At 37.7% G+C, this 121,896-nt stretch overlaps 5 protein-coding genes and 1 long non-coding RNA gene across 8 annotated transcripts; 5 read left to right on the top strand and 1 right to left on the bottom strand.

Moving 5' to 3' along the window:
- The first annotated feature begins 3,575 nt into the window (after positions 1-3,575).
- Positions 3,576-4,664, top strand: LOC146670423 (uncharacterized). Its single transcript, XR_014911785.1, has 2 exons — positions 3,576-4,235; positions 4,562-4,664. It is a non-coding gene; the product is annotated as an uncharacterized LOC146670423 (long non-coding RNA).
- Positions 4,665-30,688: 26,024 nt separating this feature from the next.
- igfn1.1 (immunoglobulin like and fibronectin type III domain containing 1, tandem duplicate 1) lies at positions 30,689-64,027 on the top strand. 2 transcript variants are annotated; one of them, XM_085407329.1, is made up of 24 exons: positions 30,689-30,865; positions 34,403-34,493; positions 42,651-42,770; positions 48,507-48,649; positions 48,764-48,863; positions 49,002-49,046; positions 50,261-50,294; positions 50,383-50,566; positions 50,719-50,832; positions 50,922-51,090; positions 51,338-51,610; positions 51,778-52,584; positions 55,209-55,333; positions 57,024-57,165; positions 57,360-57,653; positions 57,758-58,054; positions 58,751-58,930; positions 59,038-59,166; positions 59,254-59,562; positions 59,987-60,072; positions 60,171-60,363; positions 60,455-60,751; positions 62,728-63,054; positions 63,314-64,025. In XM_085407329.1, the coding sequence occupies exons 2-24, from the start codon at positions 34,445-34,447 to the stop codon at positions 63,316-63,318; spliced, it is 4,422 nt and encodes a 1,473-aa protein (XP_085263455.1). In that variant the 5' UTR covers positions 30,689-30,865; positions 34,403-34,444; the 3' UTR covers positions 63,319-64,025. The 2 variants fall into 2 exon arrangements, with proteins under 2 accessions (XP_085263455.1, XP_085263457.1); XM_085407331.1 differs by lacking the exons at positions 30,689-30,865; positions 34,403-34,493 and adding an exon at positions 39,525-41,486 and having other exon boundaries at positions 63,314-64,027.
- LOC146670425 (uncharacterized) lies at positions 44,475-47,411 on the bottom strand. The gene is made up of 2 exons (XM_085407332.1): positions 46,787-47,411; positions 44,475-46,756 (listed from the first exon to the last, which is right to left on the bottom strand). Exons 1-2 carry the CDS (start codon positions 47,255-47,257, stop codon positions 45,266-45,268), a joined length of 1,962 nt encoding a protein of 653 aa, XP_085263458.1. The 5' UTR covers positions 47,258-47,411; the 3' UTR covers positions 44,475-45,265.
- Positions 64,028-75,364: 11,337 nt separating the features above from the next.
- Positions 75,365-91,881, top strand: igfn1.4 (immunoglobulin like and fibronectin type III domain containing 1, tandem duplicate 4). The gene is made up of 23 exons (XM_085407333.1): positions 75,365-75,546; positions 79,003-79,065; positions 80,085-80,207; positions 80,583-80,722; positions 81,393-81,492; positions 81,688-81,769; positions 81,845-82,037; positions 82,211-82,324; positions 82,738-82,906; positions 83,006-83,278; positions 83,442-83,663; positions 83,863-83,925; positions 85,543-85,658; positions 85,856-85,997; positions 86,089-86,382; positions 86,499-86,801; positions 87,054-87,233; positions 87,334-87,462; positions 87,572-87,651; positions 87,840-88,032; positions 88,206-88,502; positions 91,333-91,659; positions 91,749-91,881. Exons 2-23 carry the CDS (start codon positions 79,020-79,022, stop codon positions 91,751-91,753), a joined length of 3,591 nt encoding a protein of 1,196 aa, XP_085263459.1. The 5' UTR covers positions 75,365-75,546; positions 79,003-79,019; the 3' UTR covers positions 91,754-91,881.
- A 4,238-nt stretch (positions 91,882-96,119) lies between these two features.
- On the top strand, positions 96,120-109,347 carry LOC146670427 (immunoglobulin-like and fibronectin type III domain-containing protein 1). The gene is made up of 22 exons (XM_085408065.1): positions 96,120-96,156; positions 98,742-98,864; positions 98,956-99,095; positions 100,136-100,235; positions 100,344-100,370; positions 100,659-100,704; positions 100,779-100,974; positions 101,249-101,362; positions 101,487-101,649; positions 101,754-102,026; positions 102,222-102,599; positions 103,073-103,197; positions 103,351-103,492; positions 103,797-104,090; positions 104,900-105,199; positions 105,585-105,761; positions 105,886-106,014; positions 106,151-106,459; positions 107,095-107,180; positions 107,286-107,478; positions 108,111-108,407; positions 109,004-109,347. Exons 1-22 carry the CDS (start codon positions 96,120-96,122, stop codon positions 109,345-109,347), a joined length of 3,993 nt encoding a protein of 1,330 aa, XP_085264191.1.
- Positions 109,348-113,674: 4,327 nt separating this feature from the next.
- On the top strand, positions 113,675-120,977 carry LOC146670428 (protein phosphatase 1 regulatory subunit 12B-like). 2 transcript variants are annotated; one of them, XM_085408022.1, is made up of 7 exons: positions 113,675-113,963; positions 117,600-117,616; positions 117,790-117,928; positions 118,641-118,742; positions 118,928-118,978; positions 119,058-119,108; positions 120,651-120,977. In XM_085408022.1, exons 1-7 carry the CDS (start codon positions 113,862-113,864, stop codon positions 120,735-120,737), a joined length of 549 nt encoding a protein of 182 aa, XP_085264148.1. In that variant the 5' UTR covers positions 113,675-113,861; the 3' UTR covers positions 120,738-120,977. The 2 variants fall into 2 exon arrangements, with proteins under 2 accessions (XP_085264148.1, XP_085264149.1); XM_085408023.1 differs by lacking the exon at positions 119,058-119,108.
- Positions 120,978-121,896: the final 919 nt, after the last annotated feature.

Here is a 121,896-nt window from a genome sequence, read left to right on the forward strand (position 1 = left end):
GCAAGTAATAAACTAATGAATGGAGGAAGTTGGATGGATGAAGGGCCCTGGTTTAAATACTTGAAATAGAACTTTAGTTTTAATATTGACTAACAAACCTACTGAAACTCGCAGTTCCATAGTCTGGCTTTACGATACATTTGCTGTAGTTAAACAAAATGAAAGAGAAACTGCATGTACAGCATACTGGTAACATGACACTAGCATGCTGATAACAGGTAATGGAGAAGAAATGTGAGTGATGATGAAAGGGCTGGCACAGTTGAGGTTTTAGCCTCTTGATTTCTATGTACACTGAGATGTCTGTGTTAGCAGTACAGCCAATGTCATTGTTGAGTAATGAGTCACAGTCAGTTCCTTGTGGGAGAATCATCCACAGGAAACCTGGATTTAGGGGAGTTTCTTTATTAATGTTATACTTTTGCTCCTTTTCTTTTTTGCTGGAGGAGCTTTTAAAAAAAATGAAGCGCTGCCGCTCATACAGTGTGACAAGTGAAAAGCCTGGGGAGACGTTTTCAGTGTATTCTACAATAACATAATATTGTGGTTCCTTACCCCCTGACCTTGAGGCTACACTTGTCATTCACACCTACTTGCACTGAACAGATGTGGAGATGCAATATAACATCTAAAATGCATGTAAACGTTTAGCTGATCATACTCTTCACACACCTTTTTAGTGAGGTTTAGTGACCTATTGCTATTTTTATTGGGGTTTTTTGTTTGTTTGTTTTTTCCTATATAGTTACAGTGAGGGAGGTTTGAAGCTGGATCAGCCAGACTGGAGGATAAATGGCTATTATGATGGAAGGTGAAATACAGCACAATCAGACTTGTTTTTTTTTTTACTTCTTATTGGCTGTTTCCACAGCCAGGAAAAAGCCCAGACAGCAGAAAGAAATAACTGAGCAATTCTATTCCACATAAAAAATACAACTATGTCTGTGGCTTTACCTTCCTGTCTAATTTCTTCTGCAAACAGTCTTTATCCTCCTAAGCAGCCGATCCATCATACTTTAGAAAAAAGCAGACTTCCTTTGCCAAAGTCCAGTTTGGTCAAAACTGAATTCGAAAATAGTAACTGGTATAAATGTTTTTGTAACCAACTGTATGGTTATTTCAGACTAACAGCAAGTTGACTAAGCTGTGATACAAATCCATAACCAGCAGACATGATTTACATGCCTGATCTGCTCAACTGGTATCATGGCTCAAGTAACAAAAGTTAACCTGTTTTTACATTCAGTCTGCAACTGCCTGTGTCTTCACCTGATCCATATGAAGAAGCAGAGATGGGTAAGTATCTCACAGGAATATTACTATGAGGCTCATGAGGTAGCTCATCGACAGATGGATGGCATTCTGCAGAGCCAGAGATGGGGACCTTAAGATATTAGCCTAAATGATGACCACTATTTCCCCTAGCAAAGGATAAGGCTGTTGAGCGCCAAATAATGGCCACAACAGAGAAAAAGAAATGACTTAAGAAGGAAACATTATACTAGTAGAGGCCCAATTTCAGTAGCAGCATACTTAAAGAATGATACAGAATGTGACCAGACATAATGAAAATGAAAAGTTTAGTGATGACAGCTGGTCTAACGTTCGAAACTATTTGCACAGAAAGGAAAATTTAAGTTACAGTCTTATTAGTTAGAATTTTTTTTGGCAGTAAGTCCACAGTAAGCCTATGCTGGCATAGGATTGTATATACCAGTGAAGTTACATGATTACAACTATTACAATCGATGATGGCTAGCAGATGTAATATTAACCATTTTTAGCAACTTGGTTTAGCATGCTAGTGTTCGCTTATTAGTTTTAACCAGTAATTGTTTTTATTTTTTTAAAGTGTGCTTTAAAGTGTGTTTGATTTTTTTTTTTAATGTTTTTTATTTGCATTATTGTCTATTTAGCAGTCATAACTTTAGAGTAAAAGTAGTTTAAGGCAAAGTACTGTTCAAGCATGCTGGAAAACACCAACTCAGTTTTTAATGTCACTTCTCAAAAAAGGAAAATGTTTATAATATGACTAGGAAATGTTTAAAGTCATGTGGAGATTTTGTTTTAACAGGAATACATGGATGGACAAAGGTTATGCATATTGAAAATATGGACGGGTCAGCAGTTTTGTTGTTTGAAGGCGAAACACATGACTTAAACATTTATTAAATATCTAATTTGCTAGTTCTGGATTAATATTAGCTAACTACAGCATGGGGTTATGGGCCTGTTAGTTTCAGTATTAGTGTAGTTAAAGACACTATGATATTGCTGAGCAATAAGTACCATGATATTAAACTATGCTAAAGTGCATAGATTATTAGCAAGATATGTTAATGCTGCATATCCACTCAATCATGATTTTGCCTTGTTCCCATTAAAGGTGCACTATAGCTTAGCCCTCGTAAAGAAAACAAATTCTACTACTGTCGCTAATATGGTGAACAAATAAGAACGTATGCTGCACACACTATGAGTAGCTACTACTGGCTTGTGCTAGATGAAAAGTCAAGGGACCATTATGATCACCAAGAATATCTGGACAAAATGTATAAATATTGATATTTAAATCTAGACCAACGTTGTTAGCCTGAGAGCTGCCAGCATGGCTTTGATTCTGGCACTTCAGTTAGATGCGCTCACTGTTGTGATATTTTGATACCATGATAGCATTTACAGGATATTGTTTTATAGTTGATATCATACATGAAACTGTTACTCAATAAGGCCCATTTACTAGTTGTTTTTCTCTTTCTCTCTGACCCAAGAATTGATGTGTAAGAATCACAGGTCGAAAATACCACAGAGACGAGACCACTTCCTTACTCCCATCCTCCCTTCTTTATCTCTTAGAAAAAGGCTCGTTAAAGGCCAGGTGGTTTGTTTCAGAATTCACTAATGAAAGAACTCTGTATTCTATGTCTAGGAGTGTATTTTGCTGGGATGATCATAAATTGTAGCTGAACTGATAAACTACACAAAGGATACTTCTTTGCTCACAAGGCAGGAAGACGTTTCCTTATTTGGTCTGTACTGGTTTGAACTGAGAACTTGCTGACACACGAACCTTTTTTTCCTCTATATAAGCTGTTATGTACTAAATAAACCTTTGAGTCGATTGGGAAGGCAACCTAAAGCAGTCTCTGTTTTCTTGTTCTCCCAAGCTGCTCCCGAGCTCGTACTAACACGCTGAATGGCATACCTGAGTGTTACTTTAAATAATTAGGAATCTTAGAAGGAAAGGACAGAACTCTGCTTATCGCTCGTGCCTTGGAGGGAAAACCGGGATGGACATTTTTTTCCTTCAATTTGGTGTCAGAAGTGGGATTGACTGACAGAAGGTAAATATGCGTCTTTCATATTTATATAAAGACCGTATTATACCTCTCTCAGTGATCGATCCATAAAAAAACGGGATATGCTGACGAAGTTTCACTTAGTGATCCAGAGAGATACACTGACGACTTCCTCAGTCCCCGAATAAAGTAAATTAACCCTTGTGTGGTGTTGGTGGACCCGCTCAGAAAGACACAGGAAGTTGCCTGTTGTTTTGCGAGAAGTTGCTCGTTAAGCGAGAAGTTGCTCGTTAAGTGAGAAGTTGCTCACCAAAAAGTGACACAGGAAGTTGCCTGTTGTCTTGAATATTTTAATTTTGTTAAAAAAAAAAAAAAAAAAACGAAAGAAAAGAAAACTGAACACGGGTCTCACAGACCCGATTACCATACAAGGGTTAAAAGCAGTAAATTAAAAGCAGAAAGACACAGGAAGTTGCCTGTTGTTTTGCGAGAAGTTGCTCGTTAAGCGAGAAGTTGCTCGTTAAGTGAGAGTTGCTCACCCAAACAAAAAATTGCTAGCAATAAATTTAAAGTAACCTCAGCTGTGCCGCAGCGAAATACTAACATAAATCCTTCAAGCGTGTAAACCCCTCTGGAAATCACTGAACATGGGTCAGAATAATTCAAAGACCACAGACAAGTCCGATAAAAAATCAAAATTACCTGTAAAACCAAAAAAATTAAATTTAAAGTCTCAAACAACAGCTCAGTACGACTCCCATTTCCGGTTACGTGTAACCCACGTCCACGAATCGGCGAAGACTTCCATGATTACGTATCCAGAACATGCGGAAGTGCTTATGTGACTGACTTTGTTTACAACTTACGGACTGTAAGTTCAATGCATTCTAATTTATTTCCGGAGCCCTATCCCGAACGATTATCGCCAGAAAACAGGTCAGTAAAACTGAAGGCCAGTGCAGATACTACCACGAAAGCTAAAAGTGTTAAGATAAAGTTGAATTTTGATGTAGAAGGCTCAGAGGAAAGTGAGAAACTAATGTATGCAGGATTACCCGCTCCAGCACAGCAAGGAAGTTTCAGAGGACGGAAGGATAAAAGTAGAGATATGTGTTTTTGTTGTGGCTCAGTTTTCCAGCAGCCGCAGACACCCAGAGCAAAAATGAATTTGTGTATTTCATTTAACATAAAGGGTGAAATGTTTGCTGACACTGATAACAGCTTATGTTTTCTCTGCCCTATGTACCGACATGATGGAGAAGGAACATCCTCTGTGTCAGCTGGACCCTCAGCAGAGAATGAACTCAACATCCTTTTTGTCCGGTACTCTATGTCACACACTGTGCCAAAAAAACGTGTACAGACGCCACTACCAGGTAATCCCATGACTGGGAGCCACACTTTTGTTTCTCTAAGGTCAAACAGTGATTTTGTCACATAACTCAGACATAGGTTATGACATAACTACACCATGTCGTCACATAGATCTAACCTACCCTATCCACTGTACTATTTCTGCACTTACGTTGCCAGCTGAATACCAGAATATGACATTGTGGTCAAAAAGTGAGAATGATATAGGATTTATTGACTGTACACTTTATCACGTACACCTATTAAAACACGACAAGCCAGTATATGTCAAGCAACATCCCATTTCTGCCGAAAAAGCCGCAGCCCTAGATGTCATGATAGGAGATTTATTGACTACAGGAGTAATAAAGGCTACAGTATCTCCATATAATACTCCTGTCAATCCTGTGCCAAAGCCTAACAAACCTGGCGTATGGCGTTTCATACAAGACTTAAGGCAAATTAATGCAGTCAACATTCCTCTGCCACCTCTCGTTTCAGATGTTCACAGCATATTGACATGCATTGCATACACATTTTACCGTGGTGGATTTATGCTCCGCTCCTTTTTCTCAGTACCTGTGCATGAAGACACACAGCCGTTATTTGCATTCACACATAGAAATAAGCAGTACACTTGGACTCGTTTGCCCCAAGGCATGGTAGACAGCCCTGCTGCTTTCTCAATGGTGGTCCGTGCTACCCTGGACAGCTTCACTCCTCCAGGGCTGTACTGGATGACCTCCTCCTCTGTGCTGAAAGTGAAAAACTATGTCAAACTGCTACACACATGCTTCTCCAGCACCTCCAAAAGACTGGCCACAAAGCATCAGCAAAGAAAATGCAGTACTGTCAGACTTCTGTTCAATATTTGGGATTCACACTGTCTCACGGAAAACGTTCCATGACTGCAGACAGGGTCAAAGCTGTGACCTCCGTCCCTCGTCCCACTACACAGAAGGAAATGTTGTCCTTCCTGGGCATGGTGAACTATTGCAGACAGTGGATACCAGACTGTTCTTTTCATGACCACATTCTGTGTGACTGTTGTAAAAAAGAGAAGCCTCCTCGAATACTGTGATCCACAGAAATGACTGCCTCTTTCAATGCATTAAAGGGAGTGCTGACCTCCGCCACTCAAAGGTGCTGCCTGAATTGTTCAGGGAATGCCGGCCTGCCTGAGGGCAGTAGCAGCTTGCTCTATCATGATAAGGGACTGCGAGAAGCTCACACTCTCACATGACACTATTCTACACACCAATCACCAGGTCACGACCATTCTAGCAAACATAACTACACAACATATGCAAATCTCACTATAAAAGCGAGCAGCACACCTGATTCGCCAGCACATTTATTGATCCTATGCTGTGTTCTTCTGACCGACAGGATGGCTCAGACAGGCTTGACGATCATGACTGCATGACACGTATATAGGAATCCACAGCACCACGTCCAGATTTAGAGCAAACACCTATCCCAGACTCAGCCACGGTTTATGTGGACGGGTCCTGTTCAAGGCCGAGTGACAACTCATTTCTTTGTGGCTATTCAGTGGTAACAGTGCCTGACATCATACTAGAGGCTCACTCATTACCATTTCACTCAGCACAAAAAGCAGAGCTCATGGCTTTAATACGCGCCTGTGAGCTCCATTTGGATAAGCGTATGACAATTTACGCAGACAGCCGCTATGCATTTGGCGTCGTACATGACTTTGGCACATTGTGGAGACAAAGAGGATTTAGATCTGCTGATGGAAAATAAATTGCTAATTCTGATCTTGTGCAAAGACTTTTTCAGGCTATACAGCTGCCATCGGCCGTTGCAGTTGTAAAAACGAAAGGACACAGTACAGCTGACACAGACGAAGCAACAGGTAATGCTCTAGTAGACGTGACTGCCAAGGCTGCAGCTGCATCACAGCTCCCACCTCCGCAGGAAGTATTATCTGTGCCCCTACAGCTGCCACTTGTTACACTCCCAGACTATTTAGAAACAAATGTTGATTTAAACTTTATACAAGAGCAAGCCTCTGCATGTGATTACACCTATTGGGAGAATAATGACTGTACCTTAGATGACAGAGATGGCTTATACAAAATCTTAAGGGTTTGATTGCCCTCCCATATTCCCTGATGCCAGTCCTTGCCCGACATTTTCACTGTGTGAGTCATGTCGGACAAAGAGGGGTAATAGGGGCAATAAAATCAAGATTTGTAATTGAGAAAACATCACATGCAGTAAAAAGCATATTAGCAACCTGTCTAACATGTGCGCGAACTAATGTAGGTAGCTCAAAAGCAAAACATCAGCATTTACCACAACCAGATTTTCCATTTCATACATTATGACTCCATCTGCAGTAACCAAATTATTTCCATTTGAAATAAGACTATTTCCAACACCATGTTCAGCTTCCAGAGGGGCACCGCTAGTAGAAGGTGATGTAGATATTGCATTGTCCGACTATGTCTACAATTTGGTAGAAAAACTGAATAATAACTATCAGAAAGTTTGTCTCTCTCAGCCTTTCCCCTCCACAGTTCCACCAGTGGAGACAAGGAGATGCGTGTTGGAGAAGTTGCTAAAACCAAGGACACTCTGGGAGGCCGCGTTTTCCAGCCCCCAGGCTGTACTGGCAGTGACGAAGAACCAGCATCCTCACAGACGGACAACCTCAGTGGATTCATGCCAGCAGGGTTAAGACCAGCCCAATCGGACCATCTCAGGCGTCGGATCAAGCAGATGACATCTCCGGCGGGCCAACGCCCGGAACCAGAACAAATAAACACACACGGGTAGATGACATCTCAGGCGAGCCAGTGCCCGGATCCAATGTACATACACACACGCAATCACTGATTAACACACAACGTCTGAAAGAGCCACAGCAAGGTACTCGAACATCCAGCAGGAATAGAAAGCCAAAAGTACCACATGATGTCTAACCTGATAAAGCTAGACTCATTTCATCCTGATCATGGAGGAAATGAAATGCCCATTGTCATCATACGACGCTTATTCTGTGTCTCTCGAACCTGGGACCAGGCCAGAAGACGACTGAAGCTGTTTTTCTTATATATTTAGGTTATTTATCATATCTATCGCATTAACCTTAGGATTTCTCTTTGCTATTTTGTATTGTAAACTGCAACCATGTTCATATTTCTGCAGGTCATATTTTGCTGACGATACCTCATGCTCTATTTTGCAAGACACCTACTTAATGCACTCCTCACGTTCCCTAAAATCAGTAAATGACAACATAGACGCCACTAATAAACCATTTTATGCACCCTCTAGAGCAGGAGCTAACGCCTGGTATGAAAATGCCAGAACAGCCGCTCGTGACTTAGGAAACAGTAACTGTTATGTCTGTTCAAAGGCTAATCCAGAACAGGTAATAGTAGGATACCCCATATCCGGTTTCCCCCTCACTGAGGGACTAGAGAAAATCGGCGGAGATAATGCTCTCCTTAAAGACACTTTACAGTTGACTCTGAGCCCTCTCGACTGCCTACTTAGACACACACACACACCAACTAACCCTGAGACTCCATTAGGCGAATTATTGAAGTTATCTACTGACACCGCAGGGACCTGCGCCCCAATGAAACGCCCTAAGAATAGGTTAAAACCCTCACTGCCCTTAGGACAGATCCCTTTCCATTTTAATACTAGTATGATATGTCTGCGCAGACTAAAGTTAACTGGCCCAGACACACACATAGATTATACAAAGGATAACTATACATTCTTCTCTGACTCCCCAGGTGCACGCTGTAATGAGACATGGCTAGCTGTCTCTGTGGCTGAAGTTGTATCATATCTGGAGGAACACACACACAGTTCAAGTTCGAGCAGAGAATCGATCATTGTTCCCCCAGAGGGTGTATTAAATGACACTGACTGGGGGGAGTTAGTTAAATCACACATGGTCACGCGCCTAACTAGACCAATCCCACATGCTTATTGGATGTGCAATAATACCCTTAGATTAGCTTTACCTGTTAATTGGACCGGTACCTGTGGTCTAGTAACCGTTGATGTATGCTGTACTTTCATTCCCAATAATACCGCCCCTAACGGTTCATTCACACAAGCTATGAATAGACTTGAGGCATTGAAGATAGAACTAATTGCCAATACAGGCCACGGTCAGTGGCTAGATAAGTGGCTACAGGACACGTTTGGAAAATGGAGGGAACTAATTGTAGCCTTTGTAACCGTTGCAGCATGTTTTCGATGATTATTGTCTGTTGTGTGATACCATGTATACGCTCTCGGAATTTTTGATATTAAGCTTGCTCGAAGGACCAGTTACATTTATGATTTGTTTCACATTTATGATTTGTCTTTATATTATGTTATTACATTCTGTCTTTATACTATGTTATCATTTCATGATAAAAGGAGGGAACTGTTGTGATATTTTGATACCATGATAGCATTTACAGGATATTGTTTTATAGTTGATATCATACATGAAACTGTTACTCAATAAGGCCCATTTACTAGTTGTTTTTCTCTTTCTCTCTGACCCAAGAATTGATGTGTAAGAATCACAGGCTGGTACCCCAAGGTCGAAAATACCACAGAGACGAGACCACTTCCTTACTCCCATCCTCCCTTCTTTATCTCTTAGAAAAAGGCTCGTTAAAGGCCAGGTGGTTTGTTTCAGAATTCACTAATGAAAGAACTCTGTATTCTATGTCTAGGAGTGTATTTTGCTGGGATGATCATAAATTGTAGTGCCTGTGTGTGTGTGTGTGTGTGTGTGTGTGTGTGTGTGTGTGTGTGTGTGTGTGTGTGGACTGCTGATCAAAGGGTCAAACATCCTTGGTCAGGAAGAGGGTAGCCTCCCCCTCACCCTAGATGGTTCATCCTAGATAACACGGTGAGGAAGTCCTGCAGTTCATCTAAACAAAGAGCACTTAGACTAGAACAGACGCAACTACGTTAATCCTACCATAAAATAATAAGACACGGTATGACCTCTCATGCTCCCAAAGTGCTGTCTAATACACACAAAGTTTGCAGACTATCAAGGATCAAAACCTCTACCAATCTACAACTAATTACAAAACTCTAAGCATATATAAGTAAATATTTCTAAGCATAAATGACAATCAACAATACAAATCTAACAGTAGCTGAACTGATAAACTACACAAAGGATACTTCTTTGCTCACAAGGCAGGAAGACGTTTCCTTATTTGGTCTGTACCGGTTTGAACTGAGAACTTGCTGACACACGAACCTTTTTTTCCTCTATATAAGCTGTTATGTACTAAATAAACCTTTGAGTCGATTGGGAAGGCAACCTAAAGCAGTCTCTGTTTTCTTGTTCTCCCAAGCTGCTCCCGAGCTCGTACTAACACGCTGAATGGCATACCTGAGTGTTACTTTAAATAATTAGGAATCTTAGAAGGAAAGGACAGAACTCTGCTTATCGCTCGTGCCTTGGAGGGAAAACCGGGATGGACATTTTTTTCCTTCACTCACCACTGGTGAAAGAAATATATTTGCAGAGAATTCTCCAGTACTAAGAGACAATAAATTATTCTGCATAGTTACAGCCTTGGTCAGCTCAGACATAGAGTAGCTGTGTGGAGGATTTCACTCTTGAGTTTTCTCACACATGAGGTTTTCAACAAGAAGGTCCTTTAAAGAAAGGAGTGTGTAAAAAAGAATATATTCCCACAACAGGGGCTCGTCTGTCATCGTGGCTGTGCAGAGGTCCATTATTACATTGGAGGTATCGCTCCTGTCTCTGGTAACACTGCAGTTCTTAAACAGCTACTATAAGTAAGACTTATGGTGACCAAGACAGAGATATATATAATGGCAAAGCATCATATGAAAAATTACTGCTTTGCCTGAGCTTATTTGCTGGTGCTTGGGTTTGGCTGTGATATATACCAAAAAGCACAATACAAAAATGGTTTGTCTGTCAGTGTAGGTGGGTATCAGGCAGGCTAACAAGCTCAGTTCTAGTATCCCATCACTGCACTATGATGAACATTTACCATCCTTTAATGGATATGCACAAACAAGGTCATCCTATATGCATTTGCTTGCAGCCATGCAGTAGCCGTGAATCTGATACACTGACTTATATTTAATAATGTATTGAAATTAATGACGTGAATATACTTTCCATTCACATTTTCCATAAATATTGATGTAATTTACAGAAAATCAGGTATAAAGAATGGCAATTAACATGCATTTCCACCCTATTAAGAGTTGATGTGCATCTAGACAAACATCCTGTGGGGATAATTTAGCACAGGGGTAACTAAACTGCTGCTAAAGACATGATGGAAAAAGGTACATTTATTTTACAGGAATTTATTGATCATTGCTTAATGTTATGTTAATATTTGTGAGCTGTTCACACAAATATAATGTTTTTGTCTACTTCAGTCAAATATACAAAGTATGCAGATTGTGGCAGGGTGTGTGTTTTATATGAGCTGCATTTTTAAAAAGTAATAAAGGCATACTTAATAGTTTAATGATTATATTAAGTTAATAATTATTAATCACCTTGTACAAATAGTATTAATGAACCACTAATCATTTAAATTATATTGTATTCACAATATCTTAATGGTATTCAATTCAATTCAGTTTTATTAATATAGTGCCAAATTATAACAATCAACAATCTGTCAACAATTAGCTAATTCCCTATAAGTGCACACTTGGTGTCAGCGGGAAGGAAAAACTCCCTTTAAACAGGAAGAAACTTCCAGGCTCCAGGGAGCGGCAGCCATCTGTTGTGACTGGTAAGAGATAAAGAGAGGGAGATTGAACAAAAGAAACACAGTGGAAGAGAGCCAGATTTTAATAATAACTAATGATTAAATGCAAAGTGGTGTATAAACACACAATGAGAGAAAACTCTGTTTATACACCTATTCGAACATGACAGGCAAACTGTCTCCTACCAACTTTGACTGCTGGTAGGAGAAAAGATGAAAACAGCAGTCTCCAGAGTCAAAGACTTTCATCTTCCTACCCTGGATTTCAGTGGATATCTGCAAGGTTCTAATGATGTCATGATTAAATAGTTTTCTTTTCAAGAACACAATTATCTGTGGTTTCATTTTTTTAAAACTGATCGCCAGTGCTGCTGTTTTCTGGTGAGGACAGCTGACATTTGGTCCTTGGTGGTGTTCTGCCAGGCCTGGACTATGGCCAGTTTTTAGTCTTGTAGCCTGCAGCCTGGTATTTACCAAGAGAGACATCATTTGGAATTGCAGTTATGTCACTGACTTGGCCATCCTTAAAAGTCAAGAAGGTGTCACTGTTTGGCTCAAAATATCTGACAAATGGTATAGTCGCTGCTTTTAATGCACGCACATGGTAGGCAGAGTTATATTATCAGTAGAAATAATGTATATTGATTCTCAATAAATATACTGCTAAATTCAAGTTAGATTCAAATGTACTTTAGTATGATATTTTCATTATGAATGATTCTTTAAGAGATATTTTTGCCTATAGTCACATAAAATTTGTACTTGTGGCAGTATAATGGTCTCTGGATGATTGGGCATATTTAACATTTGCAAGACTGAAGAGAAGTTAGAAGTACTTTCCTGGGTTTCAGAATACATAACCAAAACCTGCTGTGGTGAAGAGAAATACTCCTGGAGTATTCCTATTCAATGCTTGCTTTTACAAAGAAGCAATTTGGAGGTTTGATGCTTGAAATCATTTTCTCCGAATAGAATGATATGCTAATCTTCTTAAAAGTGTGCTGTAGGGTATTTCATGTTGCAGCTATGAATCATGCTATTGTTGGCTCTCACATTAAGGTGGATGCACGACTACACCTGAGCCCTTTTAAAAACCATTTTTACTAGTAGCTTTATCCTGTTCCTGGGTGACCTCCCACTTTAAAGCTTCATGCTTGAAATTTAGCCTCGAGATCTTTTGGAGGGGAAAAAAGGAATAAGTAAATAAATAAAATCCTTTCATCCTGCAGCTGTCAAAGATTTTTCCACACTTTGGCAAAGGTGTTTCAAAGGCACAAATCAAATTTAACATTTAAATGATTGCTTTGGTCTAGTTAACCGTAACTTCGTGTCTATGGATAATATCATTCTGTCATTTCTGAGACAGCTTTCCATATTCTGATTTTATATGAACAGAATTCATAAACTGTCATTCAGTGCCACCTCCAGTATGTTATCCAAATGAGAAATGGTTAGGTGGACATAACAAAAAAAGATTAAGTGGAGGTCTTTCTATTAGGAATATATATATTACTAAGACACTATTTATCATCTAAGGGAATTTTATACTGCAATCAGTATTACATGGTCACACTAACTGCAGCAACAAAATGGAATTCAAGCTTCAAAACTGCATTGTAATTCAGTGTATAAACATTCTGACCAGTTGTGCCACATGACTCCTCAGCTTTTGATTTTTAATTGATTAAAATGTGTTAAATTCACACCCTGTTGTGAGGGAAGCCTGTCCTCACAGTAAAGCGTAACAACACCATCTAGTGGCAGCATTGTCCACACTATAACAATGACAAATATGTCAAGGAATCATGTTAAGCTCTGGATGTTGGAATCTGCATTGGAAATGACTAGTTTTTTCAGTTTAAATGACTGTTTAAACAGTGAGTCCATAATGTGATTTCACAAAGCTGATGGGGCCGTTTATGTCTTGCCACCACATTCCAACACTAAGTAGAAATATGATCTATGTGGATTTCATGGCTGCTCAGCGCTGACGATCAGTTTCCCAAGAACTATTTTAAACCCCGCTGGCCACACGGTAAACACCAGAACATGCCCCTGGCCTTCATCGGGCGCTGATGGATGCATGTTTCATAGGCTAAGAAAAGCAACATACTAATTCCCTTTTTTCAACATTATGTTTAATGAAGTATCTTAACATGAGCACAGTGAATGAAGTGCTACAGTAAATGCTACAGACACAGACTTTGCCTTAGTTTATATGAATATGCAGTTGATGAAACCACACAAGAGAAAGCCACAAGAACTAATTTTCACCTACTCCAGAACAACAGGATCTGCTCTGATCCACCTGGCCTCTAAGATTAGCTTTACTGATTGTAGTGAGTGCAACTGATTAAACTTTTTTACAAAAAAGAAAAACTATTATAGATAATTATCTGTAATAAAAGACAATCTACATTTCTTCTATGTACCTGCATCTGTTTAGAATAAAGAAATAAAGTATCAGCTTCAAAAAAACATAAAAATTGAGACAATTAAATTAGATTAATAAGGTTAATCCATGTTCAGCCTATTTTTATCTATCACTCACACCCATTTGTAGTTTGTTACAGTTTTTATAGTTTAAGACTCTCTGTAACTCTCTGTATATTTATTGCTTTCATTTTCTCTTCATATTTATATATAAATATATATAAATAAGAGTCAAATTCCTTGTCTGTGTGCACAAACATGGCCAAATGACCAAATAAAGATGGTTCTGATTCTAAAAATGAGTGAGTGCCATTAGTATCCATAATGCTAAGTGTTTTTTCTTAATCAAAATATCAGTTCTTTTTGACAGTGACAGATGGTTTCACATTTCACTAAAATATGTTTGACAGAAAGGTGATAATATGAGCATCTATGTGGATATTAAGTCATCATAATATATCTGATAAAAACACCAATGATTGCGGCTTTACTTGCCAGTAGATAAGGGCCTGCCTAGTTAGTTTAAGACTTACAGCTCCAGTGATCCTTATGCTTTGCTGTTGGAAGAAGGTCTCTTACATTCTGTTTTTAAGAAGAAAAATCAAATTGAGATGAACATGGAGAAAATATGTGTATTTGAATCTAAGTGGGTCAGGCTTTTTATGTTTTTCATTTAGATGTAAATAAAGAGCATTGCTCAGAGAATGTTATCGCTATGTGTTCAGTGTCATGGCTTTTTTGTTTTCTGTAATTGATAATCTTTTGTGTTTAATCAGTCACACTCACTACCAATTACCAAATCACACTGGCTACTTTTCCTATAGTAATTAAAAATTGTGTTGCTTCTGGCACAAACTTACACATACATTTCAAGCGTGCAAAGGCTTTCATGAACTGGATATAGATATAGGATGTGAACAAACACCTCATGTCCATGTTCATTTAGGTGAAGGGTATCGATTTAAGTCTATCTATAAACAGTTTGCTGCAGCATCTCATAGAAATACTGGGGGTACAGAAAAATGATAAAACCATTCATGTAAGAATGTGCTTGTGGCTCAAATGTCGAAAAGGGCCTCTGTTTACTGTTGCAGAGTCAGGTCGAAATGGGTCAGATGCTTTGGACCACAGAATCATCCATCATCTGCTGGGCAGGAGAGGACAGGGGGAAACTGGTGACAGTCAGGCTATTCCAGCTGATAATAAAAAAATCATCAAGATCTCAAAGATTAATCTCAAAGATACTCTGTAATCGACTGCTAAGAAATTGCAGGTCAGTGAGGAAACACTGATTATATGAGCATGTGGGTTATTTAGTTAGATTTAAAAAAAAAAAAAAGCCTATATAACTTCTGCCCTATATCACACTAAAACTGGAAAAGCACTTAAGAAAATGGACAGATGGATGAATAAACCGATAGAAGATCATTACTTCATTATTACCACCTAGATGTAGGTGTCCTGCAGGTTTTAGATATCACTCTGGGTCAACACACCTGAATCTAATGACTAGCTCATTACCAGGTCTCTGGAGAACTTCAAGACATGTTGAGGAGGTCGTTTGGCATTTAAATCAGCTGTGTTGGATCAAGGACACATCTAAAACCTGCAAACCCTTGAGGCCTGGAGTTCAACACCCCTGCATTAGATAGACCTCCCACTGCCAGTACAGTACAGTAGAAAAGTGCTCCATATAACCCCAGTTCATTATGCACAACACTGAAAAACAAGGTACAGCCACTAATAAAAAAAAAAACCTGGTCATAATTCTGTTTTAATCTATTAAGAAGGATAAATAAATCTCATGTCTTGATCAAAGATCAAACCTTCAAATATAAGAGCTTTAACATTATACTCTTTGCAATATTCAGTGAAAAAGAAAAGAAAAGAAAACTGTTCAGGACAGAAAAAAGACCCTCCACCCCAGCTACACCCTCGAGCAGAGAATGCAGTCTGAAAATTGACCATAAATTAAACTGTTACTGTGAAAGTATCTAATTAAACATTGTATATTATGTCATGTCTATGTGCATTGAGCCATTTCTGTTTGAAGAGTGTGAAGAATACTGTATTTACAAAACTGTTTTGTTGGAGTGTTGGATATATTTTCTTTAATACTCATTCTAGTGATTCTCTCTGGATCTTTTTTCCCATTTTAAAGTCTCAGGATGTCTCAGGACGAGATCAAGTACCAGCATGCTGCATCAGTGTTGTCATAAGCTTTTATTGGTGCTAATTTACCACTTTTATGGCCAAGGTTTAACTGAATTTTTATGAGATTGTGACTGGACCTCTAGCAAATGAACATCAATAACATCTGGACATCTGCACATTAATAACAGAAATCTGGAATTTAAGAATATGTAAACTGTAGCTTTTCGCTTAAAAAAAAAAAAAAACTTGTATGACTTTATTTGTCACTGGAAACCAGATATATAGAATAGAAGCCCTTTATTGTCATTGTACAACAGATTTATAATTACAAATACATTGCAATTATGACAGTTGCTGAGCAACAGAGCTTACATTAAAAGATCCAAAGCTTATGATTTCATGTGGAATGCTTTAACATTAACCACAAAGCACATTTTGTAAACCTACCAAATGACTGAAAAGGAATAAAATTGTGAGTCATTTCAGATCTCTATTAATTTGTAAACAGATTTTGCACTAAAGGAAATTATTTAAGATTATCATAATTTCTTTACAACAGCTGCGAAACACAAAATCACATCCTGACATCCATTCTGACTTTCAAAGACATGCATTACTCGTTGCAGAGTCAAAAGAAGCTGATTTAGAAAAGACTGAACGATTATCACTGAGATGTTGTAAGTAAAGGTTAACATCAATAAATTACAAAATGTTTTATGTCCACAAATATGTTCTTTTCAAATACTAAAACATAGAAATTTAGTATGGAATTAAGCTATCAAATAATCAATTTATAAATTTGATTGGATAATGTGCAGTTCTGACAGATTTCATGTATTTACTATTTACAGTTAAAAAAAAAACTGGTTGGACAAGAGGACATTTGATGCATTTAAAACATTTTAAATCTACATTATTATATGCATTACGGCTACCGTACTAAGGAGTAATCTGGGTCCAAAACTCTGTCAGCTTCAGGTCCCAAAGTCAAACGAACACTGCAGCATCACTGAGAGTTAAAAACTGTCTAAATTCTTTCATCTTTAATCAAATGATCAGCATTGCTGTTTTACCAGGTGTAACAATTAAGTTTAACATCCATGCATCCATGAAAACAGAATTTATTAAATTTAACGGAGTTAGAAGTTAGCAGGAAGTTAGCTCGCTAGTTTCCACCTAAACATGATATACCATGTTCTAACTGAGAGATTTCTGAAAAAATTAAAACCTCTTTCTGCTATCACTTCCATAAATGAAGACAGAAAACTAAACAGCAGTGACGTTTGTAGGGTTACTGAAGTTGGACTAGCAGGTATATAATGATGTGCTACGTGATCGTTAGTGACACAACTATGTTAGATGTAACATAAACACAGTGAAGCTGGAGGATGAATGCTAACTTTTTTCCACTTGATAAAAGTTAATGTGAGTGTTCCCGAGGGTTAGGGACAAATGCAATCGCATGATAGGATGCTGTAAACAGACCAAACAACGAGTAGGTTGGCAAGATGGCGTCGTAGCGCGAACACCCGTCTCGCTGTGCTCCGGTGAGGTCCCCCGATTATCCGTCTAAAATACGTGTTCACCTGGTGAAACGTTACAAATGTGCGTGGGAGTAACTCTATAATGAGTCTGGACGACTATTTTTCTAAAATGCCTAACGTCAGGTCTAAGAAAAAGACAGCTCCGGTTGTGCAAGCTAGCGACATTGTGGGTCCTATGGCGGCTGAGCCTGAAGAAGCTAACGCCAGCGACACAGAAATCTCCGCTGACGCTGAGGAAACTGGGAGTGATATCGACCCGAATATCCTTGCGGCTCTGAGTAAGATAACTGACAGCATTACAACTTTATTGGATGTTAAAGTTGATACTGTGCTGGCCGCAATCCGTGAACAGACGTCTCGGATCCAGGCTCTGGCGACACGGGTGGGAGACGCCGAGATACGGATTTCAGGCGTGGAAGACACGGCAGGTGTATTGCAGGCGAAAGTGGCTCGACTCGAAAAACAAGTAACTGACATGGCAGACCACATGGACGATTTAGAGAACCGCAGCCGCAGATGTAACCTTCGCCTGGTCGGGCTTCCCGAGGGCACGGAGGGAAATGATGTTGTCGCCTTCATGGAGTCATGGCTCCCCTCCTATCTCGAGCTCACAACTAAAAATGGGAAGATCAAACTAGACCGCGCTCACCGCTCTCTAGCACCGAGGCCGGGCCCCAGCCAGCGCGCCAGACCCATCATTATGAAGCTTCACAACTTTGCTGATAAACAACGTGTGATGGCCGCAGCTCGGCGCCTGGCTACGCAGCCGAACCAACCAACAAGTCGGATCAAAGTCTCCTTCTTTAATGATTATTCAGCGGCGGTAGCCAAGAAACGCAAGGCTTTCGACGAGGTGAAAAGCTGCCTGAGGAAGAAGAATGTGGATTATGCGCTTCTCTACCCCGCCACACTGAGGCTGTTTGCCAACGGCAAGGAGAAGAGATTTAACACACCGGAGGCAGCTGCGTCCTACGTGGACTCGCTGCCCTGAATCCCCGTAACCACCGGAGTACTCCTTTTCTTCACACTATGCCTTAATTAACCGGTGTGAGTACTTGCCGAATCTAGGCGTATATGACTCTTTTTTTTCCGTCCTCGCTGCTTATAAGCGACCAGGTGAAATCTTCCACCCCATCGGGCACCGGACGGACTGTGTTTTCGTCTATGGGTAGGTGTGAGTTACGCGCGTGCAATGCCCTTCGGCTTTCCCGACGGGCAGGAGGAGATTGGTTTTTCCCTACATGTTTAGTAGGGCTGTTGCCAAATCACTGTTCTTTGAATGTTCCGTCACACAGCTCTTTCATGCCTTTTTTATTTTTATTTTATTTATTTATTTTTTCAACCAGGGTGTGGTGAACCCTTTGGCTCAATATGCTTTGTGTGATACATGAATAAGTCTAATAATGAGTAGGCTGCGAATATGCACCTGGAATGTACGAGGGGTTCACAGCCCTATTAAGAGGAGGAAGATATTTACTTGTCTAAGAAAGGACGGTGTAGATGTTGCTATGTTACAAGAGACACATCTTGATAATAATGAACACTTGAAGTTGCAACAAGGATTATATGGACAAGTGTTTTTTTCATCCTTCACTACAAGAAGTAGAGGAGTGGCAGTGTTGATTAGGAAAAATGTACCTTTTGTAGTAACTGATTGCGTTAAGGATCTGAAGGGCCGCTACGTGATAGTCAAAGGGATTTTGCAAGGCCAAAATATCTTATTACTGAATGTTTATTTTCCACCTGCCCACCCAACTACCTTTCTTACCAAAATGTTTCTGGAATTAGCCCCATTTCTTCCTAACTCTACCGTTATTATTGGTGGTGATTTCAACTTAATGTTAAATCCGCTTATGGACAGATTTCCACACAGCATTGCAACTCCTTCTCCTCAGGCCAAAGCGCTTCATGCTCTATGCGACGAGTTTGGACTTGTGGATGCTTGGAGATATACTCACCCCTCCGATAAGCAATACACATTTTTTTCGGCTCCGCATAGGTCCCAAACTAGAATTGATTACTTTTTTCTCCCGAAAACTGACTTAGGTTCAGTAGTATCGTGCGACATAACAAGTATAATCATCTCAGATCACGCTAGGGTAATCATGGATCTCGATCTTAAAGCTGCGCTTCATAGGTCCCGCCACTGGAGGCTTAATACCATTATTCTTAAGGATGAGGAATTTACCTCTCACTTCTCTGCAGAATTTAAAGCGTTTTTGGATATCAACACCCCCTCAGCTACTACTGCCTCTGTTTTGTGGGAAACATGCAAAGCTTATGCGAGGGGCCTAATTATTTCGTATTCTGCGACAAAGAAGCGACAACGGATGGAGGAACAAAAATCTTTAGAGAGCGAATTGATGGATAAGGAGAAAACATATATTGCCTCCCCATCACCACCATTATGGCAAGAAATAACCGCACTCAGGTCAGCGCTGAATTGCCTTCTTACCAGAGATGCAGAGAAGAAACTTAAATACACCAGACAGAGGTTCTACGAGCATGGAGATAAGGCCAGTAAATGTCTGGCGTACTATGTTAAGAAGCGCGCAGAATCGAATACCATTGCAGCGATATCTGATGAAGGTGGCCACAAGATATATGAAAACAAACTGATAAATGACTGTGTTAAGAAGTTCTACGAAGCCTTGTACTCATCTCAACAAGTCCCGGAGGGGGTGCAGCTGATGCATAATTTCTTCACCCAATTCGACTTACCAAATTTGTCAGAGGAACAGAAGACTGCCCTTAACAGCCCTATAACTAAGACCGAAGTGTTTAAGGCTATTAAATCACTGCGAAGTGGAAAGTCGCCAGGGCCTGATGGCTTCTGTTGTGAATTTTATAAACAGTTTCGGGATATTATTGTGGAACCGCTTCTTGATATGTTCAACCACTCCTTCATTACGGGTGAATTCCCGCAGACACTGAAGGAAGCCAACATTTCCCTAATTCTAAAGAAAGGGAAGTGTCCTGATTTGTGCGGATCCTATAGACCTATAGCCCTCTTGAATGTAGATAGGAAACTGCTTTCTAAAATTCTGGCCACCCGCTTAGAAATTTTTTTACCTGTGCTGATAAGGGAGGACCAGACAGGCTTTATAAAGGGTCGAAACTCAGCCACCAATGTTAGACGCTTACTGAACGCTATTGTAGCTTTCAAGCAAAAATCTATTGACGGCCTGGTGCTTTCTCTCGATGCGGAGAAAGCATTTGACAGAATTGAGTGGTCTTATTTGTTGTATACTCTGGGCAAATTCGGCTTAGGGGAGAATTTTATAAAATGGGTCAAAGTTATCTACAATAATCCACAGGCAGCAGTCCTGACTAATGGACTTAGGTCTGATTACTTCAACACTCATAGGGGAGTTATGCAGGGCTGCCCCTTATCGCCCCTTCTATTCGCTCTGGCCATAGAGCCTCTTGCTGAGGCCATAAGGGCGACGCCCACAATACGTAGTTTAGAGATTGGACAGCTGTGTCATAAAATAACCTTATACGCGGACGACATCTTGATTCTTTTGACTAACCCTGTAACATCCGTACCCAGTCTCATTGAGGTGATTGACAGGTTTAGCCATTTCTCTGGCTATAGAATCAATTTGGCTAAGTCAGAGGCCATGCCTCTCGGTACTCTTTTCACAATGCCGGCTACTGTTCCTTCCTTTCCTTTTAAATGGTCTCCTAATGGATTTGTGTATTTGGGGATCTTTATTACCCCGTCTCTCGACCAATTGTACAAAGCCAACTTCACACCCTTATTTGGCAAACTCAAACAGGACCTAGAGTGGTGGGCGTCACTTCCTGTCTCCTGGCTAGGACGCATTGCCCTGATCAAAATGAATGTGCTGCCCAGGCTATTGTATCCTATCCAAATGATCCCCGTCTTGTTCTCTAAGAGAGTACTGAAGGACATAAATGGTTGGCTCACCTCTTTCATCTGGAACAAGCACAGACCCAGACTCAAGATGGCAGTGTTGCATCTGCCAAGCTCCAGGGGCGGCTTGGATCTACCTAATATTAGCTTGTATCAGCTTTCTGCCCATTTAAGATTTGTGAGCGACTGGGTTAGGGGTAAAACCTCAATCTGGTCGGATATTGAGACAGCTCTGTCACAATGCAAACTGAGCGATCTATTATTTTGTAATGATTTTAACGGAATTAAGGCCCTTTGTACAAATCCTGTAACAATCAACACCCTAAAAGCGTGGCGAATTGTCCGCCGTCTTGAGGGAAGATCGAGAATAACATCAACCTTTACCCCTATAATGAATAACCCTGCTTTCCCTCCGGGTTCTTTGGACCCCGGCTTTCAACGATGGTCTGATAAGAATATTAAGTCTCTTGGTGACCTTTTCTCGGGTGGTGAACTCATGTCGTTTGAACAGCTTACCAACAGTTACGGCTTGCCTAGACAGGATTTCTTTCGTTTTTTGCAAATACGACACTATATCACTCACAATACAACCCTTGCTGAGCACCCTGAAGTATCTGATGTTGAGAGGGTTTTGTTTGGGCAACAGCTGACGGTGTCTCTGAGTTCATTTTACCATGTGCTTAATGCTTTGACTACCACTGATGCGCGGGGGATTAGAGGTGTGTGGGAGAGGGAACTGTCGGTAACCATAGATGAAGATAAGTGGGATACCGTTTGGTCTCTCGCAAAAAGGATTTCAATTTGTACTCGGACAAGAGCAATCCAATTTAAGATTTTACACAGATTACACGTATCCCCTCACCGCAGACACCTCTTCAGCCGCTCTCTTTCCCCTGTGTGTCTTAAGTGCAAAACTGATGTAGGGACTTTAACTCACTGTTTTTGGTCCTGTTATAAGCTTCAAGAATACTGGGCTGACATTACAGGTGAACTGGGGAAAATCTTCCACGTTGATATAGAGATGGACCCTTTGTCCCTGATTCTAGGTCTTCCAAGTGACCGCCTAAAAGCGGCGGCCAACAAAAGATTGTATAACACTCTAACATTTGCAGCCAGGAAAAATATCCTCTTACAATGGATCAACGATAGGACTCCCACTGTCTGTGGCTGGCGCAAAATAGTTTTTGAACTGATTCCTCTGGAATACCTCACACACGTTATACACCACAGTGTGGGTCAGTTCTATGGGATGTGGCACCCCTTTTTGGACTATATTGGACCGGACCTTTCCGCTATCTTATTCAAAGGACTACTACACACGTGATCACCACCCGGGCGCTGTAAGACTGACTCACCACCTCTTGTATGTTATATTTTGTATTTTGTATCTTGTATTATGCCTTATTTAAGAGCTGTTGTGTACGTTTTGTGTTTGTACTGTTTTGTTGTTCTGTGTCTACTGTCGAGACACTGTCGTGTTAAAGGAAAATCTGCAATAAAAACAATGATGAAAAAAAAAAAAACAGACCAAACAACAAACTTCAGTCAGGAGAACAACTGAGATAATCCATCCACATTACGAGGTTAGTCATTAATATACTGCAACATGAAAATAGAGCAGCTGTGAGAGAATTCAACATTAATGAATCAATGGTACGGAAGTGGAGGAAACAAGAAGAATGGGTTGAGTAAAGTTTGACTTATCTGACTGTTTTGTTTCACTTAATGCGCCTTATAATCCGGTCCACCTTATGTATGAAAACAGACCAGTTCATCGACAGAACGCCTCATAAACCGGTGTGCCTTATGGTCCGAAAAATACATTATTTCCCAGTGATGTAATATAATATAATACAATTTTTTTGGTCCTAGATTTTCAAGTGTTGGAAATATTACTATGAAATGTAGCAAAAGTGTGTAATTTTGGTTATTTTGCTAAAACTATCACAGGTGTTTGCAGGTAATCATGACGGTTAACTAAGTTACATTTTTACTTTCAAACAAAGAAGAATGGGAAATAAGGTTTATTTAACAAAAAGTGTTATTTAACAAAAGTATTTAGGCTGAGAGAAAAAACAAACAAGAATAGAAAACAAAAGGCCAAAGAAGACTCAGAAAAGTAGACTAACCCAAATCAGGCATACTGAGACAGCGGAAGCGAAACTGAACGCAATGCACAAGAGTTTAGGGACTGTCTAAATAAGACAGGGAGTATCACACACACCAAAACTAAGACAAGGACATGCAGACTTGACACTTTGACAGGGGTAAACAAACATGGAAACACATGACAGACTGGGGGAGACAAAGGAAACACAGGGAGAAGAACATGGACACAGAGCACAGAGACGAAACAGGGACGAACGACAGAGAGGGCGAGAGACATGACAGACAGGGAACAAAACACAGAGAGCAGAAAAAAGGGAGTGGGACTATAAGCTGATAACCATGAAGTAACTTAAAACTAAACTAGAGACCTCTAATAATATAGCAGAGAAATTACCAGGGATTACAAAACTCTACAATTTCAGTAGTTTGGTAAAGCTCCAAAACATAAAAGGTCCAAAACACAGAACACTGGGTCAACAACCCAACCCCCCTACCATGACATAAGGTATGATTAAGCAGCATCATTCTGAGGTTACTACCACAAGTCAGGGAAGGGGATAAAGGGCAAAAAACAAAAACCAACAAAATAAGCAGACAAAAAAAAACTACATATATCAATCACCTGGATCACCTGTTGAGAAAGAAAAAAGAAAAAAGAAAATACTAAATATTAAACATTATTGTGCAGCATGCAAGATCGAGAGCGTGAAGTGTGCTTTGAGGTAGGAGCCAAGATACGCCAACTTTTCAGCTAATTGCTCTTTGCTAACCCCTTTGTTGTTGCAAAATTACTATTTTATGACTGTCAAACTGTGTTATCCTTGGCATTTTTCATAGATTAAACAAAAGAAATTGGAACAAATTGTGCATTTTTTGGGACACCCTGCCAGTAAGAATGTGCCTAACAATACAATTCAAAACTGGTTCTTTCCCAAGTTGTCTGTTATGTTTGCTTTGAAAGTCCTTCAGAAAGCCCAGAGAATTACTGCTCAAGGCGATTTTGAAAAAAATTACAAGAACATCTGGCTTTGGAAGTAAAACATAGAGAAATGAGTGATAGTTACATACTTGTGCACTGTAGTTGCACTAAAAATGCTTCTTATATAATAAGTCATTCAACTGCTAGAGGTTCTTATAAAGCCAACATAAAGATAGGCCATATTAAGAATTATAGCACACAGAAAATCCTTTCATGTTTCTTGTCTTCTATTCTACATTTCACAGTATCTTCTTCAATGTGGAATGAATGTGCTACAAAAATGAAAGACAATGCCCTATTTTTAATCTTTGACTGCAGTCTTTAACATGAAGCGCATGATGTAAAGTGCATTGGTATCAAACTGCTGATCAATATCCTTACTATTTCTCAGAGTGAATATCTGCACAGTGGAGTACTTGCATCACTGACTCAACTAATGCTACCCTAAAAGGATACTGGGTGGGGGCAGTAAATGAGTATCGCCAAGTTTGCAGTATCCTAACTAGTATCATCAAGTGTCCTGGTATGCACTAGCAACAGGTGGCACCTTTATGAGTGCCAAAAGTGTTGCATGACAGAAACGTCTATGGGTTTATTACCACGACCAAAAGGGAGAGATGGGCAAGGGAAGAGGGAGCAGGATTTGAAAGTTCATGGATGAGATAGTGACCAAGGAAATACAAAGAGGAAGGAAATGAAATGAAAAAAAAAAAGAAGATTTACACACTTTGTCCTTTTGTTTTTAACATTGTTCCTTGACTGCAAACAGAGACATGTCAGTTATCCCAAACCTTTCTTCAGCAGCCAAAACACATGATGAACAGAGAATTCCAGAGAGGTCACACTAACCTCGACCCCTACCTAACTCTGTCATGCTAAAGGAGCCTCTGATCATGCCTCAAGTCAGATGACCTCAAAGAATTTTAGTTCTAAAAGACTGTGGCCTACTCAGTCCAAATCAATGAGCATGACATCCATCCAAGTTGCATAAAGAACGACATATATGAATAAATTAAATAACTACATATAACTACACTCCAAGAGGTTTGGTTTTATGTTTTCTGAAGAACAAGGTCATACTGACTTGATTACAAATACAAATATGGTAAACAATCCTGATATCACCTACCCATGCCAGATCAATCTATACTCTTACTTAGACCAGATACACTTTGCTTTTACTGGGTTGTAACCGAACCAATTTGATTCTTGTAGTGGAAATCAAGCATCATCAGACCAGGAAACATAATTCCAATGTTCTATTGTGCGATGTAAAATGTTCTCATTTTTCTCCTGACAGTGATGGTACCCAGTGTGGTCGTATACAGCTGTAGCCCATCCACATCAAGGTTCAGCGTGTCTATTCAGAGATGAGTAGTGTAAAGAGTGTTTACAAGACATTTTTACTTATAAAACTGCCGCTGCCTGGATATTTTCTCTGTTGTGCAGAAAAATCAGTAGATCAGCAGTTTCTGAAATACTCAGACTGCCCTGTCTGGAACCATCATCAATGACACATTCAAAGTCACTTAAATCACCTTTCATCCACATTCTGCTGAACTTCAACAGGTAGTCTTGAACACGTCTGGCTGATTTGATATTTGTGTTAATTAGGAGTATAATACACTGGGATCTCATACAAGATCAAAAAACACATTAGCTTTAAACACAATGTACACGCTGTGGCAATTGTGTATTCCTTTAAGAAAGATGTAATACATAATTGCCACAGCCTCCCATATGGAAAAGAAATAGTAAGAACTTATGTGTGATTACTCATGAAAGTGGCCACTTTCGCATTACTTTCATACATTGTTTTAGTAAGTATCCAAAACATACAAGTTTCATTATATAATTTTTCAAGGGATCTTATATCTGTTTTCACACTTATATGCTTTTCATACAAGTTTCACACAAGACAGATACAAACTTTATAAGATTTATATATATCTTTTCCATATGGGCTGACTTACGCACACCTAATTCATATCTAATTGGATTAGATTAAACTTTATGCTTAATCACACATCCTTGTGATCCTACTTGAACTCACGGTGCTTTCCTGACAGATTAACATCAACTCGCAACAGTGACATGCCATATGTGCCCATTTCCCATTCCTGCTAAATTGTTAATTAACATGTATGAAAACAGTATCATCTCTCATACATGTGTTCTATGTCTGCTCAACCATCTGTTAACTGGACAATACTAGAGCCATACAACTGCACCTACCTCTATCCTCATAGATTTAACAATTTACACAGTTACAAGAATGATACAAAAATTTACAGCCTGAATGACAGAAACAGATTACAGTGATTAAACAATACAAGGCTGAGTACTCATAGGTATCAAAATTGCATACAAAACCCGTACCACTAATTTACTGAGTGTACGCATCTCACTGGCAGTCAAGTAGAGGTAATGCTATGTACTGTGCAGAACTCAAGTTCTCTGGATGCGATGAAGAGTTTGCTAAGAGCAGATGCCTGGTCAATGTCTCTTAGTATATTTTCAGTAAAGTAATACTTTGAAAGTATACTTAAACCAAAATGGGGTTTACCATGTTGTTGAGTCTGTGACGGGGACAAGATGAGCACCACTTTAGGGTTGGGAAAGTGTAAAAGGCATGAATTCAATTATTTTGGATTTAAAGTAAGACGTTTAGCTTCTTCTTCCTCTTCTCTGGTTGAACGTGCAAGTGGTTTGAAGTGAGGCTAAATCTTAATACATTTCTCAACACAAACTTGTGTGATCATTTCATTTAAAGTTGTAAATACAATCTCACTTTTTCAATGTATTCAACTGTGCCAAAAATTGAGAATCAAAATGACAGATACAAAGCTACATTCACACAGTCAGAGCACAAAACTGGACAAAACCAGAAAAGCCTTTCATGTTTACAAGTACTCTCACAACAAAAGGTATTAATAATGTTTTTTGATTCATACACTACATGCTGCTCTGGCCACAGTCCTAGGTTTGGTGTAGCAAAGCTGGCAGGGCATTGAATCTGACACAGGGAGAGACCTCATCAGCCACTTACCTCTTTTAAGAATTGGGGCCATCACCTTTCCAGATCGCACCTTTTCCTGGTGCACTCCCTGTAGTTCCAAAACGTTCCAACGCTATTAAAATTATCCACGTAAAACTAGTCACATGAAGGCTAGTTGTTGACCCATACTGCTTACTGGACTGCTTACTGGGAGAAAACTTTGAAGTCTGTCTATTGCAGTTCACAAAAACATGCAAGCTAACAAACCAATGAATCATTCAAAAGACAAATCAACGACAAGAAATGGATCAACACTGATTTATTTGTTTACAAGATAAAATGTAAAAGATTAAAAGTAGGATAAAATGTTGCATGCAAGAAGAGATTCAAAGGAAGGACAGGAATATCAAAGAATAGGTAGATATGTTTGGTAAATGGAGTGGAAAGGAGACAAAGTAGTGGAGTGTGAATTATCAGACAGACCATTAGAAACAGACGCACACTGCTGTAAAGCACCAGTTTGCAGGCATGTCACCAATACTAATAATAAAATCATACTGCAGCGCTGAGGTTTTTTTTTCTTCTTTCTTTCATTTTTTCTGATGTAAAATTCTCCCTTTGTGGCACCGTCCATTCCATTGCAGTTTAGCACAGAAACACCTTCAGTTGTCTAAATCACACTGCTGCATCATAATGGCTTGTGATAGATTTATACAATGGATTATTTGACACGTGAATCAGCACAGTGGATTTTATTCTTCATCTCTTTGACTGAAAGCATTTTTGTAATTTTTTCATTTAAAGTGTCAAGATGAGAAATGTTCATATTAAAAGAAGCTGATTCAAGTTTCTTATTGACATACATTTACAGTATGTTATGCCTGCAATGAAATCCATAGGTCACTTGCAAAGCATGGCCTATATAACACTGGGAAAAACTAAATACATTTATTTATTTATGTCTCCTTGCTTTCTTTTTGACACTTTTGAGAAAAAAACAAAACACTGTAAACACAATTTATATAATCAGAGATTCTCATTCTGAATATTTTCAACAGCTACTGAAGTTTTATATAATGTAGAATAAGTTAAATCTAATATATGACCTGGGGGGCATCCTTTCATTTAATATAGATTCAATAAAAAATTTTGGTAGGCACTGTATAGCGATGTGTTTTACTTGGAGTTAAAAAAAAAGTTGTTAAAAAAGTCCGTGTAGCTCCCCTTTGTGCTGACAAAACAGCTCTGAACCACTGAGGCATGAACTCCAAAAGACCTCTTAAGGTGTCCTTGTGCCACAAAAGCTGGCACAGAGTCATAAAACTGCAAGGCCCAAAGTTGGAATCACTGATATTAGTACATATGAGAAGATGCACTCTGAGAAATTCCCAGGTGATTCAAAGTCGTAGCAGGCTGCTAATGTCTGATGTTCTTTTGTCGTGACTTTCTTTCTCAGGGAATTATCCTATCCAGTGTACTATAACAGTAAATAATTTTTTGTTTTGTAACTTGTCAAAATAGTTTCAAAGGAACAGAAGGCAAAAGTGGCTCCATAAGAGCATTGACACCGCATCTGTTGAATGTCATATTCCTCAAATCAATTCTGAACATTTTTTGCACTGTCGCAAGGTGCATAATTTGTTTTCTGAAAGAGCCTACTGCTATTAACTAATACTGTTTTTGCTGGCTGACAGCATCCAAAAACAGCAAGAGGCAGTTTTTGTGGTCTTCATAAGACCTTTCCAGACCTCGACCTGACCCAGTGACATGTCTAACCTCAGCCAATAAATTATGCCGGTGGTATCGTTTTTCCATGTGAGTGAACGCATAAACCTCTTAAGTATCTGATGCAAATGTATGCATGTTTATTAAGTGTTTATGATTGTATGTAGAATATGTAGAAGCAAGTAAGTTGCTGCTCCCTCACTCTATGACAAATTAAATCCTCATGCAGGATTATTCTGTAGTGGAATTATTTTCTGGAATAGGTTTTCTCTCATTTTTACAATGAACTATATATTTACTTAAGCATAAGTCAAATAGTGGTGGGCCTATATATTAGTATATTTTGCCTGGAGACCTTTAGTTATTTTTAGTCAAAGTTTGCTGTCAAGGCAGGAAGCTTAAGGAAATATTGTCATGTGTTAAAATTTTTTGGCATAACTACTTTTGAATATTAGAATTTTTAAATCATTAAATTCATTATGGTATTAGTGTGTATGCATTTCCGGTAAGGATGTTTTTGTTGCGGTTACTAACACTCGTCAACACCCATGAGCAAGTTTCAACAGCTGCCTGGTGATTGGCAGAACACCCAATGGGAGGGGACAATATGACACACCTACAATACACATCATCTCTTTATTTAATCCTCTGTAGACAGTGTCTGGCAACTTCTATAGCAAATCTTAAAATAATACCACAACTCTAAACATGACATTCAGTCTGCAATATCCTAGTGTGTATTAAAAAGACATGATACAAAAGCATTTATAGCTGCAGCCTTTAAACTTGGCCTAAATAGGAAAGATAAACAACAACAACACATTAATGGAAAACCTGTTGTTAGATATTACATGATGATGCTTATCAACTCTAATGTGCCAATCTGCTATGAAGATTTTGAAAACAACCCTCTCTGGATATCATACTTTACCCATTTAAGATGATCATGAATACATATTTCTACTCCAGTTGCCACATCAATATTAGCCATTTAGCTACTCCCTATTTTGTTAATAAAAGTTGACAGGGTGATAATTATTATGTCCCAGCAGTCAAGAATGGATTGCTTCTGATGAATGCCAGAGTTAGGTTATGAAGTTATAATGCACTGGATGACAGGACATCATCTCTGCACTGAAAACGTGTAGTTTTGTTTAATGTTTTGCAACTTCCCTTTCCAGGTGATATTTGGGTTTAGTTTATAATTAAATTGTGTTGAATAGTATGGTGATTAATTTTTTGTCCATCATTTTATATGCTGGTTGTCTAAACACACATTTTAGAAAGAGACAGAAAGAGAGGGAAAGATTCAGGCTTCAGAAACTGGATTAACGAAAAAAAATTCTTTAATAGGTGTTCAACCTGCTGCCACCCCCCCACCCCTTCACATTACCTCCCTACTTCACCACCCACTCAACCTCCAATGTCTTTGGGGTCACGACTAATACAAAAAAGCCTAAACAGCTTTTGGCAGTCACTGGGTCTGGGCAGTAGAGGAGCATTGAGCTCAGACTTGCACACTGCTGGAAGGATCTATTACACTGAAAAAATTAGGAGAAGGCACAGTGTGACCAGACTGCTGTCTGAAAGGGAAGAGTGCTAAGAGGACTGAGAGCAGGTAGGTGGCCCTCAAAATGAAGGCTGGATAAGTAAATGTAGAAATGAATTGCAAAAGCCTATCCTCTGTAAGTCTGCAGCTGGGAGCGCAATCTGCATGAATACAATGTCTACCATCACTGTTTATATCAGAAAGATGTCAGTACTTTGTAAACAGGTGCTTAACATAGAAAAGCTAATGTGTAAATGCATGAGACATGAAGAGATGTTTCTATTTTCCTATCCAAAGACTGAGCTTGAAGCTTAAAAGTGCTTGTAAGTCACGAATGTGGTATCTGATTTCAGTTTCTAAAATTACAGTGCATGCAGGGTTTGCTATCATATTAATAATTCAGACATACATTAAAACTTACAGGACATGATTTAATTACAAAGAGGACAGAATTGATGTTGCTGCATGAAATCACTTAAGCAAGGCATGTAGGCTTCTCAGTTTGAATTTCATAGCTTTAAATCTGGGAAGCTCATCATAGCAGTATGGTCAGAGCTGTGAGGTTGTTGGGTGATGACTAAGTTTAGAAGGAGGTATCAAATCAATATGTGACCTAAGATTCAAGAAGCTGCATAGAGGGAGTGGGTTGTATTTTGGCAGAGAACTGGATTTCTTTTTACATTAAATGAATTCACAGGGCTACAGTTCACAATGTACAAATCCTCATAACACTGAGCACATACGGTGCATCTCTCTTGCATTTAAAGATTGAAAAAACAAAGCAAAATGCTGTATTCAGTGTAGTTAGTAGCTTAAATAGACAAAGACCAGCAGACTCATTACAACATACATATTACATGTAGGCTAAGTATTTCTTACATGTTTTGAATACCGAACATATAAACAAATCCACTGGGAGGCTCAAATAGTACCACTAACACTTGGACACTAAAAGACATGTCATCAGACTCAGTTTTGTGTTAGAAAGTGACTTCAGCTGTGCATCTTGTGCACTCAGCTGCAGTCAGTGATGTGTAGAAAAGTGCAGTGAGGGACATTTGAGAAGCTACCAGATGCCATTTCCAGAATATGTAGTCAGCGGTGCAGTCATCTGCAGTAGGTGTCACATGCGCTCCTACGTATTGGGTGCAGTCTAGTTGTCTGCTGTTTCTCAAATTTCTCAAGAGTCTTCTTTACAAATTTCTATATGTTTGAGACTCCATTTCATGTTGGTAACATAGAAAGAGATCATTTCAGTATTGTAAGCAAAAGAAATACATAGATGTCATTACATAATAAAAAAAACAATCATCATAAATATATCAGTGCTATTTTTACCACTTTTAATTAAAATGAAGAACATAATAATGAATAAGTACAGTAGTGAAGTATACAGGAAAACATGAGGCAACAACAACCAATACTTTTCTGTAGCAGTGGCCCAGCATTTCAGATAGTCCATCTCCAATTTCAGCGGTGGCGGCTTGTTATCTTGCCTGCAGTGACAGCCAGCCTGCCTACATACTGGTTATATGTAATGATTTTTTGAAGCATGTTTTTTTTTATTTTGTTTATTTTTTTTAAGTAACAACATTTAATGAAATGCAGCCTGCAGCACAAATCCGTGAATCTCTGGGACAGTGACTAAGACAGATTTATTCTGGAATGCATTGATAATAAAAAAAAAATGTCTAGAATATCCCCTCCCCCACAAGTCAAAATAAAAAAAAAAACAGATGCAAGCCGCAGCAAAACAGTAAATGATAAGAGCTAGCACAGCAACAACTATTAAGTGGAAGAGAAGATGAGAGCGTTGCCTTTTGCAAGATGTCTCCTTTTTCGTGCTGTTTTCCCTTTACCATATGTGTTGTTCATTCTCAAGACAGACCAAGTGCCAAGATCACTGCTGGAGCCCAGAACCTTTTTAACATATGCTAGAGCATGTGCACAACTATAAATAAAACAGTTATTTGTGGAAATGTTAATGTGGAGATTATTTGACATCCAAATCAGTCAGTCTCTCAAAAGATCATCTCAATAGATCACCCATATCCACCACACACCAGCTTTCAATTCACCCAGCCTAACAACCTTCAAATGATTAGAGGAGTTCATATAGGTTCAAGCACACATGCTTTCTGAATGCCTGAATTTCTGTAAGACCAACATTGAACAAGCAGGATAACAAAGCAAGCATAAATTTAAGAATTACATGAGCAACATTTCAAAGTCATGAGCATTTTGGTTATGTCTGTTTCTTCATTAGTAGAGTGTGACACAGGAACTAAACCATGTTTTAAACACTAAAAACTGTTCAAACACATCCTGAACCAGGGGTAACATATACACACACACACACACACACACACACACACACACACACACACACACACATATATGTATATATATATATACATATATATGTGAACAAGACTTACCTCTTCACATCAACGTTATCTTCTAAAAATCCATGTTGAGCTACAAAGTAATGACAATAATATTATTTACCCATAAGTAACCACACCCACTGTGAATCTCTGTCCAATGAGGAAGTTAAGACGTCTTAACATGACTCTTTGGTTCAAATTTTACAAGAACAAAAAATAGTAATGGCATAAATCCATATGCATGACCTTTTAGAACTGTGACGAATGCTAATTTGTAAAGTGTTGTGTTGCACCTGATGTTCTAAAAAAAAAACCAACCCCAAAACAACAAAGAAACTTTTAACTTTTGAGCATCTGAAACAATGTTTCAGTCAAGATGGAAAAACAATTTTCCTTTATAGCTTCATCTCTTCAGCTTTCAAACACTTACGGAGCTAAAAAAAAGGTGATGTATTGACCACGGTGGTGTGACTCTGAGCCAGTGAAACCCTTGTTGCTCAAGAAATCTCACTAAATGTAGTACTATGGAAAACTTTGATGTATATTTTCACACACACACACCAAATTAATTATCCTCAAATCATTTTGCGGCATTACACAGTCATAAGCATATATCCTAAGCAATTAAATATAAAGAATTTCCTTTGAATTTCATTTGATCCTTGTCACCGACTTCGTCCAGAATTGTACAGAAGATCTCAGAACTCTTCTAAGAACAGTAAAATGTTTAAAAATGTTTGCAGTATAATGTCTGTAAAATTATAAATTTTACACTGGCATGTAAGTTATTGTCATTAACTGGGTGATCATATAATTATTGCTGTACAGTGTGCAGCATTATCAATCTAATTCCAAATCTTCTCCATGTTTATATGAGGTTTCATTGAGCACCTCGGTTAATTAACAAATGTATGCAAAGGAATCCTGAGACACAGAATAATCCCATGTTAAGTCTGACATTCACTGTAAATGACGTTGGCTGAACGGGTGCTGATGATCACTTTGTGCCACTGGAAAAGTAATTAGAGCAGTCTGCTTCAAAAGCACTACATTACTCTATTAAAACTTTTAAATGGCGTCTGCTTAAATTTTCAAAAAGAAAACAATCCCAAAATTAAAAGACTAACACCTCAAACTCTGACACAAATGTCTTATATCAGGGATTTGATTTGAGCCACACTTGTACAGTAGATTTTAGATTTCCTATTCTGTCTTTTAGTGCAGAGCCTTCTGAATCAGCAGAGCTCAAGAGAAAACCAAGATGTCGAAGAAGTCAAAGGTGACCGATCAGACTGCCACTGGGCAGGCGGGTAAGTAAAGAAGCCAGTCAACGGTTAGTATTGCAACCTTGTCACCCTGTACGTTCTATTATTGCAGTGACACACAAGAACAGGATCCTCCTCACAGACAGCAAACAACTAAACTTTATTAAAACTAAAGAGCTGTGTGACACTGCATTCAAGAATAATTAAGACAAGAAAGCAACAGGTAAAAATGACATGCCAAATGGTACTTAAAGAATAAAATTACAATAAAATGTGTAATATGAAGGCCATCACCAACAACTTAAAAAGAAGATAAACAATACAGCTGCCTATTTTCTTCAGTGGAAGCAGTCGATACAAGATCCCTGCAAGATATCGAGATTTTGTGTGGCAATGAGAAAACAGATGCTATTTTTCTTCTTTTTTTCTGTCTAAGAAGAGAAGTCATTTTTCAGTCACTAGCTTCTCCACTCGAATGAAGATGTCGATCAAAGAAATGATCAGCGGCATCACTGACAACACAAGAGAAGATGCAAACAAGCTCTCATCATGTTTAAAAAAGATTTCTTCATGACCAAAGACAAAGAATACTCAGGATTCATCTGAGAAGCAATGCTGGCAATGCAACCGTTGGGAACATGGAAGATCAAAGCAAGATCATCGAAGATTAATTCAACACACACTTGAAGCTGCCACAAATAAAGAGGGAGCTGAAAATGAAATTGTGTCTCTGTTTGATAGAAGACAAAATGAAGGCTTATTTGAAATCATCTTTCCACAAATTGCTTTTCTATTTATACATAATTTCTCTCAAGCACTGCACAGGAAACATCCTGAGATGTCTACCATGAGAAAATGCGTAAGAAAGTGTGAAGCTATGTCTAATCATCAGTTGTACAGTACAGCATTTACATGCTTGCTGTAACAACACATTGCTAACCTCTGTCTTATTTTTTGTCTGTGACTAATGATTTGATGTGCAATGTGTCTCTAAATATTTGGGTCTGCTCAAGTCTGTCTGTTTGTGCTTTTGATTCCTGGGAATATACTGTATATTGTGGTGTTTTATGTCTATTATATGTTATAATCCTGTCGAAGTTCCAACCCAACATGGTGCTTTTGTCAGGATTAATATTTACCTGTCCTGTTCCCTCTCCCACTTTCACATTACGTGTTAAGTTGGCGGTTCTGAAAAAAAGGTTCTGAGGGAGTTCACCCAGACGACAAAGGTATGCGAGCGAAAGACAAAAAACAAAACAGAAAAAATCGAATTACCTGAACGATTCATCTTTGTAAATGCATGATTCCATGATGGGTGAGTTGCATGTATGATATGATCTTCATCATTCATTGAAAGGTGTCATCCAGAATGGATGATATGACTTTCAGTGTCACAACAGATGCATTTCATTGTGACATTTTCAAACCCCTCATATGAATAGTGTCTGCAGGCTGTTGCTAGAGGGCACTGCGGTTGATTGCCATCTGTTGACTGTAGCTTGTAATTTCAAGAAAAAAAAAATGCCACTTTTAAAGATGTATTCAAATGCAAAGTAACCTTGTACAATATGCTGGCACAGTTCAGTCTAAATAAGTGAACTTGCTCTACAGGAATGGCATAATGTCTCCTAAAATCTATCTAATGCAACTTGGCACCTGTCACATTAGATAGATTTTTGCACTTTCTAAGGACCCTTAAAAAGTGCAAATTTCATCAAGCTTTAATATAATTACATTGTAATTACTTTTAAACTGCAAATGGCGTGCATTTGGTATAAGTAGAAAGATTACCAGTAAATTATATCTGAGTACTTTCCTCTAATTTGGACCATTCTGTACCCTCTTAAATATTTTGACCTTTGTATTCCTGCTCAACTGTGAAATGTCAAGGTAACCAGCTAAAATGACAGTTCTCAGTATCATTTAATGTACACGACAGACAAAAGCACTGGGTAACAACCTTTAATCTATCTTTGAATTTAAGAGTTTTAATCCCATTGCTAGAGGAATATAAAATCACGCACCTGCAGTCCACCTTTACAATGAGTGGAAGAGAAAGACCTACTGTAATACTGTATGGCACAACACTGTAACAAAAGAGTTCATGAAATTTCTTCAGCTCTGCTATAGACCATGTAAAGATGCAGATTTACAAACCTCCTCTGGTGTTAACTTCAGCACAAAAACTGTGCAACAGGAGACTGACGGCATGGTTTCCTATAGCCAAGTAGCTCCAATAGGTGTAAATATGTAAGTGGCCTGGGACTTTTGGGCCTTTAATGTATTATTTCATTACTCAGTCTAAGGTATAAAATAAATAAATAAAAATAAAACTCATATTCTACCGCAAATCTCACAATTTATACACTGTGACTAGTGCAATGGCGTTTAGTGGCCTGTTCTACTCAGCAGACCTGACCAACTCTGACCCTGACTCTTAAGAAACTTTGCAGTACCAAAACAGCTAACAAGTTTTACATCGATAAGCACAATGAGTCACTTATTCTGCTGCAGTATTTAGTGATGTCGTGGTGATGTCATGTAATATAGTTTAAATGCAACCCTAGTAACAACACCAATTTTACACTAAATTAAATCCAAATTTCAAAGTGTACAGAATCAGAAACTTTATTGTCATTGTCATGAGAACAACGAAATTAAGAATGGTCCCCGATCATTGCATCATCCCTAGCAATATCAAAATATAAATAAAACAATAAAATTCAATAAATAAAATAGATAGAATACTTAAAATACTAATAAGATATAACAGTAAAACATTCACATACATTCCCACACACATGCTTCAGACCGTGCATAGATTAACACAAGAGTGGCGTGATGGACATTTTTTTGTAGTATTCAGATGTGTTATTGCAGTTGGATAACAGCTGTGTTTGAGTCTATTAGTCCTTGCTCTGATTGCCCTGTACCGTCTGCCTGAGGGCAACAGTTCGAACAGGGAGTGGCCAGGATGTGAGGTGTCTTTTATGATGTTTTGGGCCTTTTTAAAACAGTGGGCGTTGTGTAGAACTTCCAGTGTGGGGAGAGGGCAGCCAGTGATCTTTTGGGCGGTGTTAATGATCCCTTGGAGTGCTTTCCTCTGAGCCCCTGTGCAGCTAGTGTACCAGATGCATATGCAGTAAGTTAGAACACTCTCAATGGTGGCTCTGTAGAAGGACACCAGCAGTCTCTGTGTGATGTTATTCCTCCTGAGAATTCTCAGGAAGTACAGTCTCTGTTGGGCCTTTTTCAGCAGCTCGGAGGTGTTCACACTCCAGGAAAGGTTCTCCTCTATATTGACTCCCAGGAAGCGGAAGCTTGCCACCCTTTCTACACAGTCCCCATTTATGAATAGTGGTTGGATCTCTGCCTTTTTCCTTCTGAAGTCTATTATGAGTTCTTTGGTTTTTGAAGTGTTGAGGAGGAGGTTATTGGCCTTACACCATGACGTCAGCTGCTCCACCTCGTCTCTGTACGTAGACTCGTCTCCCTTGGAAATGAGCCCCACCACTGTGGTGTCATCTGCAAATTTCACAAAGATGTTGCTGTGGTGGCGAGGAGTGCAGTCGTGTGTGTAGAGAGAGTAGAGCAGTGGACTGAGCACACAGCCCTGGGGTGAGCCAGTGCTGAGACTCAGGGCTGAGGATGTGTGATGGCCAACTCTGACTCTCTGTCTACGGCCCGAGAGGAAGCTATTGATCCACATGCAGGTGCTGTATGGAAGCCCCAGGTCTTGTAGCTTGGCCACCAGTTTGTGTGGAAGGATGGTGTTAAAAGCTGAGCAGTAATCCACGAAGAGCATCCGCACATAGCTACCATGCTCTTCCAGGTGAGTTAATGCAGCATGGAGTGCTGTGGCTACAGCGTCTTCCGTGGATCGGTTTGCTCTGTAGGCAAACTGGTGTGGATCCAGGCTGCGGGGCAGGGCTGCTGTGATGTGTCTGCGGACCAGCTTCTCAAAGCATTTCATTACCACTGGGGTGAGTGCCACCGGTCTGTAGTCATTCAGGCCGGTGATGTGGGGCTTCTTAGGCAAGGGGACTATGGTGGAGGACTTCAGGCAGAGTGGGACAGTCGCCTGTGCGAGGGATTTGTTGAAAATCCTGGTGAAGATCCCAGCCAGCTGTCCTGCACAATCCCTCAATATTCGACCTGGCACACCATCAGGACCCGCCGCCTTCCTCGGGTTAACAGCCTGCAGCATGCGCCTCACCTCGTGCTCTTCCAGGGTGAGGGTGGTGCTGCTATGGGTGGCGTGTTGCTGCTGTGGCTCCAATACCTCCGGTACCCTGGTCTCAAAGCGGGCAAAGAAGATATTCAGCTCCTCTGCCAGCTCCAGGTCACCGTCCGCAGCTCCGAGATTGATCTTATAGTTGGTTAGGTGCTGGATGCCTTGCCACACCTGCCGGCTGGTATTACTCTTCAAATGGTCCTCGATCCTCCTCCTATAGTCCCCCTTTGCCTCTCTGATGCCTCTCTTCAGGTTGGATCGGGCTGTGGTGTAGTAATCCCTGTTGCCAGACCTGAACGCAATGTTCCTCTCCTTCAGCAGCTGCCTGACCTCCTGGGTCATCCAGGGCTTTTGGTTGGGATAAGCCCGGATCCGTTTGACTGCTGTAACAGTGTCTATGCAGTGTTTTATATAGCAGTACTCAGTACTCAGTTGTACTACAATCATCCTCACTCAATCTTCCTATAACCTCTAGTATGACATCTTAATTAATCCAATAATAGCACAACAAATCCTTTCTCATAGTTGCGTTTAAAGTTGCACATATTTATTTGTACTTATTTTGCATGTGAAACCAGACATTAATGACTCAATCTTCAGATCACAGGTGTGAGAATCGGCCTGTCAAATCGGCCCGCTGGACAGCTTTAGAAAATATGAAGCAGGCCAACATTTGTGGGCCTTTAACTGTATTTTTTATAGGTTTTACAGCTTTTCCTGATGATAAAGACCTCCCCCACAGCCAGTCATGCTACACCAAAGTAGTTAAGTAATAAATAAACAATTACATTTCAAAATAGTTTTCAGTAAAAAGAAACACTGAGATGTGCTATTGAAATTGCACTTCTTGATCTTATTTTAAGATATCTAAGAGATTAAATGTGTAGTTAAACATCTTTAAACATCTCTACACTGCAAATTAAACAAAAATAAACCAAAATGTTTTTTCATCAGAGCTTTTTCACAAGATAAAACGTATGCAAAGCCATTTTCCTGTGAGACACAGGGGGATTTAACAATAAATTAACAAATAATTTGGAGGATTAGAGAGCATTTTCCAGGGTTTTTTTTAGTTGAGGTTTTAAAAAAATAAACATAAACAAAAAATGCACTATAGAGTTTAACTACAGTAGGACAGTATCAAATAAAAACAGTTCAGCACTACTTATCTACAAATGAAAAAGAAAATACATTATTCAGTCCTGTCAGTCTAATCTGACGAAAAGGTTGAAACTGTACTGTTGAGAACACAAACATCTGACAAAAATAAGAACAAACTGGAGAGTGAGCAGGTTTTGACAGTCTACCTGAATAGACTCATTATTCATTCATATCATTCATTCTTTTGTACAGTTGTTTGCTGAGGAAAGCCAAGTGTATGAAACATCATTCAAATAACAAGAGCCTTATGAGACACAAAGACACAAAAAGGGAAAAATATTCATTTAAAAAAAGAGAAAAAAAGAAACAAGGTAAAAGGAGAACGACATTAACGAGATAAATGCATTATCCTCCTGCATTCATTTGCAGGGTGTAAGGGTGCACGGTATAACTACTTAAGTTTTAAAAGTAGATTTTGTTTTAAAAAAAAAATGAAGTGGAATCTCTTTTATGAGTTTGTTTTCCAGCTTTTAAGAAAACACTGAGGGACAAAGACTCTAACAACAGATGGTACAGTTATTATCATTATTACTAATTCATTCCAAAAAGAGGTTCATTGTAAGTGATGAAGATGCAAAAAACACACAAAAGGAAAATTTATTCTGTCGCATCTGTGTTTGGTAGACAATTCAAACAAAACAGGGACATTTCCACTGCGACGGTAGTGCAAATTTTCAATGAAGGCAATCATTTAAGTAAAAAAAAACAAGATATCAGGGATGTGATGTTGAGAAAAGTAGATGTAAGACAACTCAGATATAATATACAGTGGAACCCTGACTTACGAATACCCCATTTAACGAAAAATTCAAGTTACGAAGGAACTTAACGGCAATATTTCTGCCCGTGTTACGGCAAAATGCCCGCGTAACAAAATCCGCTGGCTCTGATTGGCTGAGCCCACAATGCCTACAATGCCCACAATGCCTTCCCAATCATGTGACAACCCCCTTGGCTTTCGTACTTGCGCTTCCGTCGTTGCAGTTAGCAATTAGCCTATAGCCTATCTTTCACTCAAAAGGTGCGATGGGGGCTTCGACTTACGAAAATTTTCGACTTACGAAAGACCCTGTTTTTAATCAAGAACATACGTCTTGTTCAATCTACTTCAGAATGACAGAACTGAATTAAACCTTTTCGTACCACATTTATGCTAATTATTTTTAAATGTTATCTGCAAATTGACCTATGATATCAATGCTTGGCTTTCATGTCATTCTAATCACTGTCTTATTTTGAAAAGCTGATCAACATTTTCATGCACACATGTTGTTTTTATTGTTGCATCATCCTAAAAATTCCACAGTGTGAACATCCAGCTTGCTAACAGCAGCAACACCAGTGTAACGTTATCATCACCGTGCAGCATACAAACCATATATACTATTCAGTAACCCCTGCTGCAAGCAATTTAACTTATTTAATTTAACTAACTAATTTAACAGTGTGCTTCAGACTGCAAAATGCTGGGTGGGGCATTCTGCTCTCACAATCTTTAATAAAAATATAAATATTTTGTAGCTAATATTCTGCCTATTGCAGGTCTTTCACGCAAGGTGAAAATAATTAAAGACCAGGGATCCCTGGGCCAGCTTTATCCTTGTGAACAGCAATCAGTGATGAAGTCTTCGATATTGCTGAGGGTTAGTTCATATGAATACTCTAATAGTACAGCACATATATGTAGATCCATGTCTGATTCTGTTGACACATATTTTAAAATACAGAATGCATGAGCTAACCTCAACCTTTTTGTTCAGTTTTATCTTTTCTCATACTCACAAATTTAGAATAAACTGTGCTGAGAATAATACAACTAAAGCTGTAAGTGTTTTAGTAAATTATAAATGTGTTTTTTTAAGATTATGTATGCATTAAATTGAAATAGACTGAGAAGAAAAAACTCTTAATCACAATCACAAGCATAACCTATTCCACATGACCAAAGTGCTGATTTTATGCTAAAAGACTGACTTTATTGTTATAATAGCACCAACTATGATCTTACTGGGCTTGAGACTCACACAAATATTTGTCTGAGACTCAAGCCCATAAATATGGCACATGCTAATATCACTAAACACTACACACTTACTACTACAACTACTTCAAATGCCCATAGGTTTGTTAAATTGTTATAGGCAACTCTGTCTTCTTTCACAAAGTTACTTAAAAAACCTAATTAAATATCTCAGTTATACATTCACTGTAATTAACGGTTTATGATTGTTCACCTTTCTCTATGTAAGTGGCTTTTATCCTACTTAAACAGCACTAGGAATTGGATAAACTGCGGGAGCAAGTTCAACAAACCTTCAGCAATATGAAACTATCCTAGCTGATAGCTGACATATTTCATTCCCAAATAAGCTGACTGTTAAAGTATTATTCCTTCCCTTAGAATAAGCACCTGCAGTTTGTAAAGAAAAAGGGGTAGATAATCTTATAAAATGCAGCTTTTCTTAGCCATTTTGTCATGCAGCAGTTGAAATTTGAGCGTGTATTGTGGCATTTTAACATCAGAATATGCATTCTCTTCACACATACTTGATTCATACGTCAGAATGTGACTGTGTTTGCAATTGACCCTGACCTCTTTTTTTTTCTGGTCTGGGTTTTTAATTTCTTTAAATGTGCTGGTTATTTTTTTGATCAAAATATGACTGTTTTTTAGACTTATAGAGTTGCTTTTTTAACATTTTAAGTGATCTATTATCCTCAGTCTGGATCACACAAATTTGTATATATCTGGTCTGCTTTGAAATATTAGGGTTGCCTAATTGCCTAATATGCCTTGATTTGGTTAGGCATCAGGAAGAAGTCAAAAGTGCCTGGTGTCATGATAACACAGTTTATGGAGGAACTTCCAGAGGGAATGACAACTCCAGATTTCACCCGCAAACCGATTGCTCTAACTATTCAAGAGGGTAAGTCTCATGTCATGTCTCAAATGCTTCACAATACAATACAAAAAAATGTGCTGCACACTGACCTACACCTTAAACCTACACAAGTATTACTGACAAATACTGGGAAGTCCTAATTGTTCTGGTGATGTAATTAAACTGAAGTCACTAACAAAAGTATCTATTAAACAGATGACAAAGATAAATTCCAGTGAAACTTTTTAGATGCATGTGATCATGTTTGTGATCAGGTTTTTGAGAAGCTCTTAACCCTCAGTAAAACCTGGGACCATTTCGTGGCCTTTGCATTTTTCAATTCCACGCCATTTCCACTGTGTTTAATGGAGTATAGCCAAATTTTCAAAAATGTATTTTTTTCCCATTTTATTTTAAAATTTCAGTCTGAGTTTTTTAAATGAGCTTAAATGGCTGAATAAAAGGCATACATCCACTATCGAACCTCGTGGCCGATTTGTGCCCCATTGAAACCCATTATAAACGCTATTTTTCACGCCAGAAAAATTACGGTCAAAGGGATCGTCAGGTTTCCAGCTTAGGTTTCGTTTTGGACTACAGGCCTTAGAGTTGTAATTTTTTTATTTGTCCACCGGGTGGCGCCCTTGCTTCACATTTGACCTCTGCTGGAAAACAGCGGGCTGCTTGGACAGACCTGCCGGAAATGAAGCCTCATTTCCGGCGTGCAGCAGCGGCTTCGCCCGCTGATCGGGCGGACCATTTTTTGGTCCCTAGGACCATGAGAGGGTGCATTTTTTTTTTTAGTCAACAGGAAATGACGTATTTGTTGTCACGTGGTATCGGACGTGTGGGCTGGAAAAAGCAGTCCCCGGTGATCGTGCCCCGGTGATCGTCGCGACTTACCCCGGCAACATGCACTTATTTCGGCCTAGAGGAGGAGCATTTGCCGCCTGGAGACCATTTTCTGGTCCTGAAAAAAAAAAAAAAGGCGATCGAAATGACTCTTGGTGCCAATCTTTAGTCCATCTAAAGGCCTAATTATAATAACAATCAAATATTACTTCAAATGTTTTTTTGGGAAAATATTTAGTTTTTTAGTTTTTTTTTTAGTTTTTTTGTAATTTAAAGGGTTAAAACAACGAAAATATAATTAAAACTTTATATGAATATTTCAGGGAGAAGTAGTTTTAAAAGACTGACCAATTTAAAGTGAAAAAAAAATTAATATTTAATATTTTTATTGCACTTTTTGGGCGTGGTCGATAGTGTGCATTTTATGAAATGCGCTCCTGGAAAAAAAATAAAAGGCGATCGAAATGACTGTTGGTGCCAATCTTTAGTCCATCTAAAGGCCTAATTATAATAACAAACAAATATTATTTCAAATGTTTTTTTTGGAAAATATTTAGTTTTTTTGTTTTTTGGGGCTAAAAAAACAGGGCGCTCATGTAATAAAACTGGGATTTAAAGGGTTAAAACAATGAAAATATAATTAAAACTTGACATGGATATTTTAAGCAGAAGTAGTTTTAAAAGATTGACTAATTTAAAGTAGAAAAAAATATTGATATATAACATTTTTAGAGCACTTTTGGGGCGGGACCATTTTTTGGTCCCGAGGTTCACGAAAGGATGGGATTTTTTAATCCAGTGTTACGTTCTGGTCCCGGCAAGTAAATAAACGTAACAAATAGTTTGCTCCACTCACTTCCCACCCACGCACAACCCCCAACAACGACACCTTTTTTAAGTATTTAAGCAGCCATTTATTTTCATCAGCAGTGAGCAATGCCAAAACAATAAACAAAACTCCCTATAAAACAATCCCTAGTCTTCCCTACACCAAAATAAAAAGAAGCCAAAACAAAAGACAAGTCACTTACCTAACTATCTAACGAAAAAACAGGAGAAAACTTGTTCAACAAAAGAAAACGGCTTCTCACGCCTACTAGGCTGCGACAGTGAAAGTTATACAGAAAAGGAACAAAAAAAAGTGACCGCCACTGGTTAACTTATTTACAATTATTTACATGGCAAGGCTAGAGGTACACGTGAATACTCCAGCCTGCACTACAATGACACAACACACAACTCTGTGACCGAGTCAACGGGGTTCCAAACAGCACTCCCAGGTGACTGTCATCCGGACGTTAAGTACTGGAGGTGGTCCATCAATTATCCAGTCGGAAGGTGTGTAGAGACTCCACCCAGATACCTAGCAGCCACGCCCAGGTGTCCACCTCCTAGGAGAGAAAAAAGGGAAAATACCGCCACCATCCTCCGGTGGGAGGCACAACACCAACAAACACATCACTGGGTCATAACAGTTTCCCCCACCCAAAAAAAATCAAACATCCAACCCCACACAAAGATGTTTGATTTACGACCTAGAGAGGGCATCAGCCATAACATTCTCTAAGCTCTTATATATCGGATCTCAATGTTGAAATCCTGTAGGAGTAAGGACCAACGCATGAGGCGCTGGTTGCTGTTTTAGAAATGTTCTAGAAAAGAAACAGACTGGGTGGTCAATGCCATTTTCATCCTCCTGCACGAGCACTGCACCCGCCCCCAAAACACTGGCGTCCACCTCTGAATCCTTGTTTTCTAGCAGGTGGCCTGGTTTCAGCATTTTGCTGCTGACTGTCCTGAAAAGTGAATCTACTTGGGTCTGATTGCATGGTGGCTTCAGCGACCCTTGTGGTTTGAATATTTGTTCTTCTCGTCCCCTTGGGCTGCCTCCTATTCTGCTGCTGCTGTTGCTGGGATCCACTCGCACCTCTCCTCTGCCTAAATGTCTTTACACCGACGGTTTGAACAGCCTTTGATGTGGCACGATCGAAACCACTGTTATCTGTAAGTGGTATATCGACTACTTCTGGCGACGGAAAAACTGTGCCGCCAGCTAGATCGTTTCCCAAGATGATGTCAATACCTGCAACCGGTAACTGGGGTCGCACCCCAAGCTTAACCTCACCAGACAAAAACTGAGACGAAAGCTGCACCAAGTGTAAAGGAACCCGTATTACACACATCCTAACTCCCCAGGCTAACACATCCGCCCCACAACAGGATTGAGCTGAAAACGGTAAGACCCCCTCACGAATGAGCGACTGTTTCGCACCAGTGTCTCGCAAAATACTGACAGGAGTCCGCCGATCTTCTCCTATCAAGGAAACAAAGCCGTTTGACACAAACGGCTTAAACTCCTTATCTACTTTATCATTTTCGGGTGCCATCACCTCCCCCCAAGTAGGAGAGTTTGTCTGTAGAAGGTTTATTGGGGAAGGAGATGTACCCTCCCTGGTCATTTCTTTTCTCTTCAGAGCAGGGCAAACCGCAATAAGGTGTCCCTGCTCATGGCAAAAAAAACACACGCGGTTCTCAATGGATGAGGGGATGGCACGGCGGGTGCCCCTTGGAGACCATCTGGGCGGGCTACTGGAAGACGGAAAACTGTGAGCAGGAACCGAAAACACCACTTTGTGTGTCAACACAAACTCATCAGCCCGTATAGCAGCAGCGGCGAGAGTCGTAACCTTCTGTTCGTTTAAGTAGGTTACCACAGTGTCTGGTAGTTGATTTTTAAACTCTTCTAACGTCACCAACTCACGCAGGTCTTCCAAGGTTTTTACTTCTGTAGCATGACACCACTTATCAAACAGAGTTTTCTTTTCTCTGGCAAACTCCACATAGGTCTGGTTGGCGGATTTTTTCCCATCCCTAAATCTCTGCCTGTAAGCCTCTGGCACAAGCTCGTAAGCGCGTAGGACAGCAGCCTTCACCGTATCATAGTCAAAACTGTCCTCCAGAGAAAGAGCGGTGCATACCTCTTGAGCTTTCCCCACCAATCTACATTGGAGTAAAAGAGACCACACATCCTTTGGCCAGTGCAGCGCACCTGCGATACGTTCAAACACTGTGAAATACGAATCCACCTCAGTTTCCCGAAATGCCGGCACCATTTTGATGTGTTTACTCACATCAAAGCCACCACCTGGCATCGGGGCCGGTGGCTGCGGAGATGGCGACTGCGGGGATGATGACTCCGGGGAGGGTACCTGCGGGGATGATGACTCCGGGGAGGGTACCTGCGGGGATGGTGACTGCGGGGCTAACCGAGGTACAGGAGGGCTGGCAGACACAGAGGCTCCCCTCTCTACCTCCAGAGCCCTGATCCTCAAGTGCATAGCGTCCACCTCCAACTGCTGTTTCTTTAGCTCCACCTCCTTAATGCGCAGCGTTAACTGCAGCTCCTCCACAGAAGGGCTAGGTGGGAAAGGGAGATTTTTCAGTGGGGCAGAAACACCAGCAACAGCCCCCAGCTCAACCCCCCCTGCAGGACCCGGCTCACCAAACAACCCCCTGTCCGTCAACTGGACACACAGGAGCTCCCTAAGCTCTTTCTTCTTCGCAGTCAACGGCACAGTCACATCAAAGAATTCAGCAACAAGCAAGAGGTCAGCCTTTTTACACCTGTCCAACTTCTCCGCAGACGGGCTCAGAGTGAAGTCCTCCAACTTAAACTCCATCCTAACACACACCCCCCACACAAGAAAAAACCGCCAACCAAGAAAACAAGCCACAAAAAGAACCACCAAAGGGACGAGCCCCCAATATGTTACGTTCTGGTCCCGGCAAGTAAATAAACGTAACAAATAGTTTGCTCCACTCACTTCCCACCCACGCACAACCCCCAACAACGACACCTTTTTTAAGTATTTAAGCAGCCATTTATTTTCATCAGCAGTGAGCAATGCCAAAACAATAAACAAAACTCCCTATAAAACAATCCCTAGTCTTCCCTACACCAAAATAAAAAGAAGCCAAAACAAAAGACAAGTCACTTACCTAACTATCTAACGAAAAAACAGGAGAAAACTTGTTCAACAAAAGAAAACGGCTTCTCACGCCTACTAGGCTGCGACAGTGAAAGTTATACAGAAAAGGAACAAAAAAAAGTGACCGCCACTGGTTAACTTATTTACAATTATTTACATGGCAAGGCTAGAGGTACACGTGAATACTCCAGCCTGCACTACAATGACACAACACACAACTCTGTGACCGAGTCAACGGGGTTCCAAACAGCACTCCCAGGTGACTGTCATCCGGACGTTAAGTACTGGAGGTGGTCCATCAATTATCCAGTCGGAAGGTGTGTAGAGACTCCACCCAGATACCTAGCAGCCACGCCCAGGTGTCCACCTCCTAGGAGAGAAAAAAGGGAAAATACCGCCACCATCCTCCGGTGGGAGGCACAACACCAACAAACACATCACTGGGTCATAACACCAGTTTTGAAGAAAAGGGGTATTGCGTGTTCTTATCTGGGTTACTGAATGCTATTGACCACTGCGGTTTTATGTACTGGGAGGGTTTTGTTTTTTTTAGTTGAATAAAAACACATGACATACTACACTATGTCACTGTCAGTAACTACAAGACCAAATCATCATCCCTACACCACCATGCTTGCCAGTTTGTATGAGGCGTTTATGCTGAAATGCCTTGTTTGGATTTTGCCAGACATGGTGTTGTGCATTATGGCCAAACATCTCCTGTAATATTGGGTTGAAATAAATATCATAAAAATGAAGAAAACTAGGAAAAGCCTCAAACCTATCATTTCTGCACACTCAGTGGCAGTGGCAACAGAAATCATTTTAGAATTTCTTAATTTAATGTATTAACATGATCTGGAACATTTGTAACTGGAACATTTCCATTTACTAAGTTATTTTTTCAATACTAAACAATCCTCAACTTTTTCTATTATAGGTAAATTTGCGTTCTTTAAAGCCATAATAGTAGGAACCCCAACCCCTACTGTGACATGGAGTAGAGCAAATGGAGAAATACTTTTTCATCCTTCTGTGTGCCTACAAAAATATGATGAGGCAACCCACGAACACACCATTGAGGTAAGCTCCACAATAGCACTTTCAAGGTACAAGTGATTGTGAGCTGAAATAAATAACAACACTTAATATGCAGTCAAACATAATAAAAATGACATCAGCTCTGTGCTTCATTAGTTCCCTAAAGTTTCTCCAGAAGATGCTGACACCTACAAGTGTTTTGCAACAAATGAATATGGAAGGGCTGTTTGCACTGTTGTTTTAAATGTTATTGAAGGTAAGACTTTTATTCTCTGAAATACTGTCTCTTTCAGATGTGTTAAAGCTGAATTACATATCTTCATGAGCAACTGGTATCTTTATGATGAATTAAAAACAAAACTAATAAATAAATAACTATGTTTACTGTTCACAGTTGGATTTTCCAAGACCAAAGAACTCCAAAAGGCACAAGTCGAAGGTAAGAGCTCATAAACACTTGGTGTTGTATGACCTTGAAATGTTTTCTTAGAAGCATTTAGTGTTTCCTTCACTAAATGGTTCTTCCTGTTAAAAGGGAGTTTTTTTTCTTCCCACTGTCGCCAAAGTGCTTGCTCAATAGAGCAGCGGTAGGCAACTCCAGGCCTCGAGTGCCGGTGTCCTGGAGGTTTTAGATGTGTCCATGATCCATCACAGCTGATTTAAAGGGCTAAATGACTCCTCAGCATTTCTTGAAGTTCTCCAGAGGTCTGGTAATGAACTAATCATTTGATTCAGGTGTGTTAACCCAGGGTGGGATCTAAAACCTGCAGGACACCGGCACTCGAGGCCTGGAGTTGCCTACCCCTGCAATAGAGGGTCATATGATTGTTGGGTTTTTCTCTGTATGTATTATTGTAGGGCAGGGGTCCTGCAGGTTTTAGATCTCACCCTGGGTCAACACACCTGAATCAAATGATTAGTTTATTACCAGGCCTCTCGAGAACTTCAAGACAGAGGAGGTAATTTAGCAATTTGAATCAGCTGTGTTGGATCAAGGACACATCTAAAACCTGCAGGACACCGGCACTCGAGGTCTGGAGTTGCCCACCCCTGTTTTAGGGTGTACCTTACTATATAAAGGGCCTTGAGGCAACTGTTGTTGTGATTTGGCACTGTATAAATAAAACTGAATTGAATTGTTTGTTATCAGACCAGGACAAGTTATGCATTACTGCGCTTCTGAAACATTTTCTAGAAAATAAGCAAACTGCATTACAACCAAACTATAAATGTAATTCAGAAAACATCTATTAGATTTTACAGAAGACATTTGGGGAACTTGGCAAGATAAGTTAAATGGATATTGATGGGCTTTCTTTAAATCTACCAATATTTAGATAGAGTGGTTCACTTTTTCTCCTACACAATTTGCCCATTAATTTTAATTGCAAGCTGACATTTTACTTAGTGATTTGAATTATTTGGAAAAATCTGTCTGTCACATCAGCACAGTTTCACTATGCACTGCCACTTAAGACATCAGTGACTCTTTTTCTGAAAATATTAACCTCAGCCCCCAGACGCTTGCCATTATGAAGCTATGCTGTGGTTTAGTTTCTAGAGCCTCCTTTGGTCAGAGCCTCCCACATTTATGATATTTCTATATTGACTGACAAATTTGTGTTTTAAGTTTGTTTTTTTATGGTTCCGCAGATACAGTTGACTTCAGAAAGACACTAAAAAAACGGTGAGCTTTTTTATAGCTTGTGAACTATTCTTACTTTTTGTATTCTTTACAGCTGTGAATTCTAACTTAATGCTGCTTGTCAATACAGTAATCCAGATGGAACACGTGAGCAGAAGCCAATGGAGACAGAGGAGAAGGTCTGGGAAATTCTGCTCAGTGCAGACAAGAAAGACTATGAGCATATCTGTGCTGTCTATGGTATCACAGACTTCCGTGGCATGCTAAAGAAACTTAATGAAATGAAAAAAGAACGAGAAGAGGAGGTCGCAGAGGTACAGAACTCTGGCATTCTTTTATTTAATCAAAAGCCTCTCCAACAAAACTGCTTTTATTCAGAGAGGCCTATAATGTTTTCTTTAAATTTGCTGTATTGTATACTGTCGCTTGACCATTTTTTATAATTTTTGATATATCTCTGCCATAGTTTGTCACACATATCAGCAGTTTAAAGCCTATTGAGGTCACAGATGATGATTATGCAACAATTGAGTTGGATATGGACCTCAAGGATCCTAGCAGTAAACTGTACCTGTACAAGGTAAGAAATTAACTGCTCATTACGTTTTGTCTTGCTTCTTTCTTTTTAAACGTATTATCAAAATGTTAATACATCTTTAAATTCTGCAGGATGGTGTCATGGTTCCATTTTCCAAAGATGAGGCTGATGAGCAGAAACATAGTTTGAAACAAGTTGGCAAAAAATACATATTCAAAATCAAAAAACTAGGAGTAGAAGATGCTGGACTCTACTCAGTGGATGTTGAGGGTGTCAATGTGTTCTCCACTGATTTTAAAGGTCTGTCTTTAATCCAGGTATTAAGATTAGATAAGGTTTAGGTCTATTCAGCTTCTTTTATTGTTACTTATACAATTGTTAACCATAAATCGTGTTTTTCCATTTGATTGAAATGTACTCATAGCTTAAATTAATGTAACTCATTAAGTTCGGGCAGCTCTGATGAAAGAGTTCTTGAACAGGGTAAGCAGTTTAGATAATGGATTGCGTTTTTCTCTGATTCTTTTGTCTTTTTAAAACCTTTCAGTAACTCCAGTCGAATTTGCTGTCAAAATACAAGAAGTCAAGGCAGAAGAACGAGGGGACGCCCTCTTTCAATGTGTCCTAACTGCACCCATGAACGAGATCAAATGGTATGGCAAAAGTGCTCTGCTGTCAAATAGTGAAAAACATGAAATTATTATATCTGAGGATAAGCTCATCCACAAATTGATTGTGCGGGACTGCATGCCTTTGGATGCCGGTATCTATGCTGCTGTGGCAGGAATAAAATCTTGCAACGCTTGGCTTATAGTTGAAGGTGAGAATTATGTACACACACACACACACACACACACACACATGTATATATATATAGATATATATAATTTTAAAAAAATCACAAAATTCACATTAAAAAATTGAATATTCCAAAATTTTTCCAAAACCAGCTGCAAGTTACAAATATATCTGATATATTTTTCATAGCTGACAAAGATCCTGCAAGTAAGGGCAAAAAGGTGGCTCGGAAAACCACCATGGCTGGAGGTAGCAACGAAGAGGAGCTGTTGAAAATAGCAAAGGAGCAGCAAGAAAAATATCAGAAAGAATTGCAAGAAAAACTGGAACTTGCAAAGAAAGCCCAAGCCGAGAAAGAAGCCGCTGGAGCAGCAGCCCAAGAGGATGAAGAAGCAGCTAAAAAGGCAGCTGCTGAAGCCAAAGCTAAAGCTAAGGCTGCGGCAAGAGCTGGTAAAGACGGAGCTCCAAGGAAAAGTGCGAAAAAAGGAGCCGGTGCTGGAAGTGGCGCGGCCTCTGCTGATGGAACTGTTGGTGCCGAGGGTGCTGCTGGTGTTGGTGGGGCTGCCGGTGCTGATGGAACTGTTGGTGCCGGGGGTGCTGCTGGTGCTGGCGGGACAGGTGGTCCTGGTGGTGCTGCTGCAGTTGCAGGTGCTGGTGGTACCAGTGGTATTGGTGCAGGAAGTGCAGGGGGTGCAGGCAATGGAGTTGATGGTGGTGCCAGTGCTGGTGGACAAGAAGGTGGACATGGAGCTGCAGCCATTGGAAAAGGTGGAGCTCAAGGCGCAGCTGGAGTAGGAGTCGGTGGCGGTGAAGGAGAAGATGAATATGATTCATTTGAAGGGGAGTGGGGAGAAGAAGGATGTGTAGAAGGAGGAGGAGAGGAAGGAGAAGGAGGAGAGGGAGGAGAAGGGGGTGTAGGAGGAGAGGGGGGAGGTAAAGGAGGAAAACGCAGAAAACGTGTGAGAGCTGGTCCTCTGGTTCCAGATACAGTAATAGGTAAGTTGTTAATACTGTACTGCACTACACACAGAATTATATAATAAAAAAAAGAGTTGACCATTTTTATTCTCTTTCAATTTATTTAATTTGTATTGTATTACACAACTTTTCATTTACGGTGTTAATATTACTAGCAGTCTATTCTGTATAAAAGTGCTATAAAATAATTAGAAATATAAATGATGAGGAAACCACAAATCAATGAGGAGACTTGTGGTTTCCTGTGAAAAAGAAAAACACTGAAAAAAGGTAAATGTGGCATTTGAAGAACCTTTTATTGGTAAGCAATGTAAAGGTTGCATGCTGTAGTTTATTGACAAATAAGTCATTGGGAATGAAAATCGCTATCATTATACCTGTAGGGAATTCTAAATACTTCAGTTTAGATTCAGGTGCGTAAGCAGTAGCTGATATCTTACAAAGTTTTTCAGTACTCTGCTATGTCAACTGCAAAATTAAGCCCCACGAAGTGGATTAAAAATAATAATAATAATAACAAATTCCAGAACTCAGTAAGTAAGAGAACACTGGGATGTTAAACAAGCTAAAGGGTTAAGTTTACTGCTTCTTGACAATCCAACATTCAAATATAATGTCATTTAATGAGTCATCTGTAGTGCAACCATGTATTTACAGATCACATGGTTTTCAGTCCAGAAACAATGAAAACCTCTAGTTAATAAATTAGAAAAAAACTGTTGTATATTATGCCTGCTTTTCTTTGTTTTTGTGTCTCGTCTTGAAAACTAGCATATATGTTTTTTACATTTTAAACTCTCTTTTAAAGCTTTCACATATATGGAAAGTGATCTGTATTTGTGTTTTATGTGTATTGTGCTTTCATGTTTGTTTTTATGCTGTATAAATGTCATGTTTGAATCATTTGAGGTCTTCTATTTAGTAGGCAAATAGGAAAGATTATTAAAACCCAAACAACTTCACATATCTAATCATGAACTGTCCACTTTTTGAAGCACTAGAAAATTTAAAAAGGATCACCACTTTTATCACATGTATTACTGCTTTTGGTTATTTCATCTATTTATTTTTCACATATACCAAGAAATACTATTCAACTTAGAGATCACCTTTTCCACCACTCTGTTGTACCGATTGCTGTTTGTTTTTATTATCTATGTAAATATTTGTTATTATTACTGACTTTATCAATGTTATTTGTAAGGCTTAACCAACAGCAAATGAGAAATACTGGATTGATGGTATTTATGGTGATGTTCCTTAAACTTGAAAAGCAAAAAACTGAGAAGCAAGAGATACCAATGGTGATAATGGCACTGGACCATCAGCAGGCAGTGATGAATCTCCTGAAAATGGTGAGGGTGCAGATGATGATGAGCCAGCAGCAGCTGGCAAACGTTCAGGCAGTGCACAGCAAGGCTGACTGTTTGACGAGACACTTTGTGGTAAGATTACAGGTGCTATATTAACTGCTGCATGGGAAGCAATCTCACTTCTGGACGACTCTGTGAAGTCATATGATGAGCTGATGACATTTCCAGTGGCTTGGGACTTAATAGAAGTGTGTGATCATTAAGAAGAAGAGCAGATTTAATGTCTAATTGGATAAATTACCTCCTACAATGATTACAGGTCAGGACAAGTGGATTTAACTTTGAACATGCATTTATTTAGGAAACATCAATTAAATTTGATACACTAATGCTTTTTTAGCTTAATTGTCCCAGAATTGTTAAAACTACTTCACATATTTTTTAGGTAACAGAACACCATTACTTATATAATTTTAATTATTTTTTTTTTGACCTACAGGTGGATTAGCTGCCAACAATTTGTTTATTTGCGTCTACATGTGTCTTTTTATGTATTTGAAGGTTGGGTGTGGTGTGTGTATGTGATTTTTATGCATCTGTGCTTTCTGTGCTTTCTGTGTTAACAATCTTGCTTTTCATTTTAAAAGTTAATTCAGGATGAATCAGTGCTTTGGAGTAATTTATTTTTTAACTGGTCACTTAAATACTTTGTGTAGTTGCACTCTTACGTAACTGGAAGATGGAAGACAACTTGGACTGACCTTGGAGGATGACTATGTCCTAAACCAGATTCATGGGTGTGTTTTTTTTTTTCCATATTTCACTTGATGCTGAATTTATGCCAGCAAAAACGACATACTCCTTCACTGACCAAGAAGGTCAATCCCAAGTGGGACATCTTAATAGTAAATCTTTCTTTTTTCCAAGACTAATTAAGTGAACAGATACAAATGGACGACTCTGTGAAGACATTCCTGAGCTGTGCCAAGAGTTGGCTTGAGCTGACGAAGACCAATGCCATATGAGACAAGCTACAAATTTTAAAAAAAATAAAAAGATCTTCATCAAGTAATTTTTTTCCCCAAAAACCCACTCTTATTGCATCATTTACCAACTTGAATTAAACAGCTACTACAAATCTGAAATTTCTGTCATAAAAACTTATTTTTTATAAGTAAAAAATAAAATAGGTAAGTATGTCCACAATTGCATTCCTGCATGCATGAATGGAAATCTTCAAATCACTAAAATTCTAAATGTACAATTACAAAAATGAAATAAAAGAAACTGTATTTGCAATTACTAACTTAATGTTTGATAAATCTTCAGACCCAGGAGTTCACTTTCATGCTGGGCTTTCTGACTGCAAAGCCATTATTGGAGAAGCGGCAGAGCTGGAGTGTAAAGTGAGCAGTGAAGACTGTGTGGGAGTCTGGTACAAAGATGGGGAAGAGGTAAGCTCATGGTCTTAAATCTGTTCATGTTGCATTTAGACTTTATCTGCATGGGTTTCCTCTGTGTACTCTGGCTTCACCCCACTATCTAAAGACATTGTATTTTGGCCATGGATGACAGGCAGATATTATTATAGAACAAAGCGCTATATCAGGGGTCTCAAACTCGAGTCCCACAACACTGTATATTGACATGAAGAAATATAATGCAATTTGACCCTTGAAGTTACTTTTTTGTTAGGATTTGTTTGTTGCTGAGTGCAATGTTAAAATAGTCTCTCCAAAAAGTTGATTCTGTTCATCTGGACGTAGCATTTTGTGGGAGAAACGTTTCGTCACTCATCCAAGTGACTTCTTCAGTCTCAGCTGAATGCAGGTTTCCCGAATCTTATAAACATTTGCATAATGCCTGAAACCAGCCCACTGAAGGAACAATGGGCTGGGATGTCAATTCCTTAATCTTAATTATGCAAATTCTCATGACCATTGATCAACAACCACTGACCAAAACCCACTGATCAATAACCACTGATCAATGGCCATGAGTACCATTCACAGAGAGTTGGGGAATGGCTGCAATCACAGCATTGTAAGATGGCGAAAGATGTACCCTTAGGCCCCCTCCTCAATTTAGAGATGGTCTTTCCCTTTTCACATAAATGGCCTCCTTGACTCCACACTCAAACCAGCGTTCCTCCCTGTCCAAGATGTGTACATCCTCATCCTTGAAAGAGTGGAGCAGTTGAGACGCATTTTTTCTAAACACCGGGTCTCTGTGGCTTTTAAGCCCCAAAACACGCTGCGCCAAAAACTGGTCCACCCCAAGGATCAGGTCCCCCGACACAAACAGAGTAACATAGTGTATGCTGTTAAGTGCCAGGAGGATTGCCAGGATTTATACATTGGGGAAACCGAACAACCTCTGGCGAAGCGGATGGCACAACACAGAAGAGCTACATTGTCAGGCCAGGACTCTGCAGTCTATTCACACCTACAGGCCAGTGGACACTCTTTCAAGGATGAGGATGTACACATCCTAGACAGGGAGGAACGCTGGTTTGAGCGTGAAGTCAAGGAGGCCATTTATGTGAAAAGGAAAAGACCATCTCTGAATCGAGGAGGGGGCCTAAGGGTACATCTTTCGCCATCTTAAAATGCTGTGATTGCAGCCATTCCCCAACTCTCTGTGAATGGTACTCGTGGCCATTGATCAGTGGTTATTGATCAGTGGTTATTGATCAGTGGGTTTTGGTCAGTGGTTGTTGATCAATGGTTATGAGAATTTGCATAATTAAGATTAAGGAATTGACCTCCCAGCCCATTGTTCCTTCAGTGGGCTGGTTTCAGTCATTATGCAAATGTTTATAAGATTGGGGAAACCTGCAGTCAGCTGAGACTGAAGAAGTCACTTGGATGAGTGACGAAACGTTTCTCCCACAAAGCGCTACGTCCAGATGAACAGAATCAACTTTTTGGAGATTTACTTTCCTGGATGATTGAGAATGCATCGAAATGTTAAAATAGGTTATTTAAAAAGCACAACATGGTTTAATATGAGCAGACAGTACAAACATGTTGAGGGATTGCCTGTGTTCAGTGAAAGTTATTTTTAAAAGAAAACAATTTTCACTTGCAATCAAAAACTAATTTGTACACTTATGTCTGCATTTTTATTTTGTTATTATTCCAGATTAAGTCATCTGAGGGGTTAACTATTTCAAAGGATGGAACATTTCACAGACTGAAAATTCATAAAGTCACAGAAGAATTTGCAGGGAAATATAAATTTGAAGCAGACGGGCGTAAGACAGAGGCTGAGATTGCTGTTGAAGGTAAAAACATTAGTATTGCAATAGCTATTTTCTTGCTCACAAGGTCTGCATCATTCATTAAGCAGAGTGTTTAGTTCATGATGAAAAATAATTTTTAAGAGCAGTGCAAAATAAGTTTATTTATTGTACATACAGTAACTACAAAGCATAACAGTGCTTGAAATATGTTTTTGTTTTTTTATGACTCATTCTAGATCCACCACGATTTAATGCTGAAGATCTGGAAGCATTCAAAACTCCTGTCACTGTGAAAAAAGGACACAAAGCTACGTTCAACTTGGCTTTTATTGGACGGGAACCTATAAAAATTCAGTGGTACCGTGAGGGTGAAGAGCTTTCGGAGGAGGCAAACATCAAGATAGAGCATTCAGAGGGGTCTAGCCGTCTACTGCTATTGAAGCTTCAGCGTAAAGATAGTGGTGAAATCAAGATTAAACTCAAAAATGAGTTTGGCACTATGGAGGCTCTCAGCCAACTTGTTGTACTGGGTGTGTGTGTATAGCACTTTTGCATAAGACACTGGATTTAATACACTTAAAAATCTTGGTTCTGCACAGATGAATATTCTGTATTGTACTTTCTCTTCAAACAGATAAACCTACTCCTCCAATGGGACCTCTAGAGATTGTTGAAGCCTCCTCCTCTGCAGTTGAATTCAAGTGGAGACCCCCAAAAGACAGTGGTGGCTGCAAGATATTAAACTATATCCTTGAACGACAACAAGTTGGCCGTAACACCTGGAAGAAGTTGGGGCCAATTGGTCCTGAGGCCAAGTACAGGGACACGGATGTAGACCATGGCCGAAGGTATTGCTATCGCCTCAGAGTGGAGACTGAAATGGGCATCAGTGAACTGATGGAAACAGAGGACATTCAAGCTGGTACAAAAGGTGAACTAAGATAACAATTATTTAAATGCCATCTTCTCAAAATACCACTGTATTAACGATCTGGTCATCAACATTCAAAAGGCAAATCTTACAGGTAAAAAAAGAAAACCTTTTATTGAAAAACTCAGGTACTTGTTTTTTGTGTTTTTCCTCCAGTGCTTCACCATAAAATTGACTTTCCTCAATTTTCACAAATTGAAAATGGGAATGGTCTGCAGACAGCTGCGAGATAGGACACTCACTGTTTATTTTATTTTAAATAAACTATGCAAACTTACTTCTATGACAATAAATTGAACAACCTTATTTTCATTTTCCCATATACATTTTTTTTCTATTCAAATCTTTGTTGAATTAGGGAAAAAAACTGACAACTAAAAGTCAGGCAGAAGCTTTCATTAACAATGTAATAAATCTAGCTGTGTACATTTCAAGAGAATGAATGGAAACATTTTGCTGTGCTAATTTCTCATGTGGCAAGACTTCTAATTTAAGGTAGCTAAATAACTGAAGAGAACGCAAAGAATATCTTTTAATTCCAACTGACCACTATGGTTTCTAATGAAATAAAGTTATTGTTCAGCTTTTGTGTCATTCTCAGAGTTCCTCAAAAGTAGACAACCTTTTTTTTAATGAATCTTTAGACAAAATAATATAAATGAAAAACATACTAGTCCCACTCTTTTCTGTATACAGCATACCCTGGACCTCCATCAGCACCCAAGGTTGTCAGTGCCTTCAAAGACTGTATCACTCTCTCCTGGTCTCCCCCTGCTGATACTGGAGGAACCAGTATTCTGGGATACAACCTTGAAAAACGCAAGAAGGGCAGCAACTTATGGGGCCCTGTCAATCCACCCAATGAGATGATTAGAGGTTTCTTATTCACAGCCAGTTTCTGTTTGTTTATGTTAGAATAACTTGACAGCACAACAGTGATGTCCTAATGATTTATTGCTGCAATTCAAATTTTTCCCTTACAGGGAAGCAATTTGCTGTGAAAGATGTAATTGAGGGCATGGAGTATGAATTCCGTGTGTCTGCGATCAATAACTCTGGAGCCGGTGAATTCAGCTCCCCTTCAGAATTCGTGTTTGCCAGAGACCCTAAAAGTAGGTGGAAACTGATACGGTTGGCATTTTTAGACTATATTTAGCTTTGTGTAAAAATAATGTTTGTCTTTGAATCATATTTTACAGAACCTCCTGGTAAAGTCAGTGACTTCAAAGTGACAGATTCCACTTACACAACCATCTCCTTGTCTTGGACAAAACCCAAGGACATTGAGGGGGTTGAAGATGAAGCAAAGGGATATTTTGTGGAGATCAGGCTTGCAGAAAACACAGAGTGGGATCGCTGTAATTTGAATGCAATAACCATGACGTCTTATACAGTAAAAGGCATGAAGTCAATGGCTATGTACTGGGTAAGAGTCATTGCTATCAATGAAGGAGGCCATGGAGAGCCACAGGAACTGGATAACTACCATATCTCTATGCCTCCTCCTGGTAAGAAAATTTCCAAATGTTATATTTAATGTCATGATTACAAAGCAACATAATAATGATAAATTCAGTAATTATTCTTTGTTTTGTTTCCACTAAGCAATGCTTGACTCAAGTTAAGTATATAGTTTCAATTACTTGAAATTACCAGAATTTTGCATACTTCAGAAATCTAATAACCAGCATAAAAGGTACAACCACAATATTTGGCAATACATACCAGATTAAAATCTGAGGTAGTTTCCTTGAGCATCAATGCACCCAGTGTCTCCACTGCTCATGGTACATTTGAATTGCTCCATGTATAAATATCATCTTCTGTGCCAAATTATTACCACCAAAGCCTACTTGCGAGATTTGTCTTCCTGTAACTTTTACCCAATATTAAATTTTGTTCTGACAAACTTTCATCCTGCTGTTTACATAGTGAGGCCCCGATTCACTGATGCCAAAATTAAGAGTTTTATGGTGGTGAGAGCAGGAAATTCAGCACGATTCAACATTAACTTTGAGGTAATAACTTGATTACTATATTTGTGACAACAGACATATAGGGATCTTATTTTATCTTCTTACAAACTAAGAAAATTACATCTTTGTATTCTTTCTAGGCCTCTCCTTGGCCAGATGTAATCTGGCTAAAAGATGGCGTGCCAGTGTCTAAAAAAGTGACCATCAGTAATGCAGAGGGTACATCCCAGATTCTCATTCCTTCTGCTGAGCGCTCAGATACTGGAGTCTATACAATCATTGTCAAGAACATTGTTGGGCAAGAAACAATCAGCATTGAAATTAGAGTCACAGGTGTGTTTGGTATAATCTTGTATTAATTGTAAAACTTCCATTTCATATGCTGTGGACAAAAGAAAAAACTAAACTTTCTTTATAACTCCAGATGAGCCCAAGCCTCCAGGTCCTGTGGAGTTAGATGAAAATGTGCATGGTACTGTGACTATTTCATGGACAGCATCTCCAGATGAGAAACGTGATGACAGGCTGCACTACATGGTGACCAAGCGTGATTCAAGCAAAAGAACATGGAACACCATTGCAGATCGAATCTTCAACAACAGATTCACAGCATGTAACATAATGCCAGGACGAGAATACCAGTTCAGAGTCTATGCAAAGAATGACATGGGCTCCTCCAAACCCTCTGAATCCCCCAAGTGGCTGATTCCTGCCAAAAAAGGTATGCACATGGTTATGCCTGTCCTTTTGGAAGACATGTTAGTTTGAAGAAGAACTGCAATTTTTAAGAGTACAGCTTTAAGAAAATCTAGTATTAAATATTAACAACTAAATGACTCTTTAGCTACAAAATAAAGTTTAACTGTCTGTGACCATATCTATTTTACTTAATTTGCACTGACACTGATGTCATAGGGCCGTGTGTGTGTCTCATATACATATATATATATATATATATATATATATATATATATATATATATATATATATATATATATATATAAAAATAATGTGGACAATGGGTATGCATTGCTGTATTTATCTGTATTTGTTTTTATGACTTATCCACTGATATTTAAAACTTTAGAGTTTTAACCTTGTTTCCCTTTTGCTTTGCTGTATGATTATGACAAACTCTAGTACACGAACAGGACTAGTATCTCCTTTCATTTTCTAATAATTCTGTTGTAGAGCAGGGTGATATGGCCAAAAATATTTATCACGATAACGGTATAACTGACAATATAATTGATGCGAGACAAAATACAACTCCACAACATTACTAGCGCAAAAAGACAACCTTCCATTTATTTTCACTTAAACAAAAAGCTGGTTTTTATGTACATTAAAGCTTTATAAAAATGTAACAGTGCAAATGCAAATTCCTTGCTGAAAGTTTAACCAAAAGGCATTTCCAGTAGAAATGGGCTGACATATCCTGAGCATAACCATGTATAATATCCGCTGAAGTTAAAAAGAGGTGCTTTGCAACATTAAACTGCAGTGTGCAGTACGTATTTTCCGGACCATAAGGTGGACCGGATTATAAGGTGCATTAAGCAAAACAAAGCAGTCAGATAAATCAAACTTTATTAAACTCATTCTTCTTGCTTCCTCCACTGCTGTACCATTGATTCATTAATGTTGAATTCTCTGGCAGCTGCTCTATTCCCATGTTGTTGCAGTATATTAATGACTAACCTTGTATTGTGGATGGATTATCTCAGTTGTTCTCCTGACTGAAGTTTGGTCCGTTTACAGCAACCTGCCATGCGATTGCATTTGCCTCTAACTATCAGGAACCTTCACGTTAACTTTTATAAATGGAAAAGTGTTAGTGTTCGTCCTCCAGCTTCACTGTTTATGTTATGCTAACATAGCTGTGTCGCTAGCGATCACGTAGCACATCATTATATACCAGTTAGCCCAACTTCAATAACCCTACAAACGTCACTGCTGTTTAGTTTCCTGTCGTCATTTATTTTGGAAGTGATAGTAGAGCTGTACGTTTGAATTTTTTCAGAAATCTCTCAGTCAGAACATGCAATATCATGCTTAGGTAACTAGCGAAACTAGCGAGCTAACTTCTGCTAGCTTCCTGCTAAAATCTAACTCCGTTAAATGTAATAAATTTTGTTTTCATGGATGCCTGGAAGTTAAACTTCATAGTTACACCTGGTAAAGCAGCAATGCTGATCGTTTTATTAAAGATGAAAGAATTTAGACAGTTTTTAAACTCTCAGTGATGCTGCAGTGTTCGTTTGACCTGAAGCATACGGAGTTTAGGACCCAGATTACTCACAGATTTAAGAGCATCTTAGTCCGACAGTAACAACGGCCACTTGCATGTTCTGCAAAAAAATGTGCTTTGTCGTGTATCTGACGGACAAACACCAAATCAGTTCCACATCACTGAAATTGCACCATTTTTACAAACCAAATCTGGTTCATCTGTTTCACTCAACAATCGGCCATGTGCGTATGAAAACAAAGGCACTGCGCATGCGCATTGTACTCATATTCTATCGCGATATTTCATTTTCCTATCGTTGCCTAACATTATACCGGTATTACCGTGAATGGTATAATATGGCCCAGCCCTATTCTGTTGTAGCGCCATCATCAAGACAGTATTGACACATTTTCTAATGTTAGATGAATACAATTAGAATGCACTGCATGTTTCCTTTCTTCCAGAAAAGTTCACTGTGAAAATGCCAGAATCAAAGACGTGCAATCTGCTGTGTCCTCCCAAGTTCATTGTCCCACTGAAAACCCACACAGCTCCTGAAGGGTATGAATGCTATATGACTTGTGCTATAAAAGGGGATCCAACACCTCATGTCACATGGCTCCGCGACAGTGTCAGTCTGAATACAAACACTAACTACCTAATCTCCAACACCTGTGGAGTATGCTCTCTGCTCATATTGAGGGTTGGCTCGAAAGACACCGGGGAGTACAAGGTTGTTGCAGAAAACTCTTTGGGAAGGGCAGAGTCTGCAACTAAACTCACAGTCAGAGGTAAGCCTTTCAAAGAGACATTTTATGCCTTTCCTCATTTGCTGTCATAATGAGTGTAATATACTGATATAGATATAGATATATCTATATCAGTATATCAGATGTATATACTAGTATGATGTAAATCATCTCTTCATGTTTTAAATAATAAAGGAAAAATAATTCCTGTGGGCAAAATGCTCACTTCAGGCTCCTCTCACCGGTTTCAAACAGTTTCTTTCCAGAATGTGTTTATTTTTGCTTTACCTTTTCTTCACAGAATAATTGGACACACCGAAGATGGCAGACTTCCTTTATAATGCCAGCATAAATCAAGCTCATGATAATGCCACATTGTTTGCAGTTAAGTGAGAACTGTCATGAATGAAACCTTTGTTGTTTTTTAAATTATGCTAGTGATGCCTTCCTTATTTGATTCACAAATTCAAAACAAACATCATCTAAAGTTAAAGTAACAATAAAGCCTTAGGCCTGCAAAAATTGCTTAAATAAAAGTTACCAACATGTGTCTATTTTGATTTCAAGGGTATAGCAGTAATGAAATAAAATACTGAAATATAACTGTGAAAACTATATACAGTTTTTATCTCTGCACAGCACTGATTGTTATTAGATTAGTTGCTATTAGTCTGAAGGTGATGAAACAACTTACTTGTGTCTTAACAGATTTTTAGATGCAAGGATCTTTGGCTTGTATAGTAGGTGTTTGTAGAAGACCCCAGAATAAAACTAATATGAGAAAATATATGAACTGACAGGATATTTACATTACAATGACACTGCTGTCATAAAATGACATCAATATGAAAATTGTGTGAGTTTGATGTAAATAAACATTTCAAACAGCATCGTGACGTGAATTTTTAATGTGACCTGCAAGTCACTTTGACCTGAAAATAATAATAAAAATGTACCGGACAGATTTTTGTTACTATAGACTATTGTGGCCCTGGGTCAAGCCTCAGCATAGCAGACAAGTATTGAAATTCATGTGTGTTGTTCACATTCATGAAACTTTCTGAATAATAACTTATGTCCAGTGTTTCTTATATTACATTTTTAAGCATATTTTGAAAGGCTCAGCCATCATTCCAAGTTTAGAGTCAATAAGAACTAGAGGCTTAGGTAAACCCTGAGCCATACATAAATTCTGAATGCAGGGTGACACAGCTCAGTTTCAAATACTGAAATTAATATAAATGCTAAATCTGCTCATATTCATGCTCAGCCTAAACCTGCAATAAAATAACTGTCGCTCATTGGTACCCTAATTTTAGAATGAGGTTTATCTTGCTTTGTTTTGATGAACAAATAAAAATGTATTCCTTTTCTTATATGTTCAGATACATATCAGATAGCATACATGTAAGATCAGACAATGCCAAGGCGGCTCCACCAGTGGCACTACAACTCTCTGTATCAGATCCTATAAGACAGCACAGAAGCACCCTGCTGCCATTCTAAAGTTGACTTTCCAGTTTTGAGGATTATATTAGTGCCTTAATGCTGCAATTTATCTGCTGTCACCTTTTCAAGAACTTATAGGAATCCAATACCAGGGCTTAAGTCAGTAACCTCCAAGAACTATGGTAACAAACAAAAGTAAAAAACAGTGGTTAAAGGTTGTTCTGAGGGTCTTTGAAAGGCTTTACTGCATCTCAAAAAGAAAGCCCAGACTCAAGAATCATCTGAAACCTAGCTGACAACAGACAATGGAAATTGAAAATACGGTAAGTAAAATGACCAAGAACACTGTGATGATCGTGTCCACAAACACACAATTGAAAAACTCTAGTATTACTAATTATATTTCACAACCATATAAATCAGATACAGAATAAGGTTTAATGCTGCCAACTTATTTTCACATTTAAGATTTCTTGAGCTTTCTGTGTGATATGTGTCTTTGTATTAAATTTAGTTATTGACTCTGGGGTTTGCCCCTTTTTCGTTTAAAATCCTTTAAAACATTAGTATATAGATTGGGCTCCATCTCATTTGGGCAAGTCAGTTTGTTAAGAGATTATTTATTTATTTATTTATTCATTTATTTTAGACTAACCACATTGCTGTTATTTATATTCACCATTTAATAAAAGCATAATTGTGAAAAAAACAAACATATTGCTACTCATGCTAATGTCATTATGGAGAGAAATTGACTAAATTTATTGTTAATAGTATTCATGAGAGAAAAGAACCAGATAAACTACACAGAACAAGCTCACTCATTTATATGCTTATATTTACCATATTGCTCTTTAGATTTTTACACCTTTTTTCTGAAACTTTAAAATTCTTTCAAATGGAAAAGGGAAAATTACATGATATGCACGTCCATGTTATAAATCAATCAGTTCACTTATAACAGCGTTCAAAAGCCAACTAATAAATATGGCTTCACAACAGTACACCAAGCATACAAACCCATTAAATATGTAGGCCTTTTATTAACTGACAGAGCCCAGATGATTAATTTTAATTAAATTTAATAGAGAAAGCTTAAGTAGCTATCAAATATACTGTCATTGGACTATTGAACCATATAAATGAAGGAAGACTGAGCATAAATATATTGAGAACAGCAGCTTTCACATTGCTTTTTCCCTGAGATACAGTGTGATACAGCATATTGTTGACATTACATGAGAACAATCAATTTGAATCTTCTAAATATGCAAACACATTGCCAAAAGTATCTATAATCTAAATCTTATTTTTCTTTCTACATTCATTTGTAAGTATGGTGCTACGTCTTCTGCTACATAACAATGCAAATGCCCTCAATTTCAGTTATGGAGAACAGAACCATGCAGGTACAACAGCAGGTGAAATGTTGTTCTGTTTTGGTTTGACAGGTTTATGTTTTTAGATACAACGTTATTTTCTAAGACATGTTTTCCTCTTTTTGGATGGCTGACATTGAAAACAAAGACAAAGCCACAAATCAATGGCAAGTTTTGCAAACTGTTGATGAGTGCAGGCAAGAAAGATTACACGAGCATCTGTTCTGAACTACTGATTTTTGCTGGATGCTAAGGAAACTACATGAGCAAGAAAAAAAGCTCATGTAGTTTGAAACTTGGCCTTCAATTTGGATGGCTGCATCCAAATTGAAGACCAAGTTTCAAATAATGGGGAATGTCAGAGATAGGCCATAAACTGAGCATCCCAAGAAGACGACACTACAAGACTGTTCCCTTACCATGTCAGCACTTAGGAACTGTGGGCAGTGTTATACAGATTTACAGTGAAGGCTTGAAGGATGATATGGCTTACAGCTCTTTACCCAGAGATACTGGACATAGTGCACACAGCCAGTCTCTGATGTCAAGGGGATGGCAGGAGACCTGCCAGGCCACATATGTTTCTGAATACTATGCCAGCCACTTGGTTATGCTGTTCTATGTATGCCCTACCTGCTAGCATCTTGCACCCTGATGTTATGTGCTGGATTAGCTCAGTGGCATCTTTACACCTGGGGTCTTGCCTGGTGTGATGGACACCAGTATCAATGGATCTTGTGCTCAAAGCTTGTTCCTGTGCTGCCATGATTAGTGCCTCTGAGACATCTTTCAGTCCAGCTTTGTCCAGCCACTGGTAGGATTTGTGGATGTCCAGCCACTGGTAGGATTTGTGGATGTCCAGCCACTGGTAGGATTTGTGGATGTCAGCCACTTCCTCTATCTATCCTTCCATGATAGTTCCTCCTCTTGTTCCTCTTTTTTTGGTTTGCTGCTGCTTGAGGTATTCACTGAGCATGCGGTCAGTCGTGGCCTTCTTCCTGATGTACTCGTGGATGTTCGTTGTCTCACCCTGGAATGTGGTATTGACACTCACCAGTCCTCGGCTTCCTTCCTTCCGCTAAGCGTACAGCATCAGGGTGCTGGACTTGGGTGAAACCCTCCATGCATGGTCAGGAGCTTCCTTGTGTTGATGCCAGTGGCTTCTATTTCCTCCTTTGGCCAGGTTATTATCCCAGCAGGGTACCTAATCACAGGCAGGGTGTAGGTGTTGATAGCCTGGATCTTGTTCTTACCGTTCACTTCTCAGGACTTGCCTCACCCTCTGCAGGTACTTGGTGGTTGAAGCTTTCCTAGCGGCCTCTTCATGCTTCCCATTTGCCTGTGGGATCCCCTGGTACTTGTAGTTATCCTCTATGTCTGCAATGTTGCCTTCTGGTAGTTCAATCCCCTCAGTTCTGACTATCTTCCCTCTCTTCGTTATCATCTGACTACACTTCTCCAATTCAAATGTCAATGTCATTGCTGTATATATCCTGGTGGTCTGGCTCAGTGAATTGATGTCTCGTTCACTATTGGGATACAGCTTGATGTCATCCATGTAAAGGAGGTGGGTGATGATTGCTTCTTTCTGTAGTCAGTATCCGTAGCCAGTATACAAATAAATAAATGACCCATTTTTCACACACTGAAATCTAAGGCAATGCTTGACCATGAATATCTCAAAAAGCATTAAAGATAATAGCTTGAATCTTTACTGTGTTTTCTTACCATCAATGTGAATCTGTAATTTCGGACAAATGTATCAAAAATGTCTAAATATTGGTTATATCAGCACTACTGAAAGTCCCATATTTGAGGATACATAAATCAAAAACTTGAAATTGCAAAAGTCAACTTCTGAATGATATCTTGTTGAATTACACAATATTGTAAAATAAAGCAAGTAAAATACTTTTTAACATGAAATTCTTAGACACAAAAATGAAGAAAATGCAATTTTTCATTCAACTGTCACACTACAAACTACAACTACAAAACAAAAATATTAGTAGTCCTGATAGTACTCTGAACAATTTAGTTCAATATGTGAATGTTTTCTTTTATTTTCAAGATCTGCGTCATTCCATCTCCAATCATGAAACTTTTTTTGCAATGTGAAGTTGTTTTGTGTTTTTTTTTTTTTCAAATTTTATCTAATCAGTATTTAGACATTTTTCAATGTATTTGTTCCAAATTAAAGATTCTGATTCAGTCTGATGGTAAGACAGATCAGTAAATATTTCAGGCTTTTATCTTTTATAGTTTATATAGTTTACCAATATTATTTTTTTAGATTTTCATGTTTAAACATTGGCTCAGAGTTCACTGTGCAAAAAAAAAATAATTGTGCTACAATTATAATTGTGTGGATGCCTTAATAGGCATCCACACTGTTGAGATCCTGTTTCTCTTTCTTCTTTATTATTATTCCGGGTGTTTCCGTACACTTTTTGCCGTGGATCTACTTCCACAATTTTTGTGCTATTTTCACCGTTCAAACTCTAAACTGTTCTGCTCTTTCTGCTAATGCCGGCTATGACTTTTGGTGTTTATTACTATTATACTTTTTAAAAATTACACCTTTTTCCTTTAATTTGTCCCATTGAAATGAATGGGAAACTTCCACAATTCTGCTAAAACTTTCTTGTCTTTGAAACTTAACTACTGCCTCATACTTTCACCTAGAAACTTCATTCAAACTTTAAAATGTTCTCAAATGATTTGGCTATTCCTGTATGATTCAGCTTTTTCAGATCTTCTACCGTTTTAATCTTATCCCTCTTTGAGTTTTCAGTTGCAAAATTGTGATTTTTCAGAAAATACATGCGTTGCTATGGTTGCTATGCAATTAACTCAGAGGGGACAGTGAAACTGTTTGAATTTTCTCTTCATGTCCAAACAACTTCTTGCTACTCGCTCAATTTCCACTCAAGCCCCACAAATTATACACCAAAACGTAGGTATTTTTGCTGGCTTTCAGAAAATGTCACTATCATTGTTGTGGGACTCATAGATATTTTGCAAATCTCCTCAGAGTAACACAAAGTCAGAAAACTCTCCATATAAACTCAATGGAGAGTTTGTTCAAAATCACCGCTGGATTTCTCTAATGAGAGGCATTTTCAAATTGTCATATCTCCTTAACGAAGCGAAGTTAAGACATGAGGCTTGTCCCCGTATATGTTCAGACACTCCTGACGCTCACAATTCAAGAATTTCTTTCTCACCTATTACCGTTCTGAAATGAGTTGGACTTGTTTGAGGGTAGGAAATTTGTCCCTCGCTCAGATTTCATCAGATTTCAATCTCTGGAAATGAACCACTTTTTTCTCTCGTCATATCTTTTTGATGGATTTCCACAGAGCCCTGAAAATTTCCATGACTGTTCACCAAAGCCTGCTGTTTCTTACGGTGAAAGAATGATTTTGATGCTCCATATAGATTTAGAGTTACCAAAGGTTGTTTGAGCGCAAGTCAAGGCAGTTTTTGCTTCGCCTCTACTCAGTTACAGTGTATTACAAGTCATATATCTTTAAGAATTTATGTTTTATCTCTGAATTATGAAGACCTGAAGATTCCCCCATCTCTTCTGAATAAAACGATGCCTGAATGACCGTTCTAGCCTCTACGGTTAGGAAATTATGGCCATTTGTTTGAGGGGAATCCTGAATGTCAGAAATACACTGAAGAAAACTCACACCTCTCTCTGTGTCTGTGTGTGTAAGGGCTGACTACAGCAGGTGCAGCTAATTTAACTGACCTACATATACCAAGCCCAGACTCTCCACAGCTCCTGTTCCCTTTACTGTCTGTGTATGTGTGTCTGTGTATCAATATTTCTCCTATGTTTAGGTATTACTCCTCAATCATAGTATTTCTGCTAAAGCAAAGTACTTCTACTACATCTAAGTACTTTTGCCAAATCATAGTATTTCTGCTAAATCATAGTATTTCTGCCAATTCATAGTATTTTTGCAAAATCATGGTATTTGTGCAAAATCATGGTTTTGGGGCCAAATATTTCTGTTATTTTATAATATATGTGCTGAATATATTATATGTGCCAAATCATAGTATTTATCCCAAATTATAGTATTTATGCCAAATTACAGTATTTCTGCTAAAACGCAGAAATAGTACCTTTTAGCAGGAATTTCTACCAAAAGATAGTACTTCTGCTAAATCAGAGTATTTCTGCTAAACCAGAGTATTCCTGCCAAATCATAGTATTTGTACTGAAACATGGTACTTCTGCCCAATCATAGTATTTATACCCAATCATAGTATTTCTGCTAAATCATAGCATTTGTGCCAAATCATGGTATTTGTGCAAAAACATAGTATGTCTGCAAAACCATAGTATATCTCTTATGTTATAGTATTACTACTAAGGCATAGTATTTCTGCCAAATCATAGTATGTGTGCCAAATCGCAGTATTTATACCAAATCACAGTATTTGTGGTAAAACATAGTATTCCTGCCATATTGTGGTATTTGTGCAAGAACATTGAACTGTTATGTTATAGTATTACTACTAAGTCATAGTATTTCTGCATTGTTATAGTATTTGTACTAAAACGTAGTATCTCTGCCAAGTCATAGAATTACTGCAATTTCATAGTTTTTTTTAGGAAATCTGTTATGTTATAGTATTACTACTAAGTCATAGTATTTCTGCCAAATCACAGTATTTGTGCCAAAGCATCGTATTTGTATGGAGTCATAGTATTTCTTCTAAATCATAGTATTTCAATCAAATCTCAGTAGTTGTTGTTAAAACGCAGTATTATTGCCAAATCATAGTATTTGTACCCAATCATAGTATTTCTGCTAAATCATAGCATTTGTGCCAAATCATGGTATTTGTGCAAAATCATAGTATGTCTGCAAAACCATAGTATATCTTTTATGTCATAGTATTACTACTAAGGCATAGTATTTCTGCCAAATCATAGTATTTGTACTAAATCATAGTACTTGTGCCAAATCATAGTATTTGTTGAACATCATAGTATTGGAACCAAAACATAGTATTTGTCCCAAAGCATCGTATTTGTATGGAGTAATAGTATTTCTTCTAAATCATAGTATTTCAATCAAATCTCAGTAGTTGTGTTAAAATGCAGTATTATTGCCAAATCATAGTATTTGTACCCAATCATAGTATTTTTGCCAAATCGTGGTATTTGTGCCCAATTAATAATTCTGTTATGTTATAGTATTACTACTAAGTCGTAGAATATCTGTTATGTTATAGTGTATCTGCGGAATATAGTATGTGTGCCAAATCGTAGTATTTACACCAAATCACAGTATTTTTGCTAAAACATAGTATTTCTGCCATATTGTGGTATTTGTGCAAGAACATTGAACTGTTATGTTATAGTATTACTACTAAGTCATAGTATTTCTGCGTTGTTATAGTATTTGTGCTAAAACGTAGTATCTCTGCCAAGTCATAGAATTAATGCAATTTCATAGTTTTTTTTTAGGAAATCTGTTATGTTATAGTATTACTACTAAGTCATAGTATTTCTGCCAAATCATAGTATTTGTACTAAATCATAGTACTTGTGCCAAATCATAGTATTTGTTGCACATCATAGTATTAGAACCAAAACATAGTATTTGTCCCAAAGTATCGTATTTGTATGGAGTAATAGTATTTCTTCTAAATCATAGTATTTCAATTAAATCTCAGTAGTTGTGTTAAAATGCAGTATTATTGCCAAATCATAGTATTTGTACCCAATCATAGTATTTTTGCCAAATCGTGGTATTTGTGCCCAAATAATAATTCTGTTATGTCATAGTATTACTACTAAGTTGTAGCATATCTGTTATGTTATAGTGTATCTGCGGAATATAGTATGTGTGCCAAATCATAGTATTTATACCAAATCACAGTATTTGTGCTAAAACATAGTATTTCTGCCATATTGTGGTATTTGTGCAAGAACATTGAACTGTTATGTTATAGTATTACTACTAAGTCATAGTATTTCTGCGTTGTTATAGTATTTGTGCTAAAACGTAGTATCTCTGCCAAGTCATAGAATTACTGCAATTTAATAGTTTTTTTTAGGAAATCTGTTATGTTATAGTATTACTACTCAGTCATAGTATTTCTGCCAAATCATAGTATTCGTGTGAATTTGTATACTGTAATATCACTGTATTATGTAGTGGCTAAGTAGGGGCTGTTTACTAAGTGCATCAGTGTAAATAGGTCATCTCTTGTGTTGGAGTGCCCTCTTGTGGCGCCTTTTGGGTAGTGCCTTAGTAAACGGGAACCCTGTAAAAAGTGGCATCAGACTGATTTGTAGTGGAGGAATTTGTTACCAGTTTTCTTAATCTTTAATCTGTATGCATGTTGTAATGCATACCCTGTTCTTAATCATAGAAACCACACCATATCACCTCTCCACATCCTCCTACTGTATGCCATACCTCCCTGTACCATCCATCTGACCGCAATAAACTCCACCTGTGGTAATCTAATCCCTGGATGTCAGCCTCTCCTTCTGACCGAGGATAGTTATAGTATTTGAGCCAAATCATAGTATTTGTGCTAAAACATAGTATTTCTTCCAAATCATAGTATTTGTGCCAAAGTATAGTATTTCTTCCAAATCATAGTATAACTGCACAATAAAGGTTCTTGAGCCACATCAGTGTTTGTGCCAAATCTTAGTATTTCTTCTAAATCCTAGTAATTCTGCTCAATGATAGAATTTCTGCTATGCTTTAGTACTTTTTTCCTAGATTGTAGTACTTCTGCTAAGTCAAAGTATTTCATGTAAATCATAGTATTTCTACCAAGTCCCAATGTTTCTGCTAAATCATAAATAATGTTTTAGTACAAATTGTATGATTTGGTGGAACTTTCTGTGTTCCAGCACAAATGCTATGATTTGGCAGGAAAAAAATATTATTTAGTATAAATACTAAGTTTTAGCAGAAATGCTATGTTTAAACTTTAAAAAATTCTGCTATTTCTGCTGATGTGTGTTATGACTTTTGACCATTGAAATGAATGGAACACATTATCAATGTGGTCACTGATTTTGCATGATGGGCTGAGCTGTGCTTTACCTCAGTGAGATAAGCATCCGTTCTCAGACTGGGAGGCCTGGGTTCAAATCCAGCTTATGGCAACATTTCTTTCACTTAACAGTTAAACTTTTTTTAAACTCTTTTCAACACAAATTTCATTTTATTCACCCCTTTTCAGCAAAATTTTCAGTTTTTTTAACCCCTTTTCAGCACAAATCCAAACTTTATCAGCTCTTTTTCAGCAAAAACCTCTTTTCAGCAGAATTCTGCTCATTCAACTCTTTTCAGCAAAATTTTCAGTTTTTTCTGCTGTTTTCAGAAAAAAACTCTTTTCAGCAGAATTCTGCTCATTCACCTCTTTTCAGCAGAAATTCTGCTGATGGAACTCTTTTCAGCAGAATTTTCACCCCTTTTTTTTTGCCCAAATTCTGCTAGCACAATTGTCAATCTCTCCACCTTTTCTTTGTGAGAAAGTGTTTGGCTCAGTGAGCTAAATAGCTGCCCTTTGATCAGGAGGGCCAGGTTCGAATCCTGCTCAGGGCATCTTTTTTTTTTTTTTTTTTTGTTTCAACTTTTTCAGCTTTTTTCAGCAGATATCTTCAGCCGTTAAGGCATCCACACTGCATTTTCGCAGGAAATGCAAATTTTTCTAGTATAAGGATTGTTTTAATATTTTCACTTAATACGCTTGAGAAACTTGAAGTCTAGAACATCGCAAAATGCTGCATTTGAACAAAAGTGGTGTGAAAACCCCCACAAACAATCTAAAGAGCTTTGAAAGAAAAGGATCCGGACTTCTTTAATTTTCTTCAAGACACCTCACCTCTCATTCAAGAAGCTTCTTCAGCTCTAAGAGCAGATGGTGGAGACCCAGATTTTTTTAAGCCCTGTGGGAGTGTCCCCCAAGGGGGGCATGGATCCCCTATTGATCCTCCACCTAATCACACGAGCCAAGGTGTGAAAACGGGTGTGGGTCATAATCAACCAAGGCTTCGGGTGAACCCACTGTGAAACCTAGCCTCACCCTCATGGGATTTCCTGAGGTAAAATGGCCCAGCATGTGAGTGGGTCTGGGAAGGGATTTTAAAACAAAGACAATATAGATATGCTATTTTAAACCACCAATAACATTAGATGTGTTTTTTAAACACTGTTTACTGCAAAAACATTCAGTTTTGGATGTATAAAATAACATCAATTGGAGGTAACAGTGTAGTTCAACTATGTAGAATTGCATTGTTACTGTAAATACAGAAACAATGGAAATAATACAGTCTTAATTCGTGGGAATGATTGCTGTCCTGTGCTCAAGAAAAGTTGCTTTGGAAAGAGCAGTACTTTAATTCCTCAGAGGATTTCCCACCCTTTCAAAGGTGATTCATTAAAAAAGAAAAAGAAGAAATTTTAATGACAGCAGAACAGAAAAGCTGTCCTTATAGGTTAATACACTGCTCAATTAAAAGGAATCACCTTCATCGCAGGAATCCCACCCCCCCATTATGGAATGGGTAATGTATTAGAAATGAAAAGATCCTACATAATTTACTGCACTGAAAATGATCAATCTATGGGGGTCTGAAATCAAAGACACCCCAAAAATCCAGATCTGTAGAGGTCTGTGCATCCCTGAAAGGATACAGTATGACTTCCCAGACCATGACTGACACACTCTCAAACAGGTCATGCTGAATGATGTTACAGGCAGCATGTTCTCAACAGCTTCTCCACACCCTTTTATGTCTGTAAACAGTATGAGGTGGACCTGCCAGTTCTGGTATTCTATAGCAAATGCCAGTCGGGCTCCATGGTGCCAGACAGAGAGCACAGGGCCCACCAGAAGGCTCTCGGGGCAAAAGATGAGGAAATAAATCTGTCAGTGGCTTGCACCTTTCCTGTGCAGCAATGTATATAAAGAATATAGTTTGGTATATATTATTGTTTTTCCATGCATATTTGTTATCATTTGGCCCTTTTAGTTCAACCATCCCAGAAGAAAGCTCACCTATAGTCCTCTCAGAGCATTACTACCAAGTCATGTGGCTAATTAAGCCCATTCAAATACTGAAGAATAAATACTAGAGGGTATAAGGCTGTCAGCTGCAAGTATGAAGGATGTAGTGGTCACAGTTGTATTTCCCATTTTTTAAGCAAAGTATAAAGTAATGGGGGTGGCTGAAGACTTTAACACTAGTGTACACACTTGCTTTGTTGAGTATTTCTAAATGATCTGTAACAATGTGTGAAAGAGACAGAATAAAGGAACTGAAACAGGGAGAATGTAAAATGTAAAGTCTTGTAAAAGTGGTATGTGTGATCATAACAAGATTCATTTTTAGGTGTGTCATTCACAGTAAATGTCCTGAGGAAGCTTATGTATTTGTCAACAAGAAGTCCCAGTTATGGTCATCTCAGCACAAGGCTTGCAGGCAGCCTTGGCTTTCCGTCTTCCTATCTAGAGGTTGTGATTTATGCCAAAAACAAAAAAAGCAATCCCCTGTCTTGGCAGGCACTGTGTCTGACAACGTGGGAGCTTGTCGCAGAGTCATTGGCATTCCTGTAAGGATTTAATAGCTTGTAGACCAGGAAGGCAACACTCGAATATCAGCCAGGGAAGCAGCACCACTGAACAGGATCACAGGAGTACTGTGGTGAGTTCATCATTCATCTTATATACATCACCAGTCTTAGATGAAGGTGTTAAGTATTAAGACATGGCTCTAGTTTTTAACACTCAGTTCTGGGCCATATTAAATCTTAAAGATAACAGTAAATCCATGTGATAAACTGTGCAAAGTATTTGCCTATAAACACAACTGAGCTGACTTAATAAAAGTTCTTTGTTGTGCACATGAAAGTGGTTTAATTTTCCATCATTCACATTATTTAAGTACAGTGAAGTTGTTTTCTAATTACTCAGCTCCTATGTTTCATTAAATATGCATTTCAAAAGGTTTTTCAAAAATTTTGAAAATGCAACAATAATGCACATCAGTATACAAACGTAACTGCTTACGTGAGTTCAAATAAAATGAACTTTATGTGATTTCCAGATCTTGTATATAATTGTAGCCAGTTGGCAAAAAATCCTTACTACTCATAACTTTGCCCTATGTCCGTGCACGTAGAAAAAATATCACAGCCATACCTAAAACCAAGAACCATCCTTTTGAGAGCATGTTATTTTTTTAAAACTCCTAACTTTAATTTTTCTTCATGAATAGTTACTCTAATCTGCTCTATTAATTTTTCATCCATCAGCTTGTCAATTTATGGCCCCTAAAAGTTTTAAATGAAGATTTAAATAGATAAATGAGCTGCATAAAAATACAAAATAGTTTATGGTGAAATTCTGGAATAATTCAATTTAAGCAAACCTGGCACTCTAAGCTACTGGCATCAGCGTCATCTCCGTAGATAGCCACATGCTTTGTGAACATGCCCCTCACGGTGTCTCCCTTTTAATCATCTTTATGATGCTCTCAGTCTCTGAGTATACTATCCCGTACTGTATTTCATCTCCAGTCAGAGAAGCAGCTGATGGCATTAACATCGACAAGTTAACATCAGCAAAGGCGATATTATATCCTATAAAAACAACTCACGCACTGGTTGTGTAAGGAGTGTGTTAGAAGCCAAGTACACAAAAAAATAATTTCTAGAGTAAAAAAATAAAAAAAATCTAAATCTCAAAGGCTTTTCTGACCATAAAAAATAACTTTGTAGAACAACCACAATGGGAGCTGAAGTTATGGGCTTAATCTCATCCCATTTATCCTAAGAACACAAGAATACAACAATGTGCTTAGCAATAACCATTTTCTGTTATATTTACTGAATACTTTAAAATAGTTAAAGGCTTTTCACCATTTAGTTGCTGCTATAATCATAAGTAAATGCACCAAAAATTAAAAAGGACTGATTATGAAGGTTATCCGTTTGGTGCCCATAGATAGAAAATGTGGTAATCTATAGTGATTTAATTTGCTAGACTGAAAAAGTTTCACCTCAGTTTGACATTATCCTGTCAAGTGATTTACAAGCATATTAAGATGTGCAAGATGGGATGTTCACAGTTTTATGTGGCATGTGACCTATCATATGACAGTCCATCTTCCAACAGCCATGAAGCGCTGAAACCCTAGAATATCACATGTGTATACCGGGATGTGCTAGGTTTGTGCAAATACTATACATGAGAATGAAAGATGTCGCACGCATCTGAAATATAAAGTCAGTGTATCTAATTAATCAGCAACAATGTAGAGCTATACAGACTGAAAAATTATGATGATTAGTCAAGTTACTCAGGCATTCAGAAACAGTTTTTCTTGTTCACACATATGTGAAAGAGCTTTACACAGTTTGGTGGATTTTGACATAACAGCTGCAGACGTCTTACACCCTTCCCTGCTGTTAGATCAATGATTCAGAACATTAGCTCTGTACTGTGTACTGCATTGTGCACTGACACATCAAACAGGTTATTTCATTCAGACATAAAGTTCAACGCAGCCCACAGAACTTTTAACTGGTCCTGGGACACAGGAAATGGGTCGAACTAAAGTGCTCTGGAAACACTGAGTTTTGGGAAACAAATTTTCATCGACTGTGACTCACATCCACTCAAAGCAACTCATTTCATAACACTAGCAACAGGAATTTACAAATTCTGTAAAAATTCCCTCTCCACCAAACTAAAAACTACAGTATATGTAGGTGTGATGATGAAACTGCTAAAGTGTAAGAGGGAACATTTAACATTTGGGAACATTAGCATTTCTCTGTCAAATGATATTTTTTACAGTATATAAAATTAGAGATCCAAGCAATGTTTTCATGTTTAAACCTATAGTCATGTACAGTTTTTCTTTTCCTTTTTTCTCTTATTTTCTTTTCCCTGTCAGACTTTGTTTTGACTGACAGCTTTGACAATCTCAGCATACAATACTAAACAGTATATAATCCCAGATCTCTTCCTGTCATTATAAAATCTATCAAGCTGATGTTTCTCAACATATGGAAACAAAAAAAAAAGAAAAAAAAAAGAAAAAAAACCCATAAAAGTAATAAATAAATACATCAGCTTATCATTTATTTCAACCAGAGTGATGGTTATAAAAGGATTTATTGACAGAATTTGTTAGTTTTCGTATCATTTCATACAATCTCATCTTTCTTAAAACCAGCACTGATAAAAATATCTAATTCCTGCAATTATGCATTAATGTTCTAACGAAATATTAACATTTCTGCAAATCCGCTTAAGCCCCAGCAACACTGAATCCATTAAAATTAATGTTCAGTCTATTTTAGTCAAGTGACATTTGTCATTCTAAGTATAGCAATCATGTGGGTAATGAAAGCCATGTAGAGATCCTTGCTGTGAATGGATCTTTAAGATCATAAAAATGTGAATTTGCTAAGCATGTAATCATTTAAACAACACGTCAGCTTGCTGTATCTTAACGACACAAGAAGAAAACTACAAATTAATAATAGTTTGCACAATAATATCATAAAGTGAGGTAAGAAATATGGGCTTTTCCCCTCAGCTATTCTTAAAAAGTTGATTTCCTTACTTTAATTACTCTTGGCATAGGGCAAGAGTTAGACGACATGCAAAAACAGATGTCCATGTTCTGTGTCTTTTGCCGTGTAGTCAGTCTGAATTTGTCACCAGTCACAGTATTTCCCTTAAGAACTCTCATAACAGGTTCTACATTTTTAACCCTTCTTTGTTTTGAATTTGTCCTCAACTAATCAGTCCCCCAGAAAAAAAACAAAAAACTCACAATTTTGTGGTTTCTAAAGAAGAACATTTTCAAACATGGCCAAATTTTCCTGCACATCATGATTTAATGAAAGGTTGGTCACATCTCGCAACGCCTCTCTTAAGCTGTTCGGTGCCAGATAACTTTTGAGTCTCAGTTTCAACTGAATCTTTAAACAATTTCTTTCAATAATACTTAATAATACTCAATAATCCAGTAATACAAAACTAAAAAATGCTCCTGCTATTTTAATAAATTAGTACACTGAAAATATTGTGTTATGTTTCCTAAATAAATTAACTTTTCTCCCCAATTCTTGCTGAATCCATTCAGGAATCAAAAGACCCAAGATGATTAGAAAATCAAAAGCGACAGACGGGACAGCCGCTGGCCAAGGTGAGCACTACATATAACTGTCTACAGCACTACAGAATACTCGACTAGCAAAACACTGTCTGTACAAATTTAAACGAATGATTTTTGCTTTATTATTCTAATTTTAACATCAATCTGCAACATGCAAGTGTTAACCAAATTAAATAAGTACTATGACTCTAGAGAGAAAATTATTAAATTAGGTATATTTGCATAATTCTGAATTTATCTGCTAGTCATGAATGTACATTGTCTATTACATTCCTCCTATTACTAAGACTATACCATACATCAGGCAGACAATATTACAGGTTTAAGCAAGCACACGTTCATTGATAAGCTGTAGCAATATAGAATAGGAAATGTGTGCTGTAACCATTACAGTGCAGATTATATATTGTTACTACTTTTTAAATAGTTATATAGCATAACTATTCATTAAATATTCTGCAGGTCAATTTATTTATTTTGTTTGCTTGCTTGTTTGTTTTTTGGGTCAGTTAAACTTTTAAGTCGAATCCAATGTTACTACTATGCTGATCCATGCAGTACATTCTTCTTAACATATGCCTTATGAGCTCCTGCTGCAGAGAACTACAGTGGTAAAGAAGGTAAAGAAAGCAACAGAAAAAAAATGTTAGCCATTTATCTACCTACTGCTCATGAAGGCATCAAAAACTCATATGCAATGAATTTCTTGATACGCATGTAATTTGTGTGAATATGTATGTATTACTAAATATCTGTTCTCAGGCTGAATTTTAAATATGGATTCATACAGAAGATGTAAAAGAGGTAAATCTGACTGAAACGCAAACGCTACATTTAGTATATAACTCAGAGTGGTGATAAGGTGAGTAACATTAACATTTTAAAATATCAAGTAATAGAATGTGTTTTCAGCAATGGTTTAAGGGGGCTTGCTTACAAAACAACAGATTTTGACAGTGAATACAATTACGGCTATGATTTTCATCCTTTTCCTTGCTCCAAGTGTCACATGTATTGCCACTGACATTTCATTTTCCAATTCTTGACAGTTGGGATCAAGAAAAAATCTAAGGTCCCAGGAGTGATGATTACACAGTTTATCGAGACGCTGCCAGAGGGAAAGAGCCATCCAGACTTCACCCGCAAGCCAATTGCTTTGACCATCCAAGAGGGTATGTTTCATAGCAAAAAAAAAAATAATTTTAAACATTAATATTCAGGGGAAAAACATCCCAAGGAAATATGTGATTCTGCTAAATGGATTAGATCAATTCAATTTGCCCAAAGAAAAAGTCTCTGCCTTTCAAAAGCAAGAAGCCTGTGTCAGTAGAATTGCAAAACCGTGACTAAACATCTGCAGAAGTGACAATGTTACCAAATCTACTCTGCATAATACAAATGATCTTTTTGCCTCTGTAATGTGAATGCATTAACAGGTACTGTTCACCCATTTCAATTTAATATCCATACTAAATGTCACCGTATATATTTGGATCTCTTCACTGTCTCCAGGGAGTGACCTGTCTTTTTCTTTTCTTTTTTTACAGGGAAATTTGCTTTCTTTAAAGCTATTGTCATTGGAGACCCAACACCAACTGTAACATGGAGCAGAAATAACGGAGATGTGTCTGATACTTCCCGGTACCAGAGTAAATACGATTCCCCTTCCAATGAGCATACATTTGAGGCAAGTGATACAGTAAAACTAAAGCAACATGTTCACATAAAGGAGAAGCAGATAATGTAAAGACAATCTAGAAGACAAAGATATTTGATTACATCAAAGGTAAATAATATTTGTTACAAAAAGTACAGTTATACAAATTTCAATAATAACCACATTATTGACTTCCACACCACGAATTGTGATAAATTAGATCAAAATGAAATTTAACACATTTGGTTGTTAATTGTAAATTGTAAAGGGGCAGCACGGTGGCACGGTGGTTAGCACTGTTGCCGCACAGCAAGAAGGTCCTGAGTTCAATTCCACCATCAGGCCGGGGTCTTTCTGTGTGGAGTTTGCATGTTCTCACCGTGTTTGCGTGGGTTCTCTCCGGGTACTCCGGCTTCCTCCCACCGTCCAAAGACATGCAGCTTGTGGGGATAGGTTAATTGGATAATCCAAATTGCCACTAGGTGCGAGTGAATGTGAGTGTGAATGGTTGTCTGTCCCTGTGTGTTGGCCCTGCGACAGACTGGCGACCTGTCCAGGGTGTACCCCGCCTTTCGCCCTATGACAGCTGGGATAGGCTCCAGCACCCCCCGCGACCCTGAAAAGGATAAGCGGAAGCGAATGGATGGATGGTTGTTAATTATCTAGGTCCATTACACTCAGTATATCTTTTACTGTCCAGATGCCAAATGTTGCCCCAGATCAAGCAGATACCTACAAATGCTTCGCCACAAATGAATATGGACAAGCCATGGTCACAGTTGTTTTAAATGTGATTGAAGGTAAGGTTATGAAGGTATAGATATGGAGATAGTGTGATGAAAGCAATCATAGAGTTATTAAATCTGCACGTATTTGAGTCTGCATGCAGATTCTGCCAAATTTGATACTTTGTTACTTCTCCGCTTAAGGCTATTTCTGTCATTTCACTTTTTCCTACATAGTTGACAATGTATTATCCTTTTTTTACTTTCTAGTGGGTTTTAAAAAAAACAAAGCCCAAAAGCAAGCAGCTGATGCAATAGAAGGGGATTTTAAGACTGTTCTAAAAAGGAAAAGGTAGGATTGAGGTAGTCTACTGATCACCATGCGTCATATATAGATTTACAAATTGTTTACTATATCCATTTCCAGCAAGGTTCATCCCAAATCTGAGCAACCTGAGAAAAAAGAGGGAGAAATGGATCCAAAATTTTGGGAGCTTTTACTTAGCGCTGACAAGAAAGATTATGAGAGAATCTGTGCAGAATTTGGGGTAACTGACTATCGTTGGATGCTCAAGAAATTAAACGAAATGAAGAAAGAAAGGGAGGAAGAACAAGCACAGGTCAGTGATTCGGTTCATGATTTTTTTTTTACTTCCTTTATGAGGCTTGATGTTGACTATACAAGCTTAAATTTGTTTATAAGTTTATTCTTGAAAAAATAAATAAAGCTATTTAGTTGCAAAAAAAATGTCTGTTTGCTTTCCTTTTATTACTTCCTCTGTTTTTGTCCCAGTTCGTCAAAAGCCTCTCTAATCTGAGACCTATTCAGGTCAATGCAGATGGCACTGCATCCTTTGAGATAGACATGGACCTCATTGAACAAAGCAGCTCTATATTCCTGTACAAGGTAAGTTATAGAATGAAGTCGTAACGCTACTAAACCATAATAGTAGAAAACAATGAATAGAGTCATTATCTAGGACCACCCCAAAATACCACAGCCATAATATGACCAGTGCTTGCAAAGATACATCAAGATAATTAGATGATATATACCAGATAACAACCTTTGAATTAATTTTTTATGTTTAAACATTAGATATGCAGCTTTGTTTTTGTTTTTGGTTTTTTTTGGGGGGTTTTTTATGCAGCTTTGTTAATGAGTTTTTACTTTTTTTTTGATGAAATCCTGTTATAATGTTATCAATATTTAATCAAATAAGACTTTTTTGTTTTGTTATTGTCTTGCAGCTACATTGTGCTATGCAAGTACAAAAACATATGAAAATAACAATCTATGTATATACACACACTCCACAGGATGGTAAAATGATCCCTTACACAAAAGAACTGGGTGATAAGCTCAAGCACAGCCTTAAGAAAATTGGAAAAAAGTACATTTTCAGCATGAGAGACCTAATGCCAGAGGATGCCGGGCTGTACCAGTTGGATGTCGAGGATGTCAATATGTTTTCCACTGATTTTAAAAGTAAGCATTTTTACAATTGCACATGACACAACAAAATGAAGGATGTTGAAATAAATTCATGTATAATGTAGTATAATAAACAAATGTCTTATTTTTTAGTCCCCATGGTGGATTTCTTGGTGAAGATTCAGGAAGTAAAGGCAAAAGAGAGAGAAGATGCCATATTTGAGTGTGTCTTGTCAAACCCCTTTGCCAAGATTTTGTGGTTTGGCAAAAATATGCCACTGGAACAGGGAGATAAATATGACATTGAGGTTTCAGAAGACAAGCTCATTCACAGGCTGCTGGTTAAAGACTGCATGGTGGCAGATAAAGGAATTTATTGTGCCTGTGCAGGGATAAAATCTTGCAGTGCTTGGCTTGTCATTGAAGGTATATCATCTCCCACCAAAAGGCTATTTTATAATATATGATATAATTAACTGACAATATTTTTGAAAGATTAGATTAATTTAATCTATTATTGAGTTCATGACATAAAATACATTTTTTTAAGTGCACACTGTCACAAATCTAATTGTCTTTCCCAATTCAGCTGATAAAGATGCACAAAAGGGTAAAAAGACAGCAAGGAAAACAACAAGGGCAGGGGGATCTGGGCAGGATTTACAGAAAATTGCCAAAGAGCAACAAGCAAAACTAGAAAAGGAGAAAGAGGAAAGAAAAGAGCAAATGAAAGCTTCTGAAGAGGCTGCACCTCCACCTGCTGCACCCACTGACACTCCAGTTGTGGCTGGATCTGCAGCTTCCAAACCAAGTAAGAATGCCCAGAAGTGGTTTTAAATGAACATTAACCACATTAACCAAGAGAGAAAATGTCATTTTAGATAAGTGTGATGCACCTTTTCATATGAATATTATGTTGTTTATGTGGTTAGTCAACTTTTGTTATTATGTGGGTAATTATAATGTGTTAATCTATCAACCTCTGACTTGTTTTTTTTATGGTTGATGAGGAGTGGTAAATGAACCAACAATGACAGGTTCACATCCACCAGTTGTGGAGGCAACAACCACTGGTAAGATCCTAAAATTACTTTGAGACCTAAAGTCCTTCTTACGTCTAACTATTTAAAAGTATTATTTATGTAAACATTTGCCAAAATATAAATATAAAACTGCTAGTGAGGTCACAGTAATATTTTGGCTGAACTTCATAATGTAATCAGTTCATTATGTAACTACCTCTTCAAGGATAGATTTTAGCTGACTTTACCTTTTTTTGATGTTGTAAAATCATTATTTTTATTATGACAAAATAAAAGTACTGAAACTGAGTTGCAAGTCATTGAAATTATCAACAAACACAGAATAATAATAATAGCATTGTCATACTGTCTCTGATCGCACATAGGTGAAACATCAAAACGAGAAGCTGCCACAGACAAGTTTAAATCACTTATTGTTGTTATTGCCATCAGGCCACTCACCTGAAGAAACCAGTGGTAGTGAAATGCTAAATCAACCACTTGCATATGCAGGCATGCCAGATATTTAAAACTGAAAAAGCACTACAGTACTAACAATATAGAAAGACTAATAAAATATCTATATAGTAGCTTACATGACTTTAACAGAAGTGTAAAAAATAACACATTAACATCAATGTATGTTTTATTCGAAACCCTGCTTACTTTTTTAATGCAGATAGATTTTAATTAGACGGAATATCAACCAAAAATCCAGAGGGGGAAAAAAAAAACCACACAAAAAAACCAAAAAACCAAAAGGAATGACATAAAAGTTATAAACTGATTTTCATGTCATTGAGCGAAATAATATTTGGTCCCTTACAACTCAATCAGTGAATCAATAAAACCTGCTAAAGGCTAGAATGTGCCATGAGACCATCAATAAGAAGCTTGGTAAGAATGTGACAACTGTTGGTGCAATTATTAGGAAATGGAAGAAAAATGGCCTCCAATCGCCCTCGGTCTGGAACTCATTGAGTGAAATAAGTATTTGATAAAACAAAAAAAAACTTAGAACTTGGTGGAGGAACCCTTGTTGACAAGTACACTGGTCATATATTTCTTATAGTTTCTGTTGCACTTTTTCAAGTTTTTCAGTACCGCTTGCTGATTATTTAGCATTAGTGTTTGCAGACAGTTACTATAAACAATAGGAAACCGTAGGAATCTTTTAGCAACCAAAGTATTTCCAAAAAGGTATCTGGTACAGCAGCCCTTTTGTGAGTGATTTCATCTAGCAGCAACTATTCACAAGCTGGTCAGGGAATACACATTTTCCCTAACAACTGGTGGTTACCAGGGGTTCACTGGTGATTTTCAGTCTGTGTTATACAGACTTATACAGACTCAGACCTAAAGTGGATTTTAAGTTGGGAGTCTATAGGGACTTTCTTGTCTTTAGAGCCAGTAACTGCAGCCATCCCCAGATGTGGCCACTTGTTTGTTTCACAAACTTGTTAAACTATTGAAGAATTACAGAAAAACCTTCCAAAACATCTAGAAAGTTCTCACCTTTATTTGAACAGCTATTTACTGAAATTAATAAAAACGAAACGTTTAAATATTGTATGTTTTCTGTTTTTATTCAATATGCATGCAGTTTTAAAGACAAAGCTTCATCACAAAGAATGTCAAGAGGATTCTAAATGCATTTATGTTTCCTAGAGCCTGGAATTACCTCTGGACTTTCTAATATTTATGCCCTTCGAGGAAAATCAGCTGAATTGCAAGTGAAGATGAACATTGACAGTGATGGCACCTGGTTCAAAGATGGAAAGCAGGTAAAGCCAATGAATAAGTATTATTAAATCTATATTTTTCAATTTTAGATAGCATTTGGAATAAGTCAGTATTATGAAAAACAAGAAAACTCTACCTACAGTATGTTTCTATCATTAACTAATTTTATATAACAAATTGTGTTAACAAAATTGCCATATCAGGTACTTTCCCTTTGCTTTTTTAATTTCCTTTTTAGTTAAACTCAGGTGCTGGGATCACCATAACCAAAGATGGAAATTCTCATGAGCTAAGAATTAAAAGCTGCAGTGATGACAGCTCTGGAATTTATCAGTTTACATCAGGGGAACACAGCACACAAGGGAAGGTTACAGTTGGAGGTATAATATACTTTCTCTCGCTGTTACATTTCTATTAAATGGCAAAACAGTCACAGATCTTTAAAATGGACTTGTGCTTTGTGTTTCATAGATGTACCTGAGTTTGATCCAGATGACCTTCACAAGTTCTCTAAACCTGTGATAGTAAGAGCGGGACAAAATGCTGCTTTCAAGATGCCCTTTCCTCCTCAGGAGTCTTTGGAGGTCAACTGGTTCAAGGATGGCACTGAGCTGAAAGATGGAGGAGGAGTTAAGATTGTGAGGGAGCGCAATCACAGCCGCCTGTTGTTCAGAGACTGCCTGCGGATAGACACAGGGGAAATAAAGATCCAGCTGAAAAACCCATTTGGAGCCATAGAGGCCACATCTAAGCTTATTGTGCTTGGTATGGAAACAAAGATAAATATATGTGAAAATGAGATTTTCTAAAGGGTAAATCAATAAACTTTCTAATATTTGTTAACTCCCATACTTATGTTTAAAATTTAACATGATACCTAGATCGACCCGGTCCACCAGAGGGTCCAGTGAAGACTGTTGAAACTACCTCATCAATAATTGAGATTAAATGGAACCCTCCCAAAGACGACGGCGGCTCTGCTGTAACCAACTACATTATAGAACGGCAGCAGACAGGACAGAGTCTGTGGACAAAACTTGGAGATGTCTCAGCGGACAAGACCTCCTTCAGGGACAGGAATGTGACACATGGAAAGAAATACAACTATCGCATCTATGCAGAAAACCCTGAGGGTATTAGTGATGCCCTGGAGACAGCTGAAAGCATAATGGCTGGCATAATGAGTGAGTGTAGAAAAATGAAGTCGTGTTTAGTGTTTCTCGACAAATCCAAATGAAAATGCTTTCATGTAGCTTTTGTGATTGCGTTAAATACTTTATCACTGCAGCTACTATAGCAGTCTAACATTTTATCATTGCTGGAATTTATGCTCTCTTTAAGAGAAACTGCTTGCAAATGTCTTTGATTAATTTAAGTATGTCCTAATTATTAATGATGAGAGTATTTAATTAATTAGACTTCTCACTATTTTATAGTACTCGCCGGCCCTCCTGGTGCTCCTAAAGTGGTAAGTGCCTCAAAAACCTGTATCAACTTGACCTGGACCCCTCCAGAGGATGATAAAGGAGTGCCGATCATTGGGTACCAAGTAGAGAAACAGAAGAAGGACACAAATCAGTGGATTCCCCTAAATGCAGTTAATGAACCTATTGAAGGTTTGTAAAACAAAAATAATTTCTACTCCTAAAGAACAATTAGCACCTTTCATTAAAGAAAATTGACTCTTTTATCTTGACATTAATCATATTTTTCCAGACATAAAGTACGCAGTCAAAGATATCACTGAGGGTTCAGAGTACGAGTTCAGGGTTACAGCAATCAATGAGTCAGGATCTGGAGATCCAAGCCCTCCATCTGCGATGGTGTGTGCAAAGAATCCCAACAGTAAGTCTTGACATGCTTCAGTGTGAATATAAATGATTACCTTAGTTATCCAGAGCAGTGATTTTTTTTTCCTGCATTAATTTGAATGTTTTATGTGTTTTATATCCAGTGAGACCTTGTTTTAAGGATCCAGAGGACTTCATTGTTGTCAGAGCAGGAAATTCTGCTCGTATCAAAATTTGCTTTGAGGTATGAATGAACCCAAAATCAGGTTTCCAAGTATTTTTTCATCCCTTAATAACTCTTAAATCTGTCATGCCAGTATTTTCTGCATTTACTTCCCTTGTCATATTTTTTGAGTTGTAAGTTCACCACAGCATGACAAGGGAGGATTTGCCTCACATTTAAGGTAATTTATCTGATATTGATATCTTCAGGCTGAACCTCCACCTCAGATCACTTGGCTGAAGGATGACGAGAAAATATCTGCGTGGATTAATATCATAAATACAGAGGGAACATCTCAGCTTGTTATTCCCAATTCAAAGCGCTCGGATTCAGCCATCTACACTATTAAAGCCAAAAACTCTGTGGGTGAGGCTTCATTTGACATTGACCTTAGAGTCACAGGTAAGGACATAGATATCAGCCTATGATTAATGTAAAACAGGTTGTATCGCTACTAGTTTCTGAACTTTGTGAAATATATAATAGACTATATTGTTATTCAATTTGCCGAACTGAACCAGAGTATTAGCAAAATAATTATCCCACTTTCTGTAACTTATTCTGTTTTTTTCCAGATGAACCCAAGGTTCCAGGGCCTGTGGAACTAGAGCAAACAGTACATGGAAAGCTAGTGATATCATGGGCTCCCTCACCAGACCAGGAGCTTGATGACCGCCTGTACTACATGGTTTCTCAACATGACTCCCTCAACAGAGTTTGGAAAACTATAGCAGACCGTCTATTCACTAACACATACACAGCTAGCAACATCCTTCCTGGGACAGAGTATCATTTTCGAATCTATGCCAAGAATGATATGGGACTGTCCGATCCATCTCCGTCACCTACATGGGGCACCAACATCAATAAAGGTGGGTTAGTTATTTTTAATTATGCCATAACGGTGAACTAAACTATAGGGTGCATTAGTTTGATAATTTAGGTGCTTTCCAGTGACCATAACAGCTAATTTGTCAGAAAACAAACATTTTCATGAAATACATTTTGTGTCATTTAAAATCTATTGTCATCACTGAAGACACACCCTACATTAATAATAATAATGTAAGAGGTACCATAATTTGAACAATCAAGAACAATCAAACTGTTAGAATGATTCTGAGGTTTTCCTCGTGTATTTAAAACCTGCCTGGCTAACCCAGGCCAACATATTATATTATATGTTGGCCTGGGTATTATATTATATCATCCACTTAACACACTGTTTGCTGCTACAACTACACATGTTTCTTTTCCAACTATTTATTTATAAATGACTTATGTATGTATGTATGTATATATATGTATATATTGTACTATTCTTAGTTAGCGTATTGTCTGTCTTGTCTTAATGTTGGTTTAAAATGGAGCACTGTAACAAAAAATAATTTCCCCCAGGGATCAATAAAGTATTCTGATTCTGATTGATTGAAGACTGCAAGTTAAAAGTGGACAATACACTGTATTAAGAACTAAAAGTACAGTATATACATTTTTAAAACAGAAATCATCTCATCATTCTCTTTATTGCTATGTCTTTGTTAATGATTGCATTATTCTGATTTGTTTGTGTGATGTGTTTTGTCAGTTTTCTTAAAAGAATGGGATACATTTTATTAAATATGCCAATGTATACTTATGCTTCCTGAGCCTAATAGATAAAGGAGTTTAATTTAATTAAATAAATTTTTCTAAACTTAAAAAAAAAGTCCTGCATCTAACCCCCTGGAGAGTCTTGGGTCGATTTGTGGCTATTTTCAAATTTCGATTACATGCCATTTGCACAGTGTTGAATGGAATATAGCGAAAGTCTGCAAAAAAAAGTTCGGTCACATTTACTGTTAAAATTTCAGTATGACTTCCGGAAATTAGCTTCAGTGGCTAAGCTAGCGATAAACTTACGCTATTGGTCCTAGTGGTCGATTTGTGCCCCATTGAAACCCATTATAAACGCTATTTTTCACGGCAAAAAAATTACGGTCAAATCGATCGTGATCGGTTATGTTTCCGCTTCCGCTTGCAGTACTGGCCTTAGAGTTGTAATTTTTTTATTTGTCCACCGGGTGGCGTCCTTGCTCCACATGTGACGCCTGCTGGAACATACACATGTTCTCCAGCGGCCTGCTCGAGACAGATACCCGGAAAAGGCAGACTAATTTCCCGCATACAGCTTGGCCCGCTGCTCGTTCCGGACCATTTTCTGACCTTAGGATCATTTGAGGGTGCATTAATTTTTTTTAATCAACAGGAAATGACGTATTTGTTTTCACGTGGTAGCGGAAGTGTGTGCTGCAGACACGGGAACCGAACCATATGCTCCGGCGCTGCGCGAAACACACCCGCGGCAGAGGCACTCCTCCCCGGGGGAGCAGGAGCAGCAGCGCCGCCTGGGGACATTTTTGGCTTCTGGAAAAAAAATTAAAACCGGATCGAAATTAATGTTGGTGCCAATCTTTTGTCCATCTAAAGGCCTAATTATAATAACAATAAAATATTGCTTCAAATGTTTTTTTTGGAAAATATTTTATGTTTTATGTTTTATGTTTTTGGGGCAAAAAAAGCAGTGCGCTCATGTGACGAAACCGGGATATAAAGGGTTAAAATCCGCGAAATGTAATTAAAACTTGACATGAATATTTCAAGGAGAAGTAGGTCTAAAAGATTGGCTAATTTAAAGTGGAATAAAATATTAATATATAAATTTTTTATAGCACTTTTTGGGCGTGGTCGATAGTGTGCATTTTATGAAATGCGCTCCTGGAAAAAAAATAAAAGGCGATCGAAATGACTCTTGGTGCCAATCTTTAGTCCATCTAAAGGCCTAATTATAATAACAATTGAATATTACCTCAAATGTTTTTTTTGGAAAATATTCAAGTTTTTTGTTTTTTGGGGCAAAAAAAGCAGTGCGCTCATGTGACGAAACCGGGATATAAAGGGTTAAAATCCGCGAAATGTAATTAAAACTTGACATGAATATTTCAAGGAGAAGTAGGTCTAAAAGATTGGCTAATTTAAAGTAGAAAAAAATATTAATATATAAACTTTTTATAGCACTTTTTTGGGCGTGGTCGATTTGTGGCTCTAAGACCGATAGTGTATGCATTTTTCTAAGAAGAAAACAAAATAAAACTTAAGCAAAACATATGTTCACCTGGTGGGACAAGAGAGAACAATACCTACCATGCACTTTAAAACAATTAGCCAACAGTTGCGCTCCTGCTCAGAAACTACCTTACCTCATTCCCTGCCAACCTCAAAAGCACACATCAGGCAGACTGGGCAGAGTCATCACAGTTATGATGTTGTCCTTTCTCAAATTTAGCACACAATATAAAGGCTTTGTTTAGCTGCATCATGTGTGGAACGCCATACTATGACAACTTCTTCAGCGTCACTGAAGAAGTTGTCTCCAGATGATTCTCCAGATGATTATTATTATTCTTACATTCGCTCACTCTGACATTTCCCAGACAAACAGGCACAGACTGCATTAGGGAGCTGACAGGATATGTATTCTCACATTGAGCTCTACCACATATCAAGAAAAGTTCAGGGTTGCACTGGATATGTAAAACTGTTATAATGCTGCTATTTGAAATGTGATTAGTACGAAGGAATTTTGCAAATATTCTTGGACCTTTATTGACATTATTAAAATCTGACTTTAAATACTAACTTTGAACGCTCCTTCTCTTTAAGTTCCAGTAACTTCAAATGGAATTATTTCCACAGAGGTCTCCTTTGAGAGACCTCCATCTATCTTGGTCCCTCTGAAAGTCCACACACCACCTAAAGGTTACCAACTCTTTATGACATGTGCCGTTAGAGGATATCCCGCCCCAACTGTATCCTGGTACCTGAATGACATCTGCATCAACTCAGACAATAATTACTACATCACCAACTCTTTTGGTGTCTGCTCCCTGTATATTCTCCGAGTTCGGCCAAAGGACAGTGGGGAATATAAGGTAGTCGCAGTTAACTCTTTTGGCAAGGCAGAGTGTTCCGCTAAAATTTTTGTCAGAGGTAAGCTTTATTTAAGATTATTATTATATTTTTGTAGTTTGTGATGAAGGGTTTATTCTTATAATTGTTTTGCTTTTTTTCCTGAACAGATTAATTGGCAACAAACCTTTGTGGAGCTTTTCTTCCTACTGAGATCCTGTGGAAAATACAGAAATAAAAAGAATTTTTTGGTTTGCTATATAACAGAAATAGTATACTTTCAATACAAAGTGTGGGAAGAAAGAGCTTTAATGCAAACTCATTTGATGTGTCTGAAGTGCAATATCTACAATTGTTACCCTGTCACTGGTAATAATAACTATTAAAATGAGTGAAGTGGCAATCTTCAGTATAAAAACATCTGTCAAATTGTAACCGCAATAAATCAACAAACTGATGTGTACTCAGTGTTCTGCCTTCTCACTTATTCTTGTTTTATTGAGAACTTTTTCTATTTTTCACTGATACAAAGCATTGCATGGGTTTCAAGCACCACATGGCTCCAATTTATGAGCCCATGACAACATGCACGTCACAGTTCTACATCAAGCACCTATGATCCAAGTGTGCATTTTATTTCATTCCCACATATCCATTTCCTTTACATACTTATTCATGTAGATCTAAATAAAAAGACATCGATTTGCATTTTATCTAGTGTTGTAAAGCTACTATGAAAGAAGTCCATGTTGACAATCAGAATAGTTACTGTACTAGATCTAACCTGTTCATTTAGCAGTGTATAGTTACTGAATAGAGTAAAATAATGCAGCAATGATCTTATATTAACACAGTCTCACAATCAGAATACTGTATTAATCCCTAAGGAAATTGTGTAAATGTCTACTAGATTATGTAAAAGTCCTTACCGCATTTCCTTCCATTGTCAGCTCAGTGGTGATATTCCTGATGTCATCAGAGTTTTCTTGCAGTTGAGTCATTTACTTTAAAAAGGTCAGAGTAACTATTCTAACTGCGCTGATATGCCATGCTTGTTTAACCTCTGACTGCTAACCACTGCTCAGTACACAGAGTCCAACATACCACCAACACCACGAGCAACCACCTTTCCATAATGCCAAAGCAGACACAGTGTGACCTCCCAAATACCAAAGGCATGCTGTGAGAATTTCTGCTGATACATTTAGCGGTCTATTGGAACAGTCAATCTGTTCATTTCAATTAGAGATTATTTTACCAAATAAAATGTCTCATGTTAATGTTTATTGACCAATAAAGTCCATAGTACAGTGATCATATGACTATAGACCTCGTGAAGCTGCCAGTCAAAACCTTTAAGTTAGATAGTTTGCCTATAAAATGAAATTATAGGCATTATAAGTCTGAACTTCGAACCATGGAGTATGGTAATAACCATTCCTAATGTAATTGTAATTAATGAGAATATGCTGGAATCCATCTTAGTTTTATTTGAATCTGGTGCAATTTAAATCTTCATATTAGTATACAGTGCTGATGGGATTTTTATGTTCTCAACAGTAATGTTTGAAAAGTGTTGACTCAGAATCTCCAATGCCAGATTGAATGAACAGTCATAATGTATTTCCAGTGACAACTGCAAAGTGATCGCTTTCATAGAGATGCGTAAGATGAGCCTCGAGCCTTTACCAGCGTTGTAATATGGATTTTTACCAACTATCCATGTAAGGGTTTCTATGTGCTCCAAACGTTTATCACCGAACAAAAAGGAGTGTCCCCTTTGAAATATTGGGTAGTGAGAAGAGCACAAGTTGAAGGCGGATAACTGATCAGAGACGACAAAAAACAAAAAGTGAGTACAACTTATGTTATTAGAAAAAATGTGTGTTAGTAATTTTAATGAGTGTCCCAAAAGAACTGCTAAACTAATATTTTAAACATGAGGTTTGACTGAAATTCTTATGCAGTGCTTTTGACAACCAAGCAAATTCGGCAAGACTTTTAGTACTATTTTATAACAATGGCACACCAAAAAGGTATTATTTGATAAGACCTATATTAGGACTGAAAGTGCAGTCTAGTTCTAGTAAATGAGTATCCTGTAAATTTACACCTATAATAATTTCCCAAACATAATTTAATAAAGAAAATCATCAAGACATTTTCAGTTGCTATAGAAGTCAAATAATACTGAAAACAGAAAAACAGAAGACAAAGATCCTGGAGATTTTATGACTTGGTTGTATATTACCAAAATTGCTATATCAAAGTGATATCTTTCTGCAATGTTATCTTCTTGTGTGGTAGTACAACCTTTAATGCAATACAGTCAAAAAATCAATTTCTACAACAATTCTATGAAAAGGAGAAACATTAATTGACCTTTTGAGATCAGTCCAAACATTTAAGATCTCAACAATGAATGACATTTAACTGTGTGACTTTCCCATTTGGCTTCCCATGACTTACAAAAGACTGAACCTATAAACTAGGTCTGAACTACAGACACTGTGACACATCAAAGCTTAAGCTTTTTTTCTGGGTTGTAGATGAAGGTCAGATATGCTTTTTTTTTCTCACATTTTCAGTGTCTCTTTTATGGTCCTAAAAATAAAACACTGCATAAAAAAGCCTTATGGCCATAATCTTGATATAAGGTCCATTTTGTTCTAATTAAAAGCCTCTCAGCTCTATAGCCATTAAAATAATTACTTAACTAACTTAAAGATTAAAAATAACCTATACGAAACATATCTTTGGTTTACTATCCACTGTTATTTAAGGTTCCACTTTTCACTTAAGAAAAGTTCAGTGTACTGAACCTGAAGTTTATTTTTAAATTAGACTTAAAGAAGTGCAGTCATCTTCTTTTGATGCTATTATGACCTGGATGACTAAGAGCCTACATAGAGATATCCCTAAGGAGTATTATAAAGCTAAAGAGCAGTTTTAAGCATTGATGGCATAAAAAAAAGATATACAGGTTACTTCATCGCCTTATCACTTTGATATAAACACACTGAGCTCTCTTCTATGTTTGGATCCTGAGCAGTTAAATTGTTGGCACAGCCACCTGACTCCACGGGCAGTTGGGTGGAGTGAGTCACTAGGTGGGATTTCACATTCCCCATTTACAGTGTCCCAGCATGTCTCCAACTGTCTGCACAAGTCACGTGTCAAGGAAGTCAAGGAATTCCCAGTTTAATGATACATGAGAAGATGCTTGAAGGCAGGATTTCTCAAACTCTAGTTGCCCATGGCTCTGTTTCTAGGTGCCCTTGATTCTTGCAACACTAGCAGCTACTAGAAAAGAATGGTTAAGTGAGACTCACTATAACTGACTGCAAAAGAAAAAAAAATATTAAGACTTCTCATAATTTTTGCTGCAGTAAAGAAATACTATATTTTTTTCTAGATGTTTCCTTTATGAAATGTATTTAATAATCTCAGCTAAAGAAACTACTTACCTGCAAAAAATAAATAGATAAACAAATAACTGATAAAAAAAACTTTGTTCAAGTTTCCTGCAAACTGCTGATTATGTAGATATAAGGGAAACATAATAAAATACATAAAGGATGAATTTGGTCATATATGGACAATATGAAGTATGAGTACTGAAAACTGGACCTTTTTTATCATGTCAACATGCAGCAATTTTCTTTCATTATTATTCAAGGCTAAATTTGTATAAAATGCATAAAACATAACATCCACTCACCCATTACATCATTAGTTACATCTTGCTAGAACTGAGTTTGGCTCATGTTGACACGATAGCATCACAGAGTTGGTGCAAATCCATGCAAATCTCCTATTCCAGCACATCCTAAACCTGCTCTGCTGGATTGAGATATGGTGACTGTGGAAGCTATTTAAGTACAGTGAACTCATTGTCATGTTTAAGAAACCAGTTTGAAATAATTTAAGCTTTGTGACACGACACCTGGCTAGAAGTAGCTTCCAAAAGATGTGTACACAGTGGCCATAAATGGCTGGATTTGCTCAGTGACAATACTCAGCAAGGATGGGGTGTTTTTATACAATGTTCAATTGTTTGAAACACTCTGGCCATTCTCCTCTGACCTCTAGCATCAAAAGGCATTTTCACCTAGAAAACCGAAGGTCACTTTTCTCTTTTTTGAACCATTCTCTGTAAATAATTTCTGAAACACTCAGACCAGCGTGTCTGGTACCAACAATCGTGCCATATTCAAAGTCACTTCAGTCACCCTTTTTCCCCCCATTCTGATGCTTAGTTTGAACTTCACTTGGTTGTCTTGACCATTTCAACATACCTAAATGCACTGGCTTCCTGCTATGTGATTGGCTGATTAGATATTTCCATTAACAAGCAGTTGAACAGGTGTAACGAATGAAGTGTAATGAAGTGGCTGGTGAGTAGATGTAAGGCTTTTTAATACTAATAAAATCAGCTTTGATTATAATGACAGCATTAGTTAACAGTGACAGTCTTTCTTTGTACTTTAGCCACACAAGGATCGCACCTCTGATCTGATAATCAACAATCAAACATTGCCATGAGTTCAAAAACAAACCAGGACCCAAAAGCCTTCGGTAAGTATGAAAAATGTGATATTATATATTATATTATATATTTCTAGCTTCTATAAAAACAGCGACAGCTGCTGAGTCTAGCAAGTCTACCATGGGAAATAAAGGGATGGAGGTTTAGGTTCCTTTATTTGTACCCATAAGTAGGATTAACTATCATTCAGGATCAGACTTCTTAACTCTCATTGACTTGCTAATGTGAAACATCAAATACAAACTATGAACAGCTATTCCCTAATAAAACAGAGCCAGATGAGACTGAAATCATTAATGGGCCAGCTTTGTAGTATACCAGTGTTTCACAGTTGACAAGCTCACTGTTCTTACAACATTTTGTCGGCTGCACATCCATCTGACCTACATCACACCTTGGGTGATCAGCTAATTCAGTTTAGATCATTCATCAAGCCTGGAGATAATAAAACCCCAGCTGGATTACTCAAGATAATTCTAAACTACAGACTGCAATAAATGTTTTCAAATATTACTGTTGTGCTGCAGTCGTTGCTGATTCTGCCTGTGGGTAGCTATAACAGAGAGCAGGCATTTCTGCTTCTATCCAGGATAAAAATGAACTGAGAAAACAAATGTTGCAAAAAAGGACTCGGAGCACACTTTCTCTCATGGCAACTGCAGGCAAATCTACTAAAAAACTGGAGAATCGTGTAAATGATGTCTATCGTTATTTTATGCATATATTTATCTCTTTTGATGTTTAACATGGTGTCATTCTTCATTGTCACCTGTATCTGAACTGAACTGACCATTTTTGTGTTCACTCCAATGCTATGCATTTACTGTTTAATGAAGAATTCCCTATGGTTATGACACATATTTAATTTTGGAAAAATTATATGAATAACAATTAGGATTAATAATTCTTTCTGCACTGCCGTACAGTCTGCTATTCTCACACTGAATAATTTGTGTGTGTGTGTGTGTGTGTGTGTGGGGGGGGGGGGGGGGGTCCACTGCCCAGGGCCTATGGCTCTATAATAACCCGTTTACATCACAGCTGGACTCCTATCTAGCTCCAAAGACATTTTAGGGATTATTAAATCAAAAAGGATGCCTCATAAATGAGATATTTTAGTTTTCTTCTTCACAAGGAGGATAATCTGCAGAGTCTACAGTATTGAAACAAACTGACATACACGTTCACTGTGATTTTACTTGTAAAGATGAAAATAAAAAAAATAAATGAATGGACATTATAAAAAGTAAGCATATGGTTTAGCTGGGTTTACAGCAGGAATATCTACTTTATACAGTCAACAAATTCTTACCGAATGTGTTCCTGCCAAGGTTCCTGCTGCCAAAAATCCAAAAAATTCTTCATGTAGTAATTGCTATGCAGAAAAAAAGCAAAAATGCTCTCCTGCTAGATTATGTCTAAATCGATGCTTCAGTAACAAGGTCATAAGAATCGTGCTTGTGTCCAGATGATATAAGCATGTGCATCAACCCATTGACAGATTACACATACAGTTTGATGAATATTAAATAAATGCCCTCAAACTATGTTAAGGCCACAGAAAAAAAATAAGCAGAGTAGACAATCTCAAAGTGACTCACAGAAGGCATGACCAAAGAAGTTATCCCTGGATACTCCATGTCTGATCAGATTTGTTTTGGGTTTTTTTGTTTTGTTTTGTTTATTTCCTCCTCACTGAATAAATCTGAATATGATTGGTATCTCCATATTTAACTCTGGCATAGTTTGGTAACAAAAGTATGGTTTAATATGATATATTTAAAAAATATATTACAATGACGCTCAGACAGATTGGATTATATATGCTGAATTATGTTAATATAAATGTAGTAGTAAACACGTACTAAATGTACAAGCCCCAGAGTACTTAATGCAGCTGAGCTGAACACCATGCATTTATCTAAAACCAGCAATAAGTTAAATAAACTTAGTGCTCTATAACATGTCTATATGATTGGAATTTTGGATAAGAGCAAAAAAACAAACAGAAAACCCTGAAAAATATGCTATGTGTCTTTTTTGTTCTCACAAAGAACACAGTTAGTGTTTAATACAGTAACAGGTCCTAAAACTTAGTTTTGATCTACTGACTTTACAACTCTATAATGACTTCTTAAATAGACACACTTACAACTTGTCCAAGTCACTTTTTTGGTTAAAATAAAAAGAAATAAAAATAAATGAAAAAGTATCATGCTGACAGGTTAAAACCATCTAATTTTAAAATCAAAGTCCTCCAAAAATCTATACATAAATTAAGCATTTAACCAAAAAATTACATTAAATTAATACATTAAATTAATTAAACAACAAAAAATGTGTAGAATTTAATCCAAACTTCAGCTTAGTCAATAGAGTTTAACATATTTCAAGATCTTGCCATGACCTAGCTGTAATGTTAAGAAAAGTAAGGAAATGGTGACCTCTTGTGAAATTCCAGTGTGAAACTGCAACTGTTCTAAATAATATATACTCTGCAGACACATGCATTTGTAACATCTATGTTTTTCTGTTGGTAGCGGGCTTCCTGTTCATGTTTACATTCATAGCATCAACCAGCTATGCTGTTAAACACTAAACCTTCCCTTGACAGTGGCTATCAAGAAAAGGTCCAGGGTTCCTGGGGTTATGATCACTCAGACTGTGGAGCAACTGCCACCAGGGAAATCGACCCCCGACTTTACCCGCAAACCAATTGCTGTGACTGTCCAAGAAGGTAGAAAAACAACCATAGCCAGTGAAACTGACAATAACCATAGAGCATAATTATTAACACCTGCATCACTGTCATGATTTGATTATTTCAGGTAAAAAAACCTTTTTCAAAGCTATGGTTAGTGGAGAGCCAGCACCAACTGTGACATGGGGGCGTAATAAAGGTGAAATAGATGACCCAGAAAAGTACAAGACTAGATATGATGAAAGAGCTCGAGAACACATTCTTGAGGTAAGAACAAAATAAAAGGATTGGGCTAATGATAATTTCCCAACTTTAATTTTTCAAGCTAAACATTTTTGAAGTCATGAAATTCTTTTTTGAATATTCATTAACAATTAAAACAACAGTTGTAACTAAGTGTACAATATGCATTTACTTTTAGATTGAGGTAAGCTTGTAGTAATTGTAGGTGTCACGGGCCTGCAGCTGCAGACTGTGTGGCGAGAGGATAAGGACCCAAACGTGGACACTTGAAAATATGAGTGGGTTTAAACAAAAGGGGAGCCTTTTATTTAGGCTGAATGAAAATACAAATAGAAGTCAAACGAAAACTTAACCAAGACTTAACTAATAAACTAAACTGAGCGAACTAAAGCTAAACACTAAACACAGGGATTACGGAAAATGTGACCTGGACATGGAAACCTGGAACATGGAGCATGAAATGCAGGCAACCTGACAGGGTACAAAGAAAAAACAGAGGGTGATTAAGGAGAGTGGAAACAGAAACATGGCTGGGAAAAATAGACATAACCACACAGGGGAAGCAACACTAAACACACTGAACACGGGACGAGAGACTGTCAAAATAAAATAGGAAACACACTAGGATGCAGACTGAGACACGCACTTGACACAGGAGGAAAGAACGCACATAGGAACAAGACGGACTGGGAAGATGAAGGGAGGAGACAACAAGAGGGAAACATGGAAGCGAGGAAGAGAGGGAGCGAGACCAAACACAGACACGACTGGAGAAACATACACAGAAGACATGACAGACTGATAATAAACTCGAACTTAAAACATCTTCATAATGCGATGGAAGAAATAAACGAGAGATAACCTCAAGCCTAAAATATCCTAATAAAGCAAAGGGTCATGAACCAAAAGGAAAACCCAAAAAGCTTGGTCATAGACCCCAAACCATGACATATGGTGTTAAAGCTCCATAACCAAGTTTAACTTTTTTTGGGAGATAGACTCAGATATTGATTCCACTGTTGTCAAATATTTACATATTTCACGTGAGAATCATTTTTTGTCAGATAATCAACATCAATCCAGACCAAGCAGACACTTACAAGTGCTTTGCCACCAATGAATACGGAAAAGCTGTCTGCACCACCACTCTCAATGTCATTGCAGGTGAGCTTTATAGTTAACAATAAAAACTGAGTTAAACAACTTTACAATATACCATGTCTGGTAATTAATGACTTCTTGTTCTATTGTGGTTTTCATGCATGTATGAAGCCGGCTTCAGGAAGAAGAGCCAGGGAGGTAAGAAAGCATACTTTAACATGAAGTGGTTTACTCTTTCTAATAGCGTCCAATCCACAAGTTTCTTTTTAGAATTACAGACTTTTAGCATATTTATTCTTTGCAAAATTTTACTTCTATAGAAAAGATTTGTTTCTTTTTTATTGCAAAATAGTAAAATTTAAACAAAAACTTGACAGAGCCTTATAAGAATCCTTCACAATTAGATTTGGAAAAAAATACCACAAAGTGAAAAAAGTGTCCAGATGGCAGAATTTTATTTTAAATTTAAGTCAAAATGTCTTTCAGGAAGTCAGCAGGGACCACAGGATTTTAGATCAATGCTCAAGAAAACGTAAGTTCACATCAAAGTCAAATTATTCAAAATGTGTTCTGCGTGTTGTAATGGCCTCCAATGCCCTTTTTTAGTGTTGTTGTCACTAGGAAAAAGCAACTCCCACCACGGAAAGAGGGAGAAATTGATCCAAAACTCTGGGAACTGCTTATAAGTGCACCAAAGAAAGATTATGAAAAAATCTGCTTTGAATTTGGGGTTACTGACTTTCGGTGGATGTTGAAGAGATTGAACCAGATGAAGAAGGAAAGGGCAGACGAACAGGCAAAGGTACTGTATAAATTAACAGTTACACATGAATTCTGGATTTTGTATCCTGAACCAACGTTACTGAGTTTAACCAAGGAAGAAGGTTGACTTGCATCTTGAGCTTTACTTTAAACCCTGGTAGTTCATCCTGCTAAAGTCTGCTTGGTTATTTTAAATGTTTCTGATTTAATTCCTTCCTTCCATTTTTTCAAAACGTGATTATTTAAGCAGTAAAGTTTAAAACAACACTTGCAGACACATACATTAGATAAAACTTGTTATCTTTCCTTTATAGGTTGTAGAGCAGCTGGAAAATGTGAAACAAATTGAAGTGAAACCAAACGGAAAAGCTGAATTTGGATTTGACATGCAGCTATGGGATCCCAATAGTGCAGTTAACTTATACAAGGTGAATTTAAAAGCATTCTAAAACAGCAAAAAATAATAATAATTTTTAATTAAACTTGCTAAATAATAATTTAATAATGAAAATAAATACATAAATAATAATGTTACTACTTCTGTCTCAAAAGGATGGCGTAATGGTTCCTTATGCAGATGATGAAAATTCAAAACATAGCCTTAGGAAAAAAGGAACAAATTATATATTTAGCATTAAAGACCCTCAGCCAGAAGATGCTGGATTTTACCAGGTTGATGTCGAAGAGGCAAATGTTCTTACAACTGACTTCAGAGGCAAGTAAAACTACTCTTAAAGTTTATAAAACAAATCAAGTACATTTATATTTTGGAAATGAGATCATCTTGGGTTTCAAAATCTACCTTTTTTCCTCTCTTAGTGCCTGCAGTGGAGTTTGTAGACAAGATTAAGGATGCTAAGGCTGTTGAAAGTGAGGACGCTGTATTTCAGTGCGTCTTGTCAACACCACTCAACAGAATTACTTGGTCAAGAGAAGACTCCTCACTTGAACATGGGGACAAATATGAGATCACTGTCTCAGAGGACAAACTAACTCACACATTAAGAGTAAAAGATTGTGAAATTGCAGATAAGGGAGCATATTATGCCATTGCTGGTATTGCTTCCAGCAGGGCCTCTCTCATGGTGGAAGGTGGGACATTTTTCTTTTTTGTACTCACAAAGTACAATAATAAATAAAAATGCAAATGGTGTAATACAAAGACAAATAGTCTTGACTGTTTGATAGTCATGATATTATTGAACCTGTTTTGCTCATCATTTATATTTTAGTCAAACCTTTTGACTGAAATAACTGTTCTCTCTATGTGTGTCAACTATAACTCAGAGGATCCACATGGTCGGAAAGGTCGCAAGGGAACCAAAACCATTGGACATGATAACCTGTCTAACCAAGGCTTGGACAAGGCAAAGATTTCAAAAGAGAAAGATGACTTGGAGGCAGTCAATCGAGCACTTGCTGAAAAGAAAGCTGCAAACACACTCGGAGATGCGAAAGATGGGGGTGATGGAAGAGATGGTTTAGGGGCTGGGGATGGTTCCAGTGGTAAAATTGGCGATGGTTCTAGTGACAGGGATGGTGATGGAATTGATGGAGATGATAAGAACCACTTAAGAAGCGAAGAAGATGATAAAGATACAAAAGATGATGCGAGTAAGAAGAAGCAATCACGAACTGGGCCTTTGGTTCCTGACACTGCCTTAGGTAAAACTCCATACAACATGGTTTAAAGACTGAATAATGTATGCTCAGATTACAGATTATTATAATGTCAAAGATTTAGCTCAGCTATTCTCAAGGGTTAGTATCTGCAAATACTTGTAACTTGGCAATATCAGCCCATTTTCAATCAGTGTTTCAGGATGACTCCACTAAAGGTTCGATCAGATATAATGTTTGAGGCTTAAGTATCATTTCTATTCCAGAGGGAGAAAATGGACAAAAGTGAATGTGGTTCAATTTTTAGTGAAAGATAATCATCATACATATTTCCCAATCCCATCTGCTGTCCACAAGAAAGTGCATACTGTAATGATAAGGATTTTTAAATTAAATTGTGCGCTTATGTGCTTTCAGTTTTATCTCTATTGTAATTTGCTACTGATGTGTCATTTTAAAAATAATCAAATCAATAATTTGTTATATAACGTGATTATTTTTTACATTTTCACATGTAGATCGAGGTGTTCAATTTGTCAGTGGGCTATCAGATACGAATGCCAATATTGGAGAACGGGTGGAGATGTCTTGCAAACTAAGCAGTGAGACGTCAGAGGGGCACTGGTACAAAAATGGGAAACTGGTAAGTCAAAGGAGTAAAACAGGAGTGTAACAAATTGCCACAATTCACTGTATATGGAAATTACTATAACTACGACTTTGTTGTTTTTCTACAAATAACTAACATTTTATATAGTTAATCACTTTTTTACTGTTTATTTACTTATTTGTCTAGCTAACAAATGAAGATGGGGTAACAATTATCAAAGATGGAGCCTTTCACAGGCTGATAGTTGATTGCTGTAAAAAAGATGATGCAGCTGTGTACCGCTTTGAAGCTGAAGGACGTAAATCAGAAGCAACACTTAGTATTCAAGGTCAGAATAAAATGAGTAACATGGCTGTAGCACGGCAAAACATATCAAATAATTAGTGCTGTCAGTGTCAATCTCGTTAAAATGACGTTAACACCATAACCACATTAACACGGCAAATCTCTGTTAGTGAGTTACCGCGGATCGCCCCGTGTGTGGGGCTGCACAGTGTCAACGCGGTTATGGCGTTGACGACATTTTAACAAGATTAACACTGACAGCACTACAAATAATATAATAACACTTTTAAAAAAAAAGTTCTCAATGTTTAAATAAAACACTTTTTCCCGTCTCTCCTATACTAAAGATCCACCAAAAATGGACCCTGATGCACTAGGAAATTTCACAAAGCCAGTCATTATAAAGGCAGGCGAAAATGCTGAATGGAAGCTGCCATTCTCAGGCCAAGCACCAATGACTATACAGTGGTACAAGAATGACGATGAGCTGCTGCCAGCCCTCAATGTGAAGATTGAAACGTCTGATTCTGAGAGTCAACTACGCCTTATTAAGTGTCAAAGAAAAGACAGTGGAGAGGTGAAAATCAAAATAAAAAATGAATTCGGTACAACAGAGGCAATATCCAAACTTATTGTACTGGGTGAGTTTTCCTCAGATATAATTTGGCAGTTTCTGTGATAACAGCCGAGGACATGTTAGACATAAACAGGCTGTGGAAAAATAACATTTTCTACTTGAGCGTGCAAGTGGTATACTGGCAAATGTTTCACAAAAAAAGCCCTATGAATAAATAAACAAAGGCTTTTATCGCCACTGAAATGATAATGCTTTTAATTTTCCGGAGATGAATACAGCAATTAGAGGAGTATGTTTAGGAAATTATGACTTTGTAATAGCAAAAATTACAGACATTAGCTTAATTGTTACATATTATCTGGCATAATGACCTGTTCTAAGTTGGTTCTCTATTATATTTACAGTTTGTTTGCTTATGTTGTGCTTTATTTACTTTATAAATTAAGTAAATAAAGCACAAATTATATTGTTCGTAGTGGTGTGAATAGTGAATAATTTAGTTGGTAGCTGGTTTGAGGCCCATCCCCATGCAAGAATGGAGATATTGCTTTAAGAGCAGAGCCTGTCTACAGAGAAACCTGTGCAATTATTCACTACAGTCTAATTACCATAATGCATGAATTCCAGCATGGCCAACAGAAGTGTACTGGATTGAGGCTTTCAACATGAAAATATCCATTTATTACCTTAAAAGACAGTCATAGAAATAAATCCCTGCTTGTAAAATGACCGTGCGTCAAATAAAGGCCTTAAGCAACTTAAGTACATTTTAAAAAAATGCCCTGGTTGCTAGTTGAACAAAAACGGTATGGCAAAATGTAGAATGTGCAAAGATAAATGCCTCTGACGCATTTCTTGTCATGTTGTCAACAGACAAACCAACCCCTCCACAAGGGCCTGTGGACATTATGGAAAGTGCTGTGACATCTGTTGAATTCAAATGGAAACCACCAAAAGACAATGGCGGATGTCCGATCGCAAACTACATCATAGAGCGACAACAAGTAGGCCGAAATAAATGGACAAGTCTTGGTGAGATACCCGGCAACAGCCCAAGTTTCAAAGATTCAGATGTGGACCCTGGAAGGAGATACTGCTACCGGATTAGAGCAAAGACTGCAGAAGGTATCAGTGACTACCTGCAGACAGAGGACATACCAGCTGGTGTATTACGTAAGTTTTCAGTTAATGCCTTCTTCTTCATTACTTTTTCTTTGTTCAGTTTAGAAGGAAGTATTACAAGGCATGTCTTTTTAGTATCCAGGTGGAAACACTTTGTTTATTGCAGTAAAACCCTGACTAGCCGCTAATAAAATGTTTTGGGAGAAGTTAAAAGAAATCCATAAAGAATATATACAAAGCTATGTTAAATATATTAAAAACACTGTCTCTGAATTTATGTGTCTAATAAATACCCTTCCATTTACACATTCTTTAGTTTTCAGCCACCTGCTAATTATGGATGACGGAAATAATAAAAGTAATGTTGAGAAACATGGCATGGCAACATTGATTAATTAACTCACTTTCACTTTTCTGTGTCATATATCCCCCGCAGGTTATCCTGGACCACCAGCTGTACCCAAAGTGGTCAGTGCCTTTAAAGACTGCATTAATCTGGCATGGAGTCCTCCATGTGACACTGGAGGAACCAAAATAGTGGGATACAATTTGGAAAAGAACAAGAAAGGCACCAATTACTGGAGCCTTGTAAATCAAAAGGGGCCAATTACAGGTATACAACTTAAATGCTGAGGTGCAGGACATTTAGCTCAAGAGTAAAAATAAATGCTTGTGATGTACCTGTACACATCAGTGCAGATTTGTATTGATATAATTGCTCCTTCTGTTGTCTATAGATACAAAGTATGCAGTTAAAGACGTATTTGAAGGAGCAGCATATGAATTTCGAGTGTCAGCTGTCAACCTGTCTGGTGCTGGAGATCCCAGCATTCCATGTGACACAGTTATTGCAAGAGATCCAATGAGTAAGTTAATCACACAGACTTATGTTTTACTGTATTTGGGGGGATTTTTCAGTCATGAAAGTCATTCTTTAAAGTAAATATAATTCTCTCTGTCGTGTAATATAAAAGCTTCATTCTCACCTTACTGTTATTGCAGAACCCCCAGGCAAAGTCACAGACCTTAAATTAACATCTTCCAATTACATGACATTTTCGCTGGCTTGGACTAAACCTAAGGAAGTGCAAGGGGTAGAAGATGAAGCCCAAGGGTATTATGTGGAGATCAGACCAATAGAGAGCCTTGAATGGACCCGCTGTAATACCACCCCAATTACTCTAACATCTTACACTGTGCTTGGCCTTAAGGCAATGGCCACATACTGGGTGAGAGTAATTGCCACCAATTATGGAGGTGATGGAGAACCTCAGAGCTTTGATAATTATATCATTGCTATGCCTCCTCCTGGTAAGAAATGCAGTTTTTATAGTTTGGTTATTGGTTATTTCTAAAATGAGATATATTTATATTTATTTTTCACAAAATGCCAAAGAAAATATGCAGTTTTTCTTCTAATACAACACACCTACAGAGAGGAACAATTGTCTCGAAAAAGCTTACAGCTGTCAAAAAATAATGTTTGTGTGCTATACACCCATTTAATATCTGTAGATATACGAGACGGCGGGTGAGAATTGTTGTGACAAGACAGGTTATGACTGAAAACACATCTGATAGGATTATAAAGCCCAGCATGGACAAAAAAACTGCACTTCAAATGCATCATATCACCAAGCATAGCAATTTAAATCTGTAGTTCAAACTCAAAGAAGAATTGTAAAAGAAAAACTAATGAGTGCATTTAACATCTTATTAATTGTTAGTTTTATTCTCACTACTAGTACAGGTTTTCTGTGTAGCTGAATTATGACTAAAAAAAGGGAGGTCTAACAATGGAATTAAGGTTAATTATACCCTTTTTGTCAACTATACACAGAGCACGTCCTCATAATACAGTAGAGAGATTCAAAATATAGAACTCCCTCAGCAGCTTTATGAATTACAAATTTAATTGTATTGTATTCTAAATCTATCCCTCACAGTCAAACCAAGGTTTAAAGACCGCAACATGAAGACCTTTGTGGTGGTGAAATCTGGAAACACTGTTCGCCTCAACATCAACTTTGAGGTATTATTCCACAGGCTTTTACTCTGTTCACTGTGTGAGAATCTAATCAATGCTGTTAGTTAATATAGCAATATATTAATTTGACTCCTATGCTGTCATCTACAGGCGTCTCCCATGCCTGAAATATTTTGGTTAAAAGATGGTATTCCAGTACCAAAGCATGTAACCATTACCAACTCTGATAAAGGATCTCAACTCTTAATTCCTACATCTGAGAGGACGGACACTGGCATTTATACCATTACTGTCAAGAACATGGTTGGCCAGGAAAGCTTCAATGTTGAAATCAGAGTTACAGGTAACTGTCCAAGAGCCATAGCAATGGTTTGTCATTGTTAGGCTAAATAAGACCATATATTGTAGCCAAATTAGAGTAAAACTATGAAATCTACTTATCCTGTAAGTTGGCTGGATACAGTTGCATGGTAATTGCGGTACAGAATAATAACTTAATTTGGTGACTTGGATTCTATTTGTATTCATACTACCACGGAAACATATGTTTTAGCAAATACAATGTGATTAAAGTAGGAACAGAATACATGTATTTATAACTTAATGTACCACATAGGTTGTACTACTTTAAGATCACATTAAAGGTATGCAACACTGTAGATAAGGGAATGCTTAAAGCCATAATCCTGTGACTGTAACAAAATACTCCAGTCCAATTTTCTCTCTGCCTTTTACTTTGCCTATTTCAAGAAATCCCTTTTTCCCCAAGCTACGCTTATTGCTGCAGCTAGCTGTACCTGTGTTAGGAGTTTTACTTGAATGAAAATCTTTCTAATTCAAAGCGTATCCGGCAGAAGCTGTACAAAAATCTATTTCCTGTCCAAACCATCAAGGGTACAATTTAGACTGAAAATCAGTAACCTAGCCCTGCTATATCAGTAAACAGTATTTTAAAATCTCTAAATTTTTCTCCAGATGATCCTAAACCTCCAGGTCCAGTGGAGCTGGAACAGAATATCCCAGGAACAGTGACACTGTCCTGGACTCCCTCTCCAGATGAAAAAAGGGATGACAGGCTGCACTACATGGTATCAAAGAGGGACTCCTTCAAACGGACTTGGAGAACAGTGGCAGACAACCTCTTTAACAACAAATTCACAGTTGTCAACATTTTACCTGGACGGCAGTATCACTTCAGGGTGTTTGCTAAAAATGACATGGGCCTTTCTCCACATTCCGAGTCCCCTGCATTTGAAACCAAAAAGGAAAAAGGTGTTTCAAGTTTTATCATGAAAACAATACAAAACTTGCAATCATTTTGCAAACTGTCAAACTAAATCACTGTTCCTAAGCTAAGCTAGGTTCTCAAGAAAGTGATGATTTCTTTAAACAGTAAACTATTAGATTTCCCTGACGTTCATTCATTGTTAGACTGGGGTTTGAGCCACAAATGTATAAAAATATTAATCAGATTGTCAATTAAGAAACTAAATAAGCCCTTTTCTGTATTCAATACAAAATAGCAAAGAAAGAAACAGGGGTCTCTGAGTGAGCGAGAATAAAATATGCACAGGCAGCCAATAACAGACGGCAAAACTGACAGTAAGAAAGTGCATGATAGCTATAAATATGGACTCATCTGTGAGCTTAAATGTGTCTGCTCATTACCCATGGTTATTAAAGATAAATGCATAACACACTTTTATCACAACCTTTACTTCAATCTAAGAAATCAGATTTGAAATCAACATAATGTTTAAATTTCACTAATTAATACTAACCATCCCTTATCATAAGTGTCCCAGTCTCCCCTACTTAATTATTATTTTTGTTAAAATATAATTACTTTTTGTAATTCTTTGTTTCAGAAAAGTTCCAAGTAAACAGGCCAGAGATAAAACACCGGATCTTCGATTCTCCTCCCTCATTTATTGTTCCCCTGAAGAGGCGTACAGCCCCACAAGGTTATGAATGCTACATGAGCTGTGCCATTAAGGGTGATCCAGCTCCACGTGTTACGTGGTACTGGAACAATATCAGCCTCAACACAAACACCAACTACCACATCACAAATGTATGTGGAGTCTGCTCCTTGCTTATATTGAGAGTGGGACCCAAAGACAACGGGGAATACAAAGTTGCCATACAGAACAAACTGGGCACTGCGGAGTCATCAATGATGCTGAATGTCAGAGGTATTCACAAGGTTTAACAATCATAAAGTTTTTACTAATTTGATTGTCTGTTGTAACATTTGAGTTTGCAGTATGTAGATTAAATAACCTTAGAGCAATATTGCTTTTTTTTGCAGAGTGAAGACAAGCCACAGCTCCTGGGAAGAAGCTGAACAAACACCTATGTGGAAATAATATAACCAATAAATAAAATGTAATGGAAAATGTGGTCATTTTTGTTTAAATGGTGGATGTTGCAAAAATAGTTTAAAAATTGCTCTTTTTTAAAATTCTGGAAAGGGATCCAAAGCATTTTGAAAGAAAGACAGTTTGAACATTTCAACACAAATGTGAAGTGCCATTGCTAGTATCTTAAGATTACATTTATTTATTTTCCACAAATCACAAAATATCCAGGTTAACTGTGTACTGCAACTAGTATGAATTATGATGAAACAGCTCTCTCTTGAGGTGAATGTGCAGTGTGACACCTGAATGCTACAATAACAGAGTTAAAGACAGTCACATCAGATGGCAGAGAGATGGAAAATTTCCAGGTACAGAAAACATAAAAGACTGCATTTCCATCTTACTTCATATGTTTAAAATCAAAAGGCTTTAGTATTAATATATTAGTGTTTGAACTGCAGCAAAATGTTACAAGTCAAGCTCTTTCCTCTTTTATTGACCATGTAATGTGTAGTTTCAAACATTCCTCAAAATCATATTTTGTAGTAATTTAGTGGTAATGAAGCCATTTAGGCTTATGATTTATCAGTAGATCTATGTTTAAAAATAGAAAAGATATCAGGGAAAACATATGTTGCTGTAGCTCAGGAGGTAGAGCAGGTCATCTACTAATTGGAAGGTTGGTGGCATGCCAGATATCCTTGAGCAAGATCCTAATTCCAAGTTGATCTCTGATGCATCCATTGGAGTATGAATGTGTGTGAAGGTTAGAAAGAAAGCACTCAAGTAGAAAAAGCATAGGAAAAAAGTGTCTGTGTGAATGAGGCAAGTTGTATAATGCACTTTGAGTGCTCCAGCAGAGTAAAAAAGTGCTATGAAGTGAATTTAGTTCACAGAAGACACCCAACTCTGGTTAACTCCCTTTGCTGTTTCTACTGTGAAGTAAAAATCATACCGGCCGCAACAGGAAGCAGCTTCCTCCTGTTGGAGAAACTAGTGTGGTGAATGCTAGTGTTGGTCCTTTGTACCTTTACAGTCAGGCCTCTGAGAAGAGGGATGTATATGTAACATCAGCACAATCTTAAGAAACTGTCTTTACAACAGCAATACCTCCAGCAGGTGACGGAGATCACAGAAGCACAAATTATCTAACTTTATCACCTCTAATCAACCGGACTCTTAATTAATATTAAGTACTTCTATAGTTACTTATTTCATTCCTTCCTTCCTTCGGAAGTTGCATTAAAACACACACACACACACACACACACACACACACACACACACGTCATATATACATGAGTTTAAAAACAAGGCACCAAGATATAAATAAAATAATGGAAGCATTGCAGTTTCACTTCATAGATAAACGTGTAACTGTTACGGCCCTAGCAAACTTGTTATGTGTTTTAGTGTGTCCCGTTTTCCTTCTCGCCTGACTTCGGCCGCCATCCAGTTCCCCCGAGTGGCCAGTGCACAGCTGGGTTCACTCAGCAATTAGCCACCCAACAGTAAAAGTTGTTGAAGAGCTGCTCACTGAGCAGCTTCAATGCTGTGGTGTGCTTGGGCGTCTGAGTCAGAACGCCAAGCCTGTAGAGGCCTAAGCTGCAGTGTTGCCAACTCCTCAGTAAGGAAAATCGCTATTGGTTGTCCTAAAAGTCGCTAAATGACGTCATCGCCTATTTTGCATAATTGATCATGCTAATCTAATTGCACCTATGTTGTTGGAGAGAGAAATAACATCGTGGAAGAGACATAAAGTGAGTAAAAAACGTCCTAAATGCATTTAGAGTTTATTTAGAACTACAAATTAAATTTATTTTAGCAATTATTGTTTTTTTTAATGTTACAATTCCAACCCTGCTCCTTTACCCGGGCTTGGACCGGCAAAAGTGACCCGAAAAAGGCACTCTGGTGGAGTTACTTTGTGTGTGTGTGTGTGTGTGTGTGTGTGTGTGTGTGTGTGTGTGTGTGTGTGTGTGTGTGTGTGTGTGTGTGTTTGTTTGTTTATAAGTAGCTTTAAACCTTGTGATCCACAAAACAGCATAAGAGTAAAAGAAGAACTGACTGCGTTACAGCACCCGCTGCTTGTCGAGAGTAAAAGCGATGCGCGCTTTCACGTATTTTTTTAGCGACTTTCTTTAGAAAAAAAAGTCGCTAAGGGGTCTGAAAACTCACTAAATATAGCGACAAAGTCGCTAAATTGGCAACACTGCTAAGCTGAGGTGTGTCTTGACAGTATTTGGGTCTTCAAGCTACTAGACGGTAGCTAGAGCCTGTTTACAGGAGCAGTGTTTTTCTTTGCTTTGCAGTGTCCGTTCTTTTCAGCACATTTTAGTTTGTTGATACCTAATGACGGTTTGATGAAGCCCTGTGAATGTGTCCAATCTTGATGTTTCCATGTGCTTTTTATAATGTCTTTACTTATATTACTAAATAGACTTTAGTGAAAAGGATTTACAAAGGGGTTATATTTCTGCTATCCTCTTGGTCCGATTTCTCTTTAAAAAAAAATAAATTTTTAATGTCAATTAGACTTTTTAACTGGATAAATAAAGGATACATAAATGTCAGGTTCCCATATTGTGGGTTCTACCTTATGACAAGAATGTCATGTTTGTGGCTCAAGATGACTTGATATCATTCGTGAGGGATGCATTTAACATATGTTTCACATATTATAGGCCAACAAGTCAGTTATAGCAATTTAAAAACGGGAAATCACTTTACACAGTTCTCTCAGTGTCAAGTTCTTTTGTGAAAGGTACTGTTTTCTGCCAGCAGGTGGTGCCTGGTTACTGCCATATGATGATGAAGCATACTGAATAAAGGGGATATGGAGAAAACAAAACCTTTGTAACTAGTGGATATGTGCCGTTAATCTTTATTTATTCTTTTATTTTTGTAGCCAATTTACAAGTTACTGTTAAATGTAACCTCAGATACCTCAGATTTCTCATGTTAAGTGGACTACTGTCATCTTTCCTTGGTCTTTGAACTGAAACTGATTAAAAGGCCACAGCAAGCCCTTTTTAAGTGAGTGACTGACTCCTACATTGTTAGGATGTTGCACTTTATGTAAACTGTACTGTCTCGCTATTGTCCAACATGAAATAAATAGAATAATCCAGAATTCTTCTTTAGTTGCAGTTACATCATGTACGATGTGCTCCCATCAGCATTCCTGTAAAAATTTAAATTTGTAGAATTATTAGATTTTTAATGTGATTAGAGTACATGGAGATGATGTGTACACTGAGGCTGAAAAAAGAAATAAAACCAAGCCCTAGTTTGGTATGACTAAGATTCCTAAAACTTTCACCTCTCATAATGCTAAGAAATTACTCAGAATCAGATATTTTTGCTAAAAAAAAAAAAGTGTGTCTTTACCACTGGCACAAATTTACAGCAGTGCATTATTTGGTAATAACTTGCAGAAAATGTACCCTTTTTAGATAAATGAATGCCAAAAAACTGCCTTTGAGCTGGTTACACTGCATTGCAACTAATGTAACCACAGACACATGCAACTTGGAGCTCGGTCAAAAGATTAACCTTTAACGACAGAATATACTGTAAGACATAGTATACACATGTCTCCATGGCCAAGCACCCTATATGTTTTTATTATTACTTTTCCTTCCTTTACTACTGTACATTCAGATGTGTCTTCCGCTAGTTATTTAAACTGGTAGGTTTTCATTTATTTATTTATTTATTTATTTACTTATTTTAATGTAAAAACCTTGGTTCCCTTTTGCTTAAAGGACTCTATAGTAAATCACATTTTAATTCACAAGGAAAAAAATACTTCTTTGCCTTGAAATAAGTTTACTTCCCTTTGCATTACATACAACATCACATTTACAGAATTTACATTGCATCAAAGTTACACCATAATATACAAAACAAGCTTTTCTTTAAAAAAGAGAATAATGTATATTCATTTTAAAATACTATTAATTTGACTTTTTATTGTATTTGTAATTTTTACTCTGGTTTGTTAATTCCTTTACACAATGTTGCTATAAATCCTTGTGTACACACACACACACACACACGCGCATGCACACGCACACACATTGCAGCCCGCCTACTCCCCTCTCCCACCACTTCGCCCCACTATCTCACACTTGTGCAATTGTTTCACTCTCTTCTGATATGCAATGTCTCACTATCACGTGAAGAAGACGCTTGGATTGTCCTTTAACCAAAGAAAAAACAAATCTGATTTTAATCTTACTGGATAAAAAAATACATATCTCTCTACTTCTCTTTCGTTTAAGAAGAACATTAAAAAAAAATTGGACATACTTCTGACGACAATACTGCTGCATGCAGTGGTTCCAGCTGCCCAGGAGCGATGTCATCTCTACCCTCTCACAACAAAGATCCGTCACGCATCAGAAAGCAGTTCTCTGACTCTTGTCCAGTTTCTTCTGTTGCCACTACTAAGAGCCTGCGGGTAAGGCCTGATTGTCTTTAATCTTTTAAGTGTTTGTTTAGTGGCAGGAAATGCCATAAAAGGAAAACATTAACTTTGAGGTTCGGTCATTGTCGAAGAAATGTGTTGAAAACAAGCCACAGAGGTATTTCTGAGCATTAGAACACACATAACTCATCACTGCCTTCAATCCAATTCTATTTTTTTCTTTTTTTGGTCTGTTTTGTTTTTTGGACATAATTGTGTGGCATTAGCTAATCATTTTGTATGATTTATGCAGTACAATTAGGAAAAATTAGGGAAGTAGAATTTCTCAAAATATGCTAGACTTCATGTGTCTTCAACTGTTTCTGCAACATGATTACAATGTTTTATTTTGGTAGTCCAGTTTGACATTCTATAACTGCAGAGGAGATTTTGTGGTAATTTAGTCCAATACAGCCCAAAGTGTTATATTTACCCAATAATGTGCTATTTTTACATTCTAAATAAATCGTGTGTTTTCCTTTAAGTTCGAATAGCTTATCTTTGGGATTACTTATTTTATTGCATTCTAGGGTCTGTGGAGTTAGATTATTAGATACTTGTAATAAACCATGTGGAGAATGTGCAGTTTTATATTGTTCATTACTGTATATGGGGATAGTTCAAATGACCATAGTAACACATAAACTGATAAATAAAGCTACACGTTGATGTTCGTGAGCAAGGGAGCAGAAAACTTGAAGGAAATGTTGTAATGAGCAGTTAGTCTTATCTGTTTATGCAAACCAAGAACCTCTTGAGAAAAATATATGGTGTGACGCAGAGAAAAGTTTGTGAGAGAAAGGGCAACAGGAAGAAAGGAGGAGGAGGAGGCAAGAGAAAAATAGAGAGAAAGAGAGAGAGCAGGGGGGATGAAAGACAGGATGAAGAGGAACAGAAGGAAAGAGGGACAGAGTGCTTGGAGGACTGACTTGTGGGAACCCAGTATTTATGGATGTTTATCTCTCTGCTAGTCCTAAGGGAAGCTCATATTTTCCATTTGGGAATAGCTGGTCATTAGACAAAAAGTCCCTCACAGAATCTGGGAAGGCTGGAGGACAGATTTCAGATGGAGTCAGTCCTTCATGAGACAAAGACACAAACTTTTTGATCAGCATCTGTTTCTGTGCGATACTGCTTAATATAAATCCGAGCTTTTTCCAGGTCTGAATACAGTATATTGTTCATTGTCATTTACATAGCATGGCAGGGTTTGCAGACATGACTGGATGTCATCTCTTTAAAGGTCCCATAAATGTCTGAAGTGAAGCGTATCACTGTGTTTACACAATGTGCCTTCAACTTAAAACCCTGTCTCTTCTTTAGAGAATTTAGCTTACTTTATCAGTTTCACATGACATGTAGCCCTCAGGCAAAGGATACATATCTGCTTTTTGGCTGAAGTTTATACTACAGTCTCTACCAAAGGTCTCTGAAAGAATAAAGATGCAGTGTAAACTGTAACTGTGTGGACTGTCTTATATTAACAAGTCAATTCTCTGTTTGAATTTTCTAAAAGACAAAATGCAGAAGTACAGGCAAAAAGCAAGATCATTACTTTTACAAGCTTTAAACAAACGTATTGTTTGCACTAAAAGAGTTACAGTAAGAGCTTTTCTTATGATGAATAAACAGAAAGCACACTTGAGGATTAAAAGGTGGGTTTAGAAAAGAAACGTGGCGAAGCTATTTTTGTCTACTGGAGGCTGTATTTTGCTTTCTTGCCTTTTTAATCTATCACACAAAAGTGGGCAGCCATGCTAGTATCTTTACAAGGCTGTATTTAGGAACAGCGGTGCTTTCAGCTAAATGCTAATGTCACCACAGGACTTGGGCATATATTTTCTTTTGCTCTCTAAGGTTAGGATGTTTGTCCCATAACGTTTGCTAATCAAATGATAAAATCTTACCAGATTATTGCAGACAAATTTTTGAAGTATAACAATAACAAGTATCCAAGAAGTCCTCCAAGCACATAATAGTGTTGCTAATTTGTTCCTACTAATTTTAATAAAGAAATTCTTTATATGGATATCCATAATCTGTAGGCAAGGGACATAATGTTTGGTAGTGACAATGTTTCTGTTTATAGGCTGCTTGTAGTCTGAGTGCTATTGACCGATGATTTAGCAGGTTTGGGTGCATGCAAGTAAGCAGTCAGCATGGAGAGCAAAAGAAACAGCATTTGCAAACACATCCAACTGTTGAAACGAAGACTCCAGTCTGACCTTTTTCTAAAATGACTGTTTAGTTTTGCCTTGGCTCTCTGTTTATTTTTCATTTCCTCTTGCTATTTGGTTGAATTCAGACACAGAAACTAGTTGGTTAGCATTAGATAACAAGAGCAATCTGAGTTAAAATACACAAAAAAGCAGTAAACACATGTTAAAAAACAGCTTTATTTCCTATACTGGTGCTGAGTTACACTCAAGGATTGTAAATAAAGCTGGATATAGCCACTGTGACATCATCTATAACTGGTCCTGCAGTGAAACTTCTAGCTGAGCATGTTTGCCACTGCTAGCTGTTTTGAAACCAAATTTCATGAGTGACATTAAACTGAAGGCGCTTGTAGGAAATGGAAATGGAGTGGAACTCATGTGATGTTTTATAGTCTTACTGACCACTCAAAGTGCTTTGGACTACAAGGTACGAGCTTCGAGCATATATAATCTAAGTACTTTATCTACCTCATGTTTATGGCCAATTTAAAATGACCAGATAAACCACAAATACAAATCTTGAGAGAAAGCCCAAGTGTCAGTACAAAAACACATGCAGGCACGGGGAGAACATAACAACATGCTCCCCAGAGAAAGACCTACCTTATCAGACAAGATATGCCTATTCTAAACAATTCTCTATTTGAGCCTTAACTTTAAAATTTCAAATCACAAAAGGAAACAAACTTTAAAAAAATATGCTATGGCCTTCCCAGTCACTGGATCTCAACTGTCAACTCAGCAGAACTGGTGTGGAAGACTTTGTACCATATATATAGTCCTTATATTTCATACTTTATTATATTTACTAACCTTATAAGTTGATGTATTATCCTATATTTTGTCATCTCCTGAGGAAATTATTTCCTAATTTAGAGTTAAGCAGTAGTCGGTGCAGTAGTTATTACCTTTTTTGGATGTGTTTTAGCTATCTGTGCTTGTCAGTTTATTTAAGGAATCATTTCCTCTCCCCCCTTTAACTTGGCTGAGAATTTCAGACTGCCATAAACCTTTTTTTCCCCACTAAAAGTCCATTTCAAGATAATTCTTGAACAAGTAATTTTCCAGAAACCCAGACATGCAATTGCATGAATATTGATAATATAGTCTGTATCTATTTTTGTTGACATTGTGCCTGTAATAAAACATGCTCTGAGTCCAAATTACCTTTATTTTAGTGTAACAGTCTTATGCAGAAGAAAATGTTTGTGCATTTGCTGGAAAATGGGGTTGAAATAGTTCCTTATGCAATGTAAGGGGTTAAGCACAGCTGATATCTTGGTTAAGAGAATCAGGAATGTTTATAAAAGTGATTAGTGTGGTTGTCATACTGTATTTTTTTATTTATTTATTTTTTTTTAAACTTTGGTCAGATTGCACCCCTTTCTAAAACATTTTCTTCTCATTTCAGCATGAGAGGCTCTCTAGGTAAGGTTCTTCTAATTTGATTTACACCATCAGTAAGAAAGGCATTACCACGTATTACCAGAATGACAACAAAAACAGGAATCTATCCATTACTGACAGGAGTATATCCATTCAATTGGGCAAAGAGTGTGCTAAATCTGAATTAATAGTTAATAAATCTCCTGTGTCTTCAGATTGGGATCATCTGGATCATCTGATGTCTCCAATGACACATCAACAAACCATGCTGAGTCCTACTTTTTACAAAGAGAGAACAGACTATCTGCAAGGAAAAAGGCACAAGAAGAGACAGCAAATAATGATTATAAAAAGGTATGTGATACACCTTAAATACAAATATACACGACTGTTATAGATTTGTAATATGTAGATTCTGAGTGCTACTTTTTGACAGTACTGTAGATGCGTATGTACTGTAATAAAAGAACAAAAATAAAAAGAGCACACAGAGATTCAGTGGGCTCAATAATTCGTAACATTTGGATTTAATGAAAATGATGAATAGAATGGGAGCTACTGCTGATAATAATCAAATCTAATTTCAAATAGAAATTAAGTATGTAAATTTAATACCACTGCACTTTTTTAATGTTGTCATATGAGAAAAATAGTTTATTCATATGAAATTATATGAAAATGAATCAGAATCACGTATTCAGGGGGGCAGATACTACGATGCTAATGGGTTCTATGTCGCTTTATGAAAGTAATATGATCACCAAAGATAGCACAGCTTATCTTGACAAACACAAGTGCCATGAGTGATTCATCCAAAACTTGTTGAAGCATTTCCCTCACAGCCACTAATGTGAACATCATGGGAGGAAAAAAGTCTCCAAAGTCAATATGATTCATTATACATGTAACACATATACTAAACCTAATGGCAATCTAATGTCTGTCAAGATATTTTAAGGAAGAAATCTGACCCTGATGGCAATTGATGAAAACTGAAACTACCACAAAAATGTGTCCTGGTGGCAGTGTTTGGTGGTGGAAATCCTAACATGTGGGTATTTTGTAGATGTATGAAAAGGCACTGGCAACAAATCAAAGGCTCAAGTCCCGACTGGAAACAAGTAAACAGGAACTCACCATGATGCAAGACCAGCTGGAGAGAGCACAGGTACTCTAAGCAAGGCTGAAGTAATGATCCAGAAACACTACTGAGAAACAAATTAACCACTTGTTTGAAAAGGGCAACAGTCCATTTTTTTTACATAAATATGAGACATTGATAACAGAGACTCCATAATCAAGCTGTTTCCATAAATTGCAATCTTTTCTCATAGTAATCTCTCTTTGCTGCAGAAGGGGAGACAGGATGACTGTGGGGCCAATGTGCTAGAAGCAGAAAAAAAGGTATGGACTCAAGAGGAGAAGTATTTTTTAAGCATTTTTACTCGTTTATTTTAATTACCTTTAATGATTATACTTAAAGGAAAGCTGGAGCCTTAAAAAGAGGATATCAGATATGGAAGAACAACTGAAGGTAAATGTTTTATAAATGCCTTAAAATTGAATTTGAACATTAAGTCTCTTTTGAGAATATACAGTAAGTGTTTGGTTGTAACTTGGTGCTGTGGTCTCAGCTGTTTTGTCTTCAGTGGTTTTAGCTGACATCATTTGTCACCATTATGCTCTGCTGGCTGTGCAATGTGTGAGCACTGCAGCGAGTGAGCAATCAGTATTCATGTGCAGCGTAAAGCCCACAAATGTCTGCTGTGTTCTGCACAAGTGAATGCAAACAAAAACCTCTTGTTGTCTGTGAATGAGAGACCTAAACAAAGATGCTGGTCTAAAAATATACCTTTACAACAGAGAAATTATTCAAAACTGGTCTAAAAGCATCTGTCTGTCAGTGTGTATGAACACATTATTGTATTTGTTTAATAAAGATCAGTCTGTCCTTTATTCTTTAGGCCAGTTTTCTTTCTGTACCAGTTACTAATAAGAGTAGAAACCAGAAACCTTCATAGAATGTAGATAAAAGATGGACATACCGTAGTCAGTATGATATCAGGTTTGGTTAGAAATAGGTTTAGAAGCCTCAGGCCATGGATCAGATTGAGAAACCAAGAAGCACTGAACACTTGTACAGTAGCAAACTATGAGTCACAAGGTAGGTCCTCTCTGCAGCATACCTGGTTTTTTCCATCCTATTTGACTTGAATGGGGTCCAGAATCTAAAAAGAGAACTTAAAAGTAGCGGCTAAGACCACAGGGGAGTGTTTACGCTGGCCATAGCTCAAAGGAGCCAAAAAACATTTTTTCCCATAGATTACTATACAACTGAACATGCAGGAACCATCTCATGCTGGTGATAAGACAGACTGTAGGTTTAAGGCACTTTTGCATTGCTTTCACTTTTCAGACCCTGAAGCTACGTCCATCATTTATAAACACCAGCAAACTTGTATGAGTTTCACTTTAAGCAGGACCTTGTTACTGTCCACTTTGTGAGCAAGAATTTTTTTTCTCTTAGAAGACACCGTTCTGTATCCCTGTGTTTCTCTCTCCTGTGTTATGCACAACTTTTAAAAAGTGGTCTCTGCACAGATCAAGATTCATTGTATTTATTAATATTATATGTAAATGTTATGACAGTTACGGGGTGTTGTGGTCACTGTCGATCAAATCTAGTGAAACAAATTTTGTGCTCAAAGTAAATATTGTTTATAGCAAAAAAAATGTTTACTTGTGGTTTTGCAAGAATCCAAGGTTATGCCTTTGTTTTAAGAGGTAGATTAGCATGTGTTCTGCGGGTGGTCTGTTGTACTCTGAATCTGCTACCTCCCATTTGATGTGACCAAGGCTGAAAAGATTACTGACATGACCAGAAATAAAAACCAGTCCTTGGTGTGTAGCCCATGAAGACACTACCAAAATATGAACTTACTTTTAAACTACAAATTAAGAACAAGCAAATCCTTATACTAGCCACTGTAAGCAGAAATGCTCTACCTGGGACGAGTTGTAGGACTTTTTAGATACTCTGTCCACCCTTATGTTTTTATACTTTCTTTTCCCTCAGATTAAAGCAGAGCTTAAGATGGAAAACCAGAGACTAAAGGATGAGAATGGGGCTTTAATCCGTGTCATCACCAAACTCTCCAAGTGAGAAGGGAAGCAGACAGGAGGGAGGAAGAAGAAGAAAGGATTCAAGAAGTCATATTTTAATCTGTATCCTTTAAATTTCTGAAAGCATAAGTCCATCCTCTGAAAAGATATGTACATTGGTCAGCAGAATGTATTAAACTGAGCCCTTTCTACTGATTGTTTAGAAAGATGAAAGAGATGTTGATTTAATACTGATTTTCCATCCTCCTGTTCACATATAAGAAGACACATTTGTCCAACTGTAAATGCACAATGCATCAATTTAAAATGTAAACTCACTAAATATTTCTAAATAAAGGCAAATGCCAGTTTACGTGTTTCTTATTACTGTCTTTACGTGAGTAAATTGTCCTCAAGTAAACAGTATATGAAATTTTGTTACTGAGTAGACACTTTCACAAAAATGGACAAAATATTGCAGGTATTTCCAAAGAAGCATTGCCATGGAAACAGCAATATTTGGCCTATTCCATATGCAGATCATGAAAATGGGCTCTGAACTATCAGGGACAGTGGGTGATGGATGAGAAACATTTTTTAGGAACGTAGGAGTGTCATCTCTGATTTAAGAGCTTTACCTTGACTGATGATATTGCAAGTAACACGATCTCTGGCTTACAAGTTTAAATAGAAAAAATGTTTAAAAAAATTATGTATTTATATATTTTTTCCCTATAAAAGTGTCAAAACAAATTTAGCTTTCTTGTAAAATATCGCCTCAATCTCATGCACTTATTAATCTGTCATATTAGCGTCAATTAAGTAGGAGTTGTGGTGATTTTGATCAAATCACATGGACTTTATCGCTAAATGGTGAATATGATATCCTTAAAGGCATAAAACTGTGTCTTACTTTTTTCTTTTTTTTTTAACGCTGGGCTGTCATCTATGTGTCACACTCAGCTACTAAGCTGTTTCTTGGCATTTATTTTATGCATGCAACGCCACCCGCTGACCATAAATGGAAATGCATCCTCTACATACATTTACACAACACATGGGACAAAGCTACTTAAAATGCCTTTATTTCCTATTATTACATATGAACAACACAGAGATATGCTCTGATCACATCCTCATATTTTGGTTCCCTTGAGTACTTCAGTTCTACACAGAATGATGTATGAGTACAACTTTTTTGGTCTTTTTTGTTTGCTTTT

Source organism: Rhamphochromis longiceps, linkage group LG5 (genome assembly GCF_057381845.1).
Source record: "Rhamphochromis longiceps isolate RC_006_pf linkage group LG5, R_longiceps_female_GT1.1, whole genome shotgun sequence".
Taxonomy (NCBI): domain Eukaryota; kingdom Metazoa; phylum Chordata; class Actinopteri; order Cichliformes; family Cichlidae; genus Rhamphochromis; species Rhamphochromis longiceps.

Bases quoted from the DNA above. Each gene is read 5' to 3' on its own strand.
- igfn1.1 (XM_085407329.1), top strand. From the start codon at position 34,445: ATGTCGAAGAAGTCAAAGGTGACCGATCAGACTGCCACTGGGCAGGCG. The intron at 50,567-50,718 runs GTACAGAACTCT...TCTCTGCCATAG, and splicing joins GAGAAGAGGAGGTCGCAGAG to TTTGTCACACATATCAGCAG. The intron at 58,055-58,750 runs GTGAACTAAGAT...TTCTGTATACAG, and splicing joins CATTCAAGCTGGTACAAAAG to CATACCCTGGACCTCCATCA.
- LOC146670425 (XM_085407332.1), bottom strand. From the start codon at position 47,257: ATGGAGTTTAAGTTGGAGGACTTCACTCTGAGCCCGTCTGCGGAGAAG. The intron at 46,757-46,786 runs GTACCCTCCCCG...TCATCCCCGCAG, and splicing joins CGGAGTCATCATCCCCGCAG to TCGCCATCTCCGCAGCCACC.
- igfn1.4 (XM_085407333.1), top strand. From the start codon at position 79,020: ATGATTAGAAAATCAAAAGCGACAGACGGGACAGCCGCTGGCCAAG. The intron at 80,723-81,392 runs GCAAGTGATACA...TTTACTGTCCAG, and splicing joins CCAATGAGCATACATTTGAG to ATGCCAAATGTTGCCCCAGA. The intron at 83,279-83,441 runs GTATATCATCTC...TTCCCAATTCAG, and splicing joins TGCTTGGCTTGTCATTGAAG to CTGATAAAGATGCACAAAAG.
- LOC146670427 (XM_085408065.1), top strand. From the start codon at position 96,120: ATGAGTTCAAAAACAAACCAGGACCCAAAAGCCTTCG. The intron at 103,198-103,350 runs GTAAGTCAAAGG...TTATTTGTCTAG, and splicing joins GGTACAAAAATGGGAAACTG to CTAACAAATGAAGATGGGGT. The intron at 104,091-104,899 runs GTGAGTTTTCCT...TGTTGTCAACAG, and splicing joins ATCCAAACTTATTGTACTGG to ACAAACCAACCCCTCCACAA.
- LOC146670428 (XM_085408022.1), top strand. From the start codon at position 113,862: ATGTCATCTCTACCCTCTCACAACAAAGATCCGTCACGCATCAGAAAG. The intron at 117,929-118,640 runs GTATGTGATACA...GGTATTTTGTAG, and splicing joins CAAATAATGATTATAAAAAG to ATGTATGAAAAGGCACTGGC. The intron at 118,979-119,057 runs GTATGGACTCAA...TTATACTTAAAG, and splicing joins TGCTAGAAGCAGAAAAAAAG to GAAAGCTGGAGCCTTAAAAA.